At 43.4% G+C, this 131,521-nt stretch overlaps 1 long non-coding RNA gene across 1 annotated transcript; it reads left to right on the forward strand.

Moving 5' to 3' along the window:
- The first annotated feature begins 66,647 nt into the window (after nucleotides 1–66,647).
- LOC138358973 (uncharacterized) lies at nucleotides 66,648–121,104 on the forward strand. The gene is made up of 3 exons (XR_011225674.1): nucleotides 66,648–67,091; nucleotides 75,784–75,825; nucleotides 120,896–121,104. It is a non-coding gene; the product is annotated as an uncharacterized lncRNA (long non-coding RNA).
- The last annotated feature ends 10,417 nt before the right edge of the window (nucleotides 121,105–131,521 follow it).

A 131,521-nucleotide genomic window follows, 5' to 3' on the forward strand; every position in this document is an offset into this window, starting at 1 on the left:
TGGCATCCAAACTCGCACATTTTGCCACGGCTCCTCTTCCGAAAAATTAGTCAAAGAGAGTTCCTTGCAGGTTCAAGATTGTTCTCCAATCTTCGCATTTTGACTTGTTACTTTAGTCTGTAACCATCTGCATGGTCTGCAGGCAGCTGCACTTTTGGTGTCCCACCTATTCCTTTCATCTCAGCGATAGTATGAATTTTCTTGGCAAAGTTTTCGTCTTTAAGTTTTCGTCTTTTCGTCTCTCTTCGTTGCTTGCCATTCTGAAGGTTTGAGGTATTGTTTATATTTTGTCCTGTTTGTTTGTGGACCGGTTGCCTGCTATCGTTTGGCACTGACAGAGCTATTTTTACTTGCGTTCTGCCCAGATAGTTAGTTTATCGGGGTCCTTTAGCAAATTGTACATTGATAATTACCAATGGCGCCTCGTCGCTAAGGCTGTTGCAAGAACAGTTAGCCAGGTAGTGGCTGAAGTGTTGGAAGTAAAACAGACTGTGTTCGGCATTCTTCAGTGCTATGAGGCGACATCGCCTTCAACTCAAGCATTTGTTGACAGAATGACAGACGAAAAAGTCCTAATTTTCCAGGATTTAAAAAATGCTTTGAACCCAGTTGGAAGGGATGCAGAACTCTATCCTGTTCGTCTTCATATCTCTTTGCCCGATACATGTGTACATTCATGTTGCAGCTAGGACCTAAAGCTACTATTTGACGGCCAACAAATTGACTTATTTAAAGGTGTCCAATTGAGTGACCTTTCTTCTCTCTTTTTATGCTTAGTTATTAAAGAAGTCCCGAGATCCTGTGCAACGAGCTTAATATTTGGCTCTAGAAATATGGTTTGCTAGCAGGTTCCGCAGACTCCCTTATGTAGGCCGTCAGATTAATTCAGGAACAAGGAGCGAAACTGGGACTCATCTTGAACTCTTCTAAGTGTGAAATAGCCTCCTCCGTCCAACTCATTATAATTCAAATAAAATATATTTGCCTGATATCTACATTACTCAACCTGAAGATAGTATGTTCTTCGAAGCTTCTATTCAGTCAAATACCATCAACGAGATAATTGGTATGAAGATTGCTGACCTGAAGAAGGTTGATGAGAGTACTGAAGACATTGATGATCATGGCACACTAATCTTTTAACCGGATGTCTGTGCTTTGCTGGATTAACATATCTTCTGAGTTATTCTGCATCTCACAATAGCCCCATGTTAGGTGATTAAAACTACTTACAGGAACCCACGTCAGAAAACATTCTTAAACGTTCTCACAATGACTCAGGGTTAAGTCTGATGGGATAGATGACCCCTTTCCCGTCAGACTTGGAGGCCTCGGTGTTCACACAGCCACCAAGATCGCTGTACCTGGAAACCTCCGGAGCAAATGACAGTTTGAAGAATGGAATCCTGTCAGACGTTTTAGGTAACTTGGCCGCGGTACACAGTCCCAGTTGTATACACTGCACCATTAAGTGGTCTCACCCAGCTGTCCCGGCACTCCAGCCACCTCCATCTACAAACCATAAACAATCCAACTGGAACAATTCCGTATTAGACCGAGCAGCTGCAGTGTGTCTAACATTGCTCGCCTCACATCATTTGCTGTGGGGAAGATTTGCTTGTTGGAACAATATTAATTTGATTGAATTTTATTTGATTAAATATAAGTTTTATTAATTATTTATTTAATTTAATTGTAAGTGTATTTGATTTAAAGCAATGGACTGTAGTTCTCAGCTCCACACATTAATTACTCACACACCTGAGGAGTTTATATTCAGAAATTAAAAATAACTAACTAAATTAAAGCAATTAATTAGTTAAAATAAAAATGTGAATTACTTAAACTTAATAAGGTTAATAGTTTATAATAATATAAGGAAACATCAGCCTAACTGTGCTAGAAGCTGAAGTTTGGGCCGGAACGCATCTAAGTCACGTGGACCCGGTTCCTTGACTCATCGATAATAGATTTATGCATCACCTCTCTGGATGGTACCAAGCACATCTCTCTGGATGGTACCAAGCACATCTCTCTGGATGGTACCAAGCACATCTCTCTGGATGGTACCAAGCACATCTCTCTCGGGATGGTACCAAGCACATCTCTCTCTGGATGGTACCAAGCACATCTCTCAGGGTTGTACCAAACACATCTCTCAGGGTTGTACCAATCACATCTCTCAGGGTTGTACCAAGCACATCTCTCAGGGTTGTACCAAACACATCTCTCAGGGTTGTACCAAACACATCTCTCTGGATGGTACCAAACACATCTCTCAGGGTTGTACCAAGCACATCTCTCAGGGTTGTACCAAGCACATCTCTCAGGGTTGTACCAAGCACATCTCTCAGGGTTGTACCAAACACATCTCTCAGGGTTGTACCAAACACATCTCTCTGGATGGTACCAAACACATCTCTCAGGGTTGTACCAAGCACATCTCTCAGGGTTGTACCAAGCACATCTCTCAGGGTTGTACCAAGCACATCTCTCAGGGTTGTACCAAGCACATCTCTCAGGGTTGTACCAAACACATCTCTCAGGGTTGTACCAAACACATCTCTCAGGGTTGTACCAAGCACATCTCTCAGGGTTGTACCAAACACATCTCTCAGGGTTGTACCAAGCACATCTCTCAGGGTTGTACCAAGCACATCTCTCAGGGTTGTACCAAACACATCTCTCAGGGTTGTACCAAGCACATCTCTCAGGGTTGTACCAAGCACATCTCTCAGGGTTGTACCAAACACATCTCTCAGGGTTGTACCAAACACATCTCTCAGGGTTGTACCAAGCACATCTCTCAGGGTTGTACCAAGCACATCTCTCAGGGTTGTACCAAACACATCTCTCAGGGTTGTACCAAACACATCTCTCAGGGTTGTACCAAGCACATCTCTCAGGGTTGTACCAAACACATCTCTCAGGGTTGTACCAAACACATCTCTCAGGGTTGTACCAAACACATCTCTCAGGGTTGTACCAAACACATCTCTCAGGGTTGTACCAAACACATCTCTCAGGGTTGTACCAAACACATCTCTCAGGGTTGTACCAAACACATCTCTCAGGGTTGTACCAAACACATCTCTCAGGGTTGTACCAAACACATCTCTCAGGGTTGTACCAAACACATCTCTCAGGGTTGTACCAAACACATCTCTCAGGGTTGTACCAAACACATCTCTCAGGGTTGTACCAAACACATCTCTCAGGGTTGTACCAAACACATCTCTCAGGGTTGTACCAAACACATCTCTCAGGGTTGTACCAAACACATCTCTCAGGGTTGTACCAAACACATCTCTCAGGGTTGTACCAAACACATCTCTCAGGGTTGTACCAAACACATCTCTCAGGGTTGTACCAAACACATCTCTCAGGGTTGTACCAAACACATCTCTCAGGGTTGTACCAAACACATCTCTCAGGGTTGTACCAAACACATCTCTCAGGGTTGTACCAAACACATCTCTCAGGGTTGTACCAAACACATCTCTCAGGGTTGTACCAAGCACATCTCTCAGGGTTGTACCAAGCACATCTCTCAGGGTTGTACCAAACACATCTCTCAGGGTTGTACCAAACACATCTCTCAGGGTTGTACCAAACACATCTCTCAGGGTTGTACCAAGCACATCTCTCAGGGTTGTACCAAGCACATCTCTCAGGGTTGTACCAAGCACATCTCTCAGGGTTGTACCAAGCACATCTCTCAGGGTTGTACCAAGCACATCTCTCAGGGTTGTACCAAACACATCTCTCAGGGTTGTACCAAACACATCTCTCAGGGTTGTACCAAACACATCTCTCAGGGTTGTACCAAGCACATCTCTCAGGGTTGTACCAAGCACATCTCTCAGGGTTGTACCAAGCACATCTCTCAGGGTTGTACCAAGCACATCTCTCAGGGTTGTACCAAGCACATCTCTCAGGGTTGTACCAAACACATCTCTCAGGGTTGTACCAAACACATCTCTCAGGGTTGTACCAAGCACATCTCTCAGGGTTGTACCAAGCACATCTCTCAGGGTTGTACCAAGCACATCTCTCAGGGTTGTACCAAACACATCTCTCAGGGTTGTACCAAACACATCTCTCAGGGTTGTACCAAACACATCTCTCTGGATGGTACCAAACACGATCTTGCTCGTATTCTGGACTCCAGCCTGCCGACAATTTATTTATTTATTTATTGCCGACAGCTTTACATTGAGGCATTGTACACAAAATTTATTGAATTATTAAATCAGGAATTAGTGTGATTTATTATCAGAAATGCTTCCCCCTCAGGGCTGGTCTTCAGACCTTGTAACAGCATCAGACTAGTAAAACAAGAATGGCCACTCCCTATCACTGAGTCAGAAGTGGAACAAGGCCCTTTCTTTATTGTTGACGAGGTCCATCAACAATGAATTCCACAGGATTCTTTATTATATGTGAAATAAACCAGCACCACGTCACGTGTGTCACAATTTATAATTTATTCACAATTAATAGTTAATTCACAAAATATTGTGAATGCAACCTGGATGCATTAGGTCTTAAAAATATGTGAAAATATTTGTTAATTTAATATTATTCATAAGATAACGGTCACATTTTCTTTATTACTTGGAATAATAAGTTGTAATTCTTCATGTTTATACTAACATTTCTATTTTACCATTAATTTAAGAATTATACACAATAGAAACATATCTTTTGGTGGGTATTTAATTCAATTGAAATTAATTAAATTTTATTCAACATGGTGGAAAATTTCCCACGGTTACAACTCCTCATGAAGGTGACTATCTATTTCCCCCCAAAGCCCTCCTTTGTCAGCAACTGGCATGTGTTTTACTCTGCAGGCAATCTGAATTACAGTGGCTCCTTACTTTGTGGCCCCAATCCACATAGGTTATAAATGTATTTGCAGCAAGGCAGAGGTGAACAAGTAAATTCAGCATGGACAGCTCTGCTAAAAACCACAGAGTGCTGGCACTCAAGGAGCATTGAAGTCAATGACATCATTAAGAAGAGCACTATCACTCAGCATTATATCCAAAATCGAAAGATTCTCCAACACTTGTCTGACTTGTCAAATCCACGAAGTTATCTAGCATCTCTTCTTAAGAGCTTCCCTAGCAGTTACCTAGCAGTAACTAGGTACCTGGGAGTTAGTCAGCTGTCACGGGCTGCTTCCTGGGGGTGGAGGCCTGGTCGAGGACCGGGCCGCAGGGACACTAAGCCCCGAAATCATCTCAAGATAACCTCAAGTTAACCTCCTTCTGTGAATTAAAACAGATGGATGGGGGAATCGACTATTGCTTTAGAAACACAAATTGATTCATCATTGCTAACGCTGCAAGAAGATTACTCCCCCAGGAAGCAGCCACCTTCCAGAAACCCAGTTAGCCTGGGTTTTGCGTTCCTGTAGATTGTTAAGCTACATCACGTCCATATATAGCAAATTTCCCCGACCCGAAGCCTCGATTTTAAAGATGCGTTAAATTATGTCAGAAGAAACCCTGTTTACCAAATTCTTCATAGCTATCTCTCTTCTGTATCCCTTCGTCCACTGTACAAGTTGAAAGGTTTTGCATTCAAGACACAATGACATAAGGAGAAGCCTCTCCATAGCTCAGTGTCCAGCAGGGAAATAACCTCGTTTCCTTCTGGACCATAACCCTAACAGTCCTCACAGCCTCCTGTGAGACTCTTTCATTACTTGTGTTATAATATGCTGCTACTTTTCTTCTTCTGTTCCCATTCCATCCAAGACCTAGTGCGCACCATATGGCTGACAATGACCGCTGTTATACTAAACAGTATGTAACGTTGGCCGCTTTCAACCAATGGCGCCCACTGGGGATGGACTTATTCTCTTCATCTCTACTGTCAGAATGTGCATCATCATTTGCCAATAAATCAGATATTTTATCATCAAGAACACAACAACAATATGAGTCTAAAACCGGGGAGCGAGTCTCTTGAATGATTTTCCTCCATGACGCCTTCATGCTAAATAAGGAAAGCGGGGAATTTTTCCCTTGAGCTTACCAGAGATTACCAGAGGCAGCTATTGAACAAGTGCTCAATATCTGTAGTGAAGCTCCGCCTAGGATATAATGCCTAGATATTTTTTTTTACAAAACAGTAAACTTTTTATAAGTCACATGACGTGAGGCATAGTCAAGAGGGTTACAGATTAATGAAAGGTTATTAAAGTAACAATCAAAATAATGTTTACTATAAAGTCAGATTTTTGTATTTGTCAGGTGACTGGAGGTAAACGAGTTAACTTCACGGATTGCTCGTGTGTAGCAAGCGCCAGCGGTAACTGGGTCTTCATCGACCTGGGCGATGTTCACAACATCACATCTGTCTCCGTCACCACCTCCTTTGGCAACCAATCCATCCTCCTCACGAATGCAACTATTCATGTATGTTTATTTGTAATTAAGTATTTTCCTCTTCTTAAGTGTCTTTTTCATATCACTTTATCCTCTTTTTCACAGTTGTGCCACTAACGCAAACATGTGCAGCTTAGAGGTCTGTGGTAGTAGGGTAAATTGAGACATAGACCGCGTGCAAGCCCTGCAACAGGTGTGCAATTGCACACCTGAATTTCAGGTAGTGCAATTGCACACACGTGTCAGGTGCACCTGACTCGTGCGTGGCAGCACGTGTCAGGTGTCGCTCGGTGGTTGTGTGTCGCGAGGGGCAGCATGTTGTGTGTCGATGTGGGTAAAAGTTTAAGTATAGGAAGAGGTGAAGTGTTCAGGTGATCAATAGTAGTAGTAGTAGTAGTAGATGAATATGTATGAGTATGTGCCGTAGAGTTAATCGGGTGTAGATATATAGTTAAATAACATCATAAAATAAATCGTTGCTACCCTGGTGCGGGGTAGACGTCTAGGCCTACCCCTCCACATGGATTTACTGCTAATCGGGTACAGACGGCCTTAAGGATCTCACAACCTAGCAGTGATATATACCAGATATCTGGATAAACAACACCTATGTTTTTGAAGTGGCGCCTTGGGCAATGGGGACATGGCCGCTTCCCCTTACCTCACGCCTGGTCAGACGCCTGAGGTAGTACCCCGGGCGCTGGAACTTTGGCCCCTATTGGCCCGTTCCCCTAAGCTGTATTTCCCCTGTAGAGCCTGATCACGGTGGCAGGAACGGACCACTGCATACCGTTTTACAGATGCCTCAGTGATTGGTGGTACCAGTGCAGTGTTACACACAGTGTAGAGGACTATTAAGTGTGTGTGTGTGGATAAAGTAGGTATCAGAGTGGCACTTTCTGCACCTGTCACTCTAGTCGGAGCCACACTACCAGTGCAGTACCCTCAGCAGCGTTGCCAGCTGACCGTGTATACACCTGCGTTTGCTTGTATGGTGTCTGAACTATTCATCTTGTCTCTGCACTATGATTAATAGCCGCTGTTGTTCTGGGTCCAGGCAATAGCCTGAAGTGCTCCCACTCTGGTAGATGCTGATGTGTCTTGTCACTTCATGTTGTGACTCTGGCAACTATGGCCACTTCCCTCCTGCCTTCTGGTGTCACCCTCAGCGACCCTTCCCAAAATGCTTCAGACGCATCTGCGTCCACTTCGGCCACCACCCGGCATGACGTACAGCATGGCCAAACACTCCATACCTCTGTTCCCACGTATGAGGAGGACACCAACTCAAGTGATGAAGCAGCCTCGGATGGTAGTTTTACTGTTCACAAAAGCCGGAAGACCTTACGTAAAGAGAGAAGGTTAAGGGAAGGTAACAACTCTGTCAAGACGACCAATGTCACCCCCACAATGGGGGGGAAGGGGCACCACGACCCACCCTGGCACCCTGTAATAAATATGCCAGGCTGGCAATTCCATCTCAAGTTGCCAGTGACCAGAGGTACGCCTGGATGAGACGTGACCTCCCTCGTACTTTTCCTGACCCCATGACCCCATAGACCTCATAATCCCTAGACACGCCTCGCCTTACATCTATATAGCCAGGTCCGATGAAGTCACCATCTCGGCCCTACTCCAAGGTCGAGTGGGTGGCATCACATTCAGTAAAGCAGACTCTCCAGAGAGGTCCAGGAGGTACAGAGAGTACCTTGTCACATCCTACCCTCATGACCTTGACCTCTCCCATGCGAAAGAATTACCAGGTGTGTACAGTGCAAGACGCATCCAGTCTGGGAAAATGAGGCGCCGCCTCCCAATCATCACAGGTTCCTAGGACCCTACCGGCCAGCCTGTCCCATAACACCCTGGGTGTCCTCAGCTGTCATGTGTTTTAACTGTCAACACTTTGGTCACGTAGCCAAGCACTGTCAATCTTCAGGCACCTGTGCCTTTTGTGCAGCCAATCATCTCACTAAAGACTGCCCCAATAAAGACCACGCCCCTGGGACAGATGAGACCTCATCCTCAGCCACCAAGCACAAATGTCCCAGGTGCTTGCGTGAGGGAGTGACCGCTTGGCACAAGGACTGTGTCAAGCGGCCTTCCCCGCACAGCACAGTGGGGCAACCCTCCACCACCCCAGTCAACCCCCCCACCCGGGGTGGCCCCACCACTACACCTACCCGCCCCCCCCACCCGGGGTGGCCCCATCACCGTTCCTGACACCAACAGCCTGACAACTTTCCCTCGCCTACCTGGGAAGCCTGACGCCAGCCTGCAGAGGGAGGTGTTAGAACTTCCAGCTCGCATGAGTAAAATAGAAATTACCGTCAATAAGATTCAAGAAACACTCACGAAGATTGAAAATGGTCTCAACAGCAGTTATGCTAAGATCAACATGGACGACCTGAGACAGTGTTCAAGCCATCATCTCGCCAGCCCGAGGAGTGAAGTGAACGTCCAAGTCTCTAGTGAAATGCCTACCAGTAATGTAAGTGTTGACACGTCTCAAGCAAGTATTGAACCCCCCTCCAGTGCTGTAAGTGTTGACATGTCTCAAGCAAGTATTGAACCCCCCTCCAGTGCTGTAAGTGTTGACGCCTCCTCCAGTGCTGTAAGTGCCGCTGTGGCAAGTGAAACACATGAAAACCCGTGTGTCTTAGCTATAATTAACAAATGCGCTCAAGAACTCATTCCAAACAATACCGCTTGTGTCTCTATGAATCTTGATGAACATGATATGATTGTAGATGTTAGGAGAAGTACAGGCACCCAGCTGACCTTGAAACAGATGAGAGAACTCCTTGACATTGATGACTGTGAACAATTGTCATTTGTATGCAATAGTCTACAACTTGTGAATCTTGTAAACACTTCTCTTCGTCAGGTTTATGAACACCATTACCCACGACCAATTCACTCTTAAATTTCTCACGTGGAATGTGAGAAGCGTGCGAAGAAGGCTGTTTGATCTAATGATGTACGCTGGTGCCAATAACATTGATGTACTGTGCCTGCAGGAACCATACACTGCAAACACAAAAAATAAAACGCCACCCAATCTCCCAGGTTATGTAGCTTTCTCAAATGTTGGTTCACATGATGTCGGTATCTTGACGTATGTTAAAACTAACCTAGTGTGTAAACATGTTAAAAACCACAAAAGTGGCGACTCATATTATCAGTAGTTTCAGATTGCTACAGCGACCGGGTTTATTAACTTGGTTAATGTATATGTAAGGTGCGATCAAATGGTGGAAGCCTCTCTCCCAAAAATCACCAGCAGCTCTCAAACCATTGTAATGGGTGATTTTAATGCTCGACACACCACCCTGGGTGACACCAAAACAAACAGGAATGGCAGAGTCTTTGTAAAATAATTAAGAGATAATAACATGTCCGTGTTCAACTTTGACTCCTCTAACGTCACACACCTCATGGGTGGCAGGCTTGATTATGTCATTGGTCACGGCCTCATTGATAATGCTGTCAGAGGATCAATTGTTCATGAATTAGTTAGTGATCATTTTGCCATATTCAGTTCATACACTATCAATAATGTCAAACCCCTAAGCTTTGAAAAAAAAAATTAATATCCTTGAAAATTTACACATGCTCTTCAAATTCCGCATTTCTGAATGGTATAACACTTACTGCTTTACTACCGTCAACGCATTATATGACCTGGTCACTGAAGTAACCGCTTTTTATGACAATGTTGTAAAATCCACAAGACCCAAAACAGTGAAGAAGGGACAGAGGTGGTTCACTGACTCACGCCTTAAGCCCCTGTATGACAGAGTTCTATTCCTAGCTGAGCAGTATAAAACACACCCTCAACATATTTCTTAAAGCCAACCGAGAGTTTAGAGAGCTAAAGGAACAGGTGTATAACCAGCACTGGGAACAGTTTTTGCAAGGCATCAATCGTGCAACATCCTCATCCCAAATGTGGAATAAAATTAAAAATATTTCTCGTCCTAGCAGTCGTCAACTTGATCACCATTCACCTGTAGACTATGCCGGCATGCTGCTTCAGCAATATGCAAGCACTGCTAGTATAAGCAGCCTGCCCCTAGATGTGCAAAACTATCAGGCTAGTACTAAAATAAATCGTAACTTCAATATTGAAATTGCATGTAGTGAAATAGGGCCTGATGATAACTATGGCATAACCCACTTTGAAATTAAAAATGCACTCAAGAAAGGTAAGGCTACCTCTCCTGGAGAGGATGGCATCACTTACAACACCATGAGAGTACTTGCTGAGCTGCCAAATAGCCCTTTGCTAGAATTGTTTAATCAAAGTCTAAGGCAGGGTGTCTTACCTGACCGCTGGACACAGGGACTCATAATACCCATACCCAAGCCTAATTCACAAAAATTTAGACCCATTTCTCTGACTTCGTGCATGTGTAAAGTTCTTGAGAGAATTATTCTCGACAGACTAATGTTTCAAATCAAGCCCCACCTTGCCCCTAACCTGTATGGTTTCCTTCCTGGAAGAAGCACACAAACTTGCTTTGCTGAGTATTTTATCAGAGGGGGACCAAACTCTCAGGCGGCATTTATTGATCTCCAAACTGCTTTTGATACAGCAAACAGGGAAATAATCCTAGAACAGCTAGCCTCTTTTGGAGTTAAGGTTCTGGTGCCTTTCGTTCGACTCCCATCCTTAGCTTATATGTTGACACTGGCTTCCTGTCTTTCCAGGACCGCCGTGATCGCTACTGTCTTCGCTATCTTGCGCGGTCCTTGCAACATCCTTCCTCTCGTCTCTGTCGTGCTTTAACTTTTACCCCTCCTGCGGTTCCTGTTCCTCTTCACCACCTCCCTCTTTCTGTCCGGTTATCTCGCCTACAGGATTCTCTCTCCGTTCGTATTTCTGATGTTTCTCCTCGTGTTGTTCCTTCTTTGCCCCCGTGGAGGGTCCCTCTTCCGCGGTTTTGTACTTCCTTGACCCGTATCACTAAAGCTTTTACCCCTCCTACGGTTCTAAAACGCCTTTTCCTCGAGCACTTTTCTTCTCACTCCCGCTCCGTTTCTGTCTTCACCGATGGGTCTAAGTCAGCGGACGGTGTTGGCTACTCTGTTGTTTTTCCTGATCGCACTTATATGTGTCGCTTGCCTCCGGAGACTAGCATCTTTACAGCGGAACTTTATGCTATTCTCTATGCTCTTCGTCTCCTGCTTTCTCGTTGTCAGTCTTCCTTTGTGGTTGTTGTTGACTCTCGTAGTGCCCTCATGGCTCTCGGGTCCTTTAATCCGGTTCATCCAGTAGTTGTCGAGATCCAGCATTGGCTGTTTCTCGTTCACAGTAAATTTAAGTCGGTTGAGTTTTGTTGGGTTCCCAGCCATATTGGTGTGTCTTTAAATGAGCGTGCGGATGCTGCCGCTAAGGAAGCTGTCCGCTCTTGTCCCATCTCTCGTAAAGGCATTCCGTATTCCGACTTTTACCCGATTATCCATTCCTCAGTCCTTACCCGTTGGCAAGCTTCTTGGTTGTCTGTTACTGGTAACAAGCTACGTACTCTTAAATGTTGTGTTTCCTCGTGGCCGTCCTCCTTCCACCGTAACCGGCGGTGGGAAACAGCTCTGGCGAGGTTGCGTATTGGCCATACTCGCTTAACCCATGGTCACTTGATGGAGCGCCGCCCTGCTCCATATTGTCCTAGTTGCATTGTCCCTCTTACGGTCGTGCATGTCATTCTTGAATGTCCTGACTTCCAGGACGAGCGTGTCACCTGCGTGTCACGAGCGTGTCACCTGCGTGTCACCTTTCCGACCGCCCCTCGCGGTCACCTGCCCTCGATAGAATTCTTGGTGACTCGGATACTTTTGATATCGTTCGCCTTATGCGTTTTTGTTCTCGTATTGGCATCCTTGGTGATATTTAGCGCCCTCTGATTATTTTGCGTATTTGATGGTGCTACATAGCCTTCCCGGTTTGGTGCCTTCTTTTGATAATTACTTACTTACTTACTTTTGGAGTTAAGGGAAGACTGTTGACATGGCTCAGGGATTACCTGAGTAACAGAACCACCTCAGTCCTTTTCAAGGGGGTCAAAAGTAAACTCTGTGCACCCTTTGAGTTGGGTACACCCCTCGGTGAAGTGCTAAGTCTTACACTGTTCAATGTTCTGATGCACAAATTAACAATTGATATTCCCACACTACCTGACGAAGCCGTCATTTGTTATGCCGATGATATATGCATTGTTGCAAATTCCCAAACTAGACTGCAAGCTCTACTTGATTCATTCGCTGCTAAAAGCATTGAATGTGGTCTTGTTATCTCTTTAACTAAATCCAGAGTTCTCCATTCCCAAGAGAAAACTCATGTCCCTATAACTTTCAAGGTCAACAACCTGAACATTGAAACGTGTGGGCAGCACAAATACCTTGGGGTTGGTATTAACAGTGACATTGTAAATGATCTACACCGTAGGTTAAAAGAAAGACTAAAACCATTGAGAACACTTACTGGTAAGAATATTGGTATCAATAATAAATATGCTAGACTATTCTCTATGATGTTCGTTAGATCTCTCGTTGATTATAATGCTCTGCACTTAATTAATTACCCCTCCTCTTTGTTGGACAAACTTGAAGTAGTACAGAATGAGGCCATGAGGATAATTCTTGGTGCCCCAAGATGCACAAGAATCATCAACATGAGGGAAGAACTGAAGCTTCCAACCATACTAGAGAGAATAATGCAAGTCAACACTACCTTTTGCCTTAAAATCATGAGAGACCCTACATCTCCTGCATTGCTCAGAGACAAATTATTTAGTGCTGTTAACACCCTTTTGACTGGTGCCGACATACCAACTCACTCCTTTTATGATAATTGGCTGAGCAACAATGCTTACAATCTCATTAAACTTAACATTCCTTTTAAGTGCAATCTAACTGTCTCTTTATCTGTACTCCACCATTCAAGTATCATACAAACCTGTCACCAAGAAAGATAATGAGAATCTTGCTCTTCTCAAAGCTGTCACTCTTGAAACAATTGCCTCCTCCATCGAGAGTTCAAGATCTCACGAGCACTGTGTCTACACCGACGGCTCAATCCAATCCTCTACTGGACGGACTGCAGCGGTATGTAGGTTTTTATAGAAATAATATTTGCACAAAGAGTGTCAGTGTCAGGTTAAGCAACTGGCTGACCTCCACACAAGCAGAACTAGCAGCATTACACTTAGCTACCAGTACATTAAAAAACATTGGAGGTGGAATAATATTCTGTGATTCAAAGTCTGCTCTTCAAGCAATCGAAAACTTCTCTTGGAAGATCGACAGCAAGAACCTCATACTCCCAATTATAAATGACCTAATTGATGCACAGAGTAAAGGGTCTCGAATCTCCTTTGTATGGATACCTTCACACATAAATATAACCCATCATAATGAGACAGACATTGCAGCCAAATTAGCGTGTAACAAGTTTGAAGTTGAATTAGATCTAGGTATCCCCATCTCTGCTGTCAAAACTGTATTGGTCCAAACATTCAGATCTGATAGGAAAGAACATACTGACTCCCAACGACCTGAAAGTACTAGTATAAAAAGCTATGATTTGTTCAGATCTGAAACCTATATCTATGGGCAGCACAAAACATCCACTAGACTGTGCGACACAGTGGTTGCCAGGATCAGGTTGGGTTACCGTTACCTGTGGCAGGTGGCTGCAGGTGACGGATCTCCCAGTCCTGAGCACTCCAGTTGCAAACTCTGTGAGCAGGAACTACGGCACGATCTCCCGCACTACATCACTGAATGCCCAGTTATTAGACCTTTCAGACCAGCTGGCATGAGGTACCTGGAGCTTTGCAATTACTTTATTCACTCTCGTATTCTTGAAGATATCCTCACAGTGTACCCAAAATTTGCCAGTGCAGGCTACTAAACACATGGCCCTGTATGATTAACCATCCTGCGAGATGGGGACTTGTATTACCACTGCTACCTTATTCACTCTTGTGTTGATGATATCTTCAAAATGCATCCGGAGTCTTCCAGTGCAGACTGCTTATCACATGCCTCTGTATGACTAACCATCCTGTGTGATGGGGATTTTTTTAGCATCACCTAGTTAGCTTTCTTTTTTGACACACTGTACTCCACTTCATATAGTCTAGCATAGCTGCACTAATGCAGATGTACCTCATATCTTAATAAAAATAAAAATAAAAGTTAAATAACAGTATGTAGGAGGGATATGTTGAGGCCTAGAGAGGGGGGCCTCCCTACCCCTGACTGAGTAGGAGACCGAGCTTTAAAGATGGGAGGTTAGGGGTAGGGCACGGGAAGGAGGAGAGGGGAAGGGAGGGGAGGAGGCGGAAGCTATGACTGATAGCGCGGGTCTCTGTTTTATTATAGTAATTCTTTACCTCTGGTGTGGGTCTCCGCGGTGATTATTATCATGACAGACTCGAGGGTCTTCATGGTAGAGGTGTCAGCACCCCCCTCCCCCTACCCTGCTTCCTGAGCGCTGAGGATATGCGGCTCATACCCACCACATAGGTCTTAGGAGTGACACCACATGACCACATGGGGTCACCTCTTCGAAGGTTGAGGCATAACTGTTGTGAATGTCATCTTCAACCTCTACTATAGTTAGTCCTGCCAATCCCTCCCCCTCCAACCACATAGCAGGGTATATCACATACCACCCCCACCACACATAGGTATGAGGTCTTCAATGTCGCGTGCCCCTGGGCGGGGAGCGAGCCTTTGGAGGCAGCTCGCCTCTGTAAAGTTTGACACATAACTGTGGCTAAATGAGGCAATACCGCCAACCATACCCGCTCCCGACCGCTCCCTCCCCTCACACTTAGCAGTCACTTGACACCCACAAGTTAACAGATTACACGCATTTCTCGCCATACAGAATAATAAATAAATAAATAGTTAGGAGAAGTAAACCCGTTTATATATAATTTGTATTCTTTTATTATTACTAAACATTTAAGTAGCACCGCATGTCTCTGTATTCGTATCAGATAATGACTATAGCCTGAGGTATAGATCTTTTAATTTCGCTTTTGACTCTGAGTAACGAGCCTCAAAGTATACCAATCTTCAGTTTTCTTCTATCAATTCAAATCAAATCTCTGCCAGTAAAAGCAGTCACTCAGGAAAAGTCAGTAGACATTTTTACTGAATGTGGGAAAGACAACTTCTAGAGGCAGCAGCACTAGGAGACTTGCAGGTATGTGTTTCCACTACTGAATTAAATATATGTAATTTTTAAATCTAATCCCGGGAGCTTCACCATTACACACATCTAGGTGGTTCCCCAGTCCTCCATAAACCAGGCAAAAAAAAAATAAAAATAGTAAACACATTATATATATATCGCTGTATTCATATGGGGCAAGTGTCAGCCTATGGTCTTGTATGTCTTTCAGCAGTCAATAAGTAGTTAAAGGCGTAAACCCTTTATATATAATTTGGCCAGGGAGTGAGCCTTCAGGGGGTAGCTCACCTCTTGGGAGTTTGACACAAAACTGGACTAAATGACTCCATACCACACACGATACCTAGCAGGTCCCCCACCCCCTCCCTCCCTACACCTAGCACACAAGTCTGTTTAATTTCCCCCTCCAAGGTTGAAGGGGGGGGGGGAGGTTACACACGGGTCTCTATATTCACAACAAATAATGACTATAGCCTGAGATATAGATCTTTTAATTTCGCTTGGACTCTGAGTAACGAGCCTCATCGCGTACTAGTCTTCAATTTTCTTCTATCTAATCAAATTACTGGCTGCATTTAAATAGCATTTAGCATCAGTCAGTAAAGCAGTCACTCAGGTAAAGGCCATTAGGAATTTTTACTGAATGTGGGAAACACTACTTCAGGAGTCAGTAGCACTGGGAGACTTGCGGGTAGTTTTTTATTTTTATTTTTACATGCAAAGCATGCAATTTAAATACAATAAAAACGGGAAAACACACAGAAAACATAACAAAACAAGACAATAGACCACCGGCCAGAAGGGCCGACAGCTCGGTACAACAAAATACAAACACGAAAAATGCAGTGAAAAACACAGACATCAAGACACAAAATAGAAAACAATTGTCAAACAAGCAAGCACAGTAACATCTCAAAACAAAACATCATAAAACAAAACAAACATCAAGATGCATAACAGAAAACTTAACAGGACAAGCACAATACACAACAAAAAAAAAACAAAATAATAAACAAGGACAACATGTAAAGTAATAATTAAAACACCAGTGTAAACGTACAGCACAGAAACAAGACATGAATAAAAACACCCACACCAAACCAACCGCCCCGCAACAAACCAATAATAAACAAGCAACCCGTGCAAATCAGAAAATAAACATAGGTACATACACAACAACAAACACGCATCGACCTGAAGGACCGAGAACAAAACACAACATAAAGGACATCATTAAACAAAACAAGAAAATCGCACAGCACACAACAAGCTAAGAATAAAAACACATGCAAGCAATGCAGAAGGATAACATACATGGCAAAGTAAAATCAGCTTACTTAAGTGCCCGGGAATGGGGATACCACACATTAAACGCCTCCCAAATCAGCCACCTCCCCCAAGAGGCTTGACCCACCACCGGGGGCGCCATGTGAAGCGGATCCCCGGCAACAAACACTCGCAGACAGGGAACCCATATGGTGTGCCTCAGGACGACACGAGTAACTGCCACCCTATCCCATACACCTGGAACCCGCTCATCAGAAAAGTCCTCCGGCTTCTCAGACAGCAGGAACTCGGCAACCCAGGCCTCCAGGTCCTTCACAGTAGGGGGCCGGACAGAGAGCACCACCACAGGGGCACAAGAGGCCACGGGCACACCACCAGACGACTGTAGGGAACCATGGCGGCGCGCATCCTTACTCAAAGTCACCACCAGGCAACGCCAAGCACCAGCATCCTCACCACCCCCGGCGCCGGAAGCCACCACACCCCACTGCGGAAAGCCCCCGGGCGGGAAAGGAACAGGAGGCACACCCGAGACACAGGCACCAGCCCCAGCAGGCGCATGTACCTCCGCCACCACCAACCGTGGAGACAATGACTCATCCGGGGCCACGCCGTCAACACCTGAAGACCCACAGTCACTGAAGTCCCCAACATCAGCCCAGGCAGTAGACGAACGCCTGAAACGTTTGGGCTCCGGCCAGATATCGTCAGAGCCGGAAGTAGATCCAGAAGCACGGGCACCACTAGCCGGACGAACCGACGCCCGACGCAGAACGGCAGCAGCCTCTACCACAGGAGGAACTGGACCACACACAGCAGGAGGCTCCGCAGCCACCCCAGCACCCAGGACAGCAGGGACCCGAGGCACGGACACAGGGCCAGGATCCGCATCCGAAGACGAGGAAGCAGACGGCGATGCTCCACAGGGAGTACCAGGAAGGTCCATGGGATCGGCAGGGCCAGAGACATGGTCAGGAGGAACATCCGACGGCACCGCAACACCCGGAGGAGGATCTGCGACAACCGGGGGAACATCAGGAGACGCTGGGGGAGCCTCAGCAGCGAACGGGATGCTCACCTCCTCACCCCCGGAGTCTTCCTCCAGAGGAAGCGGCGGGAAATCATCTTCACGGAACAAGTTCACAGGAGCGACCAGATCAGCAATACACCCAGCAGCCTGATGCCCCAACAAGCCACACCAGAAGCAAGTACGGGGTTGTTGGACATAAAACACCCGCACATAGTATCCCAACAGCCGGACAGAGGACGGAATGTCCGACCTCAGTCGCATCCCGAGGGTCCGAATGTTGGTCTTCACACCCGAATACGTGCCAGACGAAAGTGAGTTCATCCGCACACTGATGACGGAACCGTACCTCTGGAAGAATCGCCGGAGGAGAGTCTCAGGAAACTCCATGGGGGCGCCATGAACACTGACATATGTCAAAGCACCACTACGGTCCGAAATGGTCACAGACCCGGAGCCTTCCTGCAGCTGCAAAGTACGTCCTTCGTACCTCTGTAGAAAAGCACGGTACACCGCCTCACCCACAAACTTGATGATGACACGGTGAGTAGTGACCAGCTCAACACCATATATGTCCCAAACCGGGACTCGAAGCATGTCACTCAATACCACGTCCAGCAGCGGGTAACCAGCACGGCCAGTAAACTCCAATCTGATGGAGTTTAACCGCACAACAGCGGGAATAGGGCCACCCATCGCAAAACACGCCACGTCCCCACCACCAGGAACAGCAGGGAGGGTAGACACCCCCATACCCATTGCTGGCGAAAATGGCAACTACCCCAAACTGCCGGAGCGGTCAAGCGACACGTCCTCACTCAACGGCAGCGCAGGTGGAACTCACTTGCGGGTAGTTGTGTGTCGACTAATGAGTGTCCACTCCCACTCCAACTCCCCTCCCACCCCCACCACAGCCCATTCCATCAACCACCGCTACACCCTTCCCGGACCGGTTGTTATGTGCAAAACTCTCTCTCTCTCTCTCTCTCTCTCTCTCTCTCTCTCTCTCTCTCTCTCTCTCTCTCTCTCTCTCTCTCTCTCTCTCTCTCTCTCTCTCTCTCTCCCTCTCTCTCTCTCCCTCTCTCTCTCTCCCTCTCTCTCTCTCTCTCTCTCTCTCTCTCTCTCTCTCTCTCTCTCTCTCTCTCTCTCTCTCTCTCTCTCTCTCTCTCTCTCTCTCTCTCTCTCTCTCTCTCTCTCTCTCTCTCTCTCTCTCTCTCTCTCTCTCTCTCTCTCTCACACACACACACACACCGTGTGGTACGTCAGAATTTACTGTTGTGTTTTAAAGCAATATGTATGGGGTAAGTAAGAAAGGGGTACGTATCAGGCTGTGGTCTTGTATGTCTTTCATCAGTCGATAAGTAGATAAAAGGCGTAAACCCTTATATAATTTTAATTTTTTTATTAAACACTTAAGAGTAGCATCAGTCCATCGTAAACTAGTCTACATTATTTTTTTAAAGTAGAGTTTACACTTTCAAGCTAACTAGGTAGACTAGTTTTTAGTCTTGGCATTATTATTTTATAAATTAAAAAAAAAATTAGCTTGTTCATTTTCACAGAGTTCAGTGAACTGAAGATTAGAATTGCATTATGATTGAACTGAACTGAACTGCAGTTGTAAATAATTTGAAAGTTTATTAATATATTTATGTAGTGTGAGGCAATGCTGGTGGAAACAGTAAGTAAACTTTATTTGAATAAGAATATGAGAAAACTGATAGCATGAAATCTGTAGGATGGGTAAAGACAGTTAAGTTATTTATCCCGAGACGTCCACGCAGTAGTGAAACGTTAATAATGTTGACTAAGACTGTGACCGTGAGAATAAAGATGGACATTGATGTTTCGGAGTGCTATTTTAGTCGAGAAATTATTGAAAGAAGGTTTATTGCCTAGTGTGAGAAAGAGAGACTATGAGGTGTATGGTGAAATCATACAAAAAATATTAGAATTTGTAAGTAGTTATCACGTCTCCCCAACTTATCTGTCTTCCAGCATTGCGTGGTTCACATTTCACAAAATCCTTTCCTCCTAACGCCAACTATTAGTTCGTGGACTAGAGGGTCACTTTGGTTTAAACTAATCTACACACACGATATGAAATGTGAAAACTAAATCTACACTCATTACGGTGCGAATGAATGAATGTCTGATCTGTCTGTATAAACGGTGGAGATACAGATATAATGAACTGTTTTCACCTGATTGAGGAGTAATTTTAGTTAAGGAATGTGAAAGAGTGGTGTTGGGCGATTGTTTGGTAAAAGTCAGTCACATTATGAGACAGAACCAGTGTTTGAAGTGATGAGCAGCAGATACCTTATTTGCTAGAAGAAAAAACTAGCAGTCGCTTAAAATCCATGTTATATGTTTTGACTATCTATCTATCTAATAGCGTATTGCTACATTTTGATTTTGATTTCACACTGCTGTGTAATGCACAGAATTTTATATGTGGTGAACAGGACCTCCTCTTACTGCTCATAGATAATGGTGGATGTAAGTATTTTATGGAATATGACTCCTCTTATTCAAATCCTTTATAAACTTGATACAATATCCATGTTAAGCTTTGCGTTCTCTTCACTGTTAACACGTGAGTGGGGGGGGGGGGGAGCTAGGAGAAACAACCGCTGATTAGGCTGTGACGGAAAAGCCATGTCGTCGAAGGCTAACGAGCTAAATGTCACACACATGGTGCTGAACGCCTCGAGGTTGTCTTACCCCATCATCATCGGAGTCAAGGTTAGACGGTCTGAAACTGAGTGACTAAGAGAGAACATATACGGACTTGACGTGTTGATCCTAGCAAATTTGATACCGTCTATTTCATTAATGCATCACCTGGGTTGGCAGATATGAAAACGAGGCGGGTGTAAATACCTGCTTCAACTATTTTGGATGTTAGAGCGAGCCTTGAAATAAAACTTGATAAATGGCTTGTATTCAGAGATAATGAACATGCCAGTTTTAAAATATAATATCGAGTCTATGATTTTCCATGTTACGTTACATTGTGACTTACAAAGTCGAAATCAGTAACACACAGTAATAGAACGAACCGACGATGTTTACATGTTGGTCACTTTACGTTACGAGTTGAAAAAACACGCTAGCATTGAGATAACCGGGCTGTACTCAGTGATAATGAACAAGCTATTTTAAAATATAATATCAGGTCTATGATTTTCCATGTTACGTGACATTACATTGTGTCATTACAAGGTCTAGAACAGTCACACAGTAAAAGAATGAGCAAACGATGTTTGCATGTTCGTCACGTTACATAGGTAGACACGCTTTACATTTCAAAATGATATTTATTTGGACGATAGAACGTTGATTTCTGCGTTACGATACATGGTGCGTCTTACAAGGGGGCTAAACCAGACTCGCAGTAATATTTATATGTAGAATAAGATTGAAGACTGGCTTATGGCGCTCGTTACTCTTAAAAGAAGATATTTGGGGAAAGAATGATGATTGCACGTTGGTCAGGGTACGTTACAAAGTGTGAAACACATTGTAACAGTGATTTTTATTTGTTATAATAATAAGATTGAAGACCCCGTTACGACACTCGTTACTCTTAAAATGTTATTTGGGCAAAGAATGATGTTTCCATGTTGGTCACGTTACGTTTCAAGGTTACAAGGGTTGACCTCTGTGCTTATTCCGATGGAGACATGTCAGTCTTCCTTCGGTTAATGTACTGTTCTAAGTCTCCAAACCTAATGGTGCGTTTGTGAACTGGGTCCATACTCTAGTATTATTATTTATGATCATATGTAAAGGCTTTTGCACAGAACAACCGGTCTATCCAATCCTACGTAGTTAACGGCTAACTGAAAGAATTTTAAACTAAGAACTAAGTTCCTCTACTAACAGCACACACCGACTATTCCATTGAGAATTACTAAGGTGAAAAAGATTAGTCACCAGGTGGATCGAGCGCCAATGTGGGGATGAAAAGAGTGGCTGAGCTGTGTGATAACTCAGCGATAAAGAAAAGAGACAAGACCGATCTATCATTCATCGTTAGATAGTTCCTTTGAATAAGCTGAATAGGATGTGTAGAATCTTTAAAACTAAGGTTACTTGGAAAAAATAAATACTTTTCCCAACTATTGGTGTGTTTGAGGAGAAATGTAGAGACAGACTACGGGGAATGGAAAATGACGTATGATGGGCGAGAGGGCATGTGATGGCGGATGTGTGGGTAGACGACCTGAGATGAGCGCAGAGAGACAAACAGCGCTAATGGCATTGTGTGTTACAAGGACTGCACAGTAATATATATTTTTTTATTGATAAAAAAAAAACCACAACGTGCAAACAGAAAAAAAGTAAAAAAAGCTAACGAGGTGATGCTAAAAATCCCCATCACACAGGATGGTTAGTCATACAGAGGCATGTGATAAGCGGTCTGCACTGGCAGACTCCGGATGCATTTTGAAGATATCATCAACACATGATTGAATAAGGCAGCAGTGGTAATACAAGTCCCCATCTCGCAGGATGGTTAGTCATACAGGGCCATGTGTTTAGTAGCCTGCACTGGCAAATTTTGGGTATACTGTGAGGATATCTTCAAGAATACGAGAGTGAATAAAGTAATTGCAAAACTCCAGGTACCTCATGCCAGCTGGTCTGAGAGGTCTAATAACTGGGCATTCAGTGATGTAGTGCGGGAGATCAGGGATACCGATGGGGTAGAGATGGGGATACCTAGATCTAATTCAACTTCAAACTTGTTACACGCTAATTTGGCTGCAATGTCAGTCTCATTATGATGGGTTATATTAATGTGTGAAGTTATCCATACAAAGGAGATTCGAGACCCTTTATTCTGTGCATCAATTAGGTAATTTATAATTGGGAGTATGAGGTTCTTGCTGTCGATCTTCCAAGATAAGTTTTCGATTGCTTGAAGAGCAGACTTTGAATCACAGAATATTATTCCTCCTCCAATGTTTTTTAGTGTACTGGTAGCTAAGTGTAATGCTGCTAGTTCTGCTTGTGTGAAGGTCAGCCAGTTGCTTAACCTGACACTGACAGTCTTTGTGCAAATATTATTAGTATAAAACCTACATGCTGCTGCAGTCCGTCCAGTAGAGGATTGGACTGAGCCGTCGGTGTAGACACAGTGCTCGTGAGATCTTAAACTCTCGATGGAGGAGGCAATTGTTTCAAGAGTGACAGCTTTGAGAAGAGCAAGATTCTCATTATCTTTCTTGGTGACAGGTGTATATGATACTTGAATGGTGGAGTACAGATAAAGAGGAATATCAGAGACAGGTAGATTGCACTTAAAAGGAATGTTAAGTTTAATGAGATTGTAAGCATTGTTGCTCAGCCAATTATCATAAGAGGAGTGAGTTGGTATGTCGGCACCAGTCAAAAGGGTGTTAACAGCACTAAATAATTTGTCTCTGAGCAATGCAGGAGATGTAGGGTCTCTCATGACTCTAAGGCAATAGGTGGTGTTGACTTGCATTATTCTCTCTAGTATGATTGGAAGCTTCAGTTCTTCCCGCATGCTGATGATTCTTGTGTATCTTGGGGCACCAAGAATTATCCTCATGGCCTCATTCTGTACTACTTCAAGTTTGTCCAACACAGAGGGGGGGAAATTAATTAAGTGCAGAGCATTATAATCAACGAGAGATCTAACAAACATCATATAGAATAGTCTAGCATATTTAATATTGATACCAATATTCTTACCAGTAAGTGTTCTCAATGGTTTTAGTCTTTCTTTTAACCTACGGTGTAGATCATTTACAATGTCACTGTTAATACCAACCCCAAGGTATTTGTGCTGCCCACACGTTTCAATGTTCAATGTTCAATGTTCAATGTTGACCTTGAAAGTTATAGGGACATGAGTTTTCTCTTGGGAATGGAGAACTCTGGATTTAGTTATAGAGATAACAAGACCACATTCAATGCTTTTAGCAGCGAATGAATCAAGTAGAGCTTGCAGTCTAGTTTGGGAATTTGCAACACTGCATATATCATCGGCATAACAAATGACGACTTCGTCAGGTAGTGTGGGAATATCAATTGTTAATTTATGCATCAGAACATTGAACAGTGTGGGACTTAGCACTCCACCCTGGGGTGTACCCAACTCAAAGGGTGCACAAAGTTTACTTTTGACCCCCTTGAAAAGGACTGAGGCGGTTCTGTTACTCAGGTAATCCCTGAGCCATGTCAACAGTCTTCCCTTAACTCCAAAAGAGGCTAGCTGTTCTAGGATTATATCTCTGTTTGCTGAATCAAAAGCAGTTTGGAGATCAATAAATGCCGCCTGTGATTTTGGTCCCTCTCTGATAAAATACTCAGCAAAGCAAGTTTGTGTGCTTCTTCCAGGAAGGAAACCATACAGGTTAGGGGCAACGTGGGGCTTGATTTGAAACATTAGTCTGTCGAGAATAATTCTCTCAAGAACTTTACACATGCACGACGTCAGAGAAATGGGTCTAAATTTTTGTGAATTAGGCTTAGGTATGGGTATTATGAGTCCCTGTGTCCAGCGGTCAGATAAGACACCCTGCCTTAGACTTTGATTAAACAATTCTAGCAAAGGGCTATTTGGCAGCTCAGCAAGTACTCTCATGGTGTTGTAAGTGATGCCATCCTCTCCAGGAGAGGTAGCCTTACCTTTCATGAGTGCATTTTTAATTTCAAAGTGGGTTATGCCATAGTTATCATCAGGCCCTATTTCACTACAAGCAATTTCAACATTGAAGTTACGATTTATTTTGGTACTAGCCTGATAGTTTTGCACATCTAGGGGCAGGCTGCTTATACTAGCAGTGCTTGCATATTGCTAAAGCAGCATGCCGGCATAGTCTACAGGTGAATGGTGATCAAGTTGACGACTGCTAGGACGAGAAATATTTTTAATTTTATTCCACATTTGGGATGAGGATGTTGCACGATTGATGCCTTGCAAAAACTGTTCCCAGTGCTGGTTATACACCTGTTCCTTTAGCTCTCTAAACTCTCGGTTGGCTTTAAGAAATATGTTGAGGGTGTCAGCTGTTTTATGTGTTTTATACTGCTCAGCGAGGAATAGAACTCTGTCATGCAGGGGCATAAGGCGTGAGTCAGTGAACCACCTCTGTCCCTTCCTCACTGGTTTGGGTCTTGTGGATTTTACAACAGTCATAAAAAGTGGTTACTTCAGTGACCAGGTCCTCATATAATGCATTGACGGTAGTAAAGCAGTAAGTGTTATACCATTCAGAAATGCGGAATTTGAAGAGCATGTGTACATTTTCAGTGATATTAATTATTTCTTTTTCAAAGCTTAGGGGTTTGACATTATTGCTAGTGTATGAACTGAATATGGCAAAATGATCACTAACTAATTCATGAACAATTGATCCTCTGACAGCATTATCAATGAGGCCGTGACCAATGACATAATCAAGCCTGCCACCCATGAGGTGTGTGACGTTAGAGGAGTCAAAGTTGAACACGGACATGTTATTATCTCTTAATTATTTTACAAAGACTCTGCCATTCCTGTTTGTTTTGGTGTCACCCAGGGTGGTGTGTCGAGCATTAAAATCACCCATTACAATGGTTTGAGAGCTGCTGGTGATTTTTGGGAGAGAGGCTTCCACCATTTGATCGCACCTTACATATACATTAACCAAGTTAATAAACCCGGTCGCTGTAGCAATCTGAAACTACTGATAATATGAGTCGCCACTTTTGTGGTTTTTAACATGTTTACACACTAGTTTACTTTTAACATACGTCAAGATGTTAAAAGTAAACTAGTGTGTAAATATTATTATTTAGTTATTTAACTATATATCTACACCCGATTAACTCTACGGTACATACTCATACATATTCATCTACTACTACTACTATTATTGATCACCTGAACACTTCACCTCTTCCTATACTTACACTTTTACCCACATCGACACACAACATGCTGCCCCTCGCGACACACAACCACTGAGCAACACCTGACACGCCCTGCCACGCGCCGCCACGTGCTCTTCGGGTCCCCACAGATAACACCCCCCCCCCCGGAAGACACAGATCACGCATTTACCTGCTTCAGGTGTGCAATTGCATACCTGTGCAGGCGATGAGTCACAATAACGTGGCTGAAGTATGTTGACCAGACCACACACTAGAAATTGAAGGGACGACGACGTTTCGGTCCGTCCTGGACCATTCTCAAGTCGATTGTGAGGAGGAGGTAGGGACAGGCATTAAATAGGCAAGAGCGAGCTGAGGAGGAAAGTCAGGTGTAGGGGATAGTAGTAATGAGAACTGCAGCAGGCCTATTGGCCCATACGAGGCAGCTCCTATTATAACCACCGTAGGAGATAGTAATAGGAAAAAAGAAGAGGATAGCAAGGGAGCGTAGGAGACAATGAACAGAAAAAGGGAGAAGAGAGAAAGAAAAGGAAAGAGAAAGAAAGAAATGGAAGGGGGAAAGCTTATGTTAAGTCACGTTTGTTAGAAAGATTAGAGCATTTGAGTATATACTGTGAAAGGGAAGAGTCCACAGCAACAAAGCCAGGACTCAAGTTCATGTTGGGTACATTGTTAATAAGAGCCGATTCTACAAGACGGCGTCTGTGTAGAGTAGAGGCAGGAAAGATTATTTTCGGTCCGTCCTGGAATGGTCCAGGAAGGACCGAAACGTCGTCGTCCCTTCAATTTCTAGTGTGTGGTCTGGTCAACAATTGCATACCTGTTGCAGGGCTTGCGCATGGTCTACATCTCAATTTACCCTACTTGTGGCAGGGTCACTCATGTGATGCGCTCGTCTGTGATGTGTGTTCATCTATGATGTTTGACATAGAATATATGTTTACAGATTGGTTTACTATTCAGATATGTTGTCAGGTGAGATTAATATTCAGTTTAATTGAGAGGGGGCTTTTGACATAGTCGTGTTGACAGATGGCTTGACATACAGTAACACTGACAGGTGGGCTTGACATACAGTTACAGTGACAGGTGGGCTTGACATACAGTTACAGTGACAGGTGGGCTTGACATATAGTTACATTGACAGGTGGGCTTGACATACAGTAACACTGACAGGTGGGCTTGACATACAGTTACAGTGACAGGTGGGCTTGACATATAGTTACATTGACAGGTGGGCTTGACATACAGTAACACTGACAGGTGGGCTTGACATACAGTTACAGTGACAGGTGGGCTTGACATATAGTTACATTGACAGGTGGGCTTGACATACAGTTACATTGACAGGTGGGCTTGACATACAGTTACAGTGACAGGTGGGCTTGACATATAGTTACATTGACAGGTGGGCTTGACATACAGTTACATTGACAGGTGGGCTTGACATACAGTTACATTGACAGGTGGGCTTGACATACAGTTACATTGACAGGTGGGCTTGACATACAGTTACAGTGACAGGTGGGCTTGACATATAGTTACATTGACAGGTGGGCTTGACATACAGTTACAGTGACAGGTGGGCTTGACATACAGTTACAGTGACAGGTGGGCTTGACATATAGTTACATTGACAGGTGGGCTTGACATACAGTTACAGTGACAGGTGGGCTTGACATATAGTTACAGTGACAGGTGGGCTTGACATACAGTTGTGTTGACAGGTGAGCTTGACATACAGTTACAGTGACAGGTGGGCTTGACATACAGTTGTGTTGACAGGTGGGCTTGACATACAGTTACAGTGACAGGTGGGCTTGACATGCAGTTGTGTTGACAGGTGAGCTTGACATGCAGTTGTGTTGACAGGTGGGCTTGACATACAGTTGTGTTGACAGGTGGGCTTGACATACAGTTGTGTTGACAGGTGGGCTTGACATACAGTTGTGTTGACAGGTGGGCTTGACATACAGTTGTGTTGACAGGTGGGCTTGACATACAGTTGTGTTGACAGGTGGGCTTCTTAAAAGGCAAACGTGACCCCATAGTGGCCAACCTGAGTGACACGCCGGCGGAGTTCACCACAGAGACTTTCAATGGTGAGTACCCTGGAGGGCACAGTACCCTTGACCAGTGTTGTTCATTACAACAGTGTGGGCACTGTTCTTTTGATCAATGTTGTTCACTCCGCCAGTGTGGGCATTGTACCCATGATCAGTGTTGTTTACTACACCATTTTCGCCACTGTACCCTTGACCAGTGCGTTCTGGCTACTAGGTACGATATATATATATATATATATATATATATATATATATATATATATATATATAAATATATATATATATATATATATATATATATATATATATATATATATATATATATATATATATATATATATATATATATATAATGTAAAATGTGTTTCTTGGCTGAATAAAGTGCTATGGTTGGACCAGAGCTTAAGGGTTACTGCAGCTCTTATCCTGGAGGATAAGATACATTGATGTCATCAATCAGAATGACCTTAAGTTGTGAGGAGAGCTTTATTGAATTGTTATGGTGTATGTTTATTTTGTAATTATAATTACAGGGTGAAGCACAGGGTAAGGCACGGGATGAGGTACAGAGTCAGGCACAGGGTGACGTACAGAATCAGGTATAGGGTGAGGCGCATTGTGAGGCACGGGGTGAGGCACGGGGTGAGGCACGGGGTGAGGCACGGGGTGAGGCACGGGGTGAGGCACAGGGTGAGGCGTGGAGTGAAGCGCGGGGTGTGGCACTAGGAGACGTCACGGTGCATCTTTTCACAAGCAAAAACTTGTCTGCTAATTTTACTTTGTCATTTTCCCGTTGTCTATCTGTTTGTTTCATAATTTCAATAAATAATAAGAAGTGTTTTTGTGTTATGTTGGTGGCTTCGATGACAGTTAATTTGCGTTCTTTATCATGCCTTAAAACCAAAGTTGGACAAACCAGAATTTTAATTAAATTTCCGCAAATTCCCAATATATTTGTCTAACCTTTATTAAGACGAACTGTTATTATGAACTCTTATTGTTACAGTGTATGCTTCAGAGGGCGACCCCCCCCCCACTTTACATACACCTCACACTAATTTGGACAAATAATTTATGTTCATCATTTAACCATAATCTCTTTTTGTTATTGTAATACCAGGGACCTCAGGTCTCCGTTAGTCACCTCCTCTCATCAAATAATAATATTAAACTTGCTGTATATTTTGCCGAATTTGCTTTATTTTTTTTTTAATAAATTCACATGTAAGATTTCATTTGGCCAAATTCCAATTTAAAGAATTCATGGAAGCGACAGAAGTGTTGAACTCCTCGTCCAGAGCTGGAGTGTTGAACTCCATGTCCAGAGCCGGAGAGTTGAACTCCACGTCCAGAGCTGGTGTGTTGAACTCCACGTCCAGAGCTGGAGTGTTGAACTCCACGTCCAGAGCCGGAGTGTTGAACTCCACGTCCAGAGCCGGAGTGTTGAACTCCACGTCCAGAGCCGGAGTGTTGAACTCCACGTCCAGAGCTGGAGTGTTGAACTCCACGTCCAGAGCCGGAGTGTTGAACTCCACGTCCAGAGCCGGAGAGTTGAACTCCACGTCCAGAGCTGGAGTGTTGAACTCCACGTCCAGAGCTGGAGTGTTGAACTCCACGTCCAGAGCCGGAGAGTTGAACTCCACGTCCAGAGCTGGAGTGTTGAACTCCACGTCCAGAGCCGGAGTGTTGAACTCCACGTCCAGAGCTGGAGTGTTGAACTCCACGTCCAGAGCCGGAGTGTTGAACTCCACGTCCAGAGCTGGTGTGTTGAACTCCACGTCCAGAGCTGGAGTGTTGAACTCCACGTCCAGAGCCGGAGTGTTGAACTCCACGTCCAGAGCCGGAGAGTTGAACTCCACGTCCAGAGCTGTAGTGTTGAACTCCACGTCCAGAGCTGTAGTGTTGAACTCCACGTCCAGAGCTGGAGTGTTGAACTCCACGTCCAGAGCTGTAGTGTTGAACTCCACGTCCAGAGCTGGTGTGTTGAACTCCACGTCCAGAGCTGTAGTGTTGAACTCCACGTCCAGAGCTGGAGTGTTGAACTCCACGTCCAGAGCCGGAGAGTTGAACTCCACGTTCAGAGCTGTAGTGTTGAACTCCACGTCCAGAGCTGAAGTGTTGAACTCCACGTCCAGAGCTGTAGTGTTGAACTCCACGTCCAGAGCTGTAGTGTTGAACTCCACGTCCAGAGCTGGAGTGTTGAACTCCACGTCCAGAGCTGGAGTGTTGAACTCCACGTCCAGAGCTGGAGTGTTGAACTCCACGTTCAGAGCCGGAGTGTTGAACTCCACGTCCAGAGCTGGAGTGTTGAACTCCACGTCCAGAGCTGGTGTGTTGAACTCCACGTCCAGAGCTGGAGTGTTGAACTCCACGTTCAGAGCTGGAGTGTTGAACTCCACGTCCAGAGCTGGAGTGTTGAACTCCACGTCCAGAGCTGGTGTGTTGAACTCCACGTCCAGAGCTGTAGTGTTGAACTCCACGTCCAGAGCTGTAGTGTTGAACTCCACGTCCAGAGCTGTAGTGTTGAACTCCACGTCCAGAGCTGGAGTGTTGAACTCCACGTCCAGAGCTGGAGTGTTGAACTCCACGTTCAGAGCTGTAGTGTTGAACTCCACGTTCAGAGCTGGAGTGTTGAACTCCACGTTCAGAGCTGGAGTGTTGAACTCCACGTCCAGAGCTGTAGTGTTGAACTCCACGTCCAGAGCTGGAGTGTTGAACTCCACGTTCAGAGCTGGAGTGTTGAACTCCACGTCCAGAGCTGGAGTGTTGAACTCCACGTTCAGAGCTGGAGTGTTGAACTCCACGTCCAGAGCTGGAGTGTTGAACTCCACGTCCAGAGCTGGAGTGTTGAACTCCACGTCCAGAGCTGGTGTGTTGAACTCCACGTTCAGAGCTGGAGTGTTGAACTCCACGTCCAGAGCTGGTGTGTTGAACTCCACGTTCAGAGCTGTAGTGTTGAACTCCACGTTCAGAGCTGGAGTGTTGAACTCCACGTTCAGAGCTGGAGTGTTGAACTCCACGTTCAGAGCTGGAGTGTTGAACTCCACGTTCAGAGCTGGAGTGTTGAACTCCACGTTCAGAACTGGAGTGTTGAACTCCACGTTCAGAGCTGGAGTGTTGAACTCCACGTCCAGAGCTGAAGTGTTGAACTCCACGTCCAGAGCTGGAGTGTTGAACTCCACTTCATGCTGGAGTGTTGGGAAGATAACTTTTGACTCATAGTGTCATATTCTCTTCCAGTGACGGCGTATGGACGATATTTGTCGCTCATCAGGTGGGACGACATTCCCCTGTGTGTGTGTTACCTGGGGGCCAAGGGGTACTGAGAGCAGCCACAGGGTACTCCCTCTCCTGGGACCAACGGGTACAGAGAGCAGCTCCGGGAAGTGTGTTCTCCAGATCACTATGTTCTCCAGATAACTGTGTTCTCTAGATCACTGTGTTCTCCAGATCACTGTGTTGTCTAGATCACTGTGTGTTCTCCAGATCACTGTGTTCTCTAGATCACTGTGTGTTCTCTAGATCACTGTGTTTTCTCCAGATCACTGTGTTGTCTAGACCACTGTGTGTTCTCCAGATCACTGTGTTCTCCAGATCACTGTGTTGTCTAGATCACTGTGTGTTCTCCAGATCACTGTGTTCTCTAGATCACTGTGTGTTCTCTAGATCACTGTGTGTTCTCCAGATCACTGTGTTGTCTAGATCACTGTGTGTTCTCCAGATCAGTGTGTGTTCTTCAGATCACTGTGTTCTCTAGATCACTGTGTGTTCTCCAGATCACTGTGTGTTCTCCAGATCACTGTGTGTTCTCCAGATCACTGTGTTCTCTAGATCACTGTGTGTTCTCCAGATCACTGTGTGTTCTCCAGATCACTGTGTGTTCTCCAGATCACTGTGTTCTCTAGATCACTGTGTGTTCTCCAGATCACTGTGTGTTCTCCAGAACAACTTTTCTACTCAGGATCATTGTGTGTGTGTTTTCAATATTGTTGCATTTTCAATATTACTATGAGGTCCTTAGAGTTTAGGTGATGCCGTAGAACACACTGTGTTCTCTTAATTATTAGGAGTTTATAAGTTTAGTTTAGTGGGAGATTATTCTTTATCTCCAAGAATATTGTATATCACTTTCTCAAGAACAACGTGTGAGGGATTATTAAGAATAATACCACAAGGTGAGAGACGCTGACCATCGTCTCCTCATTGTAAGTCTTTATCTAGACACTGATCGCTGTAATGACCTCATTATTATTATTATTACTTGTTATGAAGAACGGAATTATTCTAAAACTCTGTCTTTCTTTCTCAGCTGCAGTGACTGCTGTTATATCATTGTCGTATAATGACAGTGGCAGCAGTGACTGTTGTTGTATCATTTTCATGGTGTATAATGGTAATGACAACAGTGACTGGTGTTGTAACCATGTCATAGCTGCATTTCATAGTTTTCAAATTCATTTCTTTATTAAAAAGTTTTAAATATCAGGATTTTCTTTATCATTTTTATTAAACAAATAGAGATTTTATACAAAATTTTAAAATATCCCAAGTTATTTTACAATTTATTGAAATATTTTAGTTTTGTTTTATTAGTTTTATAAAACTGTAATATCAATATAGTTATAGGTTAAGTACTAATTGTATTTTAGAAGCAATGAAATGCTTGTTCTCATACACTAAGAAAGTTAGGTTAGGTCGTGGTTTTCTATTCAGCATTTCAGGTAAAGTCAAATATTCACAATTTATTTCACACTGTGGTTTAATACTAAGTGAAAATAGGTACAATTCCAGACTGCTAGGAATAGTACATAATTACACTTACTTGTCCTCTTACATTTACCTCCCCATATTCGGAGGATGGGCTGCATAGTTTATATAATGGTAGTGGTAGTAGTGACTCCTGAAATATTCTTGTCATAGTGTGTATGCATGTGTAGCAATTTTTCCACACATGGCTAGCCCCACGTTGTGGGTGCCAGATGTGAGATTTTACCCATTCACAGACTCTCTAGCACGGCACTGGGCGCTAGATGTGAGATTTCTGGTTATTGGGATGTATATTTGAATGTTTGCCTTCGACAAACATATGAATACACTCCGGAGGCGTGAGTAAGACGCCAAGGTACAGGTATTTCAGAAAGTGTTGAAGACCAGGGCTGTCTTCTATTCCACAAGCAATACCAGACCTTCCACACATAGGTCTTTGTCTCTGCTACTTGCTTGCGAGCAAACTTAACAGGTAGCAGATGGTGGGCCTCACACCGAATTTTGTATTCAGTGCTTGAGGCTCTGGGCTGGATCCCGAGCCAACTCAAACTATTGACAATATAAAAAAATTGAAAAGAATAATGGGGGCAGTACTTCATAATTAGGAATGACATTACAGGCACGTATAACAAAATAAATGAATTTATTAAACAAGTTATGTACTAATACACAGTGACTCACATTCGTTATGTTACTGAAGAGTGTCGCCTCGACAACCGTCAAAACACCACCTCGCAGCAAGAATCCGTTCCCACCACTCTCGCAGGTGTAAGATACAACTGTCTACACCCAATGGACAGGTCATGACCTAAAGGGTCATGACAATTACCACACTTGCGTCTGGCAGTATCCTAACACCTCACCCAACACAACAAATTTACACTCGTAAATAAATACAAAAGAACATTGTCACCAAGACATTCACAACAACAATAACAAGTAATTACTGTATTTTATCAGTGTCACAAAGACACTAAATCACAATGAATTAATTAACACTCAATTAATTTACGATACTCACTCTGTCACTCAGTCAACATTCAATCAATTAATTAACAACCATAAGTTAAACAGGGTGATTATTGATCGTCAGTTCACACAGACAGTCAATAATCAGTCGATTAGTTTACATTAATCACACTGTCACTCAACCAGTTAACAATCAATTAATCAACACGTCAATAATCATGATAATTAAAATACTTATTATTGCTTATCACACAGACGAAACAATAACAAGGTATCACCTCACAATATAACCCTTAATGAGATAATCATACAATAATATTATGTGTCACTAAGACAACCGTAATTACACCACTTACTTACGTGTCACAAAGATGACCGTAGTAATTAATCACTCCCTGTGACAGATCTTAACACCCCATCTCAAATGTGTTTAATAATACTGTTCACACACACACACATACGTCATCGGTCACTCCACTAACGACGCGACATTTGTAAGTGACCTGACAGCTTCACACTTCCACATTCACATTGGGACTCCTAGAAAGAGAAAGCTGGTGGAAAGATATACTCTAATCTAGCCGAGATTGGGTGATTACTGATCACCAAAATTAATATGTGTACAACACTTTAAATAACCCGGATTTTAGCACTTACATTCAATCATTCACACTTTTTGCTTACTATGATCCAGGTCGCTGGTAAACTGGGGATTTTAAGCGAGGGAGCCCAACAGTGTATCCTCCACAATAATGTTAGTTAAAGCTCACACCTCAAGCTTCCCTGATGGTAGAGGGTAAATACTTGGAGATAGCAGCTTGGTTTGCAACACACGAGCTGGTCAATCACCTTGACCAGCTCGTATGGTCCATCAATAGCTCTAGTGTAACTTATCACCCTCACTCAATCACTCCTTTAGAATGTTAGTACAATTAACCCCTCTTAGTGAGAACTGAAATGGCGTGCTCACACACACACACCGCTTCCCATTTTCTGTGTTGCATGGTTATACACAACTGCACGTACAAACTCACACACAAGGCGTGTGATAGTTGAGTGGACAGTACGCTGGATACATAGTCCTGTGGTCCCGGGTTCGATTCCATAGGCCGGCGGAAACAGATGGGCAGAGTTTCTTTCACCTTGATGCCCCCTGTTGCCTAGCAGTAAATAGGTACCTGGGAGTTAGACAGCTGTTACGGGCTGCTTCTTGGGGTGTGTGTGTTGGATAGTAGTTAGTAACAGTTGATTGATTGACAGTTGAGAGGCGGGCCAAAAGAGGCGGGCTCAACACGTGCAAGCAAAACTAGGTGAATACAACTAGGTGAAAACACACACACCAGAGAGAGAGATCACCTCGCCTCCTCTCGACATCGATATAGTGAACCACCACGATTTCCCTCGTCACAACTGTCCGCACACTTCTCCTTGGGATATTTCACACATGATTGTCACTTAAGATGCTTCACTGCTGAACTGACAATCACCTCCTCTGAGACTCCACCTGAGTGAGTCTTGCCGCTGTGAATCAGGATAGGAGGACATAGTGACTCACACCATCTCCCATGTCGGTTACCCGAGATCTCATCTCTCTGTCTGTCTGTCTGTCTCTCTGTCTCTCTCTCTCTCTCTCTCTCTCTTCTCTCTTCTCTCTTCTCTCTCTTCTCTCTCTCTCTCTCTCTCTCTCTCTCTCTCTCTCTCTCTCTCTCTCTCTCTCTCTCTCTCTCTCTCTCTCTCTCTCTCTCTCTCTCTCTCTCTTCTCTCTCTCTCTCTCTCTCTCTCTCTCTCTCTCTCTCTCTCTCTCTATCTCTCTCTCTCTCTCTGTCTCTCTCTCTCTCTGTCTCTCTCTCTCTCTCTCTCTCTCTCTCTCTCTCTCTCTCTCTCTCTCTCTCTCTCTCTCTCTCTCTCTCTCTCTCTCTCTCTCTCTCTCTCTCTCCTTCCAGTGAGATCACAGGTCCAGATATTTCACACTGCTTGTACCTGACATACGGCACATGTGGTCTCGGCTTAGTCTTCGAACCGTTGATGGTGTCGTAAATCCTCTATCCTTCTGATGTAGATAAATCCTGTAATACTTGTAATTACATTAATCCTGTAAATGACACCTGTAATACGCAGTGATTCGGATCTGGTGCTTTGGGGTCCGAACTTAGAACTTAGGATCAAGAGGCCTGTCTTCGAGCTTCTGAAGAACAGACCCTTCGTCCCTGAACGTTCTCGACCGAATGATCCTCATGGAGGAACTCGTGGAACCTCCATGATACTGGGACGTTATCACCTGGTGACCAATCACAACACCCAGGCCTTCCTGCATTTCATGTGAACTCCTCTGATTGGGAGAGGCATCCTAGGCACCTCGAGACGTCATGTCTAGTTTCACCGCGTCCAGTAAGAGGTCCACACTTTTTCTGAGGGGGTGAGCTGGGGAATAGTAGTCAGTACCCAAGCGTATCAGTGGGGAGAGAACCTGTCCTGACCCTCCAATACCACTTTGTAGCAAACATTCCTCCCCTTGACAGAGGGTACTAGGAGGGAACCTCCCTCCTTCAGAGGCCACCTCGCCTCTAGGTACTAGGAGGGTACCTCCCACCTAGTACTGTCGCTGTTGCGACTCTAATGCAGCAGATCCCGATGACCCAGGACAGAACCGATGACATGTTTTGACTCTTCAAGTGAAAAGGAATCCAGTGTTATCCCACTTGACACACTTGGGATAGCAACTAACGAAGTTGTGTCTTGCAAGCACTTATGCAAGCAATAAATTTGTGCTATGAGATATACATCTCTCGCAGTGTATAATGGTAATGTCAGCAGTGACTTCTTATGTATCCTTGTCATAGTGCATATAATGTAGTAGAAGCAGTGATTGCTGTTATTTCCTTGTCATAGTGTGTATAATGATAGTGGCAGCAGAGACTGCTATTGTATCTTTGGCAAAGTGTGCATAATGATAGTGGCAGCAGAGACTGCTATTGTATCTTTGGCAAAGTAAGTATAATGATAGTGAAAGCAGTGACTGCTGTTGTATCCTTGAAATAGTGAGTATAATGGGAGTGTCACTGCTTGTTGTATACCTGTGAGTATAATGGTAGCGGCAGCAGTGGCTGTTGTTGTGTTCTTGTCATAGCCTGTATAATGGCAGTGATCGCATTGACTGGAGTTGTATGACACTGTTTTCATAGTGAGTTTAATGGTAGTGACAGCAGTGTCTACTGTATCCTTGACATAGTGAGAATAATGGTAGTGCCAACAGTGAATGTAATCATTCATTCTTGGTATTTTTCATTCATGTTGCTTCAACATACACTCTCCATTGAGTAGTTTCAGAAGGAGGGAATGGAGAATGAGCTAATACTAATAATAAAATATGTTTAGAGGGACAAGCAGCCTGTGTATGTATGTGCATTTGGCTGGTATCAAGATCTCAAGGTCAAACTAATGACCCACTTTAGGTTGCATTTCCACAACAGATGACTAACTCCCAGGTCCGTACTTACTGCTAGATGAAGCAAGGAATTAGGTGAAAGGAAACGAGCCTAACCATGTCTCTCTCACCTGGGACTCGAACCCGGGATTCTCGATTGTGAGTTGAGAACCAATCTGACTGTAAAACCAACACTTCTGTTCTGGTGATACCATGCTGTATTCTCCACATATAGAATATTCAACAGTGTAGATGTTCTTGTCCTCATGAACCAGCCTCCCACGCTACCAGTCCTGCTCACACACTCACCTGGAGTTTTAAGGAATCTAAATTCTAGCCAAGGAACACAAAATCCGAGATTGATTTAGTTTTCCTGTAATTTATGAAGATGTTAATTGAAATAAATATATGGATCTGCTAGTCTTTATATTTTCCCTCTGTGACTGGCGTTTATCACAAGACAGTAAGTAGTTATCCACTCAACTAGTTAGTTGAGTGGATAACTACTTACCATAGTTGAGTGGATAACTACTTACCATAGTTGAGTGGATAACTACTTACCATAGTTGAGTGGATAACTACTTACCATAGTTGAGTGGATAACTACAGTAAGTAGTTATCCACTCAACTATCCACTAGTTAGTTTACCACTCAAACGTCGATATAAAGTTGAGTCCACTAACAGCAAAATAATTGTTACCAACTTATTTTATTCATGACTTAGTAACAAATTTCATATCACAGTATCCTGGGATGAGTTCAAGGACCTAATGTCTGTGATAGAAACACAAGAGCTATTGTATCTTATACAGTTGCGCTTTGTCTGTAATACAACACTAGAGCTGGTGTCTGTAATACAACACTAGAGCTGGTGTCTGTAATACAACACTAGAGCTGGTGTCTGTAATACAACACTAGAGCTGGTGTCTGTAATACAACACTAGAGCTGGTGTCTGTAATACAACACTAGAGCTGGTGTCTGTAATACAACACTAGACCTATTGTGTGTAATACAACACTAGAGCTATTGTGTGTAATACAACACTAGACCTATTGTGTGTAATACAACACTAGAGATATTGTGTGTAATACAACACTAGACCTATTGTGTGTAATACAACACTAGAGCTGGTGTCTGTAATACAACACTAGAGCTGGTGTCTGTAATACAACACTAGAGCTGGTGTCTGTAATACAACACTAGAGCTGGTGTCTGTAATACAACACCAGAGCTGGTGTCTGTAATACAACACTAGAGCTGGTGTCTGTAATACAACACTAGAGCTGGTGTCTGTAATACAACACTAGAGCTGGTGTCTGTATTACAACACTAGAGCTGGTGTCTGTAATACAACACTAGAGCTGGTGTCTGTAATACAACACTAGAGCTGGTGTCTGTAATACAACACCAGAGCTATTGTGTGTAATACAACACTAAAGCTGGTGTCTGTAATACAACACAAGAGCTGGTGTCTGTAATACAACACTAAAGCTGGTGTCTGTAATACAACACTAGAGCTGGTGTCTGTAATACAACACTAGAGCTGGTGTCTGTAATACAACACTAGAGCTGGTGTCTGTAATACAACACCAGAGCTATTGTGTGTAATACAACACTAGAGCTGGTGTCTGTAATACAACACTAGAGCTGGTGTCTGTAATACAACACTAGAGCTGGTGTCTGTAATACAACACCAGAGCTATTGTGTGTAATACAACACTAGAGCTGGTGTCTGTAATACAACACTAGAGCTGGTGTCTGTAATACAACACCAGAGCTATTGTGTGTAATACAACACTAAAGCTGGTGTCTGTAATACAACACTAAAGCTGGTGTCTGTAATACAACACTAGAGCTGGTGTCTGTAATACAACACTAGAGCTGGTGTCTGTAATACAACACTAGAGCTGGTGTCTGTAATACAACACTAGAGCTGGTGTCTGTAATACAACACTAGAGCTGGTGTCTGTAATACAACACTAGAGCTGGTGTCTGTAATACAACACCAGAGCTATTGTGTGTAATACAACACTAGAGCTGGTGTCTGTAATACAACACTAGAGCTGGTGTCTGTAATACAACACTAGAGCTGGTGTCTGTAATACAACACTAGAGCTGGTGTCTGTAATACAACACTAGAGCTGGTGTCTGTAATACAACACCAGAGCTATTGTGTGTAATACAACACTAGAGCTGGTGTCTGTAATACAACACTAGAGCTGGTGTCTGTAATACAACACCAGAGCTATTGTGTGTAATGCAACACTAAAGCTGATGTCTGTAATACAACACTAAAGCTGGTGTCTGTAATACAACACTAGAGCTGGTGTCTGTAATACAACACTAGAGCTGGTGTCTGTAATACAACACTAGAGCTGGTGTCTGTAATACAACACTAGAGCTGGTGTCTGTAATACAACACCAGAGCTATTGTGTGTAATACAACACTAGAGCTGGTGTCTGTAATACAACACTAGAGCTGGTGTCTGTAATACAACACTAGAGCTATTGTGTGTAATACAACACTAGAGCTGGTGTCTGTAATACAACACTAGAGCTGGTGTCTGTAATACAACACTAGAGCTATTGTGTGTAATACAACACTAGAGCTGGTGTCTGTAATACAACACTAGAGCTGGTGTCTGTAATACAACACTAGAGCTGGTGTCTGTAATACAACACCAGAGCTATTGTGTGTAATACAACACTAAAGCTGGTGTCTGTAATACAACACTAAAGCTGGTGTCTGTAATACAACACTAGAGCTGGTGTCTGTAATACAACACTAGAGCTGGTGTCTGTAATACAACACTAGAGCTGGTGTCTGTAATACAACACTAGAGCTGGTGTCTGTAATACAACACTAGAGCTGGTGTCTGTAATACAACACTAGAGCTGGTGTCTGTAATACAACACCAGAGCTATTGTGTGTAATACAACACTAGAGCTGGTGTCTGTAATACAACACTAGAGCTGGTGTCTGTAATACAACACTAGAGCTGGTGTCTGTAATACAACACTAGAGCTGGTGTCTGTAATACAACACTAGAGCTGGTGTCTGTAATACAACACCAGAGCTATTGTGTGTAATACAACACTAGAGCTGGTGTCTGTAATACAACACTAGAGCTGGTGTCTGTAATACAACACCAGAGCTATTGTGTGTAATACAACACTAAAGCTGGTGTCTGTAATACAACACTAAAGCTGGTGTCTGTAATACAACACTAGAGCTGGTGTCTGTAATACAACACTAGAGCTGGTGTCTGTAATACAACACTAGAGCTGGTGTCTGTAATACAACACTAGAGCTGGTGTCTGTAATACAACACTAGAGCTGGTGTCTGTAATACAACACTAGAGCTGGTGTCTGTAATACAACACCAGAGCTATTGTGTGTAATACAACACTAGAGCTGGTGTCTGTAATACAACACTAGAGCTGGTGTCTGTAATACAACACTAGAGCTATTGTGTGTAATACAACACTAGAGCTGGTGACTGTAATACAACACTGGAGCTGGTGTCTGTAATACAACACTGGAGCTGGTGTCTGTAATACAACACTAGAGCTGGTGTCTGTAATACAACACTAGAGCTGGTGTCTGTAATACAACACTAGAGCTGGTGTCTGTAATACAACACTAGAGCTGGTGTCTGTAATACAACACCAGAGCTATTGTGTGTAATACAACACTAGAGCTGGTGTCTGTAATACAACACTAGAGCTGGTGTCTGTAATACAACACTAGAGCTATTGTGTGTAATACAACACTAGAGCTGGTGACTGTAATACAACACTAGAGCTGGTGTCTGTAATACAACACTAGAGCTGGTGTCTGTAATACAACACTAGAGCTATTGTGTGTAATACAACACTAGAGCTGGTGTCTGTAATACAACACTAGAGCTGGTGTCTGTAATACAACACTAGAGCTATTGTGTGTAATACAACACTAGAGCTGGTGTCTGTAATACAACACTAGAGCTGGTGTCTGTAATACAACACTAGAGCTGGTGTCTGTAATACAACACTAGAGCTATTGTGTGTAATACAACACTAGAGCTGGTGTCTGTAATACAACACCTAGAGCTATTGTGTCTGTAATACAACACTAAAGCTGGTGTCTGTAATACAACACTAGAGCTATTGTGCTGTAATACAACACTAGAGCTGGTGTCTGTAATACAACACTAGAGCTGGTGTCTGTAATACAACACTAGAGCTGGTGTCTGTAATACAACACTAGAGCTATTGTGTGTAATACAACACTAAAGCTGGTGTCTGTAATACAACACTAGAGCTATTGTGTGTAATACAACACTAAAGCTGGTGTCTGTAATACAACACTAGAGCTATTGTGTGTAATACAACACTAAAGCTGGTGTCTGTAATACAACACTAGAGCTATTGTGTGTAATACAACACTAAAGCTGGTGTCTGTAATACAACACAAGAGCTGGTGACTGTAATACAACACTAGAGCTGGTGTCTGTAATACAACACTAGAGCTGGTGTCTGTAATACAACACTAGAGCTGGTGTCTGTAATACAACACTAAAGCTGGTGTCTGTAATACAACACTAAAGCTGGTGTCTGTAATACAACACTAGAGCTGGTGTCTGTAATACAACACTAGACCTATTGTGTGTAATACAACACTAGACCTATTGTGTGTAATACAACACTAGAGCTATTGTGTGTAATACAACACTAGAGCTATTGTGTGTAATACAACACTAAAGCTGGTGTCTGTAATACAACACTAGACCTATTGTGTGTAATACAACACTAGACCTATTGTGTGTAATACAACACTAGAGCTATTGTGTGTAATACAACACTAGAGCTATTGTGTGTAATACAACACTAGACCTATTGTGAGTAATACAACACTAGAGCTATTGTGTGTAATACAACACTAGACCTATTGTGTGTAATACAACACTAGAGCTATTGTGTGTAATACAACACTAGAGCTATTGTGTGTAATACAACACTAGAGCTGGTGTCTGTAATACAACACTAGAGCTGGTGTCTGTAATACAACACTAGACCTATTGTGTGTAATACAACACTAGACCTATTGTGTGTAATACAACACTAGAGCTGGTGTCTGTAATACAACACTAGAGCTGGTGTCTGTAATACAACACTAGACCTATTGTGTGTAATACAACACTAGACCTATTGTGTGTAATACAACACTAGACCTATTGTGTGTAATACAACACTAGAGCTATTGTGTGTAATACAACACTAGAGCTATTGTGTGTAATACAACACTAGACCTATTGTGTGTAATACAACACTAGAGCTGGTGTCTGTAATACAACACTAGAGCTGGTGTCTGTAATACAACACTAGAGCTGGTGTCTGTAATACAACACTAGAGCTGGTGTCTGTAATACAACACTAGAGCTGGTGTCTGTAATACAACACTAGAGCTGGTGTCTGTAATACAACACTAGAGCTGGTGTCTGTAATACAACACCAGAGCTATTGTGTGTAATACAACACTAGAGCTGGTGTCTGTAATACAACACTAGAGCTGGTGTCTGTAATACAACACTAGAGCTGGTGTCTGTAATACAACACCAGAGCTATTGTGTGTAATACAACACTAGAGCTGGTGTCTGTAATACAACACTAGAGCTGGTGTCTGTAATACAACACTAGAGCTGGTGTCTGTAATACAACACTAGAGCTATTGTGTGTAATACAACACTAAAGCTGGTGTCTGTAATACAACACTAAAGCTGGTGTCTGTAATACAACACTAGAGCTGGTGTCTGTAATACAACACTAGAGCTATTGTGTGTAATACAACACTAAAGCTGGTGTCTGTAATACAACACTAGAGCTGGTGTCTGTAATACAACACTAGAGCTGGTGTCTGTAATACAACACTAGAGCTGGTGTCTGTAATACAACACTAGAGCTGGTGTCTGTAATACAACACTAGAGCTATTGTGTGTAATACAACACTAAAGCTGGTGTCTGTAATACAACACTAAAGCTGGTGTCTGTAATACAACACTAGAGCTATTGTGTGTAATACAACACTAAAGCTGGTGTCTGTAATACAACACTAAAGCTGGTGTCTGTAATACAACACTAGAGCTGGTGTCTGTAATACAACACTAGAGCTATTGTGTGTAATACAACACTAAAGCTGGTGTCTGTAATACAACACTAGAGCTGGTGTCTGTAATACAACACTAGAGCTGGTGTCTGTAATACAACACTAGAGCTGGTGTCTGTAATACAACACTAGAGCTGGTGTCTGTAATACAACACTAGAGCTGGTGTCTGTAATACAACACTAGAGCTATTGTGTGTAATACAACACTAAAGCTGGTGTCTATAATACAACACTAAAGCTGGTGTCTGTAATATAACACTAGAGCTATTGTGTGTAATACAACACTAGAGCTATTGTGTGTAATACAACACTAAAGCTGGTGTCTGTAATACAACACTAGATCTGGTGTCTGTAATACAACACTAGAGCTGGTGTCTGTAATACAACACTAGAGCTATTGTGTGTAATACAACACTAAAGCTGGTGTCTGTAATACAACACTAAAGCTGGTGTCTGTAATACAACACTAAAGCTGGTGTCTGTAATACAACACCAGAGCTATTGTGTGTAATACAACACTAAAGCTGGTGTCTGTAATACAACACTAGAGCTGGTGTCTGTAATACAACACTAGAGCTGGTGTCTGTAATACAACACTAGAGCTGGTGTCTGTAATACAACACCAGAGCTGGTGTCTGTAATACAACACTAGAGCTGGTGTCTGTAATACAACACCAGAGCTATTGTGTGTAATACAACACTAAAGCTGGTGTCTGTAATACAACAATAGAGCTGGTGTCTGTAATACAACACCAGAGCTATTGTGTGTAATACAACACTAAAGCTGGTGTCTGTAATACAACACTAAAGCTGGTGTCTGTAATACAACACTAAAGCTGGTGTCTGTAATACAACACCAGAGCTATTGTGTGTAATACAACACTAAAGCTGGTGTCTGTAATACAACACTAGAGCTGGTGTCTGTAATACAACACTAGAGCTGGTGTCTGTAATACAACACTAGAGCTGGTGACTGTAATACAACACTAGAGCTGGTGTCTGTAATACAACACTAGAGCTGGTGTCTGTAATACAACACCAGAGCTATTGTGTGTAATACAACACTAGAGCTGGTGTCTGTAATACAACACTAAAGCTGGTGTCTGTAATACAACACTAGAGCTGGTGTCTGTAATACAACACTAGAGCTGGTGTCTGTAATACAACACTAGAGCTGGTGTCTGTAATACAACACTAGAGCTGGTGTCTGTAATACAACACTAGAGCTGGTGTCTGTAATACAACACTAAAGCTGGTGTCTGTAATACAACACTAGAGCTGGTGTCTGTAATACAACACTAGAGCTGGTGTCTGTAATACAACACTAAAGCTGGTGTCTGTAATACAACACCAGAGCTGGTGTCTGTAATACAACACTAGAGCTATTGTGTGTAATACAACACTAGAGCTGGTGTCTGTAATACAACACCAGAGCTGGTGTCTGTAATACAACACTAGAGCTGGTGTCTGTAATACAACACTAGAGCTGGTGTCTGTAATACAACACTAGAGCTGGTGTCTGTAATACAACACCAGAGCTATTGTGTGTAATACAACACTAGAGCTGGTGTCTGTAATACAACACTGGAGCTGGTGTCTGTAATACAACACTGGAGCTGGTGTCTGTAATACAACACCAGAGCTGGTGTCTGTAATACAACACTAGAGCTGGTGACTGTAATACAACACTAGAGCTGGTGACTGTAATACAACACTAGAGCTGGTGACTGTAATACAACACTAGAGCTGGTGACTGTAATACAACACTAGAGCTGGTGTCTGTAATACAACACTAGAGCTGGTGTCTGTAATACAACACCAGAGCTATTGTGTGTAATACAACACTAGAGCTGGTGTCTGTAATACAACACTAGAGCTGGTGACTGTAATACAACACTAGAGCTGGTGACTGTAATACAACACTAGAGCTGGTGTCTGTAATACAACACTAGAGCTGGTGTCTGTAATACAACACTAGAGCTATTGTGTGTAATACAACACTAGACCTATTGTGTGTAATACAACACTAGAGCTGGTGTCTGTAATACAACACCAGAGCTATTGTGTGTAATACAACACTAAAGCTGGTGTCTGTAATACAACACTAGAGCTATTGTGTGTAATACAACACCAGAGCTATTGTGTGTAATACAACACTAAAGCTGGTGTCTGTAATACAACACCAGAGCTATTGTGTGTAATACAACACTAGAGCTGGTGTCTGTAATACAACACTAGAGCTGGTGTCTGTAATACAACACTAGAGCTGGTGTCTGTAATACAACACTAGAGCTGGTGTCTGTAATACAACACTAGAGCTGGTGTCTGTAATACAACACTAGAGCTGGTGTCTGTAATACAACACTAGAGCTGGTGTCTGTAATACAACACCAGAGCTATTGTGTGTAATACAACACTAGAGCTGGTGTCTGTAATACAACACTAAAGCTGGTGTCTGTAATACAACACTAGAGCTGGTGTCTGTAATACAACACTAGAGCTGGTGACTGTAATACAACACTAGAGCTGGTGACTGTAATACAACACTAGAGCTGGTGTCTGTAATACAACACTAGAGCTGGTGACTGTAATACAACACTAGAGCTGGTGTCTGTAATACAACACTAGAGCTGGTGACTGTAATACAACACTAGAGCTGGTGTCTGTAATACAACACTAGAGCTATTGTGTGTAATACAACACTAGAGCTGGTGTCTGTAATACAACACTAGAGCTGGTGTCTGTAATACAACACTAGAGCTGGTGTCTGTAATACAACACCAGAGCTATTGTGTGTAATACAACACTAAAGCTGGTGTCTGTAATACAACACTAGAGCTGGTGTCTGTAATACAACACTAGAGCTGGTGTCTGTAATACAACACTAGAGCTGGTGTCTGTAATACAACACTAGAGCTGGTGTCTGTAATACAACACCAGAGCTATTGTGTGTAATACAACACTAGAGCTGGTGTCTGTAATACAACACTGGAGCTATTGTGTGTAATACAACACTAAAGCTGGTGTCTGTAATACAACACTAGAGCTGGTGTCTGTAATACAACACTAGAGCTATTGTGTGTAATACAACACTAAAGCTGGTGTCTGTAATACAACACTAGAGCTGGTGTCTGTAATACAACACTAGAGCTGGTGACTGTAATACAACACCAGAGCTATTGTGTGTAATACAACACTAAAGCTGGTGTCTGTAATACAACACTAGAGCTGGTGTCTGTAATACAACACTAGAGCTGGTGTCTGTAATACAACACTAGAGCTGGTGTCTGTAATACAACACTAGAGCTGGTGTCTGTAATACAACACTAGAGCTGGTGTCTGTAATACAACACTAAAGCTGGTGTCTGTAATACAACACTAGAGCTGGTGTCTGTAATACAACACTAGAGCTGGTGACTGTAATACAACACTAGAGCTGGTGTCTGTAATACAACACTAGAGCTGGTGACTGTAATACAACACTAGAGCTGGTGTCTGTAATACAACACTAGAGCTGGTGTCTGTAATACAACACTAGAGCTGGTGTCTGTAATACAACACTAGAGCTGGTGTCTGTAATACAACACTAGACCTGGTGTCTGTAATACAACACTAGAGCTGGTGTCTGTAATACAACACTAGAGCTATTGTGTGTAATACAACACTAAAGCTGGTGTCTGTAATACAACACTAGGAGCTGGTGTCTGTAATACAACACTAGAGCTGGTGTCTGTAATACAACACTAGAGCTGGTGTCTGTAATACAACACTCAGAGCTGGTGTCTGTAATACAACACTAAGCTGGTGTCTGTAATACAACACTAGAGCTGGTGTACTGTAATACAACACTAGAGCTGGTGTCTGTAATACAACACTAGAGCTGGTGTCTGTAATACAACACTAGAGCTGGTGTCTGTAATACAACACTAGAGCTGGTGTCTGTAATACAACACTAGAGCTGGTGTCTGTAATACAACACTAAAGCTGGTGTCTGTAATACAACACTAAAGCTGGTGTCTGTAATACAACACTAGAGCTGGTGACTGTAATACAACACTAGAGCTGGTCTCTGTAATACAACACTAGAGCTGGTGTCTGTAATACAACACTAAGCTGGTGTCTGTAATACAACACTAGAGCTGGTGACTGTAATACAACACTAGAGCTGGTGCTCTGTAATACAACACTAGAGCTGGTGTCTGTAATACAACACTAGAGCTGGTGTCTGTAATACAACACTAAAGCTGGTGTCTGTAATACAACACTAGAGCTGGTGTCTGTAATACAACACTAAAGCTGTTGGTCTGTAATACAACACTAGAGCTGGTGTCTGTAATGACAACACCAGAGCTATTGTGTGTAATACAACACTAAAGCTGGTGTCTGTAATACAACACTAGAGCTGGGTGTCTGTAATAGACAACACTAGAGCTGGTGTCTGTAATACAACACCAAAGCTGGTGTCTGTAATACAACACTAAAGCTGGTGTCTGTCATACAACACCTAGAGCTGGTGTCTGTAATACAACACTAGAGCTGGTGTCCAGGGCGTTAATACAATCACCAGAGCTATTGTGCGGTAATACCAACCTAGAGCTGGTGTCTGTACAGTATCAACACTATGACGTGGGTCCTGTAATACAACACTAGTTAGCTCGTGTGTTCGGTAATACAAACACCTAGAGCTTGTGTCTGTAATACCAAGCACTAAAGGGCTGTCGAATACAACACTAGAGCTGTATGTGTCAATACAACACTAGATGCTGGTGTCTGTAATACAACACTAGAGCTGGTGTCTGTAATACAACACTAGAGCTATTGTGTGTAATTACAACACAAAGCCTGGTGTCTGTAATACAACACTAGAGCTGGTGTCGTAATACAACACTAGAGCTGGTGTCTGTAATACAACACTAGAGCTATTGTGTGTAATACAACACTAAAGCTGGTGTCTGTAATACAACACTAGAGCTGGTGTCTGTAATACAACACTAGAGCTGGTGACTGTAATACAACACCAGAGCTATTGTGTGTAATACAACACTAAAGCTGGTGTCTGTAATACAACACTAGAGCTGGTGTCTGTAATACAACACTAGAGCTGGTGTCTGTAATACAACACTAGAGCTGGTGTCTGTAATACAACACTAGAGCTGGTGTCTGTAATACAACACTAGAGCTGGTGTCTGTAATACAACACTAAAGCTGGTGTCTGTAATACAACACTAGAGCTGGTGTCTGTAATACAACACTAGAGCTGGTGACTGTAATACAACACTAGAGCTGGTGTCTGTAATACAACACTAGAGCTGGTGACTGTAATACAACACTAGAGCTGGTGTCTGTAATACAACACTAGAGCTGGTGTCTGTAATACAACACTAGAGCTGGTGTCTGTAATACAACACTAGAGCTGGTGTCTGTAATACAACACTAGAGCTGGTGTCTGTAATACAACACTAGAGCTGGTGTCTGTAATACAACACTAGAGCTATTGTGTGTAATACAACACTAAAGCTGGTGTCTGTAATACAACACTGGAGCTGGTGTCTGTAATACAACACTAGAGCTGGTGTCTGTAATACAACACTAGAGCTGGTGTCTGTAATACAACACTAAAGCTGGTGTCTGTAATACAACACTAAAGCTGGTGTCTGTAATACAACACTAAAGCTGGTGTCTGTAATACAACACTAGAGCTGGTGTCTGTAATACAACACTAGAGCTGGTGTCTGTAATACAACACTAGAGCTGGTGTCTGTAATACAACACTAAAGCTGGTGTCTGTAATACAACACTGGAGCTGGTGTCTGTAATACAACACTAGAGCTGGTGTCTGTAATACAACACTAAAGCTGGTGTCTGTAATACAACACTAAAGCTGGTGTCTGTAATACAACACTAAAGCTGGTGTCTGTAATACAACACTAGAGCTGGTGTCTGTAATACAACACTAGAGCTGGTCTCTGTAATACAACACTAGAGCTGGTGTCTGTAATACAACACTAAAGCTGGTGTCTGTAATACAACACTAGAGCTGGTGACTGTAATACAACACTAGAGCTGGTCTCTGTAATACAACACTAGAGCTGGTGTCTGTAATACAACACTAGAGCTGGTGTCTGTAATACAACACTAGAGCTGGTGTCTGTAATACAACACTAGAGCTATTGTGTGTAATACAACACTAAAGCTGGTGTCTGTAATACAACACTAAAGCTGGTGTCTGTAATATAACACTAGAGCTATTGTGTGTAATACAACACTAGAGCTATTGTGTGTAATACAACACTAAAGCTGGTGTCTGTAATACAACACTAGATCTGGTGTCTGTAATACAACACTAGAGCTGGTGTCTGTAATACAACACTAGAGCTATTGTGTGTAATACAACACTAAAGCTGGTGTCTGTAATACAACACTAGAGCTGGTGTCTGTAATACAACACTAGAGCTGGTGTCTGTAATACAACACTAGAGCTGGTGTCTGTAATACAACACTAGAGCTGGTGTCTGTAATACAACACCAGAGCTATTGTGTGTAATACAACACTAAAGCTGGTGTCTGTAATACAACACTAGAGCTGGTGTCTGTAATACAACACTAGAGCTGGTGTCTGTAATACAACACCAGAGCTATTGTGTGTAATACAACACTAAAGCTGGTGTCTGTAATACAACACTAGAGCTGGTGTCTGTAATACAACACTAGAGCTGGTGTCTGTAATACAACACCAGAGCTATTGTGTGTAATACAACACTAGAGCTGGTGTCTGTAATACAACACTGGAGCTGGTGTCTGTAATACAACACTAGAGCTGGTGTCTGTAATACAACACTAGAGCTGGTCTCTGTAATACAACACTAGAGCTGGTGTCTGTAATACAACACTAGAGCTGGTGTCTGTAATACAACACTAGAGCTGGTGTCTGTAATACAACACTAGAGCTGGTGTCTGTAATACAACACTAGAGCTGGTGTCTGTAATACAACACTAGAGCTGGTGTCTGTAATACAACACTAAAGCTGGTGTCTGTAATACAACACTAGAGCTGGTGACTGTAATACAACACTAGAGCTGGTGACTGTAATACAACACTAGAGCTGGTGACTGTAATACAACACTAGAGCTGGTGTCTGTAATACAACACTAGAGCTGGTGTCTGTAATACAACACTAGAGCTGGTGTCTGTAATACAACACTAAAGCTGGTGTCTGTAATACAACACTAGAGCTGGTGTCTGTAATACAACACTAGAGCTGGTGACTGTAATACAACACTAGAGCTGGTGTCTGTAATACAACACTAAAGCTGGTGTCTGTAATACAACACTAAAGCTGGTGTCTGTAATACAACACTAGAGCTGGTGTCTGTAATACAACACTAGAGCTGGTGTCTGTAATACAACACTAGAGCTGGTGTCTGTAATACAACACTATAGCTGGTGTCTGTAATACAACACTAGAGCTGGTGTCTGTAATACAACACTAGAGCTGGTGTCTGTAATACAACACTAGAGCTGGTGTCTGTAATACAACACTAAAGCTGGTGTCTGTAATACAACACTAAAGCTGGTGTCTGTAATACAACACTAAAGCTGGTGTCTGTAATACAACACTAAAGCTGGTGTCTGTAATACAACACTAGAGCTGGTGTCTGTAATACAACACTAGAGCTGGTGTCTGTAATACAACACTAAAGCTGGTGTCTGTAATACAACACTAAAGCTGGTGTCTGTAATACAACACTAGAGCTGGTGTCTGTAATACAACACTAGAGCTGGTGTCTGTAATACAACACTAGAGCTGGTGTCTGTAATACAACACTAGACCTGGTGTCTGTAATACAACACTAAAGCTGGTGTCTGTAATACAACACTAGAGCTATTGCGTGTAATACAACATGAAATCGATTGTGTATAATACTGCACTTGAGCTATATTGTGTGTAATACATCACTAGAGCTACTGTGTATAATACACCACTTGAGCTATATTGTGTAAAACAACACATAAGTTATTGTGTTTATAACTACACACGTATAACTATAACCTTAGTTATATGTGTATATAAGTATAACTATAATCATAGGAGTATATAACCATAACTATAAGCATATGAGTATAACTATAACTATAGTCATATGGATATAAAACTATACATATAGTTATATGTGAATATAACTATACCTATAGTTATATGTGTACCTAACTATACTTATACTTATCTATATAAATAAAAATGGAAATGTTCGTTTGTTCAAAATCGCTAATCTCCGAAAGTTCTTCACTGATTGCTTTGAAATTTTCACACAACGTTCCATTTAATTACGTGCATGTTTATATATATATATACTTACTATATAATTGCAACACATGTGACAGGCAAAAACATGCTTTTTTGAAAAACAGCGCCATCTGTTGCATGTAATAGCAAGACACGTTATCCTAAATATGTTACAATTCCATTTCAATATTTCCGATTGCAATGATAAATTGAATTTTAATAGATTTCGATTTATTTTCATTTTTGGTTTATTTATTTTGGGTAACATGGCATTGGAATTGAGCTGTATCGTTTAAATTTCTATTTCACACAGATAGATATATTAGACGAACTATTTCACACAGATAGATATATTAGACGAACTATTTCACACAGATAGATATATTAGACGAACTATTTCACAGATAGATATATTAGACGAACTATTTCACACAGATAGATATATTAGACGAACTATTTCACACAGATAGATATATTAGACGAACTATTTCACACAGATAGATATATTAGACGAACTATTTCACACAGATAGATATATTAGACGAGGAAGGGAAGTAGCCATATATGTTAGGGACAATTTGAATGTAGTCTCAAAGAAGGAATCAAAACTGAGCCACACACAGAAACAACTTGGATAGAATTAAACGAAAAAGCAAATAATATTATAATAGGAGTTATATATAAGCCACCAAATTTAAACAGAATGGAAGCAAAGCATCTATGGGATGAAATATCTAGAGCATCTAGATCTAACAATATTTTTGTCATGGGTGACTTTAATTTTAGTGGAATAAACTGGTTGAAAAAAAACAGGGAATAATGAAGCAGAAGATTTTCTAGAATTAATTGACGATTGCTTTTCTATGCAACACATTAAGGAACCAACACGAGAAAATAATATTTTAGATTTAGTGTTAACTAACAGGGAAACACAAATTAACGCCATCGAAATAGGGAGTAAGCTAGGGAACAGTGATCATAAAAAAATAAGATTTAGCATAGAATGGAATAGATCTGAAGGAGTGCCTGATTTTCGAAAAGTTGATTTCAATAGCCTAAGAAAATTTTTGGGTCAAATAGATTGGAAAGTCTTGGGTATGGGGTGTGGGCCGCTATTGGAGCTGGACGTGAACCCAGCGATAGGTGACGTAAAGGGGTTTTCGATGTGGATTCAAAATATAACCTATTATAAAATATTCTAAACAAAGCCCAGGAACGTAGTATACCATATAAATTGAATAGGTCGAATACTAATGATCATAAGTGGATAACAAAGGATCTGAAGAACCTTATAGGTAAAAAGAGAGCTTGGTACAAAAGGATTAAGAATGGGGAAGTCAGTTTAGAACAGGAATTCGTACAACTGGTTAGAAATACTAAAAAAGAGATAAGGAAAGCAAAATGAAACTATGACGTTCGCATAGCAGAGCAAGCAAAGACAAGTCCTAAAGGGTTTTTCCAGTTATACCGGACAAAGATTAGGGAAAGGATAGATCCATTAAAAACTGAGACAGGTCAAATAACAGATAATGATGAAGAGATGAGTAGTATTTTTAATAATTTTTTTTTATATCTATATATACTAAAGAGGAACTTGGCAGTGTGCCTTCAGCCGAACAAGTCTATGTGGGTGGGGACGAGGACAGGTTGACTAGTTTAGCAGTTATCAGGGAGGATGTATTTGAACAAATAGTTAAACTCAAACCAAACAAATCCCCATGGCCGGATGAAGTGTTTGCCAGGGTGCTTAAAGAACGCAAAGAGGAGCTTTCCAAGCCACTGTCTACCATATTTAATAAATCAATAGAGTTAGGCAGAGTGCCAGAGTCATGGAAGGTTGCTAATGTGATGCCAATTTTTAAGAAAGGGGATAGATCACTTGGGTCAAACTATCGGCCAATTAGCCTAACGGCTCTTTGTGGGAAAGTTACTTGAATCGATTATTGCAAATAAAATTTGTCTTCATCTTTAAAAACATAAATTAATAAATGAGTCGCAACATGGTTTTACAAATGGCCGTCCATGTTTAACAAATTTGTTATCTTTTTATTCCAGCATAGTTGAGGCAGTTGATAGTGGTAAGGATTGTGATGTTGTGTACCTTGACTTTAGCAAAGCTTTTGATACAGTGCCACATGAAAGACTGATTAAAAAGATAGAGGCTCATGGTATTGGGGGTGCTATATTAAGCTGGATTAGGGCATGGCTATACCAAAGAAAACAGAGAGTTAGTATAAATGGAGTTAAGTCAGAGTGGGAAAATATTGTAAGTGAAATGCCTCAAGGCTCTGTCCTGGGACCTCTGTTGTTTATAATATATATGAATGATTTAGATTTAGGTTTGAGTAGCAACATTAGCAAATTTGCCGATGGTGCAAAAATCGGCAGGGAAATTAACACGGAAGAAGACTCACTATCACTTCAAGTTGATCTAAATAGGGTTTTAAAATGGTCAAATAATTGGCAGATGCAGTTTAATGCTGATAAATGTAAAGTTTTGAGGCTAGGTAATGATGATAGTTGCAATTAGTGTTAGAGTGAGAGGGTGTGTTAGCTGGAGCTCCGATTGTAGTAATATTATTACAGCAATAATGGAAGGATTAGTGAAGGAACTGATGAATCTAGTTGGAGCTCTGAGGACAGAGTTGGATTCGCTACGTGACTAGGTACGACAGCTAAAACAACATCAGGCAGAAACAAAGGAGGAGACCAGTATTAAAAAGACCTCGTCTTGGCATGATGTAAAGGACAGGGGTCATAAGAAGACCTTGGCAAAACCGACAACTAATAGCCTAAGGACTTCTAACGCATTTGACGTATTAGAGGACGAGTGCTGTGGTGAACCTGTAGTTCAACGAGGAGCATTGAAGCGCAGGTCCCTCAAAGTGCTCGAAAGGAAACGGGAGAAACGAAGCGAACTTTGGTTGTGGGAGATTCCCAGGTGAGGTATTTAGACAAAACGTTTTGTGCCAGAGATACGGCGAACAGGTTAAGGGTTTGCTCTCCGGGAGCTGGAATTGGTGATATTGTTGGAAACATGAATGATATTATGACGGGAAATGGGAACAAACCCATTATTTGTATTAGTGCAGGGGGTAATGATGTCGGGCGAGTTAGGAGTGAGGAACTAATACAGAGATTCAAGACAGCCATAGAATTAATTAGGAACAAGGGAGGAATCCCGATCATATGTGGCATTCTTCCAAGAAAGGGAGTGGAAAATGAATGGATGGCGAGGGCTCTTGGAGTCAATTGCCGGCTGGAAAGATATTGCAAATCAAATGCAATATCTTTCATAGACAACTGGGAACACTTCTATGGAAGAAATTAGCTGTATGCTCGTGATGGGGTGCATCTATCGAGGGCTGGGGTTGTTGTTGTTGTGAACTCGTTGGAACCAGTGTTTAGAGGTGTTTGTTTGGGCTTAAACTGTTAGTAGATAGTGGTATGGGAATTGATTTGGAAGGAGGTAATAAAAGTATGTGTTTGTGTTAGAAGGAGTTGGCAAAATGATCAGGGAAAGAGAAGGGCCTCAAAATAACAATTCACTTAGGGTATATTACACTAACTGGTGATATTGTGATATCACTCAATACTCACACTGATACTGACTCACACAAATGATACTCACACAAATCAGTACATTAATCATCATTATTGCAGGTATTACACAGCAAATCTTGCAAAAAACAAACTCCTAAATAGCACCTGCTTATCAGTTTACAACCAAAATGTTAGGTCACTTGGTAAACATTTTGATGATATAAATGCACTACTCACAACACTGGGTACTAATTTATCATTCATCATTTTAACAGAAACTTGGCTAAGTAAAGACTATACCCAACTCTACAATTTAGCTCGTTATAAAGCCATTCATAACTGCAGGCCTAATAAAAAAGGAGGTGGCACAGCAATATATTACAAAGATACCGTCATCTGCAATAGTGTCATTAGTAACAGAGACGACTATTGTAAATATACCTTTGCCAAGTTCTCCAGTAAATCCCTTAAATCCTCCCTGACTATCAGTGCCATCTATAGATTTCCTAATACCAACACAGCTTCATTCTCTGACAATGTAAGGAATCTTATCATAAATAACAATCTCAACAAAAATCACATCATTCTGGGAGGTGATTTCAATATTGACCTGGGTCTTCAAAACAACCCTCAAGTTGACTATTTCCGTAACAGCATGCACTCTTGTATGCTAATCCCCACAATCACCAAGCCCACCCGAGTCACTCAAACATCTGCCACTATCCTGGATCACTTACGGACTAATATAACAGCTCCCCTTACATCTGGGGTAATCTATGATAGAACAACTGACCACTATCCTACCTTCCTCATAGCAAACATTGACACAATACCACCAGAAAGCATGAAACTTTCATTCAGGCTACACAGTGAATCAGCTTTAGGCAATCTCTCTCTAATGCACTTCACAATATTAACTGGGAATCTGAATTCAATAATACACAGGATATAAACTCATTAACTACCCTCTTTCTCTCCAAAATTCAAAGCATCTACAACACTCACTGTCCCCTCCTTACCAAACAAGTAACTGACAAAAGAAAAACAATCCGTGGCTCACAAGTGGCATAATCAACTCAATCAACAAAAAACATGAATATGAAAAGAAATTTAGGATTGGCCTAGTTACAAAGGAAGTAGTTAAAAGATACTCATCAGTGCTTACCAGAATCATAAGAAAAGCTAAACTTTCATATTATGAGACTATATTCAAAGAAGCAAAAGGCAACATGAAAAGCACATGGAATACCATCTCTAATATCCTAGGAACTAAACAACACTCCCACAACCAGTTAACACTATCTAAGGATGGCTTTACACCGTCAACTGAATTAGAAATGGCAAATGAATTTAATAGCTTCTTTTCATCGGTTGGTGCTAACCTTGCCAGTAAAATACCACAGACTCAGACACATATCAACACATATCTCTCAGGCAGCTATCCAAACTCTCTTCTCCTTTCACCAGTCAGCCCGACAGATGTTGTGTCCATCATACACTCACTAAAAACCAAAGATGGGAACATCAGTGAAATCCCATCCATTGTATACAAGAGCGCCTCCCATGCCCTTGCGCCACCTATAGCTCTGCTGTTCAACAAATCCCTTGAGTGTCATACCTTCCCTGATATCCTTAAAAAAGCAAGAGTAACGCCAGTTCATAAAGGAGGTAATCCGGCAGACATAAACAATTATAGACCAATATCAAACCTACCCATACTATCAAAAATGTTTGAAAAAATTATCACCAAGCAGCTCTACTCCTATCTCGTAAAATTCGACATTCTTAGCCCCTGTCAGTTTGGCTTCCACTCCCAAAAGAGTACCAACGATGCAATTATTAGTCTCCTTGATATAATTTACTCAGCCTTTGACAAAAATGAGTTTCCGATTGGACTCTTCATTGACCTGAGAAAGGCCTTTGATACTGTTACTCACAATTACCTCTTACGTAAACTACATCATTATGGAATCCAGGGCCATGCACTGGACTATATCCAATCCTATCTTAGAAATAGACACTAATGTGTAACCATCAATAATATAACCTCTTCCACTCTACCAATAACCGTTGGAGTCCCATAGGGCAGCATCTTGGGACCTCTCCTATTTCTTATATACATCAATGATCTGCCTAATGACTCTAACATTCTGAAACCAATTTTGTTTGCTGATGATACTACCCTCATCTACTCTAACCCCAACCCACATACTCTAAATAATGTTGTTAATAATGAACTATAAAAAGTCCACTTATGGATGTCAACCAACAAACTAACACTTAACATAGAAAAGACCTACTACATCTTATTTGGAAGCAAATCTACAAATGCAATTCAGCTTCAGATAGATAATGTAAACATTAGCAATTAAAATGAGGGAAAGTTTCTTGGCCTATTCCTAGACAAGAGTATCAACTTCAGCACCCACATACAACACATAACTAAGAAAGTCTCTAAAACAGTTGGTATACTCTCCAAAATCAGATATTATGTACCTAACATAATTATGCACTAATCTATCCCTATCTTAATTATGGTATCTGTGCATGGGGTTCAACCACTGCAAACCACCTCAAGTCCATCATCACCCAGCAAAAATCTGCTATCAGAATAATAACAAATTCTGCTTTCAGACAACACTCAGCCCCCTTGTTTAACTCCCTAAACATGCTAAACATAATCTCACTCCACAAATTCTCTTGTGTCAATTACATTTACAAAACCCTGTTCTTAAATGCAAATCCTGCTCTGAAACTCTTCCTGGACAGATGTAATAGGACCCATTATCACCACACCAGAAATAAATATCTTTTTGATATCCCCAGAGTCAAACTTAATCTGTGTAAACACTCTATGCAAATCAAGGGACCCAATCTATGGAACTCACTCCCTAATGAATTGAAAAGCTGTCCAACTTTTGCGTCATTCAAAAATAAAAATAAAAAGTACCTGATTTCATCTCCATAGTTTTTTACCTTCTGCTTTAAAATTACTCAAGATTGAGATTTAAAGATACTCAAGATCAATTAAAAGATTGCTACTCAATCTCCCAATCCTTATGTACCCAATCTGAACATCTTTACCATTGTGATCATTTCTGTCTTCTTATATGTGCTATCAATCTGCTGTATGGTGTCTATTATTCTTGTTTAAATTACCAATCAAGTTGTCAATGTAATCAATCAGAGCTTTAATATAACAATGTGTTTTACTATACTTACTAATCTCTCTCATCTCATTTTTTTCTTGCCATGTATCTGTTATCATTTTATTAATTCTGCTAAAATTTACCTACTTAAAATTATCTGTTAAATTAAGGACCTGCCCGAAACGCTGCGTGTACTAGTGGCTTTACAATATTGTAAATACTATGCAATGTATTCTCTCAAACCCAATTTATATTCTTGTATATAAATAAATAAATAAAAAATAAATAAATTAATAAATAAATAACAGTAGAAGTCTAAGAAATAAAATAAACGAATTAAATACTCTTGTCTGCACAGAAAAAATAGATATTATTGCACTTACCGAAACGTGGATGAATGTAGAAAATAGAGAACTATTAGCTGAATATCAAATAAATGGATTTAAACTATTTCACACAGATCGATATATTAGACGAGGAGGGGGAGTAGCCATATATGTTAGGGACAATTTGAAATGTAGTCTCAAAGAAGGAATAAAAAACTGAGCCACACACAGAAACTATTTGGATAGAATTAAACGAAAAAGCAAATAATATTATAATAGGAGTTATATATAGGCCACCAAATTTAGACAGAGTGGAAGCAAAGCATCTATGAGATGAAATATCTAGAGCATCTAGATCTAACAGTATTTATGTCATGGGTGACTTTAATTTTAGTGGAATAAACTGGTTGAACAAAACAGGGAATAGTGAAGCAGAAGATTTTCTAGACTTAATTGACGATTGCTTTCTTACGGAACACATTAAAGAACCAACGCGGGAAAAAAATATTTTAGATTTAGTGTTAACTAACAGGGAAACACAAATTAATGACATCGAAATAGGGAGTGAGCTAGGGAACAGTGATCACAAAGAAATCAGATTTAGCATAGAATGGAACAGACCTGTAGGAGAAAATTATGTTAAAGGGCCAGATTTTTTAAAAACTTATTTTAGTTGCCTAAGAAATTTTTTTGGTCAAATAGATTGGAAATTCTTGGGCATGGGGGGATGGGCCGGTTTTGGAGCGGGACATGAAGCCAGTGATAGGTGACATAAAAGGGGATTTCGATGTGGATTCAATATATAACTAATTTAAGAATATTCTAAACAAAGCACAGGAACATAGTATACCGTACAAATTGAATAGATCGAATACTAATGACCCAAAATTGATAACGAAGAATTTGAAGAACCTTATTGGTAAAAAGAGAGCGTGGTACAAAAGGAATAAGAATGGGGAAGTCAGTTTAGAACAGGAATTCGTACAACTGGTTAAACATGTAAAAAAGATATAAGGAAAGCAAAAAGAAACTATGAAGTTCGCATAGCAGGGCAAGCAAAGACAAATCCTAAAGAGTTTTTTCAGTTATATCGAACTAAGACAATGGAAAGGATAGGTCCATTAAAAACTAAGACAGGTCAAATTTCAGATAATGACGAGGAGATGAGTAGTATTTTTATTAAATATTTCATATCTGTATTTACTTAAGAGGATCTTAACAATATGCCTTCAGCCGAACAAGTCTATGTGGGTGGGGACGAGGACAGGTTGACAGTTACCAGAGAGGATGTAATTAAACAAATAGTTAAACTCAAACCAAACAAATCCCCAGGGCCGGCTGAAGTGTTTGCCAGGGTGCTTAAAGAATGCAAAGAGGAGCTTTCCGAGCCACTGTCTACCATATTTAATAAATCATTAAGAGTTAGGCAGAGTGCCAGAGTCATGGAAGGTAGCTAATGTTGTACAAATTTTTAAGAAAGGAGATAGATCACTTGTGTCAAACTATCGGCCAATTAGCCTAACGTCTATTGTGGGAAAGTTACTTGAATCGTTAATTGCAAATACAATTCGTTTTCATCTTGAAAAACATAAATTAATAAATGAGTCGCAACATGGTTTTACAAATAAAAGTTCATGTTTAACAAATTTGCTATCTTTTATTCCAGCATAGTTGAGGCAGTTGATAGTGGTAAGGATTGTGATGTTGTGTACCTTGACTTTAGCAAATCTTTTGATACATAAGAACATCAGAACAAAGGTAACTGCAGAATGCCTATTAGCCCATACGAGGCAGCTCCTATCTATAACCACCCAATCCCACTCATATACTTCTCTAACCCGCGCTTGAAACAATCGAGGGACCCCACCTCCACCACGTTACGCGGCAATTGGTTCCACAAATCAACAACCCTGTTACTGAACCAGTATTTACCCAAGTCTTTCCTAAATCTAAACTTATCCAATTTATATCCATTGTTTCGTGTGGTGTCTTGTATTGATACTTTTAATACCTTATTAATATCTCCTTTGTTATGTCCATTCATCCACTTGTAAACCTCTATCATGTCACCCCTTACTCTTCGCCTTTCGAATGAATGCAATTTAAGCTTTGTTAAGCTTTCTTCATATGAAAAGATTTCTAATGTGGGGAATTAACTTAGTCATCCTACGCTGGACACGTTCAAGTGAATTTATATCCAATCTATAGTAAGGTGACAAAAACTGAACTGCATAATCTAAATGGGGCCTAACCAGAGCAAGATATAGCTGAAGAACCACACCAGGTGTCTTGTTACTAACGCTTCGATTAATAAATCCCAGTGTCCTATTTACCTTATTACAAACATTCATGCATTGATCCTTTTGTTTTAAATTCTTACTTATCATAACTCCCAGATTCCTTTCGCAATTCGACTTCGCAATCTCAACACCATCTAGCTCGTATCTTGTAACTCTATCATCATTACCTAGCCTCAAAACTTTACATTTATCAGCATTAAACTGCATCTGCCAATCTTTCGACCATTTCAAAACCCTATTTAGATCAACTTGAAGTGATAGTGAGTCTTCTTCCGTGTTATTTTCCCTGCCGATTTTTGTATCATCGGCAAATTTGCAAATGTTGCTACTCAAACCTGAATCTAAATCATTGATATATATTATAAACAACAGAGGTCCAAGGACAGAGCCCTGAGGCACTCCACTTACAACATTTTCTCACCCTGACTTATCCCCATTTATACTAACTCTCAGTTTCCTTTGGAATAGCCATGCCCTAATCCAACTTAATATAGCACCCCCAATACCATGAGCCTCTATCTTTTTAATCAGTCTTTCATGTGGCACTGTATCAAAAGCTTTGCTAAACTCAAGGTACACAACATCGCAATCCTTACCACTATCAACTGCCTCAACTATGCTGGAATAAAAAGATAGCAAATTTGCTAAACATGAACGGCCATTTGTAAAACCATGTTGCGACTCATTTACTAATTTGTGTTTTTCAAGATGAAGACGAATTTTATTTGTAATTATCGATTCAAGTATTTTTCCCACAATAGACGTTTTGCTAATTGGTCGATAGTTTGACGCAAGTGATCTATCTCCTTTCTTAAAAACTGGTATCACATTAGCAACTTTCCATAACTCTGGCACTCTGCCTGACTGTATTGATTTATTAAATATGGTAGACAGTGGCTCGGAAAGCTCCTCTTTGCGTTCTTTAAGCACCCTGGCAAACACTTCATCCGGCCATGGGGATTTGTTTGGTTTGAGTTTAACTATTTGTTCAAATACATCCTCCCTGGTAACTGCTAAACTCGTCAACCTGTCCTCGTCCCCACCCACATAGACTTGTTCGGCTGAAGGCATATTGTTACGTTCCTCTTTAGTAAATACAGATACAAAATATTTATTAAAAATACTACTCATCTCTTCATCATTATCTGTTATTTGACCTGTCTCAGTTTTTAATGGACCTATCCTTTCCCTAATCTTTGTCGAGTATAACTGGAAAAACCCTTTAGGATTTGTTTTTGCTTGCTCTGCTATGCAAACTTCATAGTTTCTTTTTGCTTTCCTTATCTCTTTTTTAACACTTCTAACCAGTTGTACGCAATCCTGTTCTAAAAAGATTTCCCCATTCTTAATCCTTTTGTACCACGCTCTCTTTTTACCTATAAGGTTTTTCAGATCCTTTGTTATCCACTTTGGATCATTCGTATTCGATCTATTCAATTTATATGGTATACTACATTCCTGGGCTTTGGTTAGAATATTTTTAAAAAGGATATATTTTGAATCCACATTGAAAACCCCTTTTACGTCACCTATCTCTGGGTTAACGTCTAGCTCCAAAACCGGCCCACAACCCATACCCAAGACTTTCCAATCTATTTGACCCAAAAAAATTCTTAGGCTATTGAAATCAGCTTTTCGAAAATCAGGCACTTTAACAGAATTTTCTCCTACAGATCTATTCCATTCTATGCTAAATCTGATTTCTTTATGATGACTATTCCCTAGCTCACTCCCTATTTCTGTGTCTTTAATTTGTGTTTCCCTGTTAGTTAACACTAAATCTAAAATATTATTTCCCCGCGTTGGTTCCTTAATGTGCTGCGTAAGAAAGCAATCATCAATTAATTCTAGAAAATCTACTGCTTCATTATTCCCTGTTTTGTTTAACCAGTTAATTCCACTAAAATTAAAGTCACCCATGACATAAACGCTGTTAGATCTAGATGCTCTAGATATTTCATCCAATAGATGCTTTGCTTCCATTCTGTCTAAATATGGTGGCCTATATATAACTCCTATTATAATATTATTTGCTTTTTCGTTTAATTCTATCCAAATAGTTTCTGTTTGTGGCTCAGTTTTGATTCCCTCTTTGAGACTACATTTCAAATTGTCCCTTGCAAATATGGCTACTCCCCCTCCTCTCTATTTGTGTGAAATAGTTTAAATCCATTTATTTGATATTCAGCTAATAGTTCTCTATTTTCTACATTCATCCACGTTTCGGTAAGTGCAATAATATCTATTTTTTCTGTGCAGACAAGAGCATTTAAATCGTTTATTTTATTTCTTAGATTTCTAGTGTTTGTGTAATATACCCTAAGTGAATTGTTATTTTGAGGCTCTTCTCTTTTTTTGATCATTTTGCCAATTGTTTTCTCCCACAAACACATACCTTTATTACCTCCTTCCTCCAAATCGATTCCCAAACCACTATCTACTAACAGTTTAAACCCAAACAAACGCCTCTAACCACTTCTTCCAACGAGTTCGCAACAGCAACAACCCCAGCCCTCGATAGATGCACCCCATCACGAGCATACATTTCATTTCTTCCATAGAAGTGTTCCCAGTTGTCTATGAAAGATATTGCATTTGATTTGCAATATCTTTACAGCCGGTAATTGACACCAAGTGCCCACGACATCCATTCATTTCCCACTCCCTTTCTTGGAAGAATGCCACATATGATCGGGATTCCTCCTTTGCTTCTAACTAATTCAAATGCTGTTTTATACCTCTGACTCAGTTCCTCACTCCTAACTCGACCAACATCATTTCCTCCCGCGCTAATGCAAATAACGGGATTGTTCCCATTTCCAGCCATAATATTATTCATATTGTTTATAATATCACCAATACCAGCTCTGGGATAGCAAACCCTTAACCTGTTCCCCCTATCTCTAGCACAAAACGTTCTATCCAAATACCTTATCTGGCGCGCGACGAGATCTGGGTAAATCACCGAGGAGCCGAACTTGACAATCGCCGGCCTCCCAGCAAGCAACGGCACCCCACACACAGACTCCACAGGGACACGTAGCATATGAAGTAACACCACCTCTACTGCGTGGTAAGAAGCATTCCCGGAAAACTCCAGGTCAATTGAGGCCTGCCTGGTGACAGGGTCCCCCCCCACCCATGAATGCAGACCGTCACGGCCCCAGGGGGACCCCGAAGGAGATACACGAGACGCAAGCAACGTCAGCAGCGACACCCAGCTCCACACACCACGCCGGGTTGACAACAACTGCAGGAGCCGGACGAAAACAAACGTACCTCACGGCAGCCCAGATTTTATTTCTTAGAGCGCACTCCCCTCTAAGGTCGACGGCTCAGTGGTAGGGATTTCAAACGTTAGAGGTCTCGGCGTTTGCTCGCGCCTTCATAATTTTTCTATGGTCTCTAGAGTAGGGAATGAGCTGCTTACTACACTCAACGTGTAAAGTAAGCAGTCCCTTCCTCAGAAGGTCCATCTAGACTTTTAGCTTAAAGTTGACGGATTTACTAGAATTTGTTATGAAAGAACTCACATCTACATCCAGGCAAGCACCGTACGTCAAGGTAACGAATATAATACAACACAAGAACTGATGCAAATAATACAACACTAGATCTGTTACATATGTTAGTGACACACAATAGCATACACGTGGCCACCATGTTTCTAGGGACACACAGTAACAGGACACGTGGCCACCATGTTTCTAGGGACACACAGTAGCAGGACACGTGGCCACCATGTTTCTAGGGACACACAGTAACATACACGTGGCCACCATGGTACTAGTGACACACAGTAGCAGGACACGTGGCCACCATGGTACTAGTGACACACAGTAGCAGGACACGTGGCCACCATGGTACTAGTGACACACAGTAGCAGGACATGTGGCCACCATGGTACTAGTGACACACAGTAGCAGGACACGTGGCCACCATGGTACTAGTGACACACAGTAGCAGGACACGTGGCCACCATGGTACTAGTGACACACAGTATCAGGACACGTGGCCACCATGGTACTAGTGACACACAGTAGCAGGACACGTGGCCACCATGGTACTAGTGACACACAGTAACAGGACACGTGGCCACCATGGTACTAGTGACACACAGTAACAGGACACGTGGCCACCATGGTACTAGTGACACACAGTAGCAGGACACGTGGCCACCATGGTACTAGTGACACACAGTAACAGGACACGTGGCCACCATGGTACTAGTGACACACAGTAGCAGGACACGTGGCCACCATGGTACTAGTGACACACAGTAGCAGGACACGTGGCCACCATGGTTGTGGGAACCGACCTGTGAGATTTATATTTACGTTAATTTATATACTTCGATAGCAATTTGTATAATGATAAGTGGACTGTATTTCTGCAATAATCTCAATCTCACAAATCGATCCTCTACACATTAGGGGGGGTTTATTAGTTTATATATATGCAGCCAATCAAACTACAGGAATAGACTACATACATTGAAAAGGCTCCTTATCTTATAGTACAGCAGGTTAGTCCACCAGGTATAACTAGGGTGTAGACACCAAATTATCCTCTTTGAGGTAGCTTCCATCACCCAGTAACTGGTGCACAAAGTCTTCCTCCTCGTCTTGACCTGTCAAAAGGGCGCTAGCTGTAAAGCCAGATACCTATATATGACAAGTTATATCAGAGAAAATACTGTACATGGAACATTGAAGACCTGGCTTAATTACCTTTAGTTTGAGGCGATTTCGTGATCTAACTGGGTCACCCTATATCCTGACATTAATGGCCATAAATGAATGATAAACGGGTTTCGGATAGACACTTAACTTGAATTTGTAGACAGCGTGTTGATAATGGTACACTTTTAGTTTCCATAACACTACGTCCAAGTAAATTTAACAGGAGCCGAATTTGCTCCCGTGAGCCTCTGGTCTAGTATAAACAACAATGGCTGCCCTCCTTCCTCCCTGACGCCTGGCTTACATTGTCCAGATTTCAGAAAGTGATAGAAGGGTCACATTTACTCTACTTTAATATTGATAATTAAGTTAATTTATATAAGATGTTTTTATGATGGTAAAGTCCAAAGACTAATGTATTTAAGAATAATTCCCACCATAATAGGTGGTGAATTATAATAGTGTGTGGTGATGATATCCCGTTTTCTTTAGACGGTAATTCCACTACAAGTTACGTTTTCTATGGTTAACTTGTTTATACAACACAGCTATTATCTGTCTGTATGATATATTAAATGGTGTCGGATTTTCCGACAATGGTACTAGTGACACACAGTAGCAGGACACGTGGCCACCATGGTACTAGTGACACACAGTAGCAGGACACGTGGCCACCATGGTACTAGTGACACACAGTAGCAGGACACGTGGCCACCATGGTACTAGTGACACACAGTAGCAGGACACGTGGCCACCATGGTACTAGTGACACACAGTAACAGGACACGTGGCCACCATGGTACTAGTGACACACAGTAGCAGGACACGTGGCCACCATGGTACTAGTGACACACAGTAGCAGGACACGTGGCCACCATGGTACTAGTGACACACAGTAACAGGACACGTGGCCACCATGGTACTAGTGACACACAGTAGCAGGACACGTGGCCACCATGGTACTAGTGACACACAGTAACAGGACACGTGGCCACCATGGTACTAGTGACACACAGTAACAGGACACGTCACCACCATGGTACTATTGACACAGTAGCGGTACACATGGATCTAGTGACACCACAGTAGGGGGCCACGTGGTGACCATGATAACACTATCTCAGGGGACTGTGCTGCACAGGTCAGTACCACTGTGGCGAGCGGCGGGTCGTGTGTAACTGCGCGTCTCTCACCTCTTATAGAAGGACACAATCATACTACCGCATACCACCTCTATGGTATGCTAGTGGTACTTTGCCCTTAACCGAACAGAATCATCCTAACGCATATAAGGCCGCAATCATACTTTTGCGTAATAAATACACAACAAATATTCTAAACAATATCCGCAGAAAACCTGAACCTTTCACGATAAGGAATGGCATTAAGCGTTTCGGATTTATTGGTTATTTTTTTTTATATGTACTTTGACAAGAAATTGTTGTTAACATTTTGCCTGGGAGTGATGTGTGGTGTTTGGGGGGTGAAGGGTCTGATTGCTGGCGTGGTCGGCCTCATCCTCCTGGCTGTCGTCACAAAAATAACCAACTACATTCACCCAAAACCGGATGTTAAGATTCAGGAACCTTCTTGGGTGAGTTGCATCGCTTACTGTGTGAAGTTCAAAACTTTTATGTAATCGTTATAATTCCATTAGAGTTGCAAAGATGTATATTGCAGCTAGAATTTTGGTTGTGGGAGAAAGTCCACTTTTGTGTAGTACACGACAAGGGGAAGTCATTGATACACAGTGACGTATATAGTTACGTGAAGATTCTTTCGATATTATCGTAATACTTTGCGATCTATCAATATTTTCACCTGCATATTCTTACCACCTGGATCCTGACATTACCTGACAGACGGTGGGGTTCCCAAGACCAAATATTAAAGACTTTACTGTTTGATGCTGAGAGTGACCACCTACCCTCCCTTATACACCTGAACCTTCTTAGTTAATATTAGAGCAACTTCCTGAATATCCACACAAGTGGGTCCTTCAGGAATAGTATGCTTCTGTTACACGAATAAAAAATAATTTGTTCTGACAAAGTTATTTCATTATTTTTTAGCCATGAATACTCTTTGCTTCTCCTGAATTCACAAAATTTTGTATTTATAACTGTAACAGTAATTCATATATACATTTACATACGGTCGGTTTACACCTTCCATATTGACACTGCCTGTCATTTTTAATTTTGTTTCTGAATCAGAGATGGAAACTACTAGGTTCCATAACTCTAACTCATATACAATCATCACAAGTATAAAATATTTTAATAAAAATGAAATGATTCAAGAGAGTGATTTGGTCCTCCGTGAGGTTGATTCCAGCAAGGTTTAAGAAGCCATCTCTGGGTCGAGGAATCATCATAGGACCTCCAAATATTGTCAGTTTCTTGAGGATCCTGGTTTCGGTGCTGTGGCGATGTCGATCTGAAAGGACGTCGTGGTGTTGGTCGATTCGAATACGAGATCTTCGTCGATGTTGGTGTGTCACCATTTATCTGTAGCAAGAAGTAGTTGCGTTTTGCTATCGTTGATCTCATTTTCTGCCTTGTGTATTTGATTTCGAATCAGATCTTGGCGATATTTTATCGTGAAAGCTTGGTTTCTTGCTGCTGGGTCGTGCATTCTAATTTTAGTATATTTTCGTAGCAGTCTTTCTTGTAAACATATGTTTTTGAATAAGATATATGTTGTTGACCGAAAGGGTAAGATTAATTCCAAAAGGTAACGAAGGACACTACAGTCGAATTAAAATTGAAGGTAAACAGATTGATTGAAACTGTAACGCGAAGAAATCCGGACTCCACCTGCCAAAGGTTATCGGGGAATACAAACCTGGATATGTACAGGGAATGTCAAGACTTCAAAATTTCTCTGGTGATGGTCTGGTTTTGTGAGGAAATTATATGCTCCTTGATGGAGCCCTGTTGTTTGTGCATTGTTAATCGTCTAGAAAGAGACGTTGTTGTCTCGCCTATATACTGAGTTCGTTGGGGCATACGGTCCCCAAGTGGGCATTTGAAGGCATTGACGACGTTGGTTTCCTTCAAGGCGTTCTGTTTGGTGTTTGGGGAGTTTTTCATGAGTAGGTTGGCCGTTTTTTGGTTTTTGTAGTAAAAGGTCAATAGTTTTGTCTGATTTTTGTCTGTAGGGATAACGTTTCTACTAATAATATCTTTCAGGACATTTTCCTCCGTTTTATGAGCCGTCGACAAGAAGTTCCTGTAAAACAGTCTAATAGGGGATACAAGTGTTGTGCTAGTTGACTCTTCAGAGGTTGCATGGCGTTTCACCTTTCTTTTTTTGTTGTGTTGACTTTCAAAAAGTCACCACCAGTTATAAACAGCCAAATTAATGCAAAACTATATTCTACCCACTTCAAGACCCTAAATAACATAGAAGCAGCAAGAGAAAGTATGGGCCAATTGGCCTTCTGTATTTACTTCCATTCTTAGGTGTTCATGCCCAATTTATACCCATTGATTCGTGTTCTGTCACCTCACCGAAAACTTTTGTGTCACATCACCTCACCCAAAACAAATATAAGTATGATGTATTTTATGTGTAAACTAGTCTTTGAAAATGAAAGAAGCCCTTACAAAACAGTTTCAGGCGTCAGACCAAAAATAAAAATGTAAAAAATGAATTGTGGAGAGTTAATTAATTTTTCAAATACCCTCGAAAGTGAAGAAAAACTTAAGAAATATTGAGAAGATTCGTGTATTCGTGTTACAATTATTAATATTACCTTTTCGGTCATATTCTACAACACACACACACCTATATATATATAAATATATATATATATATATATATATATATATATATATATATATATATATATATATATATATATATATATATATATATATATATATATGTGTGTGTGTGTATATCACGAAAATAAACACGTGATTAAGAATGTGACAATGTCAGACCACGGAGGAAAATGAAACAGGAATTTCCTTAAGTACTTTCGTATATTAAATACATCTTCAGAAGGAATAATCAGAAGGAATAATTCAGAAGGAATTCCTTCTGAAGATGTATTTAATATACGAAAGTACTTAAGGAAATTCCTGTTTCATTTTCTTCCGTGGTCTGGCATTGTGGTCTTTCCCATTTGTGTTTTTTCCGCACACACACATATATATATATATATATATATATATATATATATATATATATATATATATATATATATATATATATATATATATATATATATATATATATATATATATATATATATATATATATATATATATATATATATATATATATATATATATATATATATGTCGTACCTAGTAGCCAGAATGCACTTCTCGGCCTACTATGCAAGGCCCGATTTGCCTAATAAGCCAAGTTTTCATGAATTAATTGTTTTCCGACTACCTAACCTACCTAACCTAACCTAACCTAACTTTTTCGGATACCTAACCTAACCTAACCTATCTTTATAGGTTAGGTTAGGTTAGGTAGGGTTGGTTAGGTTCGGTCATATATCTACGTTAATTTTAACTCCAATAAAAAAAAATTGACCTCATACATAATGAAATGGGTAGCTTTATCATTTCATAAGAAAAAAAATAGAGAAAATTTATTGATTCAAGAAAACTTGGCTTATTAGGCAAATCAAGCCTTGCATAGTAGGCCGAGAAGTGCGTTCTGGCTACTAGGTACGACATATATATATATATATATATATATATATATATATGTCGTACCTAGTAGCCAGAACTCACTTCTCAGCCTACTATTCAAGGCCCGATTTGCCTAATAAGCCAAGTTTTCCTGAATTAATATATTTACTATAATTTTTTTCTAATGAAATGATAAAGCAACCCTTTTCTCTATGTATGAGGTCAATTTTTTTTTATTGGAGTTAAAATTAACGTAGATATATGACCGAACCTAACCAACCCTACCTAACCTAACCTAACCTATATTTATAGGTAAGGTTAGGTTAGGTAGCCAAAAAAAGCTAGGTTAGGTTAGGTTAGGTAGGTTAGGTAGACGAAAAAACATTAATTCATGAAAACTTGGCTTATTAGGCAAATCGGGCCTTGAATAGTAGGCTGAGAAGTGCGTTCTGGCTATTAGGTACGACATATATATATATATATATATATATATATATATATATATATATATATATATATATATATATATATATATATATATATATATATATATATATATATATATATATATATATTAGGGAAGGGAGTACCACCTCTGGCTGGAAGAAGGGGGACCCATAGCCTCGGAGGAAACCACACATAACGCATTGGAGGGAATGTGGGTCCCCTCCAATACAGTTTCTGTGTGCTTTTCTCCTACCACCCCCTTCCCTTTTTTTTTTTTTTCCTTTATTGTGTATTTGAAGGTTACAAAACATACAAGACAAATGCCTAAAGGTTATGGATCTCTTGAAGCTCCTCCGCTTCTGGACAGGAACCGAGGACGCAGCAAGCATTTCCCCTCTGGATCGCCACACTGAGACGCTGAAATAAAAAACTGGAAGCCCTTGGGTCTCTGGTGACGTCAATGAGCTTGGACCCCAATTCCTTGAGAAATCCCAAGGCACTCTTGCCCCAGGGGCCATGCGTCTCAGACGCTATGGGAACAAAGAGGTATTGACCTTCCAGTCGCCTGTACTTGAGTGATTTTGCTGTTTCCCTGTGGTTGGCCGCCCCACCTGCTTGATCAGCTCCGAAGTGTACATAGGTGTCAGCCAGGGTGGATACACATGTGTAGTCCCACACCAACTGTCTACCCTCCTTCCATGAGTATATGGTGATGCCATCAGGGCGAAGTGCTGGGAAATCCGGGTTTTGGACCCCTAGGATGCGAGGTTCTCTCTCCGCTGGGCACCCAGCTGAGACGAGGCTTCTCTTGATGATGTCATTGACCTCGTTGTGTCTTGCATGCCAGCCCTTTGTGCTTCCGCAATGCAACCCATGCAGTCCGTATTGGTCTGCTTCCACCCTGTTGCAAATACACTTGTATTCAGTGTGAATTGGGGCACCAAGGCGGAGGGCCACTGCTACACGAAGGGATTCTGGATCTAGGCGCGTGCCCATTGCAGACATGGGTACTGCCAGGAGGAAGTCTCCTGCATGGGGGGCACGCACTGCTCTGAGGCGGGCTTTCTCCTTGTCTGATGTTGCGACGCTGAGCATGGCATCAGCTACTTTTTCCACTAGAGGGTGGTCCCAGCTGGACTGTTTGTGTTGTTTTGTTGGCTCTATAATGGTTGCTGGGGCTGCAAGAACATCCCACTGATTTGAACATTCAGTGAAAGCAGGATCGTGTATTCCTGCTGAATCTCTCAGGGTGGCAGGTAAAATATCTCTGACGAGGTCGTGCGATGCATGAGAGGAGGAAAGGAAGGCTGGTAGAGCAATTTGGGAGGCTGTGCGGACACCAAGGCCGCCGAGTCTTACAGGAAGGGTTGCTTGCTCCCACTGAGAGTCGTCCAATGGCAGGTTCAGGACTTTCACCAGCATGGACCTCAGAAGGGTGTCATACACATTTAACTTAGGGCTGCTGTAGGATGGAGAACATCTCAGAAAGTAGGTCAACTTAGGGAGAGACAGGCATCTTGTAAGGAGAAAGAGAGCATCATCAGAGAGCATCAGTATATATATATATATATATAAAAGTTTGTGAGGGTACCACCTCTGGTGCCAATGTGGGGACCCATAGCCTCGGAGAAGAAAATAAAAAGTATTCAGAGGAGACCTTGTGGTTTCTCACTGAACACTAATATTATCTTCTCCAACCACCCCCATTCTTTTGTATGTACACATATATATTTACTTTATTTGAACTTTGTTACAAAAAAGGAGTTACATATGGGTTACAAAGATGGTTGTCATAGGTTGTCGAGTTCCTCCAGCTCCTCAGATGGCGGGCAGGAACCCTGGTTCGGTCCCTGGAACCCTGGATATATATATATATATATATATATATATATATATATATATATATATATATATATATATATATATATATATATATATATATATATATATATATATGTGCGGAAAAAACACAAATGGGAAAGAGAGGTGAACGTTTCGGCCTGTTAGAGCCTTTGTCAACACTCAGTCTGGTGTTGACAAAGGCTCTAACAGGCCGAAACGTTCACCTCTCTTTTCCATTTCTTTGTGGTTTTTCCACATACAAATGAGCAGTGTTTAGTGATCGTCAATTGCATATGCCTGAAAGGTCCCAGGACTATATGCAACTGAAAACTCACACCCCAGAAGTGACTCGAACCCATACTGCCAGGAGCACTGTGCTGGCGTACAGGATCCCTTTACCGTTCGACCAACACGATCGGACAAATGAGGATGGTAGCCGAGGCTATTTCCATCCCCCCGACAGGGGGGATGGAAATAGCCTCGTGAAAAAGGATATCACGTGAAAAAGGATGTGATATCCATATGAGTGCGTAAAAAGCGAAGCTTTGTCAACCTTGGCGGTACAGTGATTAGGGTGTGACGTGGTAGATAAGGGTTGTGTCAGCTTACGCCACATCACTCCTGCCTTATCTCTCACAGTTAATTCTTCTGTCATGTCTCACATAGGCAAACAATTTGTCTTATCCAAGGCATAACTGTGACGTGCTTATCTCTGAAGCTAGAAACAGATATAATGGAATAATCAATGATGACGTCAGAGTCTGTCTCCTATGGATTCCTTCCCATATTGGTGACCGAATGCATGATAGAACTGGTGAGTTGGCCAAGACCTTTGCTCGTAAAGAGGGAATTGATTACCAACTTGGACTGCCTTTGAGCAGCCTGACGACAGTAATATTCCGGGAATATCAACAAAATTTCGGAAACTTGAGGCAAAGTGAAATTCACACCAGTTACTCCATCTATCAACATTCTATTATGCAGGAAGCACCGCACGTCTATGGGTCTTGCAATAAGGTTAGCAGACTTCTAGATGTTACCACTGCTAGGCTTAGGCTTGGCTACAAATTCCTCTGGGAATTTGTAACATCTGGTGATGTAGATTTGACTAAATGTAAACTCTGTCAGCAGAACTATTCGCATACTTTGCGTCATTATATAATGGAAAGTGAAAAAATCGCGGAATTTAGAGATACCACCATCAATAGTGTCCAAGAAATGTGTAAGCAATTCATTCATAATGATGTGCTGCCCGAAATCTTAGCGAAGTATCCAAAATTTGCTTACTGTAAGTAATGCATGCACATGACTAAAGCTCCCGCCCAGTTGGGTGGGTGTGGAGCAAGACTAGTAACTGTGCGACTGATCATAGATGTAAAGTGCGTTGTATAGTGACTGTTGTGAGCCTCTTGCTGAATCACTTGTGACACAAACGATTATTGATGTGTGTATTTGTGTGGGTGATTAAATATGTAAGTGTATGTATATATATGTATACGTATGTATATGTACATGTATGCATGAGTATGTGTACATGTATATATAACATTAATAATTTTGTAACTAGCGTCAAATGATTCTTATTTGCTTAGCTAAACGAACTAGCAGCTCACAAGTTGGATTAGGGGCATGGTTATACCAAAGGAAACAAAGAGTTAGTATAAATGGAGTTAAGTCAATGGGAACCTGTTGTTAGTGGAGTGCCTCAAGGCTCTGTCTTGGAACTTCTGTTATTTATGATAAATATAAATGATTTAGATTCAGGTCTGAGCAGCAATATTTGCAAATTAACCGAGGATCTGAAAACTGGTTTGGATTAAATTTGAAAGTAGCCTGAGAAGTCACTTCATGACGATCTAAGTAGGGTGTTGAAATGTCAAAAGGTTGGCAGATGCAGTTCAGTGCTGATAAATGTAAGGCTAAGTAATGTTTTGATAGCGTTATAAGATACGAGCTAGAGGGTATTGAGATTGTGAAGTCTAATTGCGAAAGGGATCTGGGAGTTATGATTAGTAAGAATTTAAAAACAAAAAATCAATGCATACATTTTTGTAATAAGGCTAATATGATACTGGGAGTTATTTCTCGAAGCATAGGAAATAAAAGTCTTGGTGTTATTTTTCAGCTATATCTTGCTCTTGTTAGGCCTTATTTAAATTATGCAGTTCAGTTTTGGTCGCTATACAACTGAATGGATATAAATTCACTATTAGTCGTTCAGTGTAGGATGACAAAGTTAATCCCACAAATTACAAATCTTCATATGAAGAGAGATTTAAAAACCTAATTTATATTCTCTTGAAAGGCGAAGAGTTAGGGGTGACATGATTGAAGTGTACAAGTGGAAAATGGGTATAACAAGGGAGATATTTATAAGGCATTAAATATATAAGGCAATAATCACATAATAGAACAAGAAATAATGGTTATTAAATAAATTGGATAAGTTTATATTTAGGAAACGTGAACCTAGTGATAAATGACGTAAAAAGGGATTTCGATGTGGATTCAAAATATAACTTATTTACATAAATTCTTAGCAAAGCACAAAAACGTAGTATATCATACAAATTGATTAGATTTAATAATAATGACCCAAAAGGGATAACAATGGATCTGTAGAACTTTATGGATACAAATAAAAAATGGTACAAAAGTATTAAGAATTAAGAAGTATTAAGTCTAGAACAAGAATATCGTCCAATTGGTTAGAAATGGTTATTGGTTAGAAACACAGTCTCCGTGGTGTAGTGGTAAGACACTCGCCTGGCGTTCCGCGAGCGCTATGTCATGGGTTCGTATCCTGGCCGGGGAGGATTTACTGGGCGCAAATCCTTAACTGTAGCCTCTGTTTAACGCAACAGTAAAATGTGTACTTGGATGAAAAAACGATTCTTCGCGGCGGGGATCGTATTCCAGGGACCTGCCCGAAACGCTACGCGTACTAGTGGCTGTACAGGAATGTAACAACTCTTGTATATATCTCAAAAAAAAAAAAATGTTAAAAAGGAGATAAGGAAGGCAAAAATAAACTGTGAAATCCATCCGCATTTTGATGTCAAAATCCTCAACGCCCAAATAAAGGTTTACAATAAATTATAGCTGCTCACACCCTACCTTGCCTTGCTACTACCTTTTACAATCTTCTATGCCTGGTCAATAGGTTAAAGTAGTTTAGAATCTCATTTTCTGTCCGTTGTGTCAACTCAAGAGGATGGACTAAGTTATTCACATAAACATGCATGATGCACAATACAAATATTCGTATGTCTGGCGGCATTGTTGCTTAGATGAGTACTATCAACTTTCTCTTAATAATATATATGATTTATATTTCAGGTCCCTGCCTTAAGCATGGAACAGTCTCAATGGCCTAACCAGGTGAGTGCAAAACATGTTTTAAATGCAGGTCTTTGCAAACTTCTTCTATTCATCAAATCTATTTAATTTTTCATTTATTTCATCAAATCATTTTTCATCTATTTCATCAAATCACCTCATTTTGTGGGGCACACGTGAGGAACACAAATGCGAACAAGCTTGAATGGTCCCCAAGCATATATGCAACTGAAAACTCCACACCCCAGAAGTGTCTCGAACCCGAACCTCCAGGAGCACATTGCAACTGGTGTTCACGGTGCCTTAAAAAAATTGACCATAAATGATCGAACAAAAGACAGTTATAGCCGAGGCAATTACCATCAAAGTGCTTTCAGGGTGGTGGTTCAAATAGCCTCGGCTATCACCGCCTTTTGTACGTTTCTTACACGGCCTCCCTCTTCTCTTAAAACAGTTCGGTCACTAGTTTCATCCACAGTTCGGCCACTAGTTTCATCCACATTATCTCTAGCGGCAACCGAGTGCCGCTAGAATGGCAGCAAGAGGAGGTGCCTCCTCTTGCTGCCATTGAACCCTTCGCTGCTTCCTCGATCTCTCTGGGTCCTTCCCACCGGGAGGCACTCGGAACGGCTCTGGTTGGGACGGCTCTTTCCCTGCCGTCTCCTCTCGAGCTGAGAGTTGCGTCATTATCTCCAGCCGGCGCTCCAACACCTTAGACGTCCTCAATCGGATGTCGAAGTGATTCGCACTTGTTGAAGCTGAACCTTAGTGCACTCCGCCCACATGCTCTGGTCCCTTGTCGCAATAAACTTACTCACTTTATCCTCCTCCATCTCTAATCACTGAGCAACTGCACCAACACCACACTAACTACACTATCACAGTCTCTGCACTACTGGGCTACTTGTTCACTGTGTTCTCTGGCAACACTGTTCACAACCCTGGTAACATTGTATTCGCCTTCTGGCAACACTATTTTCTTATCCTGGCAAGGTCACCAATTTGTTACATGAGTGGCCTACTGGGTTGTGTCGGTACCTGAGATGAGGACCACACAATGACCACTGCTCCGGGTCTTTGCTCCCACACACTTGCATGCCACTGATCGCCCTGGGAGCCCTTCAGTCGAACCACAGGTGGAACCGCCACTTGCGGTCCGGCCTTATACCCACGGAAGAGTGAAGGAAGACTCGGCACTAACCTCAAGTCACCATCACGTCACCATCACGACCAGACATAAGGAGGTAATAGCCGAAGCTATTTGAAGCCGGCACCCGGATGGTAATCTTGGGCATAGCTTATGTCCGGTCGTGATGGTCAAGCGGATTAAGGCGTCCTGTACATACCAGTTGCGTTGCTCCTGGCAGTATGGGTTGGAGTCACTTCTGGGGTGTGAGTTTTCAGTTATATATATATATATATATATATATATATATATATATATATATATATATATATATATATATATATATATATATATATATATATATATATATATATATATTGTACCTAGTAGCCAGAACGCAGTACATGGCCTACTGTGCAAGGCCCAACTAAGCCAAGTTTTCCTGAATGTATATATTTAAAAAAAATATTTTGAAATGATAAAGCTATCCATTTCATTGTGTATGAGTTAATTTTTTTTAAATTTGAGTTAAAACTACCGTAGATATATGACCGAACCTAACCAATCCTACCTAACCTAACCTAACCTATCTTAACCTAACTTAAACTAACACAACTAAGTCAATAATTTATGTTCTTAATATAATATACTAATAATTATTCATATAAACTAATTGGAAACAAATTATTGAAAATAAAGAATATCACTCGGCCTATTAGGCAAATTGGGCATTGCATAGTAGACCGAGAAGTGCGTTCTGGCTACTAGGTACGTCATATATATATATATATATATATATATATATATATATATATATATATATATATATATATATATATATATATATATATATATATATATATATATATATATATATATATATATATATATATATATATATATATATATATATATATATATATATATATATATATATATATATATATATATATATATATATATATATATATATATATATATATATATATATATATATATATATATATATATATATATATATATATATATATATATATATATATATATATATATATATATATATATATATATATATATATATATATATATATATATATATATATATATATATATATATATATATATATATATATATATATATATATATATATATATATATATATATATATATATATATATATATATATATATATATATATATATATATATATATATATATATATATATATATATATATATATATATTCTCCGTGGTGTAGTGGTAAGACACTCGCCTGGCGTTCCGCGAGCGCTATGTCATGGGTTCGTATCCTGGCCGGGGAGGATTTACTGGGCGCAAATCCTTAACTGTAGCCTCTGTTTAACGCAACAGTAAAATGTGTACTTGGATGAAAAAACAATTCTTCGCGGCAGGGGATCGTATTCCAGGGACCATAGGATTAAGGACTTGCCCGAAACGCTACGCGTACTAGTGGCTGTACAAGAATGTAACAACTCTTGTATATATCTCAAAAAAAAAAAAAAAAAAAAAAAAAAAAAAAAAAAAAATATATATATATATATATATATATTTATTTATTTATTTATAATTAGATTAACTGGAGAACGTTGGCCGCTCTCCTCTCACCACCTCTGGCAACTGGGCAAATTCAAAGGGGCACTCGGACCCTCTCATGGTGGTGGGTTGGGGGGAGGCAGCTCCGCTGACGTAGACCTCTCGTCCACCAACTCTGCCACACACGTTCCCACGCTGTCTTCTCCAGGTTGTAGAAAATACTGTACAGGCTTACAGCCTAACCTACTACTAACATGATAATAATAAACACTAATATAATATATGCTTGGCCTATCTAGCCTAGTCATCAAAGGGGTAATGGGAGGGAAATAATGATCTACCCTTAAACATTCCTATCCATCGACGTTCTGTTCTCCGATGGTAGAAGGTATACGGTTCCCAGGACGCTCCTCGGCGTTCCGATTGTGTGTCACAGGTCCTCTGGCGTGGTGGAGAATTGCGTCATCTCCATTCCTATTACCTGGATTCAGATCTTCCACGCTGGTTCAACCAGTGATCACTGAGCACGTCGCTTTCCACACTCACTCCTTCACCAAGACACTTTCTCATGGATCCAGACACGATGCTTCCACTCCGGAACTTCAGTAGATGTGAGCTGGTCAGAGCAGCGCTGCACGTCGTACTGGGGTAGGACCCGCAGGGTGTCAGACTTGCCCACCCAGCGTCGCCACTCACCTCTGCCGCAGACTAACAGCCACAAGTACTCTGCCTTCTTTCGCCCACTAAACTCGGCTTCTTCGTTCTCCGCGGGAGTACACTAGTCCTCTCCGATGATGGTAAACTGCATTAGGCTGCTCAAATCCACTGAGCGAGGTTCCTAAAACCTCCATGCTCGAGAGCTCACTGACACAATTCCGCTCGCGTCGAAGGTCCGTAATTCTCTGCTGGTGCAGTGACCTGCAGGTCGTGAGCCAGGCCTCCCGGTGATGTCACAGCGGGCTCTGATTGGTCAGCACGTCACGTGACCTCGGCCAGCCAATCGCCAGCCTGCTGGCGTCCTCACGTCCTAGCACCAACCCGAAAGAGACGTCGCCATTTTGTATGTATTAGGGGGCGTTAGCCCCCCTCACCTGCAAAACTCAATAATGACAATTTCTCCATAAATTTGTAAGCTATCCAGTAGCCTCCTATATCAAATGATTCCCTTCACCTCAGGAATCCTGCAAGGAAAGAAGATATGACTCTTAACACTGGTTAAGTACTTTACGTTAATCACAAACACTTGTCTCTCTTAGATAACAACATGATGATACTCTACGTTATTCATCAACACTTGTCTCTCTTAACACAAGTCCACTTGTTAACAATAGCTCAAAGTCTCTTAAAATACATCACACTTGACTCCTTCAAGTATTCAGTGAGTAATTCCAACACCTAGACACCTAGGCACTGGGGAGAAATAGGAAAGGACACCTTAACAACAAGTTACAATATTGATGAGCTAGTTACAAAATTCAATATGCGTCGTCACATCATCAATGAGTTCGAGATCGACCAAAAGTACAGTTTCTAAATTAAGGAACTGACATATGTGGAGAGCTAGTGTCATAATTTATATGTTTGTCCTGCACACCGCCACCATACAGTGGGCAGTTGTGAATAAGTTACAATCACTTAGTTACTACCTACAGTTTGCAAACAGAGGATAATTGGCTAAAATTTCTAGTAGCAGATAATTTTAAATGAAATATTTGCACATGTTTGCAACATTCCAGAGATTTTTTTACATTTCATAAAGACAGCAGTCAGTATGAATTGGCCTGTGGATCATTGGGTTGCAATCATACAGGGACAGTTTAAAGGGAAAGCCCAAGAAGTGTTTGCATCTTCTTATGACTATAAATTTGTACAGCAGACCAGCAGATTCCAGCGGCCTAGATTCAAGATTCTAGAAAAAAATCGAGGTTTATATAGGACATACGATCAAAGTATTTCTGATTTTAAAGAGTTAAAATTAATCACTTTGATTGATGGGTAAAATCGCTTTCAATTACAAATTTAGAGACTTTAAGAAACCTCATTGTGACGGAGGAGAGCTTAGGTTGTCTACCAGATAAATTAGCCGCGTTTATAGCTGAACATAAACAGACCACTAACATTATTCCACTAGCAAAGCCAGCAGACGAATATGAGTTACTCACTAAGGTGCCTTTCCGAGCACAGTCTAATACTTATAATTCTATGTCATTATCATATTCCTAAATCTCATGTTTTCCAGACTAGACCAGCTAACCCACTTACTCACATGAATTCTTCTCATGTAATGCCAAAGACTGAGAAAAGTAAGGCAGGGTTGTTACACTCTAATAATGTAGTGTCTAAACTTGCAGTTGGTTCAACTGTTTCGACCACTTGCAGATATTGCAAACATTGCAAGATAAGAGGTCATGAAGTTAATTCATGTGTTATTCTCCACCCTGAGTTGAGACCTACCGGTCTGATATTGAGACAGTGGTTGCAAGAACTAATTATAATGTTGTTCCACTGAAGCCACATTGGATGACTGATTTTTAAGATATACCTGTTTCCAGGGTGAAGAATTGTGTAAGAGAAGTAAATGGAAGCCAGCTGTTATGGTGAGAGGTACTGGTCCTTTCCAGACTCTCATATTAAACAGTGTACTCTCTAATGTTGAGATGAGAGACATTGGTGAATATGTAGTTGTTTAGAGTATTGCAAGTTGAGTATTGTAGTTATTGCAGAGTATTGAATGGCATAAGGAATATTATTGATTTTTCATGATAAATATCAGGCTCAAGTATTATTGATTCGTAACAATACCACACAGATAAACACGTATACACCATCAGTTGACTCCGTCTCAACCTATATCTGTTTCATATGTTGAGAAGGTGAGAACTGGGTTGAAAGTGAGAAGTGAGGATTGACCACTCAGATCAACACAGAAAAGACACTTTAATAGGATAACAAGTACTTGTCGAGGTCGAGGTCGAGGGAGGGGGTAGACGTACCGTGCGCGCTCCGTTAAAATCGTGACATTAACAGGGATTCTTAGGACTACCGCCGTGGATTACTGATTACAGACATAACAAAGTGCATAGTGACCCGCTGGAAAATTGAAAATAGTCATTAACAATAGAACTTTGAGTTAAATAGAGAATAAACGGGAGACCGCGTGTGAGCCAGTGAACGAGGCTTTGTGTACATGCGTGTATTAGGAAAAAAACAAAAAAATAGTGAACGGTGATTCGTGGAACAGTGATGTGGAACGGGTATCACAACAACATATAAGTTGGAAGTGAATATTATAAATATAGAATACTAGAAATATAGAATAGTGGCAAGAGGCGGCATCAGTGGTTATAAATCGGGTAACTGGAAACTGGTGACATCAACCTGGGCCACAAGAGGTCACCTGTACTGACCGGGGACCAGCCTCGCTACCTACGCTAAGTACCTGCCATAAAGTTTGAACAAAATAACATACATAATATTACAAATATACGGTATACATACAATATTATAAATATTAAACATATAAATATATATACATATATATTGTTACAAATATACAATATACATATAATATTATAAATATATAGATATATACAACAAAACAAGGCAATATGGGAGTAAATAAACAAATTTGTGGCCACTGTAACAACTTCTTAAAGACGAAGGTAACGGGAATTAAATGTTATATCTGTAAGACTAGATTCCATTCGGCTTGTACAGGAGTGAGTAACACTACGGCACTGAGAGCTGGCCACTTGTTCTGGGTGTGTAAAAATGACCTGCCAGCTTGGAATATCCTAAAAAACCTTCTAGATAACATGACGCATGATCGGAAAACATCATTCATTGGAAGCCTACCAGCCATCCAGAAGGAGTGGGAAAGGAACAACAATTCTAATATACAAGGGGCGGAGGCTATAGTCAGGGATGAAACTGAGGCTGAAACTCAGGAAGTTGTAAACTCTGACTCAGTAGGCCAGGATGTAGATGACAGTAAACTAGAAAGTGTAACAGACAGCACGGACAGCTCGATAGGTACAGACACTACGACGGTTCCCGATAGAGCAATTCAGAACAGAAGGACAGACTTATGCAAATTTTATGCAAAGGGCATATGCAGACATAGATATGCTGGTAATAAGAAAGGATTAGAAGGCAGTTACCAACATCGCAAAAAATGTTTAAATATGCTTAGGAAAGGTGAGTGTCGATTTGGATCAATATGTAGGTTTTTCCATCCTGACATGTGCCAAACCTCACTGGAGGACAGAAAATGCTATGACCTCAGCTGCCCACACTTTCACGTGAAAGGCACGGAACGCTACATAAAGAGTGGCAAGCAGGATAATGAATTTGGAGGAAACTCTATAAATTTTTTATACCAGACCGGCAGAGAATTCAAAAGGAGCAGCATGGAGAGTGTATGGAACTGGATGCCAGATCCACTTGCATTCCAGAATTACAGATACAATTACCCACCGAAAGGGAACTACAACTACGACAGACAACTGCCCTACAACAATCAGTACTGGTCAGAACAAACTCATTATGTCCACGAATAATGGACTTGCCGAAAGTCTCCCATTCAAACTATCACTAATAGAGTAACCTCATTCATCTTTGCCAACATACAAGGACTGAAAACAAGAACAAACAACAAAGTACAGTTCATAAATGGCTTCCTCACGGAGTCAAATGCAGTATTTGGAGCTTTCACAGAAACCCATGCAAGGGAATTGTTGGACAGTGAGATATGGATTCCAGGATATAACCTATACAGGTGTGATAGGAAAATTAGGTCACATGGAGGAGTGGGTCTGCATATTAGGGAAGACCTTGTATGCTCGGAGCTCCTAAACGTTACAAATGAGGTGGAAGAGGTACTGGGATTAAAAATAGAGAAAATAAATTTAGTGATTATACTAATATACAAACCGCCAGATGCAACGGCTGAGGAATTCACAGAACAGATAAGCAAAATAGAGAATAGCCTTGATAATTTGGAGAACCCGATACCTGATATTATCTTCCTAGGTGACTTCAACTTGCCTAGTCTCAGGTGGAAAATAACAAACAATAATATTATACCAGGAAATCTATCAGGACCTAACCAACCACAGATTAGAGAACTACTTAGATTCTGTGACAAATTTTCACTCAATCAGCAGATATCGGAGCCAACGAGAAATGAAAATATTCTAGATCTGGTCTTTACGAACAATGAAGACATTATCAGAGACATTACGATATCAGATACCACATATTCAGATCACAAGCTCATTGAAGTGCAAACGACCATCAATACTCAGAATAGACCTAAAACGTTGATAAAGCGAGAGGGGCTATTCAGTAAATTCAATTTTAATTATAAAAGGATAGACTGGGAGATAATAAACAGGGAACTTACAAACATTCCATGGGGAACTGTTCTAAGTAATACAAGTCCTACAGAACGAATAGAAAAACTGACTTCAGAAGCGTATCAAGTCTGTCTGAAACATGTTCCTTTGAGGAAAGCCAGAAAGAGATCTAACGTAGAAAGAGAACGCAGACGACACTATAAACGCAGGAAAAAAATAACGGAACTGCTTATGCAGACACAAATTTCCCGTCAAAAAAGGAATAATTTAAATAGGGAGATTGAAGAAATCGAGCGGAAATTGAAACACTCATATGAAACTGAAGAAAGGCAGTTAGAACAGAAAGCCATTCAGGAAATAAAGAAAAATCCAAAATATTTCTTCTCATATGCGAAATCAAAAGCAAAAACCACTGCCAGTATTGGACCTATTCGTACAAGTGAAGGTTCATACACGGAGGATGACAAAGAAATTAGTGAAATCCTAAAAAAGCAGTATGAGGACATGTTTAGCACTCCAATAAACAACATGAAGGTGGAAGATCCAGACAATTTCTTTATGCGGGATATTCAAACCCCTGTAAATATAACTGATATAAACACGAGCACACTAAATTTTGAAAAAGAAATTGAAAACATGCCCATGCACTCGGCCCCAGGTCCAGACTCATGGAATTCAATATTTATAAAGAAATGCAAAGTGCCGGTAGCACAGGCACTCAGTATAGTGTGGAGGAAGAGCTTGGACACGGGGGAGATACCAGATGCACTTAAAGTAGCAGACATAGCCCCTCTACACAAGGGAGGGAGCAAAGCATTGGCAAAAAATTATAGACCAGTTGCACTAACATTGCACATCATAAAAGTATTTGAGAGAGTGATTAGGAGTCAGGTCACCAATTTCATGGAGACCAATGACCTTCACAACCCAGGCCAACATGGATTTCGAGCGGGAAGATCGTGCCTCTCACAGCTACTTGAGCACTACGACAAAGTCACTGAGGCATTAGAAGAGAAACAGAATGCTGATGTGATATACACGGACTTCGCAAAGGCTTTCGATAAATGTGACCATGGCTTGATAGCACACAAAATGAAGTCAATGGGAATAACCGGTAAAGTAGGACGCTGGATACTCAGTTTTCTGTCAAACAGGACTCAGCGAGTAACTGTCAACCATATAAAATCTAGTCCAAGTGCAGTGAAAAGCTCTGTACCTCAGGGTACAGTCCTTGCACCGCTGCTTTTCCTTATTCTCATATCAGATATAGACAAAAATACAAGTCACAGCTTCGTATCATCCTTTGCAGATGACACAAAAATCAGTATGAAAATTACCTCGGCTGAGGACATTGAAAAACTTCAAGCTGATATTAATAAAGTTTTCGACTTGGCATCAGAAAATAACATGATGTTTAACAGTGATAAATTCCAGGTACTCAGGTACGGTAAAAATGAGGACCTTTAACATAATACAGAGTACAAAACACAATCAAATGTACCCATAGTAGGAAAACAGCATGTAAAGGATTTGGGAATAATAATGTCTGACGACCTAACGTTTAAGGAGCATAACCAAGCAAATATTGCGACAGCCAAAAAAATGACAGGATGGATTACGAAAACTTTCAAATCCAGGGATCCCATCACAATGGTTGTACTCATCACGTCACTTGTGTTGTCCCGTCTTGAGTACTGTTCAGTATTCACTTCCCCCTTCAGAGCAGGAGAGATTGCTGAAATAGAGGGAATACAGAGAACATATACGGCACGCATAGATGCAATAAAGCACCTAAATTATTGGGATCGTCTCAAAGCCCTCCAAATGTACTCACTAGAAAGAAGACGAGAGATATCAAATAATATACACCTGGAAGATACTGGAGGGCCAAGTACCAAATCTACACAGTAAAATAACAACGTACTGGAGAAAACGATATGGAAGAAAATGTAGAATAGAACCAGTAAAGAGCAGAGGTGCCATAGGCACAATCAGAGAACACTGTATAAACATCAGAGGTCCGCGGTTGTTCAACGTCCTCCCAGCAAGCATCAGAAATATTGCCGGAACAACCTTGGACATTTTCAAGAGGAAACTAGATTTATTCCTCCAAGGAGTGCCGGACCAACCGGGCTGTGGTGGGTATGTGGGCCTGCGGGCCGCTCCAAGCAACAGCCTGGTGGACCAAACTCTCACAAGTCAAGCCTGGCCTCGGGCCGGGCTTGGGGAGTAGAAGAACTCCTAGAACCCCATCAACCAGGTAACAACCAGGTACTTACGGGAAGGCTGGCCCTCACCATTCACTCAAGGACATTCATGCAAGCAGCCTCGTAGGTGGCCCGAGAGCCGGTCTCGCTCGTGAACGACGCGAGAGCTCAATAATATTACAGAATTTCCCGACACCAACATACTTGATACTGCACAGTACTCGAAGTAGGCATGCTGTACCTGTACACCGGCCAAAAGTGGTACCTTATGTACACACACTTGACACTGCAGGGTACTCGCAGGGGGCGTGCTGTGTCTACACTGACCACTGGTGGTACTTTATGTAGAAACACTTGACCTGTTTCAAGATTAACAACATGCCCCCCCCCCCCTGCAATAATTGCAGGGGGCATTAACAACATGAATGCTGTGTTTCTACACTGACCCCAGGTGGTACCTTATATACACACACTTGCCGGTATAAGAAAATGACGCCCTAAAATCGCACTGGGCATGTGAGGTAAGGGCGGGGCAGGTGGTGATGTCACGCAGTAGAGTGAGGGCGGGGCAGGTGGTGATGTCTCGTAGTAGAGTGAGGGCGGGGCAGGTGGTGATGTCACGTAGTAGAGTGAGGGCGGGGCAGGTGGTGATGTCACGTAGTAGAGTGAGGGCGGGGCAGGTGGTGATGTCTCGTAGTAGAGTGAGGGCGGGGCAGGTGGTGATGTCACGTAGTAGAGTGAGGGCGGGGCAGGTGGTGATGTCTCGTAGTAAAGTGAGGGCGGGGCAGGTGGTGATGTCACGTAGTAGAGTGAGGGCGGGGCAGGTGGTGATGTCACGTAGTAGAGTGAGGGCGGGGCAGGTGGTGATGTCTCGTAGTAGAGTGAGGGCGGGGCAGGTGGTGATGTCACGTAGTAGAGTGAGGGCGGGGCAGGTGGTGATGTCTCGTAGTAGAGTGAGGGTGGGGCAGGTGGTGATGTCACGTAGTAGAGTGAGGGCGGGGCAGGTGGTGATGTCACGTAGTAGAGTGAGGGCGCGGCAGGTGGTGATGTCACGTAGTAGAGTGAGGGCGGGGCAGGTGGTGATGTCACGTAGTAGAGTGAGGGCGGGGCAGGTGGTGATGTCACGTAGTAGAGTGAGGGCGGGGCAGGTGGTGACGTCACGTAGTAGAGTGAGGGCGGGGAAGGTGGTGATGTCACGTAGTAGAGTGAGGGCGGGGCAGGTGGTGATGTCACGTAGTAGAGTGAGGGCGGGGCAGGTGGTGACGTCACGTAGTAGAGTGAGGGCGGGGCAGGTGGTGACGTCACGTAGTAGAGTGAGGGCGGGGCAGGTGGTGACGTCACGTAGTAGAGTGAGGGCGGGGAAGGTGGTGACGTCACGTAGTAGAGTGAGGGCGGGGCAGGTGGTGACGTCACGTAGTAGAGTGAGGGCGGGGCAGGTGGTGACGTCACGTAGTAGAGTGAGGGCGGGGCAGGTGGTGACGTCACGTAGTAGAGTGAGGGCAGGTGGTGACGTCACGTAGTAGAGTGAGGGCGGGGCAGGTGGTGACGTCACGTAGTAGAGTGAGGGCGGGGCAGGTGGTGATGTCACGTAGTAGAGTGAGGGCGGGGCAGGTGGTGATGTCACGTAGTAGAGTGAGGGCGGGGCAGGTGGTGATGTCACGTAGTAGAGTGAAGGCGGAGCAGGTGGTGACGTCACGTAGTAGAGTGAGGGCGGGGCAGGTGGTGATGTCACGTAGTAGAGTGAGGGCGGGGCAGGTGGTGATGTCACGTAGTAGAGTGAGGGCGGGGCAGGTGGTGATGTCACGTAGTAGAGTGAAGGCGGGGCAGGTGGTGATGTCACGTAGTAGAGTGAAGGCGGAGCAGGTGGTGACGTCACGTAGTAGAGTGAGGGCGGGGCAGGTGGTGATGTCACGTAGTAGAGTGAGGGCGGGGCAGGTGGTGATGTCACGTAGTAGAGTGAGGGCGGGGCAGGTGGTGATGTCACGTAGTAGAGTGAAGGTGGGGCAGGTGGTGATGTCACGTAGTAGAGTGAAGGCGGAGCAGGTGGTGATGTCACGTAGTAGAGTGAAGGCGGGGCAGGTGGTGACGTCACGTAGTAGAGTGAAGGCGGAGCAGGTGGTGATGTCACGTAGTAGAGTGAAGGCGGAGCAGGTGGTGATGTCACGTAGTAGAGTGAAGGCGGAGCAGGTAGCGGATGACGGCTTCACGCGCTCTTTGGGACTTTGAATGGTGGCGCTGAGACAGCTTAGCCATATTACACAACGAAGGCGACTGTGGTGACGTCACACAGAGTACTTATGGTGAAGTCACACACAGTACTTGTGATGAAGTCACACACAGTACTTATAGTTAAGTCACACAGAGTACTTATGGTGAAGTCACACAGAGTACTTGTGATGAAGTCACACAGAGTACTTGTGATGAAGTCACATAGAGTACTTGTGATGAAGTCACACAGAGTACTTGTGATGAAGTCACATAGAGTACTTGTGATGAAGTCATACAGAGAACTTGTGGTGATGTCACACAGATTACTCAGGCGGCGGCACTATCCTTAGATCGCTCTAGGTCACTGAGTCACTCACAGATCTCGACTCACTTTGTCACAAAATGTTCCTGATACCAGTCTGTCTCGCTTTGGTGATTGGTGTATAAGTTTCAGGCAAATCGGCTGATAAAAAAAATGAAAAAAATAGCTCCTTTCAAACTGCTTGACAAGTCACAAAGAACACGTCTTTGTTAAACTCGTGTACTTGATAAACTCCATGTGTCTGGTAACAGCTTCTCTTACTCCTTTTTGGCCTATTATCCCACTTTACGCCAGTTTACTCTGTGGCAAGCACTATATAAAAATAAATAACCAAAGTACAGACAACAGTAATAAGTAATTGTTTATAGGCTTATGACTTATATGTATATATATAAATATATATATATATATATATATATATATATATATATATATATATATATATATATATATATATATATATATATATATATATATATATACAACTTTAGAACACTTTCCCACCAGGAGACTCGAACCCTAGCCAGCACACAAGCCTTCCAGCAATTGGTATAACAGGTACGCCTTTAACCCACTGCACCACGCTCAGACCCTTAAAAGAGATGGTAATTTCGGAGTATTTATACACACCAAAGACCAACATCTCCCAAGGGAAAAGTGTGGGAAAGTGTTCTAAAGTTGTATAACTTCACTCTCGTGTTTAGGAGAGTTGTGCATCAAATATATATATATATATATATATATATATATATATATATATATATATATATATATATATATATATATATATATATATATATATATATATATATATATTTATAATATATATATATACTTTGTGAGGTACCACCTCTGGTGCCAATGTGGGGACCCATAGCCTCAGAGAAGAAAATAAAAAGTATTCAGAGGAGACCTTGTGGTTTCTCACTGAACACCAATATTATCTTCTCCTACCACCCCCATTCTTTTGTATGTACACATATATATTTTCTTTATTTGAACTTTGTTACTAAAAAGGAGTTACATATTGGTTACAAAGATGGTTACCATAGGTTGTCGAGTTCCTCCAGCTCCTCAGATGGCGGGCAGGATGCAGTGCGCATTTCCCCTCTGTATCGCCACACTGAAGCGCTGGGAAAGAAAGCTTGCAGCTCTTGGGTCCCTTGTGGTTTCAATGAGCCTAGAACCCAGTTCCTTCAAAAAACTGGTAGCACTTTTACCCCAGGCACCGAGTGTCTCAGAAGCAATGGGGACAAAATTGTAGTGGTGATCCAGTTCTCTATACTTACGGGATTTGGCTGCTTCCCTGTGGGTGGCAGCGCCACCTGGTTGTGCAACACTGAGGTTAGTGTAGGTGTTAGCCAGGGTTGATACGCACGTGTAGTCCCATACCAACTGCTTGCCATTCTTCCAGAGGTTCACTGTGATACCATCCGGGCGACCAATAAGAGCATCAGAGTTACGGGGCGTTAGGTAACGGGGCTCTCTTTCAGCTGGGCGTCCAGCTGTGGTGAGGCTCCTCTTGATGATGTCGTATATATATATATATATATATATATATATATATATATATATATATATATATATATATATATATATATATATATATATATGCGAACAAGCCTGAATATATATATATATATATATATTCATATATATATATATATATATATATATTGGTGTATACTGGCAGCAGGTTTTCTTTCAAACATGTTTCATTGAATATGACCGCATATTCTGTATTTATTATTTTCTGGTTTAGGGCTTCTATCCCTCTAACTATTTTCTTAGCATCAGGGCTTAATTGAAATAGGAGTTCTCCAAAACTCATTTTCGTACTTTTAAGGTGAAGAAAAGAAGTGATTTACTATAGAGTGTATTACACTTATTTGTATAATTTGCACGACGTTTCGAACCTCCATGGTTCATTCTCAAGTGAACAGATCTTACAATACTAGTTGATTTTATACCCGCATTAGGTCAGGTGATAATACAATGAAGGTGAAAACATGGGGGGATACATAAGGGATAAACATAGGGGCTGCAGAAGGCTTATTGGCCCATACGAGGCATCTCCTATCTAAACACAAAGATTAATCCAGTGTAATTGGCCTGTTATGTTGGACATTGTCTTCTGTGTTGGCATCGATATGTTCTTGTCTTGTCCTTACTCTCATGGTGGGTAGAGTAAATAGTTCCGTGATTTGGGTGTTCATGGTAGGTCGCTCTATTCTTATGTGAATTGCCTCAAGAATTTGTAATCTTCTTGAATCTTGGGTTTTGTCTATTATGCAAGTATTCTTGTTCAACATTTCTCTTGTTAGAGTAATGTCATGGGCTTGTCTCATGTGATTCCTAGAGGCACCAGATTGAAGATGGCATGTCAAACGCCTCGTCAGCTTGGTCGACGTCATACCTATGTACTTACATTGAAGGTTACATCCTTCGTGGGGGCAAGTGTACATGTATACAACGCTTGACTGCTGTAGAGGGTTCTCCGTCGGCTTCGGGCTGTTTTTGATAAGGAGTTCGGAAGTCTTCTTGGTTTTGTAGAATATTATCAGGTTTATGTTTTGGTTAGGAGTAGTGCTTTTTACTCCTTTACGGATTATTTCTTTCATTATTCTTTCCTCTTTTATATGTTCACTGTGCATGGTTGATTTGTAATATAATTTTATTGGGGGTGTTGTGGTTTCTGTTCTAGGTTCTGAATTATACCAACGGTCCAAGTGTCTTCTTATAGCAGCGTTTATTTCCGCGTTGCTATATCCGTTGTTCACCAATACCTGAGTTACTCTTTCAAACTCTCTACTCACGTTGCTCCATTCAGAGCAGTGGGTAAGCGCTCGACGAATATAAGCATTGAGAACACTGGCTTTGTATCTTTGGGGGCACTCACTTCTACCGTTCAGGCATAATCCTATGTTGGTGGGCTTGGTATATACATTGGTACTTAAAGAGGTTCCTGTTTTTGTTATTAGTACATCCAAGAATGGCAGACTGTTATTTTCACTATTTTCATGTGTAAATCGGAGTACTGACTCTCTCTCTAGGTGTCTTTTTAGGTCAATTAGTTCATCTGAGTCTTTTACTATTACGAATATGTCATCTACACTTGGACCGTTGGTATAATTCAGAACCTGAAGTTTTCTCTTTCAGCCCCTCAGTGTCGCGATCCAGAGGGGGAATGCTCGCTGCATCCTCGGTTCCTGCCCGGCGTCGGAGGAGCTCGAGGAAATCTACAGCCTCTATGAAGCGAACTTTTTTTTGTGTCCTCTTAATGTTAATTTTTTGTATAAAATCAGATATGTAACTGTATAACCTTGTGTAATAAAGTGTACACTATAAAAAAGGGGGTGGTAGGAGAAGCGAACACTCATACGTATTCAGAATTAAATGACACGTTCTTCCCTGAATGCTCTGTGTTCCCTTCTCTGAGGCTGTGGGTCACTATAATTGCACCTGAGGTGGTACCCCCCTATATATATATATATATATATATATATATATATATATATATATATATATATATATATATATATATATATATATATATATATATATATATATATTAATATATATATATATATATATATATATATATATATATATATATATATATATATATTAATATATATATATATATATATATATATATATATATATATATATTAATATATATATATATATATATATATATATATATATATATATATATATATATATATATATATATATATATATATATATATATATATATGTCGTACCTAGTAGCCCGAACGCACTTCTCAGCCTACTATGCAAGGCCCAATTTGCCTAATAAGCCAAGTTTTCTTGAATTAATTGTTTTTCGACTACCTAACCTACCTAACCTAACCTAACCTAACTTTTTTGGCTACCTAACCAAACCTAACCTATAAAGATAGGTTAGGTTAGGTTAGGTTAGGTAGGGTTGGTTAGGTTCGGTCATATATCTACGTTAATTTTAACTCCAATAAAAAAAATTGACCTCATACATAATGAAATGGGTAGCTTTATCATTTCTGGAAAACTTGGCTTATTAGGCAAATCGGGCCTTGCATAGTAGGCCGAGAAGTGCATTCTGGCTACTAGGTACGACATATATATATATATATATATATATATATGTATATATATATATATATATATATATATATATATATATATATTATTAAATATGACCGAAAAAGTAAGATTAATAATTCTAACACGAATTTTCTCAATCTTTCGTACATTACGCTTCACTGTTGGAGGTAAATCAAAAATCACTTCTCCAAAATTCATTTTTATTTCTAGTCTGACGCGACACGGGCGCGTTTCGTAAAACTTATTACATTTTCAAAGACTTCACAAATACACAACTGATTAGAACTTACGTATCTCTGCTATTATATCTACATTTGAGTGAGGTGGGAGGGATGACGTGGCATATAGTGATGTGGCATTAACACAAGACAGAACATGAGGGGATATTAATAGGGTATTAAAAGTATCAACACAAGACAGAACAGAAACAATGGGTATTGAATAGAAGTGTTTGTAGAAAGCCTATTGGTCCATATTTCTTGATGCTTCTATATTGGAGCGGAGTCTTGAGGTGGGTAGAATATAGTTGTGCAATAATTGGCTGTTGATTGCTGGTGTTGACTTCTTGATGTGTAGTGCCTCGCAAACGTCAAGCCGCCTGCTATCGCTGTATCTATCGATGATTTCTGTGTTGTTTACTAGGATTTCTCTGGCGATGGTTTGGTTATGGGAAGAGATTATATGTTCCTTAATGGAGCCCTGTTGCTTATGCATCGTTAAACGCCTAGAAAGAGATGTTGTTGTCTTGCCTATATACTGGGTTTTTTGGAGCTTACAGTCCCCAAGTGGGCATTTGAATATATATATATATATATATATATATATATATATATATATATATATATATATATATATTATATATATATATATATATATATATAGAAGTGACTCGCGAAGTGAATATATATATCTATATATATATATATATAGAAGTGACTCGCCTAGAAAGAGATGTTGTTGTCTTGCCTATATACTGGGTTTTTTGGAGCTTACAGTCCCCAAGTGGGCATTTGAATATATATATATATATATATATATATATATATATATGCGAACAAGCCTGAATGGTCCCCAGGACTATTGCAACTTCCTTATGTCCGGTCGAGATGGTCAAGTGGATTAAGGCATCCTGTACATACCAGTTGCGTTGCTCCTGGCAGTATGGGTTCGAGTCACTTCTGGGGTGTGAGTTTTCAGTTATATATATATATATATATATATATATATATATATATATATATATATATATATATATATATATATATATATATATATATATATATATATATATAACTGATATATATATATGCGAACAAGCCTGAATGGTCCCCAGGACAATATGCAACTGAAAACTCACACCCCAGAAGTGACTCGAACCCATACTCCCAGGAGCAACGCAACTGGTATGTACAAGACGCCTTAATCCACTTGACCATCACGACCGGACAAAATGAGGTGATAGCTGAGGCTATTTGAACCACCCCACCGCCGGCACTCGGATAGTAATCTTGGGCATAGCATTTTACCAAATCACCTCATTCTTTGGGGCACACGTGAGGAACACAAATGCGAACAAGCCTGAATGGTCCCCAGGACAATATGCAACTGAAAACTCACACCCCAGAATTGACTCGAACCCATACTCCCAGGAGCAACGCAACTGGTATGTACAAGACGCCTTAATCCACTTGACCATCACGACCGGACAAAATAAGGTGATAGCCGAGGCTATTTGAACCACCCCACCGCCGGCACTCGGATAGTAATCTTGGGCATAGCATTTTACCAAATCACCTCAATCTTTGGGGCACACGTGAGGAACACAAATGCGAACAAGCCTGAATGGTCCCCAGGACAATATGCAACTGAAAACTCACACCCCAGAAGTGACTCGAACCCAGTGATTTGGTAAAATGCTATGCCCAAGATTACTATCCGAGTGCCGGCAGTGGGGTGGTTCAAATAGCCTCGGCTATCACCTCATTTTGTCCGGTCGTGATGGTCAAGTTGATTATGGCGTCTTGTACATACCAGTTGCATTGCTCCTGGTAGTATGGGTTCGAGTCACTTCTATATATATATAGAAGTGACCCCAACAATATATATATATATATATATTTATATATATATATATATATATATATATATATATATATATATATATATATATATATATATTGTTGGGGTTTACACTTATCTTACTCTTATTCTTACTCTGGGTGAGCAACAGATATGTTCAAGGTCACTCACCGTAGCCCTGCGGGTCTTCACTCTATCCTCACGGCGCCACTGCACGCCAGGAGAGTATCCCAGTCAATCCCAACCGGCGTCTGATTGAGAAGGAGTGGGAACACAACTCGTTCACTTAACTGTTATGTGCCCGCCCCAACAATAGGGCTTTACTATTAACCACAAGGTCGCCAACTGGTGTTTTCGGTGTCCAGTAATACGTCAGTGGACTGGTTGAATTGTGGTATCCTTGGCAAGGTCACACTCAATAGATCAGGATATCAGACAGGTACTTACTTGTATCACTCTTTGCTTTCCAGTATAATATAGCCACAAGATAAATGGAGGGGATGATATAAACACAAAAGTATTTTGCATTTTACTTAAAATTCATAAAAGATGTCACAAGGTCATATCAATAAATAAATCAGCTGATCCAGGTGGGAGTCGGTCGTTCCCACGTATATTACGCACTCGCTACGGTTACAACACTCCCCCTCTCGTCAATGTCACAATCAGCTGGGCGCCCCCCTTCCGCGCGAAAGTTTATTGCTTGTTTCTCTAGCGGCACGCGCGCTGTTTCTTTAAGTTCTCAAAGATCACCAGGAGTTCGCACACTCGATATTTGCAACAATAGCACGCATTACTTCGCTACACTGTACTTGGGCTCAAACAATCGTTTCTATAATAAATGCAACAATAATTCACTGTAATAATATTTCACACTGCCCTTCATTCAATGGTAACTTATGGAGTATTTAACACTGGAGTTCTTAGTATTTCCTTTCGTGGGCGATAACACAATAAATCACTGCACTCACAAATGACTATTCAATGCACGAACATAGACATTTATAATATGGATAAATCTGACATCAATAAATGGTAAATAAATAGTTACTGGGCACATAGCCTAACTTCCAAATACTGGCATAATATTATATATAATTTCTCACTATATGTTCACGTTAAAGTCTCATGCAAGATATACAAAACACAGTAAATTCATCACTTAATCCGGGTGCCTGTACACACCATAATAATATATATAAGTATCGTGAGTACTCTTGATAGTACTATTCTGCACACTGGTGCCTTACTGTGACATAGGTGAGACTTGCTCACGACATACAAAATCCTCAGGCTAGATAATATAGCTGAATAATATAGCTGACTAAAGGGGAATTGGGAGGGAAACTAGAACCACCTACTTCCACCTATCCTCCGATGAGAGTTGAGTTGTAGCTCCTGGTCCTGGCTCCTGCCTCGTGTCGGGAACGCCCCCACACACACGTTGTCGTGTCCTCCAGGAACCCACTCGCTGTCCCACCGTTAGCGCGTCGTCTCCGTGCCTTCTTCCCAGCAGGTCCGTGCTCCTCCTCGACTTCTTGTAGGGTTGGAGTCGGTCTCCTGGCCGTCGACTTCTCCCAGCTACGGCTGCCCGCCTACTTCTCGGATGCAGTCGTCCGGATTCCCAACTAGTCCTCTTCTTCCTCTGCTACCCAGTGGCTCTGGTCAGCCACTACGCCGTCACGAATGGGTGAACTGCCTCAGACGTCGCCTACGTCACTGCACAGACTTCACTTCTTCTTGCACAGTACCTGTCCTGGAGCACTTGTTGCTCAATAACCGTCGATTCCCTCTCTGGTTCAACACATGAACTAAGGAAGACCTCACAGAGTACTGGCAAACTTCAGGTGACGCGTAAAATCCACGGGAGCGGGAAACAACTGTCAAACTGACAGGACCAATCGTCGCACCTCCAACCTCCTTGACGTGTCGTGTCTGACTGATGGCGCCAACGCGGCGCGCTGCCCGGACCCCCCTTCCTTCGTGACGTCACATTCGCCACGGGAGGTTTTCATTGGCTCCCTGTGCCACATTGCTGTCGGTGACCAATCCGGTGTCACTGACGTCACACAGTTTTGGCGGGGAAACAGGAGAGCCAGCGCCATCTTGGCTTTCTAAAGGGCCTAAACCACAGGCCAAAATATTATTGTTTCACAAATTTCTCGGCTCTCCGAGCACACTCCACTCTCCCACATATATCAAATTGATGCCTGCGACGTAGAGAACGCTTGGGTAAAGTGGACATAACTCTTACTGCAGGCGTGGGAGAAATATAAGGGGGGGGGGGAACACCGTCACATACCCCTCCCCTTAAAATAAGAGTCATGTCTGGTTAGTGTATACGGGACAGGGCATCCGCTACTACGTTGTCCTTCCCCTTGATGTGCTTGATTTCCAGCCGGTACTCTTGAAGTAACAACGCCCACCTCGTCAGACGTTGGTTGGAGTTCTTCATTTTGTATAAAAAGGTGAGAGGGTTGTGATCTGTGTACACCAGAACAGGTCTCGCCCCTCCTCCCACGTACACATCAAAGTGCTTCAGGGCCATAACTAGCGCCAATGCCTCTTTCTCAACGGTGCTATAGGCCCGCTGGTATTTCACAAACTTCTTCGAGTAGAACGCTACTGGCCTATGTACTTCACTTCTTTCTTGAGCTAACATGGCCCCTATTCCAACGTCGCTGGCGTCTACGTACAGGATGAATCCGGCCGAAAAATCTGGAGATATTAATACCGGGGCCTCCGTCAACAATTTCTTGGTCTTTTCAAAAGACTCTTGGCAGGCCTCTCCCCATCTCCATCGTACATTCTTGGAGAGTAGCTCGGTTAAGGGATGCGCTACCGTGGAGAAATTCCTGCAGAACCCACGATAGTACCCTATCATCCCGAGGTACCTTAGCAACTCCTTGCGCGTCCTGGGCACGGGGTATTCCTTGATGGCTGATACTTTGTGATCAACAGGGGTGACTTCACCTTGGTAACCAAGGTGAAGTCAAAACCAAGGTACTCTAAGTGAGCTTTCCCAAACTCGCTCTTGGCCAAATTTACGGTCAAGTTAGCCTCCTCTAGCCTTCTGAACAATTCCCTGAGTCTCTCCAGATGCGTCTTCCAATCGTCGGCGTACACGACGATGTCATCGATGTAAACTGTGCAGCCTGCGGCACCCTTTAACAGCTCATTCATCATACGCTGGAAGCAGCTGCCGCTGTTTTTCATACCAAAGGGCAACACCTTGTACTGGTACAGCCCGTCAGGAGTTGCGAAAGCTGATATCTTCCTGGCCTCAGGAGTCAAAGAGATCTGGTAGTACCCCTTGAGTAGATCGACCTTGGATACGTACCTTGCACTGCCTACCTGGTCAATGCAATCGCTCACTCTTGGCATGGGGTGAGAATCTGCCACTGTGATGGAGTTCACCCTCCTGTAATCTGTACAAAAGCGGTAGGTTCCGTCGCTTTTACTCACCAACAAGCATGGGGAACTCCACTCACTTTTACTGGGCTCCGCAAGGTCGTTCTCAAGGAGATACTCCACCTCCTTTCTCATCAGCTCTCGCTTCTCCGGGCTCACCCTATACGCGCTCTGCTTGACGGGCCTGGCGTCCCTCACCTCTACCTTGTGCGTCACACTCTTGTGTCGTCGGGGCACGTCGGTAAAGAGGGAGGCATACTCCCTCAGTAGGCTCGTCAGGTCCGCGCTCTGTTGCCCTTCCAGATGTAGTAGCTTGTCCTTGATCTTCGCCAGACTCTCAGTGTTGGTGAGACGGGTGCCATCCGCCCTGGACCACTTTCCTTCCACCTCCGGGAGTTCTTGGTCCACCTGCACACACAGAAATGTCTTCTGCTGGGGATCTCGGGACACCGTTCCGTCCTGCCTGGCGGCTCCTCCTTCCACAGGGAAGAAAGGTTTCAGGCTGTCCACGTGACACACCTGTTTCTTGCGGGGTCTATCCGGCTTCCCAATTTCATATGACACAGGACCCAACCGCCGTAGCACCTGGTATGGTCCCTCGAACCGCAACTCGGTCACCCTACCTTTACCTGGCAGCAAAACCATCACCTGGGACCCGACCCGGAAATCCCTCTGCATAGCTCTCTTGTCGTACCACTCCGACATCTTACGCTGCGCCTCCTTCAGGTGTTTCCCAGCTAGTTCCTTCGCTAGAGTGAGACGTTCTTTGAACTTCTGGACATATTCATTCACCGTTCCCACGGTCGCTCCCGGTGTCCATTGTTCCCTCAGCATGGACAGAGGACTTCGCACCTCGTGTCCATACACTAGCTGGAAAGGTGAGAATCCTAATGATTCTACCACCGCGTTACGTATGGCAAATAATGCGGGGTATACAGCCTCATCCCACTCAGCCCCTTGTTCTGCGCAGAATACTCTCAGAACGGTCTTCAAGGTGGAATGAAATCTTTCGATCGCCCCCTGCGACTGAGGTCGGTAGGGCGACGACCGAATCTGAGTCACTCCCCATCCTGTCACCGTCTGTCGGAACCACTTAGACTGAAATATACTTCCGCAGTCTGTCTGAATCTCTCTGGGCATCCCCACCCAAGAGAAAAATCGTTGTAGTTGGCCGGCTACTCCTTTCGACGTCAAACGTTGCATCGGGACGGCTTCTGGAAATCTGGTGGACGCACACATTATCGTCATCAGGTAGGTATTCCCTCTCTTCGTTCTTGGCAACGGACCCACCCCGTCAACTAACAGACGCTCGAATGCAGGACCAAACGCTGGAACAGGGATCAATGGGGCCTTCGGTATCGCGGATTGGCTCTTCCCTGCCCTCTGGCACGGTAAGCACGTCTTACAATAGCACCTCACCTCGGCGTCCATACCTGGCCAGTAAAAGTACTCCCTGATCCTTCGCAGCGTCTTGGTCACCCCCAGGTGACCTGCAGAGTCCACAGAGTGCGATAGGTCCAACACGGCCGCTCTGCACTGGGCCGGCAACACTACCTGGTGCCTCGTACTTAGAGACTCTTCTCCGGCCTCCATCCTCACAGGTCTCCACTGTCTCATCAGCATGCCGTCTTGAAGGTAAAAATGAGTAGCCTTCTCAGGACCAACACGTCCTCCTTTGGCCTCACTAATCAATTCGGGGAACTCCATCTGCTGTAACTCTCCAAGATGAGTGCGGTCTACCCCTAGAGAACTGGTGAGGGTCACCTGCAACTCACCATTCGGGCTACCTTCGCCCTCCGCTCGTTCTCCGGGTCCTATGAAGAGGTGATCTATTCCCAGGCTGTCGGACGTCTCCTCAGCCCTATCAGATCCACAACCTCCTTGTTCTTCGCGCTGTCTCGGCATCACAGCACAAACTGGGAACGCCACCGGGGCGATTCCCTTCTCGTCCCCACAGGCGTTTAACTCTCCGCCCGTCTCCTTGTATTGTTCTAGGCACTCTTCGCCTTTCATGAGATTCGGAAGGACATACCCTCCACATGCGTCGTTTCCCAAGATGACCTGTGCCTCCATCTTGGGCATTGATGTACAGACTCCCACCACAAGGGTCTGGCAGCCATAATCAGAACTCAAAGTTACCTGGTGTAGGGGCATCCTCACTGGGCCTCCCACAGTGGTCACACTTGACACCCCCACACTGGTACTCTCGTAACCCTCGGGGAACAGGGTTTCACTCACCAGGGTAAAATCGGCCCCAGTGTCTCTTAATATTTTCACTGGGATGGGGTCTGCGTTCCCCATCCTTACGGTTCCCTGACACACGAATGGGTGAACTTTCTTCTCCCCACTCAGCACGGGTTCATCCCGCACTCTCTCGGCCATCTGGTCCTCGAACCTCACTAAAGCAACGTGCCCCCGCTGCTTAGGGCGTCTGCATTCCCGCGTGACGTGTCCGAAAACTCCGCAGTTGTAGCAGCAGACCCTCGTCGGAGACCATCCGCCACCGCTCACCTTAGCACTGCCTCCAGAGGCCGTCGCTCCCTGTGTCTTTCTCGCACCATTTGTCGACTCCTTTGTCGCAGCCACAGCTCCTGAGCTCTCCGCTTGGTTCTTCTTTATCGGCTCTGCAGCACCTTTTGATCCTCGGTTGTCCCAACTCGAGTGGTGGGACTTGGGGAAACTCGCTCCCGTCCTCCATCTATCCGTCCTTCTATAATTCCTACTGCTTCCGGAGTATGCGGGTGGTCGGTGCTGTCCTTCTCGGCGTGGGCGTAATGCTTCTTCTAGCATGTCGGCTCTGTCGGCTGCGGCCCTCAGATCTTTTATGTCCGCCTCCTTTACCCTCACCCTGATCTCAGGAGAGAGCACGGACATAAACTTTTCCATGACCATTAGCTCCTTGACCTCTTCAACCGACCTCGCTCCTTCAGAGTCCAGCCACTTAAGGAACTTTCTCTCCATGTCCCTCGCCGTCTCCGCATAAGACTTTCCTGGTGAACGGGTACATTCCCTGAACCTCTTCCTGTAACATTCCGGCGTGAGCTTGAAGGAATGGAGCACAGCTCGTTTTACCGCATCGTAGTTGGTGCATTCTTGGAAGTCGAGCATAGTGTAGGCTTCACGAGCTTCACCTGTGAGCCTCCCTTGAACCAGCTCCGCCCACTCCGCCCTCGGCCACCTCTTCAAAGCTGCAACCCTTTCGAAGTGGTCGAAGAAACTTTCGGCTTCATTAGGTACAAAGACCGGCAGATCTCGTTCCCTCACTCGTCGGTCTTCCTGTTGCGGCGGAGCAGGTGCACTTGGTCCTAGTTCAGCTCGCTTCAGCTCCACCTCTTTGTTGGCTTCTATTTCCTGTTGTCTCATCCTAGCTTCTCGCTCGTGTTCTTCCCTGCATAGCTGTGCTTCTCGCTCTTGTTCTTCCCTGCGCAGCTGTGCTTCTCGCTCCTCACGCTTCAACTGTGCTTCTCGCTCCTCACGCCTCAGCTGTGCTTCTGCTTCTCGCTCTTCTTTGCGCTGCTGTGCTTCTCGTTCCTCACGCTTCAGTTGTGCTTCCAGCTGCAACTTCATTATTTCCAGCTTAACGCTGTGCCTGCTGCCGCTGGATCCCCTGCTGCTTCCACCAATGCTCAGGTGTTCTCCCACACTGGCAGGTGTTTGGGGCCGTTCCTCCACCAAAGCTTCGTCTCGTGCCCTGAGCTGTGCCATTATCTCCAGTCTCCTTTCTCCCACTCTGGCAGATCTCAGCTTTATTCCAAAATGGTCTGCTATTGCCTGTAACTGTGCCTTGGTGCACTCCTCCAGCACCTGTTCATCTCTAGTGTCAATAAACCTTGTTACTTTATCATCCTCCATCTTGTGCTATGAGTGATAACCTGCACCTGATCTCTAATACCACTGCCAACTACCACCACTGCAACCTTTATTTCGATCGTGATCCTGGCGAGGTCGCCAATGTTGGGGGTTTACACTTATCTTACTCTTATTCTTACTCTGGGTGAGCAACAGATATGTTCAAGGTCACTCACCGTAGCCCTGCGGGTCTTCACTCTATCCTCACGGCGCCACTGCACGCCAGGAGAGTATCCCAGTCAATCCCAACCGGCCTCGGATTGAGAAGGAGTGGGAACACAACTCGTTCACTTAACTGTTATGTGCCCGCCCCAACAATAGGGCTTTACTATTAACCACAAGGTCGCCAACTGGTGTTTTCGGTGTCCAGTAACACGTCAGTGGACTGGTTGAATTGTGGTATCCTTGGCAAGGTCACACTCAATAGATCAGGATATCAGACAGGTACTTACTTGTATCACTCTTTGCTTTCCAGTATAATATAGCCACAAGATAAATGGAGGGGATGATATAAACACAAAAGTATTTTGTATTTTACTTAAAATTCATAAAAGATGTCACAAGGTCATATCAATAAATAAATCAGCTGATCCAGGCAGGAGTCGGTCGTTCCCACGTATATTACGCACTCGCTACGGTGGCAACACTCCCCCTCTCGTCAATGTCACAATCAGCTTGGCGCCCCCCTTCCGCGCGAAAGTTTATTGCTTGTTTCTCTAGCGGCACGCGCGCTGTTTCTTTAAGTTCTCAAAGATCACCAGGAGTTCGCACACTCGATATTTGCAACAATAGCACGTATTACTTCGCTACACTGTACTTGGGCTCAAACAATCGTTTCTATAATAAATGCGACAATAATTCACTGTAATAATATTTCACACTGCCCTTCATTCAATGGTAACTTATGGAGTGTTTAACACTGGAGTTCTTAGTATTTCCTTTCGTGGGCGATAACACAATAAATCACTGCACTCACAAATGACTATTCAATGCACGAACATAGACATATATAATATGGATAAATCAGACATCAATAAATGGTAAATAAATAGTTACTGGGCACATAGCCTAACTTCCAAATACTGGCATAATATTATATATAATTTCTCACTATATGTTCACGTTAAAGTCTCATGCAAGATATACAAAACACAGTAAATTCATCACTTAATCTGGGTGCCTGTACACACCAATAATAATATATATAAGTATCGTGAGTACTCTTGATAGTACTATTCTGCACACTGGTGCCTTACTGTGACATAGGTGAGACTTGCTCACGACATACAAAATCCTCAGGCTAGATAATATAGCTGAATAATATAGCTGACTAAAGGGGAATTGGGAGGGAAACTAGAACCACCTACTTCCACCTATCCTCCGATGAGAGTTGAGTTGTAGCTCCTGGTCCTGGCTCCTGCCTCGTGTCGGGAACGCCCCCACACACACGTTGCCGTGTCCTCCAGGAACCCACTCGCTGTCCCACCGTTAGCACGTCGTCTCCGTGCCTTCTTCCCAGCAGGTCCGTGCTCCTCCTCGACTTCTTGTAGGGTTGGAGTCGGTCTCCTGGCCGTCGACTTCTCCCAGTTACGGCTGCCCGCCTACTTCTCGGCTGCAGTCGTCTGGATTCCCAACTAGTCCTCTTCTTCCTCTGCTACCCAGTGGCTCTGGTCAGCCACTATGCCATCACGAATGGGTGAACTGCCTCAGACGTCGCCTATGTCACTGCACAGACTTCACTTCTTCTTGCACAGTACCTGTCCTGGAGCACTTGTTGCTCAATAACCGTCGATTCCCTCTCTGGTTCAACACATGAACTAAGGAAGACCTCACAGAGTACTGGCAGACTTCAGGTGACGCGTAAAATCCACGGGAGCGGGAAACAACTGTCAAACTGACAGGACCAATCGTCGCACGTCCAACCTCCTTGACGTGTCGTGTCTGACTGATGGCGCCAACGCGGCGCGCTGCCCGGACCCCCCTTCCTTCGTGATGTCACATTCGCCACGGGAGGTTTTCATTGGCTCCCGGTGCCACATTGCTGTCAGTGACCAATCCGGTGTCACTGACGTCACACAATTTTGGCGGGGAAACAGGAGAGCCAGCGCCATCTTGGCTTCCTAAAGGGCCTAAACCACAGGCCAAAATATTATTGTTTCACAAATTTCTCGGCTCTCCGAGCACACTCCACTCTCCCACATATATCAAATTGATGCCTGCGACGTAGAGAACGCTTGGGTAAAGTGGACATGACTCTTACTGCAGGCGTGGGAGAAATATAAGGGGGGGGGGGGGAACACCGTCACAATATATATATATATATATATATATATATATATATATGTATATATATATATATATATATATATATATATATATATATATAAATATATATATATATATATATATATATATATATATATATATATATGCGAACAAGCCTGAATGGTCCCCAGGACATATGCAACTGAAAACTCACACCCCAGAAGTGACTCGAACCCATACTCCCAGAAGCAACGCATCTGGTATGTACAAGACGCCTTAATCCACTTGACCATCACGACCGGACATAATGAGGTGATAGCCGAGGCTATTTGAACCACCCCACCGCCGGCACTCGGATAGTTATCTTGGGCATAGCATTTTACCAAATCACCTCATTCTTTGGGGCAACACGTGAGGAACACAAATGCGAACAAGCCTGAATGGTCCCCAGGACATATGCAACTGAAAACTCACACCCCAGAAGTGACTCGAACCCATACTCCCAGAAGCAACGCATCTGGTATGTACAAGACGCCTTAATCCACTTGACCATCACGACCGGACATAATGAGGTGATAGCCGAGGCTATTTGAACCACCCCACCGCCGGCACTCGGATAGTTATCTTGGGCATAGCATTTTACCAAATCACCTCATTCTTTGGGGCAACACGTGAGGAACACAAATGCGAACAAGCCTGAATGGTCCCCAGGACATATGCAACTGAAAACTCACACCCCAGAAGTGACTCGAACCCATACTCCCAGAAGCAACGCATCTGGTATGTACAAGACGCCTTAATCCACTTGACCATCACGACCGGACATAATGAGGTGATAGCCGAGGCTATTTGAACCACCCCACCGCCGGCACTCGGATAGTTATCTTGGGCATAGCATTTTACCAAATCACCTCATTCTTTGGGGCAACACGTGAGGAACACAAATGCGAACAAGCCTGAATGGTCCCCATTCAGCTATGCCCAAGATAACTATCCGAGTGCCGGCGGTGGGGTGGTTCAAATAGCCTCGGCTATCACCTCATTATGTCCGGTCGTGATGGTCAAGTGGATTAAGGCGTCTTGTACATACCAGATGCGTTGCTTCTGGGAGTATGGGTTCGAGTCACTTCTGGGGTGTGAGTTTTCAGTTATATATATATATATATATAAATATATATATATATTTATATATATATATATACATATATAACTGAGAACTCACACCCCAGAAGTGACTCGAACCCATACTGCCTGGAGCACTCTGCTGGCGTACAGGATCCCTTAACCGCTCGACCAACTCGACCAAAACGACCGGACAAAAGAGGATGGTAGCCGAGGCTATTTCATTCCCTCCGCCGGCACTCGGTTGGTAATCTTGGGCATGGTATTTTATCAAATTACCTCATTCTTTGGGGCGCACGTGAGGAACACAAATGCAAACAAGCCTGAATGGTCCCCATGAACTCATGGGGAAGTGGGTACTCCCATGAACTACTCACTTCAAGACTCCGCACCAATATAGAAGCATCAAGAAATATGGGCCAATAGGCCCTCTCCAGTTACTTCCATTCATCCCTTTAACTTACAAAATATTATACCCATTGTTTCGTATTGTGTCTTGTGTTGAAAGTATGTTTTCACCACATCCAAAACTGTTGTAACATATCACCTCACCCAAATGCAGGCATATAAAATGAAAGTCGTTTAAATTATAGCACAGTAGAACTCTGTTTAGTGTTTGCAGGCTATAGTTGTGTGTGTGTGTAAACTAAAGTCTTTGAAAATGTAATAAGTTATTACGAAACGCGTTCATGTGTCCGTCAGACTAGAAATAAAAATGAATTTTGGAGAATTGATTTTTCAATTACCATCGACAGTGAAAAGAACCATAAGAAATATTGAGAAAATTCGTGTTAGAATTATTAATCTTACCTTTTCGGTCATATTTAATAATATATGTTTACAAGAAAGACTGGTACCAAAATATACTAATATATAATAAGTTAAACACACACACACACACACACACACATATATATATATATATATATATATATATATATATATATATATATATATATATATATATATATATATATATATGTGTGTGTGTGTGTGTGTGTGTGTGTGTGTGTGTGTGTGTGTGTGTGTGTGTGTGTGTGTGTGTGTGTGTGTGTGTGTGTGTGTGTGTGTGTTTAACTTATTATTAAATCACATGAATACCAGATTCATAGCAACACCTAGACACAAGCAATAAACAAACATTACTTAACTTCAATAGCACATCCAGGCTTCAACAACACCAGCCTGCAATTGACGCAGATTCACTCCGACTCACAGCATGAGCTCCCATGAACACACTGTCGTTACTCTCCACGTAAAAAATAACTCACAAACCACACTTCCACACTTAGATATAAACTACCATGCACTTATAATCATAAGTATATAAAACATAAGATATTCTGGAGCAGCTACTCATGTAATTATACTTCTTACTCTGAAAATAAGAATAATTCAATGACATGAACATAAGCCGTTTGGGGTGAGTGGATTCTATGGGACCTTGTGGCTGAGTGGACAGCGCTTTTGAGTCGTAGTCCTAAGGGCTCTGTTACGATCCCTGGCAGAGGCAAAAACAAATGAGCAGAGCTTCTTTCACCCTGCTGCATCTATTCACCTCGCAGTAAAAAGGTACCAGAGAGTTGGACAGCTGTTACAGGGTGCGTCCTGGGAATGTGTGTGTGTGTGTACTTACGTTAGAGAAAAATCTATGTAGTAGACATAATAGAGGAAAATCAAATTGGCTAGTAAGGCGGGGTCCAAGAGCTAATAGCTGGAGTTTGCAGATACAAAATAGTAAATACAGCTGGTACCACTGACGCACCGCGCAAACTGAACTGAACAAATACCTGACCAGCACAGGACCACATGTACCCCCACTCCACTAAGCAACTTCCATACAATACAATTCAGAAATTTAATGCAATAGCATAACTGCTATACAAGCAAATAGAATGAGAATAATATAACATAGTACTATGAAATGAAGCCATAAATATGTACAACTGCAATACATAATTAATTGAAGGTGAAGATATGTATAAATATGCAAAATTTGAATAGTTATGAAGCAGGTAAATACCTGGGTCATACCAGGCTCCACCAGAGAACACATGAGTTCTGCGGACAATCACTCTCACCACAAATATCCTCACCAACAACACTGAAATAATTGAGTGATAAACCAGAAAACTAAGATAAGATATTGGCGATCCACTGCATATCAAACAATGTCACCCAATTATCAGCAGTCAGCTTATATTTAGGTCCATTTTCCACCCTCAAAACTAAAGCACACTATCCAACTCTCATTGCCCCAGACATCGACGATTGGGCAATTTTTATTTATTTCTTTATTTATTTCTTACATTCTTGAGTTCATTCTTGTTACATTCATAGTTCTTACATTCTTCAACAACCACTAGCACATATAGCATTTTGGGTAGGTCCTTAATCCTCATTTTCCCAAGAATACGACCAGCCAAATTCTTTAACCTAACCAGTTTCAACCAGATACCCATTCACTGCTGGGTGAACAGGGGCTACAGTTAAGGATTGGCACCCGGCCAATCCTCCGCGGCCAGAATACGAACCCAGTACAAAGTGCTTGGAAAGCGCAGAGCGAGTGTTTTACCACAGCATCACAGAGACTGAGTACAGGGACTGCGAAGTGCTTTACTTTATCTCGTCCTTCCGTTTAACATGTCCTCTTGTGCCAGCTTACTTGCATTCACTTCCGGGTGGATACAAGTAGAAAGACATAAGAAATATAGAAATGTAGAAAAGAATCGTCTTAGAATCACTGCTAATTCTTTTCTACTGTGAGAACTTGGACAGTAACAGAATGCTTGTGTGTGGGTCTGTACTTCAACACATTAGATTTCAAATGAAAAAACACCATTGATAATAAAGCTTTATTTTGAGGGTATTTTTTATCAATATTGGGTGAACTGTGTGTATGAAATACAGCTCTTTTATACATAACCTTTCCTATTTTAAAGGACCAAAAAAAATGAGATAATTGGCTTCTCAAGCGTTTCTTTGCTAGATGTGCATCGTTGCATCGTTTCTTTATACACAGGAGAGGCAACAGACGGTCTAGGGGGTGATTCTAGGGGTGCTATTTACATATTGACGAGGAACAAAGAAAGTTCAGTGTCATTAATGCCGGCCAAATGATGCTTAATAATCGGAATAAATCAACTGTAAACATTTCCTAAGCATTAGGTGTCACACCTACTGTTTGGTAAAATGTTAAGTAAGAAGATTGCTGTAGTAGAAGGGGGGGGAGGGCTGACAGTTGAGTGGACAGTGCTTCGGATTCGTAGTACTGAGGTTCTGGGTTCGATTCCTGGAGGAGGCGGAAACAAATGGGCAGAGTTTCTTTCACCCTTATGCCCCTGTTCTCCTAGCAGTAAATAGGTACCAGAGAGTTAGACAGCTGCTACGGGCGGCTTCCTGGGGGTGTGTAACAAACAGGAGGCCGGGTCGAGGACCGGGCCACGGAGACGCTAAGCCCCGAAATCAACTCAATATAATCTCAATAACCTCAATAAATTATTAATGGCTTTCAGTGGATTACAACTGTGGAATAGTTCAAGAACACTCAAGGATGGAAACATAGATGCTCTGAAGACCACCATCATGATAAAACAATACCAGCATACCATCAAAGGGTTTATTACAAGAAGCAAATCACTTATAAGCATCAGGAACAACGTGCTCAGGTTACAGTTTACTACAAAACTGGAGCTCTTGAGCACCCACTACCCTGCAGAGTTCTTGAACACCCACTACCCTGCAGAGTTCTTGAACACCCACTACCCTGTAGAGCTCCTGAACACCCACTACCCTGCAGAGCTCTTGAGCACCCACTACCCTGCAGAGTTCTTGAACACCCACTACCCTGCAGAGTTCTTGAACACCCACTACCCTGCAGAGCTCCTGAACATCCACTACCCTGCAGAGTTCTGGAACACCCACTACCCTGCAGAGCTCCTGAACACCCCCTACCCTGCAGAGCTCCTGAACACCCACTACCCTGCAGAGTTCTGGAACACCCACTACCCTGCAGAGTTCTGGAACACCCACTACCCTGCAGAGTTCTGGAACACCCACTACCCTGCAGAGTTCTGGAACACCCACTACCCTGCAGAGTTCTGGAACACCCACTACCCTGCAGAGTTCTGGAACACCCACTACCCTGCAGAGTTCTGGAACACCCACTACCCTGCAGAGTTCTGGAACACCCACTACCCTGCAGAGTTCTGGAAAACCCACTACCCTGCAGAGCTCCTGAACACCCACTACCCTGCAGAGCTCTGGAACACCCACAACCCTGCAGAGCTCCTGAACACCCACTACCCTGCAGAGCTCCTGAACACCCACTACCCTGCAGAGTTCTGGAACACCCACTACCCTGCAGAGCTCCTAAATACCCACTACCCTGCAGAGTTCTGGAACACCCACTACCCTGCAGAGTTCTGGAACACCCACTACCCTGCAGAGTTCTGGAACACCCACTACCCTGCAGAGTTCTGGAACACCCACTACCCTGCAGAGTTCTCGAACACCCACTACCCTGCAGAGCTCTGGAACACCCACTACCCTGCAGAGCTCCTGAACACCCACTACCCTGCAGAGTTCTGGAACACCCACTACCCTGCAGAGCTCCTGAACACCCACTACCCTGCAGAGTTCTGGAACACCCACTACCCTGCAGAACTCCTGAACACCCACTACCCTGCAGAGTTCTGGAACACCCACTACCCTGCAGAGTTCTGGAACACCCACTACCCTGCAGAGTTCTGGAACACCCACTACCCTGCAGAGTTCTGGAACACCCACTACCCTGCAGAGTTCTGGAACACCCACTACCCTGCAGAGCTCCTGAACACCCACTACCCTGCAGAGTTCTGGAACACCCACTACCCTGCAGAGTTCTGGAACACCCACTACCCTGCAGAGTTCTGGAACACCCACTACCCTGCAGAGCTCTGGAACACCCACTACCCTGCAGAGTTCTGGAACACCCACTACCCTGCAGAGTTCTGGAACACCCACTACCCTGCAGAGCTCTGGAACACCCACTACCCTGCAGAGTTCTGGAACACCCACTACCCTGCAGAGTTCTTCAACACTTGGAACATGGACTAAAAAGACCAAAATTAAGCTGTAACAGAATCAAATTAAAAAGAAAGTGCGGATAAAGAAAGAAACGAATTTAAATTTTTTCAATGCATTCATTTATCTGTGGAATATTATGGAAGTGGGGTATCAGTGTGGGGTATCCAGGGGTACCATTGTGCCTGGCACACCAGAGGACCCTTCACAGCATACCAGTGGGGCCAGGCACACCAGAGGACCCTTCACAGCATACCAGTGGGGCCAGGCACACCTGTGGATCATTCACAGCACACCAGTGGGGCCAGGCACACCAGAGGATCCTTCACAGCACACCAGTGGGGCCCGGCACACCTGTGGACATGTAATGACGCTTGACCTCTTGGTATGGTCAAGTATTATAATATATATAGAGGCAGTCTAGCCTACTACAAATTTCAAGGGTAAATAAATGAACTGCTTACTCAGCAAAGCAATATACTTTAAGTATGGGGTAACAAAGAAACATACAAACATATAAATGAAATGCAGGCAGCCAGAAATATTGTTGCACCAGAATGAAATATCACAATATAATTATATATATAAGCACTGATCACCATTTTAAAACTTAAATGAATTGATGGGTAAGCAAATAATGGTCTAACCAGGCAATTAGCTATATTACTAAATAATATACAGGTACGAAACACTTATCTCATAACATGTCCACCCCCACCCAGCCTCACCTACGCAACTAGCGTGTAAGAGCATGCACGGCATGGTGTCGACAGGTTACCAACTACGAACCACATGAAATCTTTAGATATTCTGCTGTTTGAGAGTAATACTTAAGAACATAATTATAACTATACTAATATGCATATAACACTGCTAAGGTATAATTAAAGAAATATGTACATACAAAAACTGAAAAAATTACTGGGATGAATCAGTGATGTTTGGTTGATACACTGCATTCATTATTGGAACATCCCAAATATGGTCTTTCCCCCATGAGTCGCCATGGTCTCCCCCTACATGAACTAATATGCAATAGCATTAGCAAAATATTTCATACAGACACACTATAGCATGCTACATTTAATTCAAACCTAAATACTGGAAAACTAATGAATATAATGGTTAATTATAAATAACTGAGGAAAGAAATAATGAACATACATGTTTATCATGATAAATGTTAGATTAAAATATATGGCTTCAAGAAATCCCTCCTCGTCCTTAAAGAAAAATGAAATTAACTGAAGGTTGATTTCAGTTTTTGACTGCAGGTGTGTACAATACTGAGAACTCATAATCCAATCATAATTATTGACACTGAACTTCCTAAGGAAAACATTACACTGAACCAATTTATAGAAGATATATGACAATTGAAATACAATCAAAAATACATTAGCAATACTCATGCACAATATGTAAAAAAATCAATAATATAATAATATATAGCAAGGTACATCTTCTTGCAAGAAAAAACAAATTGAATCTTAACTTCTGTAATAAGTTCATTAACTCCAATGGAATTAAATAACTAAATATGGAAATAATCCAAAGTTCATTAGTTGACATTACACTCTTCATGTAAGAACAATTCACTGTAGCAACTATACAATATACATTTTCTTCATTACATTCTGAAACACCGTCTCCCAACTTAAGTGTAACTATAACTGTTCCCTTGGATTCTAAACACCTTTATCTCTCCTGGGCACTATCTCATTTTGTTCACCTAAATACCTGAGGTAAATTCTCACTCTCTGCTCATCACAACATTTGTTCTTATTATACTCACCACACTTTGCAAGATTCACATACGACTTGAGTACAATACATACATCCGAAATAAATGGCAGTCTGGACAACAAAATCTAATATAATAGGTTTCCACTTAACTGGTTTCTTTCTCAACCTGGTAGTAATCCAATAAAACCACAGTTCACTTTATTAATAAGGAACAAGTTACAATACTCCAGCACATCAAGGTAAAGTACTTACAACTTAAAATGCACTACCTTTTGTAAACAGATAGTACAGATCCAACCAATTTCATTCTGGAGCACTTCAACAGTTAGATATAAGTTACCTGGACTTAGATGTAGTGAACTCTGACAACTACAACTCGGTTGAGGATACCATGTACATTTCCTGAGCTGGAACATCCTGGGTTGTAAGAGTTGATGGGTTTTCGACTGATTTCTACTCCTTTTCTGTAGAGTTAATTCACTGAGATGAATCGGCATAGATGAGGGGTGGTTGAGGGAATTCTCCTTGTGAATGGGGCTGATCTGGTATAAACCCCTCAGGAACCTTTGGTCTCCAACACTCTGGATCTTCTGTGAAACAAACAACCTTGGCAAAATGTCACTAAAAGTACAAGGTAATTATCAAAAGAAGGCACCAAACCGGGAAGGCTATGTAGCACCATCAAAGTGCGAAATAATCAGAGGGCGCTAAATATCACCAATACGAGAACAAACACGCATAAGGCGAACGATTTCAAAAGTATCCGATTCACCTAGAATTCTATCAAGGGACAAGTGACTGCGAGGGACGGTCGGAAAGCAAGACACACGCTTGTCCTGGAAGTCAGGACATTCAACAAGGATATGCACAACTGTACGAGGGACAACGCAATTCGGACAATAAAGAGCAGGGCGGCGCTCCATTAAGTGACCGTTGGTTAAGCGAGTATGGCCAACCCGCAGCCGTGCCAAAGCAGTTTCCCACCGCCGGTTACGGTGGTAGGAGGAAGGCCACAGGTACACACTACGTTTGAGAGTACGAAGCTTGTTGCCAACCACAGAGGACCAACAACCCTGCCAACGAGCAAGAATGGAAGAATAAATAACAGGATAAAAGTCAGAATAAGGAATACCTTTACGGGATATGGGACAAGGACGGATAGCTTCCTTAGCGGTAGCATCTGCACGCTCATTGAAAGAAATACCAACATAGCTGGGAACCCAGCAAAACTCTACTGATTTAAATTTACTAGAAATAAGAAACAGCCAATGTTGAATCTCGATGACCACCGGATGGACAGGATTAAAAGACCCTAGAGCCATGAGGGCACTACGAGTCAACTACAACCACAAAGGAGGAATGATAATGAGAGAGCAAGAGACGGAGAGCATAGAAAATAGCATAAAGTTCAGCTTTAAAGAAGCTAACCTCCGAAGGGAGGCGACACATATAAGTACGGTCAGGAAAAACAACAGAGTAGCCCACACCGTCCACAGACTTAGACCCATCGGTGAAGATGGAAATAGAGTGGGAGTGTGAAGAAAAGTGCTCAAGGAAGAGGCTTTTCAGAATTGTAGGAGGGATAAAGGCTTTAGTAATACAAGTCAAGGACGTACAAAACTTGGCAAGGGGGGACTCCACGGAGGCAAGGAAGGAACAATATGAGGAGAAACATTAGAAATATGAACAGAAAGAGAATTCTGTAAGCGAGATAACCGGACAGAAAGAGGGAGACGATGAAGAGGAACAGGTGCTACAGGAGGAGGAAAAGTCAAAGCAAGTCAGAGGCGAGAGGAAGGATGGTGTAAAGACCGCGCAAGATAGCGAAGACAGTAGCGATCACAGCGGTCCTGAAGAGCGAAAGCCAGTGTCAACATACAAACTGAGGGCTGGAGTCGAACGAAAGGCACCAGAGCTGAGACGCAACCCAGTATGGTGCAAAGCATCAAGACGGCAAAGAGTAGAAGGAGAAGCAGAAGAATATGCAGGGCAACCTTAATTGAGTTTAGACAGGACGAGAGAGGAGTGCAAATAGAGGAGTGTGCGCCTATCTGCTCCCCAAGAAGTATGGGACAAAACCTTAAGAAGGTTAAGGGCCTTACAACATTCAACACGGAGGTAAGAGATATGGGCTGGGTAAGACAAACGAGTGTCAAAGACTAACCCCAAAAGCTGTGCGGAATCCCTGTACACAATGGGATGACCATAAAGCGATAAAGAGGGACGAAGAACGACATGCTTCCGAGTAAAAGTCATAGTACAAGTCTTAGACGCAGAGAACTTGAAGCCATGATCGGTGGCCCAAGACGACACGGCATCAATCGCAAGTTGAAGCCGCCGTTGAAGGAGAGGCGAATCACCACCCCGACAGCAAAGGGTAAGATCATCAACATAGAGAGCGGAGAAGACGCCAGAAGGAAGAGAGGAAAGAAGACCGTTGAGGGCAACTAGAAAAAGAGCTCAGAACACTACCCTGGGGCACACCTTCATACTGCCGAAAAGGGGCAGAGAGAGTGGTACCAAGCCGCACACGAAAGGAACGACAAGAGAGGCAGCTCTGGAGGAAGAGAGGGAGGTTCCCACGAAGGCCAAAGAATGAAGTTGAGACAGAATATGATATCGCAAGGTAGTGTCGTAAGCCTTTTCCAGGTCAAAAAGGACGGCAACAACGGAGGTCTTCGCAGCAAAAGCAGTACGAATATAGACCTCCAAGTTCACCGGGACATCCGTTGTGCTGCGGCACTTGCGAAAACCAAATTGAGAAGGGAAGAGGTGGTGATAGTGTTCTAAGAACCACATCAAACGAACGTTGACCATACGTTCAAAGAGCTTGCAGACACAACTCATGAGAGCAATAGGGCGGAAGTCCTTGGGGGATGACCCGAGAGACCCTGATTTCCGAACAGGGAGGATAACAGCATCGAGCCAGTCTTCAGGAACTGACGACGACTCCCAGACTCGATTGTACAGATTCAGTAAATACTGAGACGTGCACGGAGGGAGATGGCGAAGCATTTCATAATGAATGCCATCAGAGCCGGCTGCTGTAGAACCGCAAAGGGCTAGGGCAGACTGAAGCTCAGAGAGAGAGAGAAGGGATCATAATAGGAAAGGTGAAGATAAGTACAGAAATTTAAAGGATGAGATTCAAGAATAGGCTTACGAAGAAGGAAGGATTGGGGAAGATGAGAACCAGAACTAACAGAGGAAAAATGGGAACCCAGTTCGGTCGCGACCTGCAACGAGTCTGCCACAATAGCACCAGGGAGGCGAAGGACCGGTGAGACATTGGGAACGAACTTACCCACAATCTTGCGGATACGCTTCCAGACCAGTGGGAGAGGAGTTTCGGATGTAATGGTGGAGACATAAAACGCCCAGCAAGCACGTTTAGCCGCACGGATGGTCCTACGAGCCACCGCACTCACCTTCCGAAACAAAAGAAAAGACTCAACCATCTGCCGGTGGCGATGTCTCTTCCAGGCTGCACGCTTACAGCGGACAGCCCGAGCACAGTCCACATTCCACCAGGGAACGCACTTCCCCATTCCCCAAGAAGAAGAGCGAGGAATAGAGTGGAGGGCAGCATTAAAGATAGTGTCATGAAAAGAAGGAGGGCGCGAGGGAGAGGCAGAACGGAAAGGTCGGAAATAGTAGCACGGAGAGTAAACAGGCGCCAGTCAGCCTCGGCAAACCGCCACCTAGGGAAGGAGAGAGGAGGGCGAAAAGAGAAAAAAGTAACAAGGATAGGAAAATGGTCACTGCCATGGAGATCATCAAGGACCCGCCACCCAAAATCCAAGGAAAGGGATGACGAGCACAGAGAAAGATCGAGACAAGAAAGAGAGCGAGTCCGAGAGTCCAAATGAGTGGGCTCACCAGAATTAAGAAGGGACAGGGAAGAAGAGAGGATGAAAGGTTCAAGGAGGCGACACCGGGTGTTTGTCAGCACATCACCCCAAAGGGCATGACGACAATTGAAATCACCCAGCAGGAGCACAGGCTCAGGCAAGAAGTCTAGGAGATGTTTAAGATCGGGAAGAGAAAGTGGGACAGTGGGGGGGGGGGGGGAATAAATGGAACAAACCGTGTACCATCTACGCACAAAGACACGGGCGGCAGAACAGTGGAGAGGCGAGGAAAAAAGTAAGGGGACAAAGGGAACAAATCGGAGTAAATCAAGAGAGCAGAAGAATTATGGATCCCAGCTGTTGCTGGGGGGGGGGGGGGAGAGAGAAAAGAATAGCCACGGAAGCGACCAGGACGAGCACCAAGCATCGGCTCCTGGAGACAGATACAAAGGGGCGAAAACTGTGAAATAAGTTGGAAGTCAAGGAAATTGGCGTAAAATCCACGGATGTTCCATTGAAGAAAAGACCTCAGCAAAGAGAGAGCGGAGAACAACAGAGAGCAAAGAAGAAACAAAGGTGAAGAAGGAATACAGCACACTAAAAAAGCACAGGGTCAGGATCAGGGTCAGCGAAGTCAGGGTTAGGGGGCATGGGCCAACTGAGTAAAGAAGGAAGGAAAGAAGCAGGAGGAGAGACCAGAGGTGAACGAGCAGGGTCTGGAGGAGGAGAAGGAAGGGGAGGAGGAGGGGCAGAAAGAGGGGAGCGCATCTCAGCAAGGGCAGTAACTGAGATGGAACCGGGGGCTAAAGAAACCCCCACGGTAGGAACTTGGGGCTCCACCACCGAAGCGGGAGGGGGAGGAGCGATAGAATCAGAGATAGGGGGTGAAGAAGAAAGCGAAGCCTTCTTACCGACCGGAGAGGAGGAAGGAGAGGAGCCAGGTTTCCGCTTCTGACTCAAAGATACAGGCGTCCCAGCAGCAATGTACTGGGCAACAGACTCCAGCGTCTCGATAGGAGAGGAAGAGCGAGATTGAACAACACAACCATCAGGAGAGCGATGGACATCTTTCCGCACAGTCAGGCGGCGTGGAGAGCCAAGAGACAGAGGAGAATGACGGGAAGGAGGACTAGAGGGAGAGGAAAAAGAAGGCACAGGAGACGTGACAGACTGAGTAGAAAGAAGGGGAGCCCTAGACAGAGCACCAGGAGGTGGACCCTTCGGGACAGAACGGAGGGAAACAGGGGAGGTGTTGGTGGGCATGTCCGGATCTAAGGCTCGGAAACGGTTGTGAGACTGAGGAAGGCGGGAAGGACGAGGAGAGGAAGAACACACCACGCGAGCATAGGAGACACCAGCGAAAGAGGGGAGACGAACTTGGCGCCGAGCCCCAGGAAAAGACAAACGGTCCCGGTGTTTCAAGTTGAGGACAGCCGCCTCAAGTTTGTAACGAATACACGCACGGGAGAAGGTAGGGTGGGCCTCACCGAAATTGAGGCAGCGGGCCTGGGGAGAAGTGCACTCCAACTTAGAGTGACCCTCGTTTCCACACAGGTGACAGAGAGAGACAGGACTAGAGCATTTGAGGGCATCATGTCCAAACCTCCAGCACCTACTGCAGAGCCGAGGAGATGGAATATACTGCTGAACGAAGCATCTGGCATCAGCAAGAATGACAGAAGGCGGACGGGTCCTACCATCAAAGGTAACCTTCACAACCCGAAGCGGCAGATGGCGATGACCACGAGGGGGACGAGTAAATGTATCCACCTGGAGGACAGAATGACCCTGGGCCTCTAGAATATGCTTGATATCCTGGTGGCAGTCTTTGAGATCCCTAACACCGGTCGCAACATGGTGCAGAAGGAGAACAGTGCCAACACTGGCATTCAACCGAGCGCTCTTCAAGATCCGAACAGGGGTCTCGCCAAGGCAGGATAAGGCGGCCAAGCGAGTGGCCGCATCCTGAGAAGGAGCAGCAACGACACGAGTACCAAGACGTGTGGGGTTGAAGGTGACAGAGGCATCCACGGAATCGACAAGATGCCTATGAAGGGAAAAATCGTCAGGAGGAGTTGAATCCAAAGGTTGGAGGTCAAAGTACTTAATCCACGTAGCAGGACCAAACAAAGTATGGAACGAATTAGGATGGGAAGGGAGCATACGAGAGTGGCTGTGGCGGGGACGGCGATGAGAACCCTTAGAGAGAGACGGGTCAAAAGGTGCAGTAGTCACAAGAAGAGATGGAGCCGTGCAAGGGAAGGAGACGGTCACCATAGCAGGCTTGGGGCACGACCCAACCACAGATGAGGGAGGGGAGCAGGGAGGAAGAGTCCGGTCTGGGCCTAAACCGGGTCCTGTAGCGGAGGCTACAGATCCCGGCCTTCCAGGACGGTCCGGCTCAGGGGCCTGGTCGCCCACCCCATGAACCTGGGTAAGAGAAGTCAAGTCGTCATCCATGCAGCAAACCAATATATAAGGGATGGGACCTGGAACCAAGGGATACCACCTACCAGGGCAGCCAGGGAGGCCGAGCGCGGGCCAGTACAGGAAGTGTGCATCGTCACCAGTGGTGCTCCCCCTTTTTAACAGAGGAGTCCTATTACTTCGTTCATTCTCCCACACTGGTCCTAAGACCCCAGTCCCCCTATCGCCCCAGCCTGGACACCCAACCATCCACTCAGGGCGGCCTCTCACAGGCGATCCCTCCAGCGGGTGGTCCAATGGCTCACAAGGCCCCTACATGGTGCGTACACTATCCAAAGAGGGGGCACAGGCAACCCACACCGGTCCCAGGGAGGTGTACGTGAGCCCCTCACCACGGCAAGGAAGCACCACGGAGGGGACTAAAAGTACAAGAAACAGGGTTAGACCACTCCGACACATCCGAAATCACAGACCTCACCGGGAGCTTCTCATCTCGAAATCACAGGCTTCACAGGGAGGCTATTGTTTACATTCAATGTCCGCCCAGGCTCTGTCCTCTCCTAGTGTCCGAGAAATATGGTTCAATTTTCTCTCTTTTCTTAACAATGGGATGAAGCCTTTAATTTTATGGTAGATTTGTTTTAAGTAAATCACAGAGAATACTTTTCAATCAAGTTTGATCACTAGACTGTTTTTTAAGAATACTTGTTGAACTTAAATTAATGTTTTGATGACGTGACAGATGTCCCGTTCTCTATAATCCTTTATGACTAACTAATGTAAATTAAAAACATCTTATTGCGTTTAGTAATGATAATATGTTAGTTTCGGATTTCCGACATCAGGTATGCATTTCTTGTGTGGATGGTTAGGTGTATATCTTATGTGTGTCTGTTTATTAAAGTTTTATTTCTTTAACTGTAGTGAACTTACATGGAATAAATCATGCACTTATGGTTTTGGTTTGTTTATGCATAATTGCAAAGTTTTGATGTAGATATCGGAAATTTCAACACTTTATCTACTAACCCCTGATATACCAAGTTAAAACGGTTATGTCAGGTACATACTAATATCACTAACTTCTCAAACCGAACGGATTTGATAGTATGTTGACCAGACCACATGCTAGGAAGTGAAGGGACGGCGACGTTTCGGTCCGTTCTGGACCATTCTCAAGTCGATTGTCAGATCTGATAGCGTTCATGAGAGAATGGGATGTTGCCACGTATGCAAAATACACTATACGAATAATCTCTCTCTTGTAGTAACATAAAACTTTCAGTGTGCAGACTAAATGAGATAAAAGAGTACTTAAATTAATAATAGTTACTTCAACTAAATAATCAGTAAATCAAGCGTCGCTCTTCCTACTTAGAAAATGACGAGTTTTGAACTAAGCTGAGTTAGCATTCCCAGCTGGGGAGGGATGTGACGCCATTAGGCAGAAAGCACACGACCTGTGTGCTTGGCAGAGAAGACACCTCTACGTTTTATCTCTTAATTGCTTACAATAGGCACATTTCCCAAGTTCTTATTACAGGAAAGAAACCATTCCACCTAACCATCGAACTCATCGTAACATGGAAGCGGTATTTCCGAGCAATTGTTGTAGTTTATGTTAGTGGCCATTATCATGATCTCTGTAGCGTTGCCAGGTTATGACGCATGCGCTCTGGGTAAGCCTAATTATTAATGCAGACTCATCTTATTTGAATATCCGCTGTGTAAAGGTAGCAGTTTACTACTGATACATTATTTGGTAGGTGCCGTTCAGAAGAAGAATTAATATCGAGTCAGCCTGTTGCACCATGCGGTTTCCCAAGTTGCCATTAAGACTCCACCAACTGTGGTTCATCATCTGTGACCGAAGGAAACCACTGTCTATTATTAGGCGATTTCGACTCTAGAGCTAAGCACTAGATAAATTATTTAACCTTAGAACTAACATAAAAACTGTAGTCTTGTTAACCCCCAACTTGTGGAAGGATAACCCCAGCAGGACTAATCAATATAATACAGTCCATATACGTCATACAGTCCACTTCAATTAATTAATTTTAAAGCAGATTTCTACAGGTAATTTAACAGTATTCAAACTCCTACTGGGCAAAATTCCCCACAGTAGATGTTAAAATGTACTTCATATACTTATCCGTATTTTTATTTCATTTAATAATATGTAGTGTCACTAAATTGCATTAGGATATAGGGAATAATATTTAGTAAAATTATATAATTATTATCTTTCCACTCTAAATGTAAGTAAAGATTTCCATTTATATTTGGAATATGCATTTTCCACTCCATTCCATTTTGCCAAACGACTTGGCAAAGTTCAGAGGATGAGAATGTTTTGTTCGGTCGAATATTATCAGTGTTCGGAGTGAATAATTTCCTGAACTTCTCTCAACAGATTCTTAGGCTGCTGCGGCCTACACTTGCTGTACATATTGAGGATATCCTACAACAATTGATCGTTCCTAAGATCAGAGAGTCCTTCGAGGATTGGCCTAAATTTAACTTACAGTTACGAGAAATGAAATCATGTGCTCAGGAACCGCAACTCCTGGGTGTGAAGGTTCACGACAGGACTTCGTCAGGAGACATCGTCCTCGATCTTAAATATGGGTGAGTAATTGAGGTTTGAATTTTAAATGTTAAGATAATGAGGGTCACGCTATCATATTTATATGTGCTCTGTCAGTATCTTTCCTACTAATTCTAAAGAGGTGAATGTCTGTCTGTCTGCCAGAAGTTGGAGGTCAGATGTTTTTGGCTAATATCACTTTGTGCATTTACTGTTGGTGGTATTGAGCGTGTCATAAGGGGGTCAGAGTTAGCCAACATGCTCCCTTTGCAGGGAGGTTGGCCTCAATACCCCTTCACAAAATCCAGTGGATATGAAATATAGGGTTTAGTTCGCAGGGCGTAGTCCACAGGGTGTAGTCCACAGGGTTTACAGTTCATTGATCTATTAATACATTGAGATACTAACATGCGAATCGAACGTTCGACTGACGATTTGTATTCTGAGCAAAAACTTTTGGTTACAGTGAAGATAAAAAGTGGGGTAGTTGCTTACAGTGCTTACCTATCAGTGACTACAAGGAAGTGAGGGCTATTTGAGCCCCGCCAACTATCCTTGTTGTTGAAGAGAGCTGGGAATATGGGAAATGAATATATGGGAAGCCAATGGGGGAACGTGTAGGTGGAGAATGGTATGAAATGAATATGTTTACAAAAATTAAGAGTATGTTAAGAAAATGGTTAGAGTGCTGGAACAAGATGGGTAAGGTGAGTGACGAGTGTGATAAAGAGGGAATCTGAGTGGGGAGGCTAGGACGGTGTACGTGGGGGAGATAGGAAGTATGCCTGTGTTACCACCCGTGATTCCTAATTCACTTTGCCAGGAAGCCTGAGGTCAAATTGGATTCTTTATATTCATGCGGGGATTAGTCACTCAAGTATTCTGATAGTGATAGACCCTAACTTAGGGATTTTGCATTGGTTGTTCCTAATTAAATAGATATTAGAACATTAATTGATAAGATTGGATTATGTAAGAGGGATATTTAATTAACAACAATATTTACATTGAAGATTTCTTATATCATGGGTATGCTTTTGTTTCTGTCTCCCTTGCCAGACATAAGAAGAATCTTGTTGCTCACAGAGCAGGCAGACTCTGTGATTGTTGATTATTAAATATAATATAGAGCTAGTTGGTAGCTATTCCTAGAACTGTTAAACTAACAAGTAAAGAAATGTCTGGGAAGACTTGAAATGATTGTTGCTGTACGATCAGTTGAGTATCGGCCGGCAGCAACCATCAGAGCTGCCAGAGAGCTGGGCCAGTCATCTAGGCTGTGCTGCTGGACTAGGCAGTCACGAGACTTTGTGGGCCGTTGTCTTACCCTTTCTCCTTCTCCTCTCTTCTCTCTCCTTATTATGTATTATATGTTCTATCCAGTTAAGTATCTTATTATAGTATTACCGTGCCATTAGCTAAGTTTTGAGTGTATTTATTTGTGTTCACTAAGTCTGTGACCCTAAGTGTACTCTAGGGTGGCTCGAGAGACCACGTGAGCAAAGGTTTACAGTGTTACTTATGTGTGTTCTAGTGTGCCTTTAGAAAAGTAGTCTTTACCCTAGTTTGCTTTTGTAAGCCTTGTATCCTGCCTATGTGGATTCAAGGAGTTTAATGTTAGGTAGAGTGGTAAAGTACTTATTGTATTTTGTATATGGGGGGAGAGGTTATTACAGGGTTTAATAAATAAGTAATAATGTTTAGGAGTATCCTCTCATCCTGTTTGGAGTGGAGTAGGTGATTAACCTTACGACTGCAGACTTTCATTTAAGACAAGTATTAGTTGCTGGAAAGTGTTTCCTGGGGGCCGGGCCGTACCTAACTCTCACTATTTTAGGAACTTCTTGACCTTAGCTACTGGCCCTCACAGAGCAACCATTTGCCCCCACTTAACAGCCTGTAAGAGGAGAAAAGGTTATCTTGAGATGATTTCAGGGCTTAGTTTCCCCGCGGCCCGGTCCTCGACCAAGACTATTTTTGTTACTCCCCCTCCCAGGAAGCAGCTGTCTAACTCACAGGAACCTATTTACTGCTAGGTAACAAGGGAATCAGGGTTAAAGAAACATTTTGCCCATTTGTCTCCGCCTACACCGGGGATCGAACCCGGAACCTCAGGACTACGAATCCAAAGCGAATTCCACTCAACTGTCAGGCATCACTGTGTCTCCCTGACATGGGGAGGATGTTGGAGAGGAAGACATCGGATGGTGGACAACAGGGAAGGTGATGTGTACCCAGCACACACGTTGGGAGTGTGTGGAGGACGTTGGAGAGAGTGATAAGGGAAGACACGAAGGAGGGTGGAAGTCGGGAGACACCCTTGGAGGGTGTGTGTGTGTGTGTAGAGACACCTAGGAAGGTGTGTGTGTGTGTAGAGACACCTAGGAGGGTGTGTGTGCGTGGGGAGACACCTAGGAGGGTGTGTGTGGGGAGACACCTAGGAGGGTGTGTGTGGGGAGACACCTAGGAGGGTGTGTGTGGTGAGACACCTAGGAGGGTGTGTGTGGGGAGACACCTAGGAGGGTGTGTGTGGGGGGGAGACACCTAGGAGGGTGTGGGTGTGGGAGACACCTAGGAGGGTGTGTGTGTGGGAGACACCTAGGAGGGTGTGTGTGTGGGAGACACCTAGGAGGGTGTGTGTGTGGGAGACACCTAGGAGGGTGTGTGTGTGGGTGACACCTAGGAGGGTGTGTGTGTGGGGGGGAGACACCTAGGAGAGTGTGTGTGTGGGAGACACCTAGGAGGGTGTGTGTGTGGGGGGGAGACACCTAGGAGGGTGTGTGTGGGGAGACACCAAGGAGGGTGTGTGTGTGGGAGACACCTAGGAGGGTGTGTGTGTGTGACACCTAGGAGGGTGTGTGTGTGGGGGGGAGACACCTAGGAGAGTGTGTGTGTGGGAGACACCTAGGAGGGTGTGTGTGTGGGGGGGAGACACCTAGGAGGGTGTGTGTGTGGGAGACACCTAGGAGGGTGTGTGTGTGTGGGGAGACACCTAGGAGGGTGTGTGTGTGGGAGACACCTAGGAGGGTGTGTGTGTGTGGGGAGACACCTAGGAGGGTGTGTGGGGGGGAGACACCTAGGAGGGTGTGTGGGGGGGGAGACACCTAGGAGGGTGTGTGTGTGGGTGACACCTAGGAGGGTGTGTGTGGGGGGGGAGACACCTAGGAGAGTGTATGTGTGGGAGACACCTAGGAGGGTGTGTGTGTGGGGGGGAGACACCTAGGAGGGTGTGTGTGTGGGAGACACCTAGGAGGGTGTGTGTGTGTGGGGAGATACCTAGGAGGGTGTGTGTGTGGGAGACACCTAGGAGGGTGTGTGTGTGGGAGACACCTAGGAGGGTGTGTGTGTGGGGGGGAGACACCTAGGAGGGTGTGTGTGTGGGAGACACCTAGGAGGGTGTGTGTGTGTGGGGAGATACCTAGGAGGGTGTGTGTGTGGGAGACACCTAGGAGGGTGTGTGTGTGGGAGACACCTAGGAGGGTGTGTGTGTGGGAGACACCTAGGAGGGTGTGTGTGTGGGTGACACCTAGGAGGGTGTGTGTGGGGGGGAGACACCTAGGCGGGTGTGTGTGTGGGAGACACCTAGGAGGGTGTGTGTGTGGGGGGGAGACACCTAGGAGGGTGTGTGTGTGGGGGGGAGACACCTAGGAGGGTGTGTGTGTGGGGGGGAGACACCTAGGAGGGTGTGTGTGTGGGGAGACACCTAGGAGGGTGTTTGTGTGTGGGGGAGACACCTAGGAGGGTGTGTGTGTGGGGAGACACCTAGGAGGGTGTGTGTGTGTGTGGGAGACACCTAGGAGGGTGTGTGTGTGGGAGACACCTAGGAGGGTGTGTGTGTGGGTGACACCTAGGAGGGTGTGTGTGTGGGGGGAGACACCTAGGAGGGTGTGTGTGTGGGAGACACCTAGGAGGGTGTGTGTGTGTGGGGAGACACCTAGGAGGGTGTGGGTGTGGGGGGGAGACACCTAGGAGGGTGTGTTTGTGGGAGACACCTAGGAGGGTGTGTGTGGGGGGGAGACACCTAGGAGGATGTGGGTGAGGGGGGGAGACACCTAGGAGGGTGTGTGTGTGGGAGACACCTAGGAGGGTGTGTGTGTGGGGGGAGACACCTAGGAGGGTGTGTGTGTGGGTGACACCTAGGAGGGTGTGTGTGTAGGGGGAGACACCTAGGAGGGTGTGTGTGTGGGAGACACCTAGGAGGGTGTGTGTGTATGGGGAGACACCTAGGAGGGTGTGTGTGTGGGGAGGGGAGACACCTAGGAGGGTGTGTGTGTGGGAGACACCTAGGAGGGTGTGTGCGGGGGAGACATCTAGGAGGGTGTGTGTGGGGGAGACACCTAGGAGGGTGTGTGTGTGGGGAGACACCTAGGAGGGTGTGTGTGTGGGAGACACCTAGGAGGGTGTGTGTGTGGGAGACACCTAGGAGGGTGTGTGTGTGGGGGGAGACACCTAGGAGGGTGTGTGTGTGGGAGACACCTAGGAGGGTGTCTGCGGGGGAGACACCTAGGAGGGTGTGTGTGTGGGTGACACCTAGGAGGGTGTGTGTGTGGGGGGGAGACACCTAGGAGGGTGTGTGTGTGTGGGAGACACCTAGGAGGGTGTGTGTGGGAGAGACACCTAGGAGGGTGTGTGTGTGGGAGACACCTAGGAGGGTGTGTGCGGGGGAGACACCTAGGAGGGTGTGTGTGGGGGGGGAGACACCTAGGAGGGTGGGTGTGCGGGGGAGACACCTAGGAGGGTGTGTGTGTGGGAGACACCTAGGAGGGTGTGTGTGTGGGAGACACCTAGGAGGGTGTGTGTGTGGGGAGGGGAGACACCTAGTAGGGTGTGTGTGTTGGAGACACCTAGGAGGGTGTATGTGTGTGGGGGGGACACCTAGGAGGGTGTGTGTGTGGGGGGAGACACCTAGGAGGGTGTGTGTGTGGGAGACACCTAGGAGGGTGTGTGTGTGGGAGACACCTAGGAGGGTGTGTGCGGGGGAGACACTTAGGAGGGTGTGTGTGTGGGGGAGACACCTAGGAGGGTGTTTGTGTGTGGGGGGGACACCTAGGAGGGTGTGTGTGTGGGGAGGGGAGACACCTTGGAGGGTGTGTGTGTAGGAGACACCTAGGAGGGTGTGTTTGTGTGTGGGAGACACATTGGAGGGTGTGTGTGTGGGGAGACACCTAGGAGGGTGTATATGTGTGGGGGGTCACCTAGGAGGGTGTGTGTGTGGGGAGGGGAGACACCTAGGAGGGTGTGTGTGTGGGAGACACCTAGGAGGGTGTGTGTGTGGGGGGGAGACACCTAGGAGGGTGTGTGTGTGGGGGAGACACCTAGGAGGGTGTATGTGTATGGGGGAGACACCTAGGAGGGTGTGTGTGTGGGGAGGGGAGACACCTAGGAGGGTGTGTGTGTGGAAGACACCTAGGAGGGTGTGTGCGGGGGAGACACCTAGGAGGGTGTGTGTGGGGGAGACACCTAGGAGGGTGTGTGTGTGGGGAGGGGAGACACCTAGGAGGGTATGTGTGTGGAAGACACCTAGGAGGGTGTATATGTGTGGGGGGTCACCTAGGAGGGTGTGTGTGTGGGGAGGGGAGACACCTAGGAGGGTGTGTGTGTGGGAGACACCTAGGAGGGTGTGTGTGTGGGGGGGAGACACCTAGGAGGGTGTGTGTGTGGGGGAGACACCTAGGAGGGTGTATGTGTATGGGGGAGACACCTAGGAGGGTGTGTGTGTGGGGAGGGGAGACACCTAGGAGGGTGTGTGTGTGGAAGACACCTAGGAGGGTGTGTGCGGGGGAGACACCTAGGAGGGTGTGTGTGGGGGAGACACCTAGGAGGGTGTGTGTGTGGGGAGGGGAGACACCTAGGAGGGTATGTGTGTGGAAGACACCTAGGAGGGTGTGTGCGGGGGAGACACCTAGGAGGGTGTGTGTGGGGGAGACACCTAGGAGGGTGTGTGTGTGGGGGGGAGACACCTAGGAGGGTGTGTGTGTGTGGGAGACACCTAGGAGGGTGTGTGTGGGGGAGACACCTAGGAGGATGTGTGTGGGGGAGGACACCTAGGAGGGTGTGTGTGGGGGAGACACCTAGGAAGGTGTGTGTGTGAGGAGGGGAGACACCTATGAGGGTGTGTGTGGGGGAGACACCTATGAGGGTGTGTGTGGGGGAGATACCTAGGAGGGTGTGTGTGTGGGGAGACACCTAGGAGGGTATGGGTGTGTGGGGGAGACACCTAGGAGGGTGTGTGTGGGGAGACACCTAGGAGGGTGTATGTGTGTGGGGAGACACCTAGGAGGGTGTGTATGGGGAGACACCTAGGAGGGTGTGTGTGGGGAGACACCTAGGAGGGTGTGTGTGGGGAGACACCTAGGAGGGTGTGTGTGGGGAGACACCTAGGAGGGTGTGTGTGTGGGGAGGGGAGACTGCGTGTGGGGAGACACCTAGGAGGGTGTGTGTGGGGGAGACACCTAGGAGGGTGTGTGTGGGGGAGACACCTAGGAGGGTGTGTGTGTGTGGGAGACACCTTGGAGGATGTGTGTGGGGAGACACCTAGGAGGGTGTGTGTGTGGGGAGACGCCTAGGAGGGTGTGTGTGGGAGAGGCACCTAGGAGGTGTGTGTGTGGGGAGGGGAGACACCTAGGAGGGTGTGTGTGTGGGAGACACCTAGGAGGATGTGTGTGGGGAGACACCTAGGAGGGTGTGTGTGTGGGAGACGCCTAGGAGGGTGTGTGTGGGAGAGGCACCTAGGAGGGTGTGTGTGTGGGGAGGGGAGACACCTAGGAGGGTGTGTGTGTGGGGAGACGCCTAGGAGGGTGTGTGTGGGAGAGGCACCTAGGAGGGTGTGTGTTAGGAGGGGAGACACCTAGGAGGGTGTGTGTGTGGGGAGGGGAGACACCTAGGACGGTGTGTGTGGGGAGACACCTAGGAGGGTGTGTGTGGGGAGACACCTAGGAGGGTGTGTGTGGGGGAGACACCTAGGAGGGGTGTGTGTTGGGAGACTCCTAGGAGGGTGTGTGTGGGGGGAGGGGAGACACCTAGGAGAGTGTGTGTGTGTGGGAGACACCTAGGAGGGTGTGTGTGTGTGGGGGGGAGACACCTAGGAGGGTGTGTGTGTGGGGAGGGGAGACACCTAGGAGAGTGTGTGTGTGTGGGAGACACCTAGGAGGGTGTGTGTGGGGAGACACCTAGGAGGGTGTGTGTATGGGGGAGACACCTAGGAGGGTGTGTGTGGGGGGAGGGGAGACACCTAGGAGGGTGTGTGTGTGTGGGAGACACCTAGGAGGATGTGTGTGGGAGACACCTAGGAGGGTGTGGTGTGTGGGGAGACGCCTAGGAGGGTGTGTGTGGGAGAGGCACCTAGGAGGGTGTGTGTGTGGGGAGGGGAGACACCTAGGAGGGTGTGTGTGTGGGAGACACCTAGGAGGATGTGTGTGGGGAGACACCTAGGAGGGTGTGTGTGTGGGGAGACGCCTAGGAGGGTGTGTGTGGGAGAGGCACCTAGGAGGGTGTGTGTGTGGGGAGGGGAGACACCTAGGAGGGTGTGTGTGTGGGGAGACGCCTAGGAGGGTGTGTGTGGGAGAGGCACCTAGGAGGGTGTGTGTTAGGAGGGGAGACACCTAGGAGGGTGTGTGTGGGGAGGGGAGACACCTAGGACGGTGTGTGTGGGGAGACACCTAGGAGGGTGTGTGTGGGGAGACACCTAGGAGGGTGTGTGTGGGGGAGACACCTAGGAGGGTGTGTGTTGGGAGACTCCTAGGAGGGTGTGTGTGGGGGGAGGGGGAGACACCTAGGAGAGTGTGTGTGTGTGGGAGACACCTAGGAGGGGTGTGTGTGTGTGGGGGGGGAGACACCTAGGAGGGTGTGTGTGTGGGGAGGGGAGACACCTAGGAGAGTGTGTGTGTGTGGGAGACACCTAGGAGGGTGTGTGTGGGGAGACACCTAGGAGGGTGTGTGTATGGGGGAGACACCTAGGAGGGTGTGTGTGGGGGAGGGGAGACACCTAGGAGGGTGTGTGTGTGGCAGACACCTAGGAGTGTGTGTGTGTGGGAGACACCTAGGAGGGTGTGTGTGGGGGGAGACACCTAGGAGGGTGTGTGTGGGGGGAGACACCTAGGAGGGTGTGTGTGGGGGGAGACACCTAGGAGGGTGTGTGTGTGTGGGGAGACACCTAGGAGGGTGTGTGTGTGTGGAGAGACACCTAGGAGGGTGTGTGGGGGGGATGAGACTCACATAATGTGCAAAGGACATATTGTCCTTTGCACGCCTTATTTTGGTGGTAAACTCCTTCATCCTCATTTTCGGAAGAATAATATGACCTCCTTTTCTGAGTTTTTGGATACATTCGTTTATTTGTCCATCTATCAAACTTTTTCTCACTCCAAGCTTCCCTTGGTCTGCCCTCATCACTTCTCACAACACTTTTTCATTGTGCTTTCCTTCAAGCTGCGATAAGCCTCTGTAATCTTATGCGCCCTATCGGCTGCATCTCTTACATCCTTCAATCCTGCCTCCTTGTATCTTAAATTTCGTCTCAGGGAGCATCATTTCCAGAAGTTTCTCCATAATCATCAACTGTTTGAACTCATCATACGATTCTACACCGACATCTTCTATCCACCTCTGGAACCGTCCTCCCAAGTCTCTCACAGTCTCAGGGAACGTACTTGCAGGAGCCTTCCTTATTTCTCTGAAGCGTTTTCTGTATGCTTCAGGCGTTAACAGAAATGTGCGCAACACGCTGCCTCTTCACGGTCCAGTAATCTTGGCATTCTTAGAAAGACAACTGGGTATTTGCCTCTCTGGCATCGTCGGTCAACTGTAATTGTACCAATTGAGTCCACTCCTCTTGTGGCCACTGTCTCGTGTTGGCTATCTTCTCAAAATATTCGAAGAAGCTCTCTGACTCTTCCGGCACGAACAGTGGAATATCTTTCTCCCTCTCCCCTATTATCGTGTAGGTGTGACACATGGGTGGTGCACTCTGGCAACCCACGCACAATCCTATGCTCTGCCAAAGATTTTTTCGCTATTTCCATTTGATTTGGTCTTTCTCTTGTTCCAACTACAGTCCCAATATTCTGGTTTTCTCCTTTTTTTTTTCTTGTTCTAACTCCAATTCTTGTATTCAGATTTTCTCTTTTTCGACCTCTAGTTTAGTTCTCTTTTTTTTCTGCTTCACTTTCATCTCAAGTTCTAGCCTCAACTTCTCCAATTGGAATTGCCTCTCTTCACATTCATATTCTTGTTGCATTTGAAGCTCTAGCTAAAATCTTTCCAAGCTACTCTTCCGGCTACTCCTGCTACTGCGGCTACTACTACTACTACTACTACTACTACTACTTGATCCTTGGGATCTTACTTTATCTTGTCATCATCTTCCTTCCTATTATCAGCTCCTTTCTGAGCTCCTTGCTCTGCCGCTTCCTTCCTAGCTCTCAACTGTCTAAAGATCTCATCGTTCATTCTGTCCACCTTAGATGACTTCACCTTGACGCCACATTTCTCCGCTATCTGCTTTACCTGCTCTTTGGTGTAACCCTTCTAAATCTTCAGGATTGCCTGACTCTTTAAATGTTTGCACCTTCTCCCATCCCGTCCCTGAGGGTCGTCCCGCGAGAGAGAGAGGCATATCTCCCTGTGGTCACACGGGCTACCTATTATTTATTTAGCAGATCACCCTGGTAAGTCTCTGATTCTAGGAGAGGGGTTCAGCGTCACCTTATTCATGGTTACGGCTAACAGTACCTAATTCTCATGAGTACACACCCGCTCTTGAGCCGCTATGACTCCCCGCACTCTCCTTACTGTGGGATGATCTCGCAATCCTCCTTAGTTAGTTGTAGCCCACAATCACCAGGTTATAGCCGTGTCTTTCTCTCTAGCCTAGAAGCCTCACCGGGACAAGAGCAAAAGCCAGCTAACAATGTAACATTTAATATAATAGAACATACACAATATACATACAGGAATAGTTAGAAAAAATACAACCTCATAGGCTGCTACCAACTGATGACACTCCAATATCGCCTAATGTCTCCAACCTACAACTAAATCAGCCTGCTGCTGATATGATTATTGCCAGAGTATTCTGTTTGGAACTCCTGTGGCGCACTTAGCACACCGGCACTGTTAGGTATGCCGAGTTACTGATTGTGACTTATTGTGATTGTGAGTAAGTGACTTAACACGATTGCTAGTATCAATCGTGTTAAGTAGGTTTTGTTCACGAGTTGATCGGAATCGTAGTTAGACCTCAAGAGTCTTTCTAATGCGATAATAGCCTTGCTGACGGCAATCTAGAGTAAATGAAGCACCCATTGTATCAGTGGTTAAGTGTAAATAAACTACTGTTAAGATTTATGAAGTGTCTCTGTTGAACCGCTTCTAAATTCTGCCATTACTCGTACTTAAGCCTTCAGCCACCAAGGTGTCATGAACACAGAGCGTGCCTATTAATCACTAAACTAT

Source organism: Procambarus clarkii, chromosome 88, assembly GCF_040958095.1.
Source record: "Procambarus clarkii isolate CNS0578487 chromosome 88, FALCON_Pclarkii_2.0, whole genome shotgun sequence".
Lineage (NCBI taxonomy): Eukaryota > Metazoa > Arthropoda > Malacostraca > Decapoda > Cambaridae > Procambarus > Procambarus clarkii.